This window comes from Populus alba, chromosome 1 (assembly GCF_005239225.2).
Source record: "Populus alba chromosome 1, ASM523922v2, whole genome shotgun sequence".
NCBI classification, from domain to species: Eukaryota; Viridiplantae; Streptophyta; class Magnoliopsida; order Malpighiales; family Salicaceae; genus Populus; species Populus alba.
In genome coordinates, this window is record NC_133284.1 from 36291807 (window position 1) to 36435985 (window position 144179).

The 144179-nt window shown below is 32.6% G+C and overlaps 12 protein-coding genes across 23 annotated transcripts; 7 read left to right on the forward strand and 5 right to left on the reverse strand.

The window, feature by feature from the left end:
- The first annotated feature begins 1080 nt into the window (after window positions 1–1080).
- On the forward strand, window positions 1081–5948 carry LOC140955235 (uncharacterized). The gene is made up of 4 exons (XM_073407293.1): window positions 1081–1212; window positions 1345–4563; window positions 4701–5283; window positions 5347–5948. The coding sequence occupies exons 1-4, from the start codon at window positions 1081–1083 to the stop codon at window positions 5946–5948; spliced, it is 4536 nt and encodes a 1511-aa protein (XP_073263394.1).
- Window positions 5949–16257: 10309 nt separating this feature from the next.
- LOC118055294 (glutaredoxin-C1) lies at window positions 16258–17134 on the forward strand. Its single transcript, XM_035067149.2, has one exon. It carries the CDS (start codon window positions 16422–16424, stop codon window positions 16791–16793), a length of 372 nt encoding a protein of 123 aa, XP_034923040.1. The 5' UTR covers window positions 16258–16421; the 3' UTR covers window positions 16794–17134.
- A 7450-nt stretch (window positions 17135–24584) lies between these two features.
- Window positions 24585–28493, forward strand: LOC118055295 (membrane-anchored ubiquitin-fold protein 4). 4 transcript variants are annotated; one of them, XM_035067152.2, is made up of 4 exons: window positions 24585–24819; window positions 24901–25106; window positions 27664–27834; window positions 28166–28493. In XM_035067152.2, the coding sequence occupies exons 2-4, from the start codon at window positions 24974–24976 to the stop codon at window positions 28219–28221; spliced, it is 360 nt and encodes a 119-aa protein (XP_034923043.1). In that variant the 5' UTR covers window positions 24585–24819; window positions 24901–24973; the 3' UTR covers window positions 28222–28493. The 4 variants fall into 4 exon arrangements, with proteins under 4 accessions (XP_034923043.1, XP_034923044.1, XP_034923041.1 ...); XM_035067153.2 differs by having other exon boundaries at window positions 24905–25106; XM_035067150.2 differs by having other exon boundaries at window positions 24586–24819; window positions 24892–25106.
- A 479-nt stretch (window positions 28494–28972) lies between these two features.
- Window positions 28973–31222, reverse strand: LOC118055293 (GRAS family protein RAM1-like). Its single transcript, XM_073407295.1, has 5 exons — window positions 30902–31222; window positions 30088–30573; window positions 29453–30023; window positions 29311–29357; window positions 28973–29161 (listed from the first exon to the last, which is right to left on the reverse strand). The coding sequence occupies exons 1-5, from the start codon at window positions 31220–31222 to the stop codon at window positions 28973–28975; spliced, it is 1614 nt and encodes a 537-aa protein (XP_073263396.1).
- A 12137-nt stretch (window positions 31223–43359) lies between these two features.
- LOC118055292 (major pollen allergen Ole e 1) lies at window positions 43360–44675 on the forward strand. The gene is made up of 2 exons (XM_035067146.2): window positions 43360–43920; window positions 44054–44675. Exons 1-2 carry the CDS (start codon window positions 43755–43757, stop codon window positions 44395–44397), a joined length of 510 nt encoding a protein of 169 aa, XP_034923037.1. The 5' UTR covers window positions 43360–43754; the 3' UTR covers window positions 44398–44675.
- Window positions 44676–45028: 353 nt separating this feature from the next.
- LOC118055291 (omega-hydroxypalmitate O-feruloyl transferase) lies at window positions 45029–47172 on the reverse strand. The gene is made up of 3 exons (XM_035067143.2): window positions 47017–47172; window positions 46406–46873; window positions 45029–46149 (listed from the first exon to the last, which is right to left on the reverse strand). Exons 1-3 carry the CDS (start codon window positions 47119–47121, stop codon window positions 45292–45294), a joined length of 1431 nt encoding a protein of 476 aa, XP_034923034.1. The 5' UTR covers window positions 47122–47172; the 3' UTR covers window positions 45029–45291.
- A 15821-nt stretch (window positions 47173–62993) lies between these two features.
- On the forward strand, window positions 62994–65513 carry LOC118055290 (large ribosomal subunit protein eL8y). The gene is made up of 7 exons (XM_035067142.2): window positions 62994–63145; window positions 63276–63326; window positions 63433–63634; window positions 64464–64633; window positions 64737–64865; window positions 64954–65046; window positions 65134–65513. Exons 1-7 carry the CDS (start codon window positions 63143–63145, stop codon window positions 65263–65265), a joined length of 780 nt encoding a protein of 259 aa, XP_034923033.1. The 5' UTR covers window positions 62994–63142; the 3' UTR covers window positions 65266–65513.
- Window positions 65514–70633: 5120 nt separating this feature from the next.
- LOC118055286 (uncharacterized) lies at window positions 70634–78556 on the forward strand. 4 transcript variants are annotated; one of them, XM_035067138.2, is made up of 12 exons: window positions 70634–70762; window positions 70871–70980; window positions 71226–71282; window positions 71379–71473; window positions 72083–72961; window positions 73046–73145; window positions 73218–73346; window positions 73423–74238; window positions 74326–76659; window positions 76738–76810; window positions 77680–77831; window positions 77930–78556. In XM_035067138.2, the coding sequence occupies exons 2-12, from the start codon at window positions 70896–70898 to the stop codon at window positions 78259–78261; spliced, it is 5052 nt and encodes a 1683-aa protein (XP_034923029.1). In that variant the 5' UTR covers window positions 70634–70762; window positions 70871–70895; the 3' UTR covers window positions 78262–78556. The 4 variants fall into 4 exon arrangements, with proteins under 4 accessions (XP_034923029.1, XP_034923030.1, XP_073268290.1 ...); XM_035067139.2 differs by lacking the exon at window positions 77930–78556 and adding an exon at window positions 77140–77231 and having other exon boundaries at window positions 70646–70980; window positions 77680–77816; XM_073412189.1 differs by having other exon boundaries at window positions 70654–70980; window positions 73218–73307.
- A 10316-nt stretch (window positions 78557–88872) lies between these two features.
- Window positions 88873–94452, reverse strand: LOC118055289 (actin-related protein 2). 2 transcript variants are annotated; one of them, XM_035067141.2, is made up of 15 exons: window positions 94312–94452; window positions 93702–93812; window positions 93444–93578; window positions 93244–93315; window positions 93067–93145; window positions 92763–92812; window positions 92219–92322; window positions 92041–92109; window positions 91904–91967; window positions 91386–91454; window positions 90841–90924; window positions 90201–90259; window positions 89673–89739; window positions 89432–89515; window positions 88873–89302 (listed from the first exon to the last, which is right to left on the reverse strand). In XM_035067141.2, exons 1-15 carry the CDS (start codon window positions 94351–94353, stop codon window positions 89222–89224), a joined length of 1170 nt encoding a protein of 389 aa, XP_034923032.1. In that variant the 5' UTR covers window positions 94354–94452; the 3' UTR covers window positions 88873–89221. The 2 variants fall into 2 exon arrangements, with proteins under 2 accessions (XP_034923032.1, XP_073265115.1); XM_073409014.1 differs by lacking the exon at window positions 93444–93578.
- Window positions 94453–104097: 9645 nt separating this feature from the next.
- LOC118055287 (uncharacterized) lies at window positions 104098–112006 on the forward strand. Its single transcript, XM_035067140.2, is given in 13 exon segments — window positions 104098–104549; window positions 104856–104912; window positions 105004–105098; window positions 105737–105896; window positions 105993–106630; window positions 106715–106814; window positions 106892–107035; window positions 107114–107929; window positions 108017–108642; window positions 108645–110361; window positions 110441–110513; window positions 111169–111320; window positions 111417–112006. Coding segments are annotated over 13 exon segments (4998 nt in total). The 5' UTR covers window positions 104098–104461; the 3' UTR covers window positions 111749–112006.
- A 14028-nt stretch (window positions 112007–126034) lies between these two features.
- On the reverse strand, window positions 126035–130138 carry LOC118055284 (pentatricopeptide repeat-containing protein At5g14080). Of its 2 annotated transcripts, XR_004688635.2 has the most exons (3): window positions 128436–130138; window positions 127761–128249; window positions 126035–127621 (listed from the first exon to the last, which is right to left on the reverse strand). XR_004688635.2 is itself a non-coding variant. In XM_035067133.2 (2 exons), exons 1-2 carry the CDS (start codon window positions 130087–130089, stop codon window positions 127933–127935), a joined length of 1971 nt encoding a protein of 656 aa, XP_034923024.1. In that variant the 5' UTR covers window positions 130090–130138; the 3' UTR covers window positions 126035–127932. The 2 variants fall into 2 exon arrangements, 1 of the variants encoding a protein (XP_034923024.1); XM_035067133.2 differs by having other exon boundaries at window positions 126035–128249.
- Window positions 130139–130785: 647 nt separating this feature from the next.
- Window positions 130786–134585, reverse strand: LOC118055285 (ACT domain-containing protein ACR6). Of its 4 annotated transcripts, none has more exons than XM_073407198.1 (7): window positions 134530–134585; window positions 133746–133791; window positions 133425–133539; window positions 133265–133332; window positions 131978–132583; window positions 131589–131693; window positions 130786–131501 (listed from the first exon to the last, which is right to left on the reverse strand). In XM_073407198.1, exons 1-7 carry the CDS (start codon window positions 134568–134570, stop codon window positions 131169–131171), a joined length of 1314 nt encoding a protein of 437 aa, XP_073263299.1. In that variant the 5' UTR covers window positions 134571–134585; the 3' UTR covers window positions 130786–131168. The 4 variants fall into 4 exon arrangements, with proteins under 4 accessions (XP_073263299.1, XP_034923025.1, XP_034923027.1 ...); XM_035067134.2 differs by having other exon boundaries at window positions 134325–134569; XM_035067136.2 differs by lacking the exon at window positions 134530–134585 and adding an exon at window positions 133878–134308.
- Between the last annotated feature and the right edge of the window lie 9594 nt (window positions 134586–144179).

Sequence of the window (144179 nt, forward strand, 5' to 3'; positions counted from 1 at the left end):
CCACCCACAACAACCCACAGCGCCGCCCTTGTCTTCGGTTCCAAACCATCAGTCGCAACCATCGGCCATTCAACATCAGCGCCGGTCACAGCCAACGATCAAAAGGACACGCTGATTCACTGCCTTCAACAACCCGCAGCGCCGCACCCATAACAGTTCCTTGTCTTCGGTTCCAAACCAACAGCCGCAACCACCACAGACACCACCGCCTCTTCCCTTGCAATGCCAGACCCATCAGAACTAGCAGGCTTCGTGCGCCGCCGCCGGACAGCAGCAACAATAAGTCACAGAAGCCAGCGGCAACAGGTCGCAGAAGCTAAGGAAGAAAGGAACAAACACTGGATTTTAATTAACCTAGACACGTCACCTGTCACGTCATATGCCTCGTCAGTGTTGACTGCCACGTCACCTGTCACGTCATATGCCTCGTCAGTGTTGACTGCCACGTCACCTGTCGCGCCAGCGTTGACTGCCACGTCACTTGCCTCACCAGTGTTGACTGCCACGTCACCTGCCTTGTCTGCGTTGACTGCCACGTCACTTGCCTCACCAGTGTTGACTGCCACGTCACCTGCCTCGTCAGCGTTGACTGCCACGTAACCCTTCACTGCCTCATCATACGGTCAGAATTTTTACCCATTGAAAATCATCATTCTGGTATGTTTTACACTTGTTAATCAGTTAGCATTAATATTATTCCTTGTGCTTACCCATAACTAGATTACATAGCCCACTTTTAAATTAAATTACTTTAATTTTGAGTCATTGAATATCTGATCCTCTTAGTTAATTGTGGAGCTTGGTTAAATTAGTGGGAAAATTGAGACATTGTGTTTGGATTACTTGTGTGCATTTAGAGGACTTACGCTGCTTGCTTGCAGTTTTCCTGGTTTAATCTATCATTACTTAGTTTCAAAAAAAAAAAAAATATTTTTTTCTTTATTTATTTTATTATTATTAGCTATAATTTTATTTTGCGTTTTACTTGCGAGTGTTATTTTGTGATCTCAATCTCAGGGTTAGTTTTGCATGCATTTACATAGTGGTCGTCTAGTAAACAATCCAGAAGTCATCACTACCATGGACCCGAACTCCAGTAATGTTCTTAGAGATATTCAAGAACAATTACAACTTATGCGAACGGAAATGAGCAACATGTCTAATCAAATGAACAATCTTTCTGGGAGAATGGAGTCCATAGAAACTTTGCAAGTAAGACAATCTAGTGAGAGTGAACATTCAAATGACAACCCTATAAATCCTCAAAGACCAGTTCCTCGTAGGAACCGACATCATAACCAATGCCAGGGTTAAAATGACTTTGATGACCCTAATGATAGTGAGCATTCCAATGACTACCATCAAAGACCAGTTCACCCTAGGAACCGTCAGTACAACCGCAATCAGGGCCATCACGAATATGATGACCCTGACGAGCGAGTCATGAGGCATGTTAAGGTAGAAGCCCCAACTTTTGAGGGTCAACTTGACCCATGGGTTTTTGATAGATGGATCCGTGACATGGATCAATTCTTTGGCTGGTATAATCTATCTGAGAATAGAAGGGTAAGATTTGCAAAGATGAAACTTGGTGGTACCGCTCGACTCTATTGGGAAAGTGTAGAAGAGTCTTTGATTAGGAGGGGTCAACCCCCTATCACTGATTGGGTTGAAATGAAGACTAAGTTAGAAGAGAAGTACTTGCCTCGTTCTTATAAAGGAAATCTTTTGGACCAGTGGAATAACCTGAGACAAGGAGGCAAGTCTGCCAATGAATATGTGGCACAATTTGATGAGTATAGGATGAGGTGTGCAGTTAGGGAGGATGAAGTGATGACCCTAAGTAGATTTCGAAAAGGCTTAAATGATGACCTTAGAAGAGAGGTTGTGCTTAGGGGTGTTTATACCCTTGATGAAGCTTATACCCTAGTACAAAATTACGACTTGGTCACAAAAAGCCAATGGACAAGACGTCAGGACACTCGTAATACCCCTTCTAGGCCTCAACCTGGTAGTAATAACTCCATATTAGGTGCCCCACCTCGTAAACCCAATCCTTTGATTTCCCAGATACCTAGAGAAGACAAGGGTAAGGGTATTTTTCATGAAGCACCTAGAACTTCAAGAATTCAGTGTTTTAAGTGTCAGGGTTTTGGTCATATTTCCTCTAGCTGCCCTAATAAGGCTTTGTTCATCAAGGGGCAAGAGGATGTGGGTGATGAAGATAATTGTGATGATAAGATATATGAACCCAATCCCGATGATTTTCAAGATCTCAATGATGAGGATGATGAGTCTCACTTGCTAGGATGTGTTAGGTCTATACCCGCTCAAATCAAGACAATCAGGTTAGGTGTGGTTAGATGTGCTTTAACACAACCTAAAGGAACTGAGGATTGGAGAAGGACTGCTATCTTTTACACTTACATTAAATGTGGAGATAAAGGGTGTAAGATCATCATAGACAGTGGTAGTTGTATCAATGCAGTTTCATCGGGTAGTGTATCCCGCTTAGGCCTAAAGTCTATCCCACACCCTAAGCCGTATAGTGTGTCGTGGGTTAATGATACATCTATAGCAGTCAAAGAGAGATGTCTTTTTCCCATTAAGATTTTTGACTATCATGATGAAATTTGGTGTGATGTCATTCCCATGGATGTGGGGCATGTCATTTTGGGTAGGCCTTGGTTATATGATTTGGACGTTACAATCTTTGGACGATCAAATTCTTGTTCATTTACTTTTCAAGGTAAAAAAATCCAACTTATTGGATTACCTCCAAGGCCTAATGATAACAGTCAAAAGAAGAATAAAGTGAAAGAAGGAGGACTTAACATAATAAGTCCTAAGGAGTTTGATAAGGAGATTTGTGAGGAGTCTGTTGTGTTTGCTGTAGTGGCTAAGGAGATTGTAGATGACTTTTTAGAAGAGCCACCTGAAGAGGTACGAGAAGTGTTGAAAGAATTTCTAGATGTTTTTCCTTCTGAACTACCTGATGCTTTGCCTCCTATGCGTGATGTTCAGCACACCATAGATTTTGTCCCTGGGGCCACGTTACCAAGCTTGCCTCACTATAGGATGAACCCGAGTGAACATGCTGAGTTGCAAAGGCAAGTATGTGAGTTGTTACAAAAGGGATTTATACGAGAGAGTTTGAGCCCTTGTGCAGTACCTGCACTGTTAACACCCAAGAAAGATGGATCATGGAGAATGTGTGTTGACAGTCGAGCCATAAATAGAATTACAATCAAGTATCGTTTTCCAATTCCTCGATTGGATGACATGCTAGATATGATGGCAGGAGCCCAAATCTTTTCTAAGATTGACTTAAAAAGTGGGTATCATCAGATTAGGATCCGTCCTGGAGATGAGTGGAAAACAGCTTTTAAGACTAAGGATGGTTTATATGAATGGCTAGTCATGCCTTTTGGCCTGTCCAATGCACCAAGCACTTTTATGAGAGTAATGACACAAGTGCTTCGGCCATTTATGGGAAAGTTCTTGGTGGTATACTTTGATGATATTCTTATTTACAGCAAAACCAAGGAAGAACATTTCGATCATCTTATTCAGGTTTGTACCACCCTAAGAAAGACAAGTTTGTTTGCAAATGTCAAAAAGTGTTCATTCTTTACTGATCAAGTGGTCTTTTTAGGGTTTATAGTATCATGGAAAGGAGTTTCTGCTGATCCCCAAAAAGTTCAAGCGATAGTAGATTGGCCGGAACCTAAGACTATTCATGAGGTTCGTAGTTTTCATGGGCTTGCCACTTTCTATCGTCGTTTTATTAAGGGATTTAGCACCATCATGTCACCTATTACAGATTGTATGAAACAAGGTGAGTTTAAGTGGAGTAAAGGAGCTAATAGGGCATTTGAAGAGGTTAAGAAGAAAATGACGGAGGCCCCAGTAATGCGGCTACCTGATTTTACTAAAGTGTTTGAAGTAGAATGTGATGCTTCGGGAGTTGGCATAGGTGGAGTACTTAGTCAAGAACGTCACCCTGTAGCTTACTTTAGTGAGAAACTTAATGAGGCAAAACAAAAGTACTCAACTTATGATAAGGAGTTTTATGCGGTGGTTCAGGCCTTGCGCTATTGGCGCCATTACTTGTTACCACAAGAGTTTGTTCTTTACTCCGATCATGAGGCCCTTCGCTATCTTAACTCCCAAAAGAAGCTTAATCATAGGCATGGTCATTGGGTTGAATATTTGCAAGCATACTCATTTGTTTTGAAACATAAATCTGGAATAGAGAATAAGGCTGCAGATGCTTTGAGTCGTTGGGTGACGCTGTTATCTGTAATGAGTGTTGGAGTCACAGGATTTGAGAGACTTAAGGAGGAGTATGAATCTTGCCCAGAATTTGGAGAAATATACTTGACATTGAAGGATGAGCATCACCGTGTTATAAATGGTTATCACCTCCAAGATGGGTACCTATTTCGAGATAATAAGCTTTGTATCCCGAAAACATCTGTGCGTGATTTTTTGATATGGGAGATTCATGCTGGAGGTCTCTCAGGACATTTTGGAAGGAATAAAACCACGAAGAAGTGGAACGTCAGTTTTTTTGGTATAGTTTGAAAAGAGATGTCGCCAAATTAGTAGGTCAGTGTCGAACTTGCCAACTCGCTAAGCATAGAAAACAAAATACTGGTCTTTACACTCCATTACTCGTGCCTACTTGCCCTTGGCAGGATGTAAGCATGGATTTTGTGCTTGGGCTTCCACGTACTGCAAAGAAACATGATTCTATTTTTGTGGTTGTCGATCGCTTCTCTAAGATGGCCCATTTTATTCCTTGTACTAAGACCACAGATGCTTCCAGAGTCGCAAAACTCTATTTTGACGAGATTGTCAAGTTGTACGGCCTTCCCCAAACCATAGTTTCAGATAGGGATGTTAGATTTACAAGTTATTTCTGGAAAACCCTTTGGCATATGGTGGGAACCAAATTGAAGTTTTCTACTGCTTACCACCCCCAAACTGATGGTCAAACTGAGGTGGTTAACAGGAGTTTGGGTAACCTTTTAAGGTGTCTAGTGAGTGATCATAATCGGAATTGGGATCTGATTCTTCCTACGGCCCAGTTTGCCTATAATAGCTCCATCAATAGATCAATAGGCATGAGTCCCTTTGAAGTTGTACATGGTTACAAGCCTAGGAAACCTTTAGATCTTCTTCCTATGTCCCTTCATGCTAGAGTGTCTGAGTCAGCCGAGTCTTTTGCACATAGAATTCAGGATTTGCATATTGAGATCACTAAACAAATTCAAGCAAGTAATGCGCAATATAAACTTCAAGCTGATGCACATAGATGACATAATGAGTTTAATGTTGGAGACTATGTTATGATACGGATTAGACCCGAACGGTTTCCTTCGGGAGCTAATCGAAAATTGCATGCACGTAGTGCCGGGCCTTTCAAAGTGCTACAACGGGTTGGTCCAAATGCTTATGTTCTTGATTTACCATATGATTTTGGCATTAGCTCTACATTTAACATTGAGGATCTAGTTGCATACCACAAACCACTTCCTATTCCAAATGACCCATTCGAAACACCACTTAACCCCCCTCCTGATGATCCTAATGAAACCTCTATCCCTTTTACCTTGACATCAGCACAAAAGGATAATATTGATGCTATTCTGGATGAACAAGTTGTTTTTAACAGGAATGGTGAGATTCAGCGGTTTCTAGTTCGCTGGGTGGGTCGACCCGACTCAGACTGCACTTGGATTACTAGAGATACTTTGCAGCAGCTTGACCCAGATCTTTGGGAGTACTATCAGAGTCGGCCACTGCTACACTCGACAGGGTCGAGTTTCTCTAACCCCGGGAGAGTTGATGGGGACACCAGGCCCACGCCACAGATTACACGAGTATATGGACGGAGACGACGTAGAATGGCCCAGCCTGTCACGCTTTGGTTGGGAGACTAAGCCCATTGGGCCTATCTCATTGTTGTTTTTATTTATTTAGCCCATTTGGGCCGGCTCATTGTAATTTTATTTATTTAGCCCATTTGGGCTTGCTCATTGTTATTTTTATTATTTATGTTAAACAGTTTGGTTTGATGGGCCGAGCCCAATAGCAGGATGTTCTAGGTTGAGACTATTTATATGCTCTTTTGTTATTTGGGAAGACACTTTTGAATGAATGAAAAAATGCAGATTTGCACATCTCCAACCCCTCTCCTCTTCTTTCTTCTTTAAAGCTTCTTTCTTTTTCTTGCTTTAATTCTTTTACTTATTGTTCCGCGTCAAAATCTAATTATATTTTAATATATTTGATATTAATAAAATTATTGATTACTTATTACTAACTAATACAATTTCAATCAAAACTCTTCTTTTGCATAAAAAATATATTAAATAATTTTTTAGCACTTTTTGATCAATATGTAAGAATGACTCTTTAACATAGAAATATTATTTTGACTATTCAATGCATCTCTTCTCTTGGAATTGTAAAAAATAAGAGATTAATACCAATTTTTTTGTCCTTTTCTTTTGACTTTCTATTGAGATGCTCTTATAGTAAAAACTAGGTTATTGCTCATGTTATACTATGGGTCGGATTAAATTGTTTTGGATATAAAAAAAAATATACAAGTGGTGTTATGTGTCTTTTAGCAAACAAAATAATAAACTACATGAAAATTAACATGATATGACCTGATCAACTTAATAGGTCCACTGACAACCCAAAAGACCAATACAAATGTGATTTTGATTAAAGAAAAAATCAAGATGATATTTTTTTAAAAAAAATATTGAAGTAACAATATATTAAATCGACTCAAACCAACTTGCGTTAAATATGTCAAATTCAAATATTCATGTTATTAGACCCTGATAACCATATAAAAAAAAAATTAAATCTAGTTCTCAATCAACGTAATGTTGAAGGATGAAATTCAATACAAAATTCAACTAAAAAACAAGTCGAGTCAACTTGAGTTAACCTGTCAAACTTAGATCATGAGACTAGGATAACCCATAAAAAGCAAACTGAAATAAATTATGAAGCTCAATTATCAATCCATCCAATGTTGAAAGATGAAACAAAAAAAAAAACCAATAAAAAAGACATAAAAATCACCTGAGTCAACCGATGAAACTCATGACCCTGATCATGAAACTAGGATAACCTCATGGAATACAAACCAAAAAAAATTATAAAGCCTAATTTTCAATTAACTCAATATTAAAGGATGAAATCGGAAAAAAAAATCAACTTAAAAAAGGATAATAACACTCAAGTCAATCAGCTTAACTCACGATCTGGGTCATAAGACCGTGATAACCCAATAGAAATAAATAAATAAAAATATGAAGCTCAATTTTTAATCAACCTAATATTGAAAGGTTAGATTAAAAAATCAAATAAAAAAAGATAAAAATAATAACTTGAGTCAACCCGAGTTAACCTGCTAAACTCGGGTCAAATAATTGGGATAACTCCATAAATTACAATTCTCAATCAACTCAGTGTTGAAGGATAACAATGAAAAAAATATTCAATAAAAATGATAAAGAAACCCAAGTCAACTTGTTTAACCCGTAAAACTCGCAACCCGTGTCCTGAGACCATAATAACCTCATAAAGATATAAAAAAAAAATAACTCAATTACTAATCAACCCACTATTGAGGGATGAAGTTGAGAAAAATATTACTTAAAAAAGAACAAAATAATTACATGAGTCAATGCGGATAACTCGTAAAACTCATATATAACCTAGGTTAGGAGATCAGGATAACTTAATAAAAAATAAATCAAAACAAATTATAAAGTCCAACACCTAGTAAACCCATTATTGAAGGATGAAATTGAAAAAAAAAATTGAGATTGAAAGAATTTAAAAAAAAGGTCCTTAAAAGTTGTAAGGACCAAAGTGAAAAGGTTTTGGCATTTTATTGTTTTGGAACATGGAAATGAAAAAAAAATTGAGATTAAAAAAAAATCATAATGTTTTTTAAGAATGTGAAAATAGCTTTTGCATTTCACTATCTATTGTTACAATGAAATAAAAAAACAAAAAAAAAAAACAAATAGTATATGTTGATTAATAATTGATGCTTTCAAAGCATTGCCTGATTCTTGCTCAAGGCCAGCATATTTCTTTGACCATGGAGGTTCCCACCCCACTCTCCTAGCTTGCTTGTAGTGAGAAAATAGGAAAGACTAAAAAAGTGTGAGTTCCCATGGTTTTGGGATTGTAACAAAGACGGGGGAAGAAGGCCTAAACTGTGAACTAGTTGGAGACAAAAGAGTAATTAATTTAGGGAAACAAGTTAAAATTCATGTCAAGAGACATCTTTGTCTAGCAAGAGACATCTTTGTCTACCTTTTTTATTCTCTATGCATTTGTTTTAATTAACATAAAATACCTGGAAGCTAGGAAAAACAATTGTTTAAAATAGAAGAAACGAAATATTTGATAAATTTTGGTTCTAATTCAAAATGTTTATTACAAATTCAAAAGAATAGCGTACACTAACTACAACTCCCTAACAAGGAGTTGAAGAAAATTTATTCTTTACAAAGCAGTAAATGACCATTTTATTTTGTTTTTTTAGCACAATGTTTGGGCAAAATAAATCATCACACTTAGAAAATACCTCTTACGACTAGTAAAATTGTATTGTATATTTTGTTGTTTAATTAATCTTATTCTATGTTTGACAACATGATAACTTTTATGATTATAATTTGAAACAGTAGATCAAAAACTATAAAATATAATTTTTTTAATAGAGATTTTAAAAGAAAGTTTAGAGTAAAACTACGACGTGTATTAATAGATTATCCAAATACTTTTTAATTTATAATTGGAGTAAAACATAAAACACAATAAATAAATAAAATGGAGTCTCATTGTCAAGTTTTTTTTTTTTTGGTCAATGAGAAATCGATCCATTTAACTATTGAACTATTATATAGAAAGAAAGATGATCCTATAAACAAAAAGAAAAAACCAAAGACGTCACAACGAAACAGGCCTTGCCAATAAGCATCTCAATGTTCTCTTGTCATTTCAAAACTACAGAGCAAGGGCAATGGCACTTACCATACAGTCGTGCAACCCACTTTTACCTTGAAACCACTCCAAAATCCATGTCACATAAAGGAAGGCACAATAACTAGAGGAAAATGGCGTGGTTATATATATATGCTCTCTTTTTAGCTTGATCATTATTATTCAAATCTCATATCTAATTGTATGTATAAAATAATATTCTATGAATTCTGTGTTTGTACCATATTAGATAGATTAATGCAGTTTCCATCTATACAAAATGACCCTAAAACATTTAAATGGATAGCAAAAAAAAAAAAAAAATGTTATACAGGATTATTAGGATTCAAACTGCATATATATGTGAGATATAAAACTCTCATGATTTTTTATTATTCTTGAGATAAATTATATGATTTTAATCATATTATACAGATTAATTTAGTCTCCAAACATGAAAATCGACTAAGAAGTATCTCATTAGACAACACTTTTCGATGTTTTCTAGTGTCATTTCAATGGCTCTCAACTTAACAAAACTAATGAAGAGTAATAATATTTAACACATACCATAAGAGCGTGCAGGAGCAATTTTTACTCTAGTATAACATTGGATCAATGCACATAAATTAGGGTTGATTCTGATTAAGTCTTTCAAGCATGGCAGAAGAAATATATTAAACAAGACGAACAGACATTTCCCTCATGACAATGTCGAAACACAAGGTGAGACAAAAGCACCGTCAGATCCCAATACCGATACAATACAGACTTTGAGCTCACATATATATATATTACCTTACCTCTTTTTCTACAGCAACATTTTTTTTTTTTTTAAAAAGGAAAAATAAATGAGACCATGCATGCAAGTTCAAATTCCTAAAAAATACAACAAGAACATGGCATGCATTGATAACCACGTAGACCACTCAAAGATTACAAGCTGGATTGGAACTTACTCTACTTGATACTTAGCAAGTTTATTCTGTTCAAAGTGAAAACGACAAAGAGGTAGAGGAGGAGGCTAATGGGAGTGTGGTAAAAAGGCTTAAAAAAAAAGAAAAAAAAAAAAAAAAAGAGGAAATGAAGGAAAGCAGTCAACGTTGGGCTAACGTAAGCTAGCTGTGTTTGAAGCAAATGTGAGAGACAAAAGGCTGTGAAAAGCCGTCATGTCGTTTGCTTTATTTGCTCATCAAAAAGAAGGTTATGATATAAAGAAGGTTTCGGTCTTCCCTTTAAAAAGATGTGTTTGCGTCAGGCTTTGCTCGGAGAAAATCATAGTTTGCGCATAAAAAACATTGTGAGTGGCCAGGAGCATGCCGGTGCCAGCTACCGTGGAAAACTGGTCAAAAAGGGCTATCCAAACCCACATCACTTGCTAGATCACCTTCCAAAGACCAACTTAATTATTTGATTACTTAAATAAATTAATAATTAGCATGTCTGCAGAGGTAAACTTAATTATATTCTGAGGATAATGTGGAATTAATCGCCAGCAATTATTCTCTGGCATTCATAACGCTCCATCTCTTGGCTACAACATTAAGACGGACTCAAAGCATGTTTTATATTTCAACACTTGATTAATTTTTCATGTTCAAGGTTTGATTACGGTTCAAGATTTGCATGACAAATTAATACATGACACGTTTTATGAATTTTATGATAATTAAGGAAATATTTCCTAGTAAATCTACTAATTAACTCATAAAAAAAAATTAAGCTAGCTAGCTTAATAATATCATTAAGAAAACTATATATCATGCTGACATGCAAACTTAATTAATCGTAGCACGCAATATATAGGTTTAGATGTGTTTTGATGCATCGATTACAAGCTAGCTAGGCACCAAATAAAAGCAAATGCAGACAGTAATAATAATTACAAGAACCTGGCTGCATGGAGACATGGTCTCTCCTTATTAACAATATATTGACCTTACCATTAGGAAGAATAAATATAAATATAACACAATTAGTGTGTCGATCGACAAGGTAAAGTTTGGTCTGAATATATAAAGATTTTTAAACCAAAGAATCCAGCATTGTAATAATAAAATAAAACAAGTGATGGATTAACTATGGGATTAAATAAGAAATTAATAGAGAGATTAAAGAAGTTGGCCGACATGCAATGCATTAGCCTATCATTTTAACGGTTATCGTGAGCACACCAGGAACAGTGCCTCCGGCTTTTTGCGGCGACATGTTCCTATTCTGCCTTTAACTTCCCCAACACTATAATCACACCCTGTATGTTCTTGCAGCACATGCCATCTCCCCCCATTTACTTTAGTTTTTTATTATTCTTAATCATGTGCCATTAACTAATCTCCGAGAAAATATATAAAAAAATGGAGTTCGAGTACTGCCTCGATCGGTGCTTCAGCTCATGTTAAAAATTGTTTTTGTTCCAAGAGTTTCTTTTCCTTTTCTCTTAGAATATCCCAGAGATGTTCATCAAATTAGAGATGTTCATCGTTTGGGTTCATTGCAAGATTTATTTATTGAAGAATGTTAACATTCCTTTAAAAAATTACCAAGAAAATGGTATTCACACATGTATATATGTATGAATTACATGTTGGTGAGAATATGTTCTTCTTAATTCTCATTGATTTCTTTTAATTTGTGTATGCCGAAACCAATTAAGATCATAGGGTATATATGCGGTCCATCAGTAGAAATACAAGCCACAGGAGCCATGCATGGTAACTGCCATGCATCAGGATTCAGAACCGGTCCGGTCCTCTCCTTTCTGTGATGTACCGATCAGGCATACCTCATTTAGACCAACTCAATTTGACTCCCATCTGCTATTTTCCTCTCAGTTTGTTTCGCCCTAAAAGGAAAAGGCAAAGACAGAGATTAAAAAGATGAAAGCGTTACACTCGTAAAAAAGCTGTTAGGTTTGATCACGCTCGTCGCATATATATATATATATATATATATATATATATATATATATATATATATATATATATATATTACCAGGATGCTACCTCTGCATGCTATCCTTGCCTCGCCTGCCCTTCTTGCCAAGTTCTAGTACAACCCTTTTGCTCATCTTCTTTCTATCCTTGACCGAAGAAAAGTACTCGACATATATGTATACGTGTACCCTGGCCGTTTGATTCGGATTCTGATCACAATCCAACGGCTGTTACCTTTGACTAGATCATGAACATAAAAGGCTAAGCCTAGAGATGACACAGTTTTGAGAGTACCAAAGCCACATTTATGGATTCTTATGACATTTAAAGCCGTTTGAGGCACAAAAGCAGCTCTACCAGTAGCACCACTGCATGCTACGCCATGTCCGGTGTATTCCAGGCCAGGCAATGTCCACCTGCGAGCCCTTGTACTGATTGAAGGAATTAGAAAAACACCCTCTTGATTAATTTTTGATAAAAAAATAAAAATAAAAATTCCTGCTCATACATAAGCGAAAATTAGTGCTAATTATGGTTGCTAATGGGCAACAGAGCAGAAAAGGAGACACTCCCACAGGCATAATCGAATAATATCGTTATCTTTTTCTTCACCCATCTTTCACACTCAAAACATGCCCCTTCACCTTGCCTGTGCCCCCCCCCTTCTCTTTTTCTTCTCTTCCCATCTGCAAAAGGCTACCTACGTGGCCCCCAATACTAAAAGGAGCTGCTTTCATTTTTCTGTTAAAAGGAACATCCGTACGGACTTATCCCTCCTTTTTAAGCTCAAAATTTATAGTCTGTTGCATTAATGTTCAAACTGATCAGTTTGTAAAAAGGCACTTACTACTGTTCTACATTGGACATGCCGCTGCCTAGTACTTGTCTTCGTGTATGAGACTTGGCATGCGTATTGATGTGCTCCATGTGAGCCAAGCATTACTTGTTAAAAATTCCCTTCGACAAATTTTAGACCGAAAATTCAAAGGCATAATAATTAAAATGCTGATTTTAAATTATACATATACCAAATATGCTAGTATTTCATACAATTCTATTTTTTTTTTTTTTAAAAAAAAAAAGTATTCCCACACACACACAATATAAATTGTATGATTTTATTGAAATAATATTTGTATATAATACCACCAGTTCAACTTTTTTTTTTTTTTTAACTTCAGAGTTACATTCATTGTTAATATATTATGTAAGTTTAAAAAGTTTTAAATTATTTAATATAAATAAAATATAAGCCCAACTGCGCTTGTAAGCTTGGACATTAAAAAAATAGCCCAACCTGCATGCCTGGTCCTATCTAATTTTTTTAAAAAATTTCTTGTTATCCATCCCATTTCTTTTATCTGTTTTTTTTAAAGACGACGGATGAAGTACTGTTTGCAATAGCAGACAACATGTCGTAAGCTTTCTGTAGATTTCATAGACATCGTCGGTTTGATTTTTTTTCTATTTATTAACCTATTTTTTAATCTAGAAAACCTATAAAACACTCTAAACACTTTGATAAGCCTGTCCATGACAACAAAAAATCAAAATCAAATCGAAGCCAAAATAATTCAAGTGGTCAGATCTACCTCCTTGTACAAAGAGATGGGAAAATAAATACCTAGATCAAACTCCCCTCATGAAGCGAAACCCATTAACACTAAAATCAAATATTTCGGTGGTTGGAATCATCGTTAACGATGAATTTCTCTCTCTACACTAGAACCCAACGAGCCCCTCTCTCTTCTCTATCAAAAAAGGACAGAGAAAAAAAGAAGAAAATAGAATTTGGTTCCAAAATTATGTTTTTGAAAATTAGAGGGGTTGGTTACCTAATAATTAAAAAGGACAGGGACTAAAATAAACATTTCAAATAAATCTCAAGTTCATCACTTGTTTTACCTGTTTTTTTCACTTTGATTCTGTTTTTCTATTCAACTCTTCATCCTGAAAAAACATGTAATTAAATGCTAATTTGAGCTCAATTGTGTTAAAAATAGGATGAAATTGATTTTTTTAAAATTTAAATTATTCTAATTTATAGTTAATGGTGAAAGGATGGACGGTGAGATGTGCTACAATCAAACTCCCACTCGGCTTAGAATTTTTTTTAATTTGCTTGAAAATCAGCTTAAACTAAACCCATAATTGAAACTAGTCTTGAATTTTCGTTATAGCCCATAGTTCTGAGCTAGAATAAGCTGGCTCATGGAAAAATAGAAAGACCCAAAGTCAATCTGTAGATACACACGAATTCTAGGAAAACAAAAGAAATGAAAATGATGATAAATGGCCATATATATCCGGATTGATACCTAGCTTGCTTCAAATGGACGAAGAAAAGTCAAACTCTCCCAGAGTGTAAGCTATCTTATTTCTCGATACTCATGGGATAACACTGATCATTAAAGTATCTGCCCATGATTTTATAGAAATATTCCTTTTAAAGATCTTTCCTATCGAAGGAAAAAGAAACCGTCCAAATCCAAAATAAAACAATCCACGTATAGAATCGAAGGCCATAAGAATATTCATCCATCCATCCATTATTAATTTGCTCGAAACCCACAAGTAAAGAGAATATGTGACCGACCCCCATCGAAATTCGAGCTGATCTATGTCACGCCACTTGATAATCTTCAACTTATAAACAAGTGTACATATGGAATAAAAAACAAAGCTTTATTCATAGCAAAAATTATAAAATAGAATAAAATCCAGAGAAAAAAAATATATTGTTATTAAATATGGTTCATATCCACTGTAAAAAAGAATCAATCTAAACTATCTAGTAGATAATCTAATAGTAAAAACTTGGAATCAAAATGCTTACTTTCCCTGTAGTTTTATATTCGAGTCCAATTATTGTTAATATGATGACCACTAGAGATTTATAGAGTTGTTAATTTCAGGATTCGTGAGATTAGTCGAGGTCCAAATAAACTAACCTAATATGCATATTAATATTAATAATAATAATAAAATCAGTCTAGAACTTATCCTGTGCACTCAACAGGTCAACATGTAATATAATTATCCGGCTAAAACAATTTTTTATTTTTATTTTTTGAAAAAAAGAGAGAGAAGAATTACTGCTAAAGTGGTAATCGAGGGTTGAATAAAAATGGAGAAATAACCTGTAGTAGATAGGGTCCAAAGAGAAGGGCATAAGAGACGCATGAAGGTCACGTCAAGAAAAGGAACAAAAGGTTTGTGATAGCCACGTTCCTGCCTTGCTCTCTTGCTCTTTGCTATTTGATTATCTTGATCATGTAAGAGATGCAGAAGAAGCAAGGCCAAAAGCCGACAACAAGGACGGAGACAGCCGTCTATTAACCCACAACTCCCCTCTGTTAAAGCCTGTTCCTTGTGTCTCCCCCCTTTACATGACTTTCTTTTTTCTTTTTTTTTTTCTTTTTTTTTAACCCAATGCACAGATTATGCTTCGGAAATTAAATGCTTAGAATATGATCGCCCATACACACCATTATCTAATGAAGATCTGTTTCATTGCATGCATGTTATGTTTCCCATGGCCATTCTGTTCTTTACTCCACGCCTTGACCTTCTATTTTCTCAGCAATAAAATAAGCCTTGCTTATCCTCAGTTTTTACTGTCGACATGTCTTTGCTGGCTATAATATAAAAGAAAATGATTCATTCTAACTATTGACTCCATAACAAAATAAAAATAAAATTAAAATATTTATTTTTGATATGATTTTAAGTTTAAATTTTGTGGTTATTAGTATGATGGTCACTAAAAACTTATATAATTATTAATTTCAGAACTTGTGGAATTAATCAAAGTACATGCAAGCTGACCCGAATACCCATATTAATAATAAAAAATAATTTATTCTTTAGAATTGTTGTGATTAGTTCTAGAAATATGATTCTTTTTATGCTATTTGAGATAATAAATAAATAAATAAATTATGTATGTGAAAGATTTTCTTTTCATAGTCTCCTCTGGAATTTTTGTTTTAATGGTAAAAAAGGTAATATGTATATATCTTACCAAGTTCTTTAATTTAAGTATATATTTTTAATATTAATATATTAACTTTTTTAAAAAAAATCAATGTAAACAGCGTTACCAAACACCTGTAAAAAGCGACCTTAATACCGAAGACCCCCCTGAAGCTACATTGCTCTAGACAATCTCTCTCTTTAGCATGCGTCGAGTCGCTGACGACTACATGACAGACCAACTTTATCATTACAAAAAAAAAAAAAACTCTTCCCTTCAAAAAATAAAGCATTAATTCTGCTGAGTCCTTACACACACTAATTCCGTTGCAGTACTCGTTAGCTTCAACCCTCCACTGTCTCCTCTATAAATAGCACCAGAACCCTTCCCTCATATCTCACCAAAGCTCTCAGTGCTCAACACATCCAATACTCCAAAGCAGCAGCTCTCGTTGTTTCTTGATTCACTTTCTTGCTTTCAAAATGTATCAAACCGAGTCATGGGGGTCTTACATGCCAGCAAGAACCAGCCTCGGTGACCCATTGGAACGCATAGGAAGGCTAGCCTCGGAGAATGCAGTGGTGATCTTTAGCATAAGCTCATGTTGCATGTGCCATGCTATAAAGAGGCTCTTCTGTGGCATGGGAGTGAACCCAACAGTGTACGAGCTTGATGAAGACCCGAGAGGTAAAGAAATGGAGAAGGCTCTCATGAGGCTTCTCGGTAGCTCCTCCGCTGTTCCCGTTGTTTTCATCGGTGGTAAGCTTGTGGGTGCCATGGATAGAGTCATGGCTTCTCATATTAACGGTACTCTTGTCCCTCTTCTCAAGGAAGCCGGCGCTCTTTGGCTTTGATTGATGCTTACTCTCTTCGTATTTTAAAGGAAATGACTTCACGTATAGTAGCAAATTAAAGAAAGCAGGGGAAGAGGAGTGGCGTACGTTTTGAGGGTCTCCTCCATTTTGGATACACTAATGACCACTACTAATTATCATCAAATGTCTTAATTTCTGCCTTTAATGTTTCTTCCTTTTTCTTAACCCACATTTTAATTTTTTAATCTGTGGGTCTTTTGGTTTGCTTTGCATGTTTCCCACTCATCTTGGTCTCAAGAAAGAAATGTAATTGCTCCCTCCTCTGTATAGAAAAATGCAAAAAAAAAAAAAAAAAAACCATCTGTGTTCCTTACTTTAAAGTTAATTAATCCTTCGCTGCTTCTTTCTCTGCAATATGATCGGACATACAACCGCTGCGTCTTTCTTCTTCTCTCCAGTTAACAACAGTTAATTTGACCACAGCTTCTTTTCACCATGCTTGGTGGGGGTCTCCCCCAAAAAGCAAGAACCTGGTTTATAATTGTTCCTACTGCGCCGTAAAAAGACCCGTTCCCGGATTTGAGCCGGGAAACTCGCCTGATTAAACCCCACGTTGAAAGGTTCTTTTCTTTCGGTGGTGGGGATGGTGGTGATCATCTATTCTCTGATCACCGTACTGGCTGCTACAGCTCTTTCATTGACCGTTGATAGTGTCAGGGGCCCGCCCTTTTGTTTTTCAGAGGACATGATTTTTTTATGGTCGATCATCAGGGTACATGATTTAACTTGATCCAAAGGTGCCTTTTTACCCCGGTGGGGCACACATTAGAAGTGGAAGTTGGGAGTGACAAAAGGGTATAAAAATGGAGCCCAAAGAACTATATTCACCAACTGATTTTTATTTCCGTACAATTAATTAGGGTCCACTGAAGATAAATTTCGTTTGACACTGTGAGATTGGCAATGACGTGGTTAATCCTAGACGCCGTGTACGGTTGCTGGCAGGGCGGTAACCACGGTGGCGTAAAATGAAGGAACAATTGGTGTGGTCGGTCGAATCTTGGATAATGTAAGATTTTCATTTGTGTTTTTGAAACTTTCAAGGCGGAGAGAGATATGCTCATCCGTACTCCTGACATCTCACCCTGGGAGAGCCCTTAAATGGTTAGGTTAGCCCAGCCAAGTACGGCTAATGCTATCCAGAGTAAAAACCAAAAATCCAAAATTTATAAAAGAAAAATCCTAATCTACTGGTCGGGTAATCCTTACCAGATTGAGTGCAATATGATATTTAAGGGTGTTAATAAGTGACTTTAGCCGCCGCCGCCTCCTCCACCACCACCACCCGTCTATTCTCTCTAGCCAGTCGCCCTTAGGACATCGAAAAGGCAAAGGAAGAAGCGGCAGAAAGAGTGAATATATGTGCTGATACTGTAAAGAACCAGCATCTTTATCGTATCTATTTAACGAATCGACGAGGGGAGGTCATGGCCTTTCGGTCCCTAAGGTATCGCCATTGCTGATTTTGCTAGCAGTAAGATACTGATTTTTCACTAATTCCCTTTGTAACTTCTTCACTCAAAAGATCAAATGCACAGTCATCAAAGCTTTATAATTTCATTTAAGAAGAGAGAAATGGAATGACGGGAAAGGAAAAGGATTTTTCTTTAGCCCGTTAAAACGGGCTTTCAAAAACTTCCATAGAAGAGTACCGTCCTATTTAGAATCCAACAAGGACACCAGACCTAGCCTACTGACCGTACATCCTCCTCCTCCTCCTCCTCCTCCATTCATAGACTGTCAAGTTACTTTTTTTTAATTTTGTGAATTTGTTCACATTTAAATTTAGCTTCGTCAATTGGTTAGATTAATATTATAATAATTAAAAATATTTTACAAATAAAAATTTGATAGAATTTCATATAATAATACATAAATGATAAAATATAATTCTCGTAAATGATATACGATAGATTTGTTGTATTAAAAAAATAACTACTGTATATATTATTTGTTTAAAAATCTTGCGTGAGAGATTTTCTTGTGTAATATTATTTTTGAATTATTTTTTAAATTAGTTAATAATAATATTTGTACAGAAAAAACTAATTTCATTCATTATTAAATAGTAATGGATGTTGTATAGATTTGAATTTTTTTATGGACCGTACTATCAAATCTAAAAATCAAATCATAGACTTGACTTAATTAAAATGATTGATTTTATTTTAACTAAATAATAGAAAAAATAGATAATAATAATAGATAAACCATTTTTTAAAAAATAATTACAATAACAGGAGACTTTTTTTTTCTAAAGAAGAGCAAACAATGTAGCTCAATTTTTAGCCTATCACACATTAAAGGATAAAAATTAAGTAAAATAAGGATAAAAATTAAAGTCAATTTATATTAACATGTTAACTCGTGATCAAAAATCATGAGATCAAAATAACTCGATAAAAAAAAAAATCAATCGCGTTAACTTTCCAAACTCATAGCTCATATTATTAGATCAGAAACACCTTATTTGAAAAAAATTGTAAAGCTCAATCCAAAAAAAAATTAAAAAAATGGTATTTTAATCACATTTTAATTTGTTTTTTTTACATGAGGTTGATGATTAAGTTCTTGTTTTTATGTGCTACTATAGCAGAAAGTCACAACAATGGTGATCAAGGTTGACCTTGAATGTGAGAAATGCCACAAAAAAATCAAGAAAGTACTGTATAGAATCCTTCATGAGTGCCTTTTTCTCCTTGTATTATAACTTAGTTTGAGTTGTTTTAAAAAGAAAGCGGCTAAGTTGTTTTTGTTGATTGTGACTAAGAGAAATTCATAACCAAATTTAAAAAAAAAAAATACATCTCATTAGTGAATTATTGTAGACTATGTGTGATTTCATTGTAGATTGTATTGTTTGAGTTGACTATCTACTACATGTTAGGAAAGATAATTAGTAAGCTAGGATCTCATGTGTAATTGGTGTGTGAGAGGCTCTAAACAATAATTAAAAAAAAAATAACTAGTGTTAAGCTCTTTCAAAAAAAGTAATTAATGTGTTGGGCTTTTTCATTGATGAAACATTGTATATTGCGCATTGTATAAAAAACTGCATTATGTATTCTCAAGTGCATGACTGTTAATTGTATTGTTTATTTTGAAATGCATGTTGGGAAAGATAATTGGTGTGCTAGGATCTTAGGTGTGATTGATGTGTTGAGCTCTCATGTGAATGACTAGCTTAATGGTTCGGGAGGCTCTAAAAAATAATTGGTGTGCTAAGCTCTTTCAATTATTAACATTGTATACTCTCAAATGCATATTATAAAAAATAATTCATGTATTGGGCTCTCACGTGGATGTTATAAGAAATAAATGGCTTGTTGGCTTCAGAGGCTTTAAAAAATAATTGGTGTGTTGAACTCAATAACTGGATTGCCTTGAAAATTATAAAAAAATAAATAGCTTAAGGCTCTCATGTGCATATTATATAAAAATAAAAAAAAACTTTTACGTTTTACACGCTTCCATGTAACGTTGTTTTCAGTTAAAAAATAGGCTTCACTTTTTTTCATTTCTCGCTTCACTGTGGCGTGTGTATTGGTATAATATGGATTCAATTTTCTCTTGGCTTAAGTGCTTAATTTGTTATCTTCTCACTCGATTCCTCATCATTTTGGTTGATGATTTTTTCCCCTGCATTTATGGTTATCTTCTAGGCATGTCGTCCTCTTATACATGTGGCTTTGGTGCATCAGAGTTAGGGAGGAGAATTTGTTGATGTTTGTTGTCCGTGGCTTGGCTCTTGTTTCATTTGAGGCTTGTCTATTATCTATAGACTTTCTTTTTCAAAGGTGTGGCTTTTTTGGTATATGGGTTAGTGGACATGTCATCATAGTGCATTAAATGCACACTCATTGTAACATGCTGGGTGTTTCTATGATGGGTTAACATTCAGTTGGTGAATGATATTCTGGTTAGCTCTCCAGTTCACTTTCTTTTATTTTTCCTGTTTTTGTTCTGTTAGGAGTTGACTACAATTGGGTTTTACTTGTGTTGTGGTTTTATTGTCATTGATATGTGGGTTGTATGTTATTTCCATGTATTTTTATTAAGATGTCTGCTGACATGGCTTTGTCCTTTGAGTTTATATCGAAACCCTTGCAATTGAGAGGTCATAGGTTTGCATGAAATTATATAAACTTTTTGGTGCTTCTTTTCTAAATTGATTGATGTTGGGTTCTAACATTGATCGCCAATGTATTTCTCCAAGAGTTATTGCAATTAAGGGGTTATTAGTTTGTGAAGGGTTTACACATTTTTTTTTTATATCTTTTTCCTTTGTTTTAGAAAAGATGGGAACCTCTTTGCTATGTTTTTTGCTATTTTGGGATTACTTTGAAATTGGTTTGTTTATCTGCATTGTGAACCTTTAATCTTGTTGGTTTTTTTTTTTTTATTATTATTATTTTCAGGCACAACAATATCTTCTATTTTGTCTGCTAGTTTTAGCCTTTACTTATTCATATGTTATAATGCTAATTAACTGTTTTTTTTTTTGTTGCAGTAATCTATCAACATTTGTTGATTATCTATTGAGGGTTGCGATGTAGAGCTTCTCCTTTCCTCTTCTAGTTAACTAAGACTAATTGTTTTTTATGCACCTCTTTTCTTTTTTATATCCCCTTGCTTTTCCAACCCTCTAGCTAGGTGTCCTTACTGTTAGTTAACTTTTAATAGGTTTTTTTAGTTTATGCTTTACTTAACAACTACTGTTAGTCTTTGCTAATTCGTCTAATATCATGTGTTTTTTACTTTTCTTTTTTTAAAAAAATAAGTTCTGTAAGAAACCACCATCATTGGTTTGTTGCTTGTTGAGGCTTGGAAATAAGAGCTTCTCTTTCAATCTACAGGTTAGCCAAGTCTTCATTTTTTATGAGCTCTTTGCCTTTTTTGCTCATTTTTCTAATATGATACTTTATTATCTTAACAAAAAAACATATTTGCAAGAAACCATTAGTATTTGTTAGTTTTCTGTTAAAGCTTGGAAGCAGAGCTTCTCCTTTAATCTCTGGAAGTCTTCATTTTTTTATGAGCTCTTTGCCTTTTTGGCTCCTTATGATTACTTAATTAATTTTAGGTTAGCTAGCCTTGCAATTATATTTGTTTTTTTTTTTTTATAAAATACGACTTGCATTTATATTTGTTCTTCTCATGATTATTTCTTACATTTATATAGTCTAATATGTGAAGATTGTTTGCTATTTAGATTTTATACAAAGTAAAATAAAAAATCATCTATGATAAGAACATCGTTTCCTAAGCTCGACAGAGGAAACATATAAAACCCAACCTCCCATGCCCTAGCTATAAGAAACTATTAACATTGCAAAGATTGAAAAAAAATAAAAATGTTCAAGGCGATGATAAGATTATTAGAGTTGAACTATTGTGCAAAAACCAAGGGAACAACAAAAATATTGAATCTTAGTAACAAAAACAAAAAGTTTTCGTTTGAAAAAAAATGAACGAATCATACCTCAAAAGACATTAAACCAAGAAGAATTTAAAAATCTAAAAAAAAAAAATCCAAAAAAAATATTATATTGCATAAAAATAAAGAAAACACATCCAAACTAACTCCAAGAGAAAGCCAAAAGGATTAAGCAGAATAGAAACACAAAAAACATGCAAAAAAAATATTTTGAAAGTCATTTAGCAAGATAAAGTAATCACATGAAATTAAACATGCAATAAACAATGAAAGAATAAAGAACACAATGAAATATAAAAGCCGTTGGATTTAATTGTTTTTGGGACAAACTTCAATAACAATGAAATAGAACAATAATGAAATCACTAGTAACAAACAACTTCAACAAGTAAACAACTTACATAGCAAAATTATTCTTAAAAAATGTTGTCAATTATCCCTAACACAACAATTAAGCCAGAAATAAACAAATATATCAAGAATCCAACACTGACAACTAACTAATACTTCAACAACAATATGAAGCCCAACTAAATATGCAACAAAGAATGATGGCCAAGCAAGGGAAAAGAAAGGAATTGAAGAAAAAATTGATACTTAAATACTTAGGTAAGCAAGGCATAGTGGGAAATTGATCCGTGATAATAATGGTTTTGCATGGTTTGCCTGTTAATCTAGTAATGACAATGTTTATGTTTATTAAAATGTTAATAAAATGAGTTAAGCTTTCAGTTCTACTTGATATTCTTTTAAGCTTACATAACATATTTTTTTGGAAGAAATATATAATTAGAGATAAAATTGTTGGGGTGTATATAATCTACATGCAGCCTAAAATTGCCTAAAACAAAGCGTGGATAGTCAATCTAGTATATGACAAAAAGGCAGGCACAATGACCATCATTGTGGTATGTTGTAGTCTTGAAAAGATCAAGGAAAATGTTAATATGTAAAGAAGGGGAAATTGTGATCAAGGGCATTGAGATCAAGGTTCGAGAGAAACCTAAAGTACTAGAGAAGCCTAAAGAACTAGGTAAGCCTAAAGAACCAATTTATAAACAAACATTTATTTTTGATTGAAGAGTAAATTTGAAAAGAAAAATTAATTAATAGAAGGATCCAAATAAAAAAAAAACAAACAATCAAAAGAATAAGATCAAAATTAAAAAAGAATATAAAAACAAATATCTTATTAAAGGGTGAGACATAAAAGAAAAAAAATTAATTTAACATAAAGAATAAAAAAATAGGACTAAATTTGGAAAAACATCATATCACAAATTATGACTGAATAATGAAATTGAAAATAAATTAAAGTTTTACAAAAGAGTGAAGAACAAAAATAAAAAATAAAAAGAATAAAGATCGAATTTGATATCTCAATAAATCCAAGGACAATTTAAAAATTTTGCATGGCCAACTCAATTTTTCAGAGGAGGAAAGAAAAAAGTGTGATAAAAAGAAAAAAAAAAAAAACATGCCATCAACATCGCACTGTCACCCTAACACCATCACACATCGTCCCAAGAAGAAGAAGACACCACAACGTTTTCATTGACTCAGCGGAAGCTGATGTTTGGCCTTTGAAAAACATCCTATGTGCCGCATTAAAGGTGCGTATACCTCCAACATTCTAGCACAAGTATGGCATGTGCCAACTACTATTTTGTATTTTAATAATATTTATATTTATTAAAATATCAATTGTCCTTTAGCTAACTTAATGATGAAAAAACCAATGTGAAAAAAAAAACTAAAATGCTCATGGATGTTAGTTTATTGTTCTAAAAAGTATTCTTGTTATTTCATTGTGCTTAAAAATACAAAACATCCTATTTTTTCTTGATTAATTTAATAATAACTAATAAATCTTATAAAAAGATATCAATATTCTTAATAACCAATTCAATAATTTACAGTGAAAAGAGCAAAATTATCATCACATTTTTATAATAAACAATACCTAGAAATTTGTATTTCGAATCACTATTTGTTTTGGTTAATTTTCAATATATATCAATTTATCCCAACGTTATCATTTATATTCGTTATTATAATATAAAAAAAATTATTTTGCAAATAACTTACTTAAAAATTATTTTAAAAAAGAAAAATAATAATTGGGTAACATGTTATTCCTCAGGTGCTATTATAACACACACCCAAGCCTACTCTCACACTTTCACACTACCAATAAACAATCTCCACGTAAAATAAGTATGTTGAGAAAAAAAGAAACTTGATACAGGAGGTCGGAGCTCCGCTCTTATACATGGACCCCCCCCCCCAAAAAAAAAATAAATAAATAAAAAATAAATAAAATTTCCACTGACATAAAATTTCGAACTCAACTCAGAATCTCCCCCTGCGGTCTCGATCGGCCTTACGAAAGAAGAAAAAAGAAAAAAGAAAAAAGAAAAAATTAAAAAAAAGAGAGCAGCTACTCCTTAATTAATCAATTTTGACTACTCAGATTTGTGGCCTAATAATCTCTATATATCAATCAATTTCTCCCGCAGCTTGCGCTCATAAACCCTAGTAAGAATTTGCTTGTTTGTCCTCCTCCAGGTGAGTAATTTAATTTGTTAATTTTAAATAATTGTTGATTTTGGTTAATATCTAGTTGATGGATTATTGTAGTGTAGGAAGGCAGGGAGAGAGAAGAGAAGGAGAGGATTGGTGATTGAAAATTGGGATAGGTGAGTTCTGGTAAGTGGTGGAAATGCCAGAGGAAGAGGAGTTAGTTGAGCTCAAGTTTAGATTGTATGATGGATCCGATATCGGTCCTTTTAGGTATTCACCTGCATCCACTGTTGCTATGCTCAAAGAAAGAATCGTCGCCGACTGGCCTAAAGGTCTGTTTACTCTGCTCAATTTCTTTCTTTCTTTCTTTATATATATATATATATATATATATATATATATATATATGCTTGGTTGGTTATTATGGCTTGAACAGTTGGTTGGTGTGAAGAATTTAGGCTACAGTGATTTCCGTTGCTAATGATGAAATAATTAATTCATTTTGCAGTAATATGCTTAGTCCTCGGTTAGTAAGGGTTGAAACAATTCCTTGCTATGCTATATGGTTGTTTAATTTCGCAAATTGGATAGCTTATCTAGCAAGTGAACCAAACTGGTTCCACTTTGATGAGGGCATTGTATTTTTGGAATGGTGATTTATTTATTTTGTGGTTGGATGGTAGTTAGCTATGTTTTTCTGAAATTATCACTGGCAACTAAGATATCGATGAGATATGCCTGGTTCCATTGGTATTTTCTTGTTAGTTTAAAATGTAGCTTCTGTTTATCGATGATGTTTTTGATGAGGGTGTTGTATTTTGGAATGGTGATTTATTTATTTTGTGGTTGGATGGGTAGTTAGCTATGTTTTTTCTGAAATTATCACTGGCAACTAAGATATTGATGAGATATGCCTGGTCCCTTTGGTATATTCTTGTTAGTTTGAAATGTAGCATCTGTTGATTGAGGTTGTTTTGGATGTAGAGACCCAAATGAGTAGCATTTTCTTTTGTGAAATTAATTTTGAACTTACTTGCACCTTTTTATTTTGTTAGTTTTTCCCTGATAATATCCTTTTAGACAACACATGTTGTCTTAATTTTCTACTGTTTATTGTTATTGTGCTATATGATTTTTTGTTCTTTTGCATGGGAAACCAAGACAACATTGTTTGCCAGTCATTCTCTGGGCAATATATAGGTCCTGTGTTTACTTGATTTTATCTTGGTTGATTGGGGCAGGTGAACAGTTACATATAGGCTGTCTTGATATGTGACATGTGGTCATTGTTAAAAGCTATGGAGCAAAATCTTATATGGTTATTTAGTGGATGTACATTGGATACATACCATGTATACAAACAAGGTTGTATGTCCTTAGGTCCCACTCTTGTTTGGCATCCTTTGCTATTTCTACCTTCACTTTGATGCAAGTTATGAAATAGATTTTCTCGCTTCTTCTCACCAAGCAAAGGACTCTTTTTCTCAAGCATTGAGTGAGTATTCAATAATCATGCTCTTAGAAATATCATGTCAATGATAATGGATCATCTCTTTCGTCAAAGTTTTACTATGCTGTTACCAATCCTCTTCATACACCATGCTTTTCTGACAAGACCATTATAATTGGATCCCATTTAAGTATAGAGGCATTGGTTCTTTCTTTTCTGTTCTTCTCTTCATGCGTAACTTCCCCTACTCTTTATATCGATTTATGTCAACTGTTAACATTGAGGGTACCGCTTAGTGATGACAGGGTTTAAGCCTCTTTGATATTTTCTTGAAGTAAGCTTGTTACCCAATTGCAAATATTTTTTCTAATCTCTTCAAATCAAATCATATTAGAAAAAGGAAGCTGTGGCACTTCTGTCTTGATTATTGATGAGGACAATTCATTATCATCCTCCAATGCAAATATCATGCATGGAATAAATTACTCTTAGATCTGGTTTGCCAAATTTTGATATGCCCAGGGAAATTCTATACACACCAAAATTGGGTGCATGTATCACACTTGTGGATAAATGTAATTTGACTTTCAGCTACAGTCAACTGCCTTTAAGTTCTATAGAGTGCATCATGTGCATCTTCTGATTTACAAATGTAATATGATGACCTTGAGTTGGCACCAAGTCCATGTTCTCCCTTGATGTGTCTTGTGCCCTCCATTGTGGCAGTGTCCTTATTAGAGTCTGTTCTACAAAAAAAATATAATTTCAAAAGTAACTCTTTTTTTTTAAAAAAAAAAATTTCTGCCAAAATTACCCTCCTTATAGGAAGAATAACGTTCTCATAAGGATACTATGGTATGATGAGTGATTTGAAAAGTTATGCTTTGATATCTTATTATTATTTTATATTAACATACGTTTTTAGGGAGGAAAGAATATATTATTGGAATCTTGTGTGCGCTGAAGCATTTCATTCTATGCTATAGTTAGCACAATTCTAGGTCTGACTTGGTTCTGTCTTTGCTTTGCATTGAGTGTAATACTTGCCTTTAGTTGGGTGCTTTTGGACAGAAAACCCATACACTAAGCATCTTTCTTGTTGCCATTTGATTGGTGAGTAGACTTTTCAATTGTAAGCGTGGATGATAAACATGCTTAAAGATCAAGTTCATGGTGGTTACAATTATACCCCCCCCCTCCCCCCTTCATTTTTTAGGCTCTGTAGAAATTGGATATCCCCTTTAAATAAAATGTTAACCTTTTCCTTTTACTAGGATGATATGGTTTTGATTGACATTCCCAGTATGTGATTTGATTTCTTTGAACCAAGTAGTATTCATTTTTTCTTTGGCATCTAACTTATTCTACTTTGTCAAGAGATACATTGTTCTTAATCTCTGTTTTCTAACAACAGATCTAAAACTTTTGACTTGTCTTAGATAAAAAAATTGCACCGAAGGCAGCAAATGATGTCAAACTGATAAATGCTGGGAAAATCTTGGAAAACAACAAGACCGTTGGCCAGTGTAGGGTTCCTTTTGGGGACCTCCCAAAAGGGGTCATAACCATGCATGTTGTTGTCCAGCCATCTTTAGCCAAAGCAAAAGCAGGTAGTTTTAGTATTTAACACATGAATATATGTTGCCTTTATTCACGGTAAAAATTTTGTTCTGAATTGCCACTCTTATGTGCTTCCATATTGTTATGTTTGAAGAAACATATTCATATCTTCTGAGGAACAACACCTCTGAGAACATCTTCTGAGACAGTATTCAGCTAAATTTGTCACGAAAAGATGTTATCAAATCTTGATTTTCATTCAGATGAAAACTCCGATCTGTAATAGGATACAGCTGTAATTAGAGTTTTTGTTTTCTTCTCCTCTCTCCTTCAACGTGCTTTATATAAGTTCAAACTTATTTTGTCTGTTTGTCTGAACAGAGAAGAAGGTAGACGATGCCCCAAGAAAAAGTTTCTGTTCATGTTCCATATTATAAGGGAGTTGGGCTCCTGGAAGGCTTAAGCTTGTGAAGTCGCCTTGAAGTTCCTACGATGTCATGGCGATGGAAATCAGTTACTGGGAAGACAATAACTTGTAAAATGATGTCATCCCTCATCTCACTCTACATGTTTGTTTGAGGGCATCCCCGTGTAACAGTGTGCTGGTGATGTATTTACACTATAAATGGGTGTTTATGTATTTTTATAGCTGCAAGCCTGCACTCTCATTTTATATTTATTTTATACAAGGCTTACGGGTTTGATCTTCTCTGAAATCTTATAACCAAGTAGAACGACTTAAATTGGCCACTGGTTGAATTCCGATGTGCTGTTATTTGTGGGACCATTCAATTCTGCTCTTGCAGCTTGTGAACACATGTAATGAATCAGACGCACGTTTTCTGACCAGACAATATCAAGGTGGGTAGAGCTTGTGTTTGTGTTTTCTTATTAGTCGAAGATATGCATGTTTTTGTGTTTTTTAAATTGTATTTGAAAAAATTGAAAATATATATTTAAAATAATTTTAAAAATTAAAAAAAATATATTTTTTTTAATAAAAAAAAACTTAAAAAAAAAAACCGAAATAACATTTACAAGGGAATGGAAATCAACCTTGTAGGAAGAGCTCGGGTGTTTTGCAGATTGTCATTATGTACGGGGAAATGATTGTGTGCCCCATAACTTTTGTTATAATCATGGCATTAATGAGTTTAAAATACAAAGTTGATGGCATCACAATCTTAATTAAGCAGCAGTGCCTGATGGATGCATGTCAGCGTTTCCTTCCACATAAAATCTGTTAAAGAAAGGAGTGGATTCGTCCTCATCTCCCCCGTCAATCTCGAGAAGGGGTGTGCATAGTCCATTGGGCACGACAGCTAGGGCGGGAATGATATTCTGGAGTCCAGATCCTGTATCCAATAATACAATTATCTTCTCATTATTCAAACAGGAAATAGCAGATAAATGCATTAAATGGTGTTTGACCTAATCCTAGCGAATAAAAAAAGAAAGATCTTTTTCCCTATAAAACAAACAGAGTACACACATCATTGATCATTCCTCTTATCCCTTTTTTTTACCTTAGTTGATTCTTCGGCATCTACCTTGTTTTTCTTGTATGGATTTACTTCAGACAAACAATACACATATAAAAAGTCTGTGGATAACGGGAACTTGCACATACACGTACGTGAAAAGGAAAGAAGATTGATTAAGATCAGCATCTCCATGCAGAAGCAGCAAGTATGGTTCTATCTTGCCACTCCAAGAGCAAGCAGCCTTTGTCCTCTGTCAATCTGTACCCATCACTGGAATACAAGCCCAATAAGATCTTGGACTGAGTCACTGCATTTGCACTCAGTGGCACCCCCTTAAACCCTTTCCCTTCCATTAGCTTCCTCCATTTCTCAAGCCTCTCATGTCTCTCAAACCTCTCTGCTCCCTCACATGCCACTATGTTCCTTATCTCTGGAGCAAAGATGTACTGCTCCACTTTTGCCCTTTGTGAAGAATCTGGCGGAAAAGTTGCGTCCAAAGAGTCAAAAATTGCTGAATAATAGTGCAATGCCTCCAGGAACCTACCTAAGAAGTATGGTCCGTTATGGCTTGCTTCTTGCTCAATTACTGTCACTATGTTTGGCGCTTGGTCACGGATCATTGCTAATAGGTTCCCCAGGCAATTCTCGGGGACACGGTGGAGCCGGTTAACAGAGTTAACAGCAAGAGCCTCACCAACCCTTCTATTGAACATGTGTGGTTTAAGGTCTACAAGTTCTTCAGCAACTGGGTGGTACTCAAATGGAACATATATGAAGAGAATGAGCTAGTTCTGCCAAGCACCGACCGGTCTCTCTAACATTCTCCATAGAGGATCCAACTCCAGTTATTCGGAGGAATGGAGCGCCACCAGGTCTACCAGCCAGGGCTTGCATGAAAGCTGGCCATTGATAGCCTTGAAGAATGTCTAGGTCAATAACATGAACACGTTCTTCAGTTTCAAAGGCCTCAAAAATTGCTTGATTAGCAGTGAAATGAGCAAACTTTACGTAAGGGCAAGCTTGGTAAAGTATTTGGTAAATTTTGAGAATCTCCATGGAGTTTGGAGGGAAAGGAGAGAAGGCTTTTGAAGAGGAGGTACTAGGTTTACTTGTAAGGGTTGCAGCCAGCCTAGCACTTAGGGCCTCAGTGAAACAGGACGCAACTCTTTGCATGGAGTCGCCAAGGGGGCTGACGACTCTATTCAGGTGGTGAAGATATCTTCTAGCTAGCATGTAGTCTTCATTGGATACCGCCTCAGCACAAGCAAGGAGGAGTTTCAGTAGTTGGAGGCCACTATCTTGATCCTGCAAAATAAATATATGACCTTAAGATTTGTATTGTGCAATGAAGGAAAATGTGCTTATATAATTCCTAGTCATTGAATATTAATAGATACTACAATAATTCCCTAACCAATTAGAATAGTTCTGCGAGTAGTTCAAGACAGAACGTCTTTAGTTTTGTCGTGCATATTCAGCCTCCAGTATTTACCTTTGTCACCATTCACTTCAAAGTGAAATAGATTCATGAAGATCCAATTTGTTGTCTTGTCATGTTAAGCAAAGATATCCTTTTCTACTATTATATATTATTGGATGATGATAACTGCTCAGAGCCACTAGGAAGAGATACCATCAAGGTATGGTTAAGACTCTGTTGTTGCTGTTGCATGGATTGGGTTATTGGTGGAGGCTGTGGTTGTGTTGGTGGTAGTGGCAGCGGTTGCGGCTGCTGCTGGTTTTCCTGTAATAGTTGCTGTGATGATGTTGCAATTCCAACAGAACCCATCTGATAAATATCGCTCTCCTGTGTCATTGGTGAACCTGATGATGTTTCACTCACCGATCCAGTACAAAACCTGGAGGGATTCTGTATCGTCAAGCAATCCAACATTGCAGGAACTGTGGTTGACATATCAAACAATTGTGTTGAACTTCCACTGCTGCCTGACATCTTAGGTGGTTGTTGGTATCCTTCTCCCTACCCATCTCTTTGAAAATCATCCAAGAAGTCCTCAATACCTGGTAAAGAAAGGCTCTCAACTTGCATGAATTGATTATTTGGAGAATTGCACATTCTATGCAGTGGACTCTGTCCCTTCCCTTTGTGGATACTACTAAAAGCAGCTCCAAGCAGAGATAAATATCTAGGAGGAGAGCAGCCTGAAAGACTCTGCCCTTGCATTGCGTGAGAATAATTGTGATTATAGCTTGAAGTTTGTGGCGATGGCAAGTTCCTCACTGGAGATGAAATCATGAAGTCAGAGTCAAAATTATCAGTGAAAAAGCTCTCCCACATGGAACTATCAGGTGACTGGACTTCAACATCTCCATCCAGCTCAAATTTGACTGCAGGTAAGTTTAGGCTTGGTGGAGTTAGGCTACTTTGTTCAAATTCAAAAGACTTGAGTAGTTTTTTTAGATTCAGTGACTGATGACGACTCATTAGGAGAAGTTGGTTGCAGCTTGTTGCATGAGTTCTCGCTCTTGAGAGACCCCATGGTTCCACAGAGAGCATTTATCATCTTTTCTCTCTACACTTTGCTCAATGACTTGATCAAACAAAAAACGAAAGCGAGGTTTTTGGTGTTTCTCCAATGCTGCTCTCTCACATGAAGCTAGAGCTAGCCCTTGGGTTGCTATAGGGGAAAAGCTAGGTGGGCTGTTTTTTCTCTTTTTATTTGGACAGAATTTGGCATTTGTCTCTCTGTCCAGTATGCACCGGAAAGGGAAATAGAGGCAGAGACAAAACGCTAATCCAACGCCGTGTGGTTGGAGGTTAGTGATTCGAGACACCAATTTTATCTCCCCTAACAAAGCTTTCTCTGTAATCAACCAAAGCTTAGCAGTTTTCTCTAGGGACTTGATTTGTCATCTCCCTGCGGAATGCTTGTGCTTGCATTAAATGACATTTTCACGGCGGGGCCCCACTCTCTTGGGCCGGGCCGGCCCAGCTCAACAAGAGAGTTTGGAATAAGTGGACCCTTTCTCATTCTGTAACAGCTTAAATTGGAAAGTACAATGAGCAGTCACTACTTGATTGGAGATTTGTGATAAAATATAATGAAGAGAGGCACGATTCCCCCCCCCCCCCTTTTTTTTTTAGAAAAGAAAAGGAGGGATATGGGCCCACTGAAAATGGCAATTCGGACAAGGATCTCAACAATGCAATATTCTGAAAAGGACTTTACCATATGCATTATGACAAAAGGGAATTACATTTGTCTCTTTATACTACACTAGCAAGGAAGGCTTACACACACACCCACACACCCACACACACATCATCATCGACACATTTACAAGAAATAATAATTAAAACAAAATATTATTTTATCATTTTGCAAGACAAAACTTTATCCTTTTTACTATATGAGTACTGTGACATTAAGGCTTCTATTGAATATAGCTGGTCTTACTAGACGACATGTTCTAACATGGCAATTTAAATGAACTCTCTTTATACAATCTTAATGGGTTAGAACATAAATCATTCGATTATTAAAAATTCCCATCTCACTCTTCTTCTTATAAGAAAAATCAATACTGAGCTAGAGCGGATCGTGGCTAGTTTTGCTAATTTACAAAATCAAAGTCCCATTGATTTTACAAGAGCGAAGTATGTGATTAAGTATATACAATGGCGGGCAAAAACCAAAGAATAAAAATAGAGAAAATGGGGGTGGATGGAGAGGAGGAAGGAGGGGGGAAAGGAGGACAAAAAAGGAGACAAGGGCAAGGTTGTCGTCGGTGGCGCCGCGTAGGCCTTGGATTTGCCAAAGGAATGAAGTGCTTGTCTCTAACACCTTTTGCTCTTAAGCGGCATGTTTCATTATTTTACCATTCGATGGTATATAATAAATCATTTTTTTATAAATGATTTTAAAAACTTACATTTACATTGATCTGATGTATTTTAAAAAAATAAGTTTATTTAAATACTAAATTCAAAATTTGAATATAACGTCGAATTATTCTCTAATAGTGTAGTATTAATTTTTACATTAATACATCAAAACAATATGAAAATATAAAAAAAACTAATTTTAAACAAATTTTTTTAAAATTTTTAAAAAACACGGTTTCAACCGCACTCCCAAATATTACTCACTTGATCACGTTTCTGTTATAGAATAATATAAATCATATTTTGAAATCTCATTTAGAAGTTTAAACTTTTAGGTAAGGTTCAAGGGTATAATTATCAGAGTCTTAATGATCAAGTGATCATGAGTTCGAATCTTACTATTCTCATTTATTTAATAAAAATTAAGTACAAGTTAGTGTGGATCTATGCAAATTTCAAGCTCTAAATGCTTTCATTTGAGGGGAAACATATTAGAGAAAATATAAATAATTTCCTGAAACCTCATCTAAAATTTTAAATTTTTAGATTGAGTTGATTCTTTAACAGTTTCACCTGTTTATTTCTATCTAGCCAATCAAAAACTTGCCTTATGGCATGGAAACATTTCCATTAACAATGTAAATGAACAAGAGTGTTTGTCCAGTCTGGATGACAAAGCTTTCTCTTGTATTTGTAAACAACTAAATTAATCAATAAATCTAGGATGAAACATCTATGCGTATATCCCCTTTTACTTAAACCCTTAAATCATGGTATATACAAGGCTGTTATGTACACTAATTTCTTCTTCTTTTTTTCCAAGTTTTTCTGTGCATAGAGAGAGTCAAACCACAAAACTTTCAGGCTTTAGTTCATGTCAGTAGCCCTGGAAGAACTTTAAGATCATCTAAACATCCATGAAAAAGTTTCTAGCTAGATTGCAGTTAGGCTAATACAATAACTAGCCAGGATCATAGGCTCTTTGTGACCCAGTGAGCAGTGGGGAAGTTATGAATTTTATTTTGGGGGCCCAAATTGGGGAAAAACTTTTAAAGGGTTATAATTTAAAATTTTCTATTTTTTTTTAAATTAATTCCGTATATTTAGTGAAATAAATCATCTAACCCTTCAAAAAATTAGAGCTTCTGTCTTTGCAATCTGGCCGGGTACAGCTTTGTTTACTTTCAAGTCTTGAACACATTAGCAGAGTTTAGCTCGTTGACAGTGGCTAGGCATGCAGGCCTCCTTGAGCCTAATCCTGATCACTGATCATAACACTGAAGCTTAGTCCTGAACTCGCAGCCAAACTTAGGAGCGAGGACTTTGTGCAGACAAAGAAGCCCTGGAATATATATCTGCATATCCCACCACTAAAAAACTCAAGAAAGTGCAGATATGGAATTGCTTCTTCTCAAAATAAAATAAAAAAACAAAAAACCCAGAAGCTTGTTCTTTAGACCAGGTCATGCACTGTTTTTAGGGCAAGCAAAAACTTGGAATTTCAACGTTAAGGCGCAAGAGAAACTCGTAGCTCTTTATTTTTTTCTTGGGAAAAACAAATAAGCTGGTAGTTAATGACTGTCTGTAATTGGTTGATAGGATCCCGGAGGAACAGAACAAATTTGTTTTACGAATTGTTTCCATGCGTGAGAATTAACAAATTATACAGCTATGTATTAGCCGTCGTCTTGCTAGTTTCTTCCGCGTACATGATGATGTCCACATGAAGAGCAGCTGAGTTCAAGAGCCGAGCCTTGAATAAACAGCTTTCTAGCATTAATTGTATATGATCTTCTTGGACTATTTACTGGCCGAAAACTATGGCTAAGTCAAGTCACGCATCTTTCACAGTTTTATTGTTATATTACTGGAAATCTCCATTAAAGTTCTAGCTAAGTTTGAAAACTTGAGTTTGCCATGATGACTGTTTAGCCTTGATGTGTTTACAAGTAAATTACTGTTTTAGCATAGTTTGTTTTTGGTTTTTGTGGTTGGGGTTACTCCCCAATTACAAATTTTATCAAACATTAAAATAATACAGTTTATTTTAAATAAGATGTAGTTGGGGTGTTAATACCTTCCTTTTATGCAACCAGTCTCTGTACCTGATCTTTGATATTAGTTAGGGTTTCTAATAACAAAAATACTAAGTAGCGACTTCCAATCTATATTTTACTGATAAAAGACAATGAATTCCTTGTCTCTACACATTTACCAGGAAATAGACCATTATATTTTTTCTTGAGGGTGGACGATCGTCACGATGCCGCACACGTGCAATAATGTGTTTACAACTAAATTACCATTTCAATGTCGTTTGTTTTTTGTTTTTGTGGTTGGGGTTACTCCCCAATTATAGGTTTAATCTTAGAACTTGATTTAAAAAAAAAAAACTATAATTTATATTGTTTTTAAACTTGTTTTTTTTCTTCAAATCATAGCAGTAAAAATAACCATAATGTCAAACACACACTCAATGCATGTTTAATATTACAATACCTTTTATTTTTCAAATACTTTTCACTTGTTTTCAATGAAAATAATCAAATTAATATAAACTTCAATGTTTTTTTTTTTTTTATGATTTTGACATGTTAAAGTAAAAAAAAATCTAAAAAAATATTATTTTAATATATTTTTAATTAAAAAGCACACTACATCACATTAACAAATACACATAGTTATATAGCATTCATGCATGAACAAGACTAAAAGAAGAAAGTTTTGAACAAATTAGGGAGAATGGAATCATAACATATCATCGTTACCAAACTTGTAGTCCTAATTTGGACATAAACAAGAAATAAGGCTGTCTCAAGCGGCTGACCAATTAAACATAGTTGCTTTCATATCTGGAATAATGGATCATGGGCCTATACTGTGGTGGAGGTCTTGACTGAAAAAAACCAGGTGGCTGAAGTGCTGGTGGTGGGTACGTTGGCTGAATATAATGTGGATATGGTAGCATAGCTGGACTTCCGTACACAGTTGGTCCATGGATTTGACTTCCATACTGTGGCCTCTCCCACCATGGTGGGAACTGTGGTCTTGAGGCTCCGTAAGGCATAGCAGACATTCCTAGAGAAAACACATTGCCGGGAGCCGGCGTGTTGTTGGGCCTGAAAACTGGAGGAGCACCATGAGGCAGCTTGGCTCCGGCATCCTGCAATTTACTAAACAAACCCAGAAGCCAGCAAAGTTTCTTTCTCTTTTTGGTGCTACAAACAATAGGAAGTTTGGCTCCAGTAGTACCAATATTCTGGCTTTTAGATACTTTTTCATCATAATTTCGATCACAGTCGCATTCAGAATCGGAGTCATCGTCACAGCAAGAACAGCCTGATGAGTCTCCGTTGACAGGGTCCTTTTCGGGGGAGCAAAGCACTGCTTTTTTGCCCCACCTTGCAAATTTCTGTATAACTATTTGAGGGTCTATTGTGCCCGTAACAGCTACCAAACCTTGTTCTGTATCAATGGTGATTGCAAGCACTCCTGGCAAATGGAAAACAAAATAAAACGAAGAAACAACAACGAGTTTTACTAAGAACTAGTAAAAAAATGGAAAACCAGTTGCTTATTTACTTGCAAAAAAAAACATTTGGCTAAGCTATTGATACTAGAGATATTACATTCATATTTATTGAAAAAAAGCATGTTTCTTTACTAAAAGAAATATATGAAATGAAATGGGTGCAGAAGAGAACCAGAGAATTTCTCCAACGTTTCCTTCGCCCTCCTAGGACAGGCTGAGCAACATTGAATATTCACTTTCAAATAAAACCTCTGCGAGCAAAAAAAAAAACCTTATCAGAGAAAACAAAAGGAAGAGATCACAAAAAAACCTTCACAGCACAACACTTATAGTTACCGGAGCATGGCCATGGTGAATTTCAGGGGCAAACGCATTTTTCTTTTCCATTGAAATAACTCGGAGTGATCATATACTGTGTTTGTACCAAGAAAAAAGCAATCAAATACTGTCTCCATAGGAAAATGAAGAAAGTAAAATCTATATGAAATGGAGGGCTAGGGTTGTTGCATAGAGATGCTTAATTAATGTAGTATATTTGACACAATTGATAGATTGATTAGAAAATATTCAACTACCTTAAATAAAGTTCGTCAGCAACATATTTTTGGTGAGTTATCGCAAAATAAATATATATAGAAGTAAATCTTATTGATTTTTTTTTTTAATCTTTATGGTACCTTGGCCTATGTTTTTTTTTTTTACCTTAATTAAAAAAACATATATTAAGTCTATCCACAAAAAAAAAAAAAAAAGGACAGCATATTTTAAGATATTTTAAGGAGCATGTTTTTTTTATCTTAGAGAAAATCTGCAGATTAGTCTTTTTTTTTAGCTTTATTCTTTTAAAATTATAGTTTACATTCTAAAATTTATAAGTTGATAACACTATATGTCCTTGCATAGAAGCATCAAAAAATATCAACAAAAAAAAAATTGAATTATTTACAAGATTATCATTATATTCTAATTAATGACTAAAAAGCTTTTGAAATATTAATATTACAACTTTGCTATCAAACATATAATTACTATTTTGCCATCAAACTAATATTATAACTTTGTAAAAGATTAGTAAAAAGCTAAAACTTTCATAGTGATATTTCATCCGGTATTTAATATGCAATATAAAATTAACCTTAATTTCATGAGATTCATTTGGATTTGGATACCACAAGATGAACAAAAACTATATCCCTATTATCCATACTATGGTAACAAGTGATACCTTGTTATCTTTAGCAACTTTAGAGTTTGTATTTTAAAAATTGTCACTTCTAGTTTGTTAGCTAGATACATCAGGGTTGGGTAATGGGTCGCATCTCTCTATTATCCATATTATGATAAAAAGTGATACCTTGTTATCTTTAGCAACTTTAATAATCTCTTCAAGAAGTTTGATTTTTTGTATATTGCTTAGAGTTTGTGTTTTAAGAATTGTCACTTCTGGTTTGTTAGCAAGATACATCGAGGTTGGGTATGTTAAAGAACCATCTCAACCTAAAAGCTTTAATTGTTAAGTGATGTTTCAAGATATGATTTATATTATTTTCTAATACACACCCTTAAGTGAAAGCCTTTTTGGATTTAAAAATTTGCACGGGCTCACACTATCTTATGCTTGATTTTTATTAATTAGAATTGAGGTGGTAATATTTCAACTCGTGATCACTTAGTTAACAAAGTTATGATACAATGTCAAAAAAATCATCTTAATCTGAAAGCTTAAACTTGTTAGTTGAGGTCTCAATATATAATTTATATTATTTTCTAATAAGATAATCTTTTGTATCTCTCCTATTTTGTTTGGTTTCGGAATCTAGGAGCAAAACACATCGAGTTTAAGTTTAGAAATGTTTTTTTCATTCATTGCAACTCACTTTTTTTTTTATCAATTTCTTCCTTGTATTCAATTTGCGCATCCCAATGTTTTAAATCAAGCAGTGCTCCTCTAGTCTTATAAAATCTCTAGTATAAATCAAGCCATCCTTCTACTCATGTTTTGATGAAAAAAACCTTTGCTCTATCATGTCCATTTGAAGAAGATTAATGAACTTCTTCAATCAAATCTCTAGTATAAATCATGTCATGCTCCTTTAATTTTTCAACAAAATTTAAATAGATCTCTTTCATACACAACATGGATAAGAGCAAAGAAACCAATTTTATTTAATAAATATAGTCATAACCCGTTTTTTTTACCCCTATTGTTTTTTAAAAATACATAAAAAAAAATTAAAAGAGAGAAAGATTATGGAGTGAAACAGCAAGCAAGAAAGGAATAAAGGACTAAAATAAACAATAAATTTTTGAAAGATCTTATAATATAATGCAAGATCTAATTTTGAAATAGAAGATTATTAATTTTTTTATAAAGTGAAGATTCAAATATAATAGGGAATAGGGTAGTTGACATGGACTACATGGAAGTTTTTACAGAAGATATTAAGGCCTTAATTAAGAATGGAAAAATTAATCTTTAAAATCCTTAAAATTTTAGTTTTTTCTTATTAAAGAGGGAAAATAAAATAAAAAAAAATCTTTCAATTAACAATTAGGATTTATTTCCTAGAAGGTTCAATACTATAAATATAGGCTTGAGATATATGGGTCTGGATACAGACAAAGGGAGAAAACAATCATATATATATAAGTGGACATGGAAAGAAGTCTAAGTATATGTTTGACATTATAATAGCTTTTGTAGTTTGAAAAGGAAAGTTTAAGAAAACTATAAATTGTAATTTTTTTTCTTAATCAAGGTTTCAAGATAGAGTTTTTTGTAGAACCCATGCAAAAATATGATGTGTTTTGATTAACCAGGTATTTTCAAGTTTATAGGTAGGGCAAGACGCAGATCACACCACATAAACAAATAAGGCCTAACTAAAAGAGAGAAAAAAGCTACCAAAAATAAAGAAAATAAAAAAGAACATATTCTTCTTTCTTCTCTCCCACAAGCCAAAACCCTAACCACTCTTCATCCAAAACCAACAAATTATCATTCTTCTTCCGTCAGGACAATACTCATTCATAATCGTTAGTCATTGTCTCCTTCTACCAGTATTAGTGCAATTCTTCATCTTCCTCCCTCTCTCACCAGCACCGAGCCTTCTCTCTTCACCTTGTCATTATCTTTTCTTCCCTCACCAACCACCAAACAAATCAATCAAATCTCATATCTTCATAGGAAAATATTAAAGCAAAATCTATATGAAATGTAAGGTTACAGTTGTTACATAGAGATTATTAATTAATGGAGTATATCTTTGTTATAATTAAGAGCTTGATTAAAAGATATTCAATTTCCTTGAATAAAGATAAAGTTTATTAACAAAATATTTTTGGTAAGTTATCGCAAAATAAATATATATAGTAATAAACCGTATTGATTTTTTTTTAATCGTTATGGTATATTGAACTAGGTTTTTTTATTAACCTTAATTAAGAAAACATATTTTAAGTCTATCCTAAAAAAATATATTTTGAGGAGCATCTGGGGGGGGAGAATCAAGAACGACGAGTTTACCTCTTAAGAGGTGTTGGAAATGAGTTTTGGGTTTGATCATAAAATTATAATTATAAGATTTATGAGTCACCACCTAGTGTTATGATCACTAAGAACTAATGGTCTATGAAAGTCCATGTAAAAGTCTAGTTGTGCAAAGAAAAAACATATTACCTTCAGTGCACCTTACCTAAGGTAAACTGCATTGTTGTTTGATTGTTTTTCTAGGTCATGTTTCTATCCATTGGTTTTTTATAAGGTTCAAGGCAAATCTCTCTATGTGAGGAAATCTCCATCTTATTGTGTTAAATCATAATTGCTTTAAAATCTAAATTTTAGCATCGTATTTATTAAATATTTAAGGGTATACTCTACATTGTAGTTTTATACCTCAAAATACTAAAGTCTACAACTAAATCTTAACACTTTAAATATAAAATGAGCAAAATAATTAGTGAAAGACTTTTGATATTTTTGTCAAACTCTACATATAATTATAAACTCATTATGATATCCATTTTACATTTTAAAACATGAAAAAGATGCACTTTTTTTGTTTTTTTTTATGAAAATATGCTTTGAAAAATTTTAGGATTCAGCCATATACATGAAAAAAATATTTTTTTTTTTTCAAAATAAAAATTTATTTTTGATTTTTTTTAAGTTTCGGAGGAAACCAAGTATTTTTAATACCAAGTCTGTATCTTATAATGTAAGTCTATAGCCTGATATTATGCAAAATTATTGGGAAAATATGTGAGGGGCCTACAAATATTTTTAAAAATACCTTTGAAATGTTTGAATTTTTTGTAATATTTTAATATTATAATATTTTTTAAATATAAATTGGATTGGACTCGATTTAGTTTCACTTTTTAAAAATCCTAAGTGCAAAAGAAAAAAGATTGGTTCAATTTAGTTTTTATTTTTCTCCTATTTTTGTTAAGGGATTTTTTTTTTTAGTTTTTATAATTTAGAGTTGTGATTAAAACAAAGTAAAGATGAAGGGAGGAAGGGGAAAAGATTGGGAAAAAAAAAACTAATATATCATTTGTGTTATTCTATATACAAGGGTAAATTTGTTTTTTTTATTATTTTATTTTAAGTTTTGAATTGAGCACGGAGGTAAACTATAATTTCTAAAATAATAGAGGTAGAGTGAAAAAAATAACTAAACTACAAGAGGGTAAGTGTATTTTTTTCTTAATCTTAATTTTAAAGATATCGTCTCGAAACAATTAAAAGCAACAAGGTTTTTTTTTTTATGATAACTATCTCTATGTTTGTTTCTTGGGACCGTTATCTCTAAGACTACACAAAGTGCAGAGAAGAACAAAAATATATAAACCCATGCATATATACATTAGCTCATGAGCTTACATAGTTTTGATGATAGCTGGATTTCAAGAACTTAGTGGGTTTTGAAGCATCCGATATTAGATGAATGAGAAAAGAGCACATGGGCCCATGGTAGTATCAACAGAAATAATAAAAGACGTAGGCTAAACAATGTGCAAAATACTATGCATAGAGACACAAAAAACTATTCATTATCAAGTTTTTTCTTTAAAGAAAAATTAGGGGATTTGGCTTTTTTCAATGGTCAATAAATAATTTTTGAAGGTTATTTTTTTCTTTCCAGCTATTTTTAAACAGTTATATTATTGATTTACTCTTACACTAAAAAACAATTGAACTGTTGACCGAGTATTTCTATCTCTTTTTTTTTTTCACAAAATAGTAAAATGACTTTTCTACCATTAGAGTTGAAAGAAAAAAAAAGAAGGCAAATATTCAAGTTTGATTTTGTCTTTTCACATCAATTTTTTTTTATTAATTCCAGAATCATAAAGGATATTTTAGACTGTTTGCTTTTAATAATTATTTTTTTATCAAAATATTATATGAAATGCATCCACTATCTTCTGTTAGCCAAATTTGTTGTTCTGTCATGTCTTTGAAAGAAATGTCTTGCATCTTTCTTTTGGTGCGAAGTGTGATAATGTCTGATGAGTAGTTTGTCGTTGATTACTGTTTATTTTTCTCTTTTTTTCTCTCTCCTACCCTAAAAAATACACATTGACCCTTTTGTTTTTGGTATTTTAATTCTAGTCATTTTTCTTTTTCTTTTTTTATTTTTGTCCTTGATTCTTTTATAAAAGTTTTGTTTGTTTTCAATTCAGCCATTCAATTATAATTTGTCATGTACACCTTGGCCCTCTTTATTTTTGATGTTTTAATTCTAGTCCTTTTTTATTTTTTATTTTGTTTTCCTTAACCTTTTTATAAAATTTTTGTTTATTTTTAATTTAGTTTTTAAATGATATTTTTTCCTGTACTTTTCTATCCTAAGATAATATTCAAATAATCACTCGTGAAAGTTAATGTGATGACAGAAAATAAAGAAAGGTTAAGAGTACTCTACCCTTTCACTTAATTTATTTACTTTGATTTGACAAAAGGACATGGACAGCACAGCTGCATCATCTTTGCAGAAGAATTGTGTTCTTGACTGAAAGAAACACACGGGTGCCTAGCTAGCAACCCTCTCCCATGCCTCTTTATCAACCATAAACAAGGGACCGATTCCCTTTTGGGATTCCCTTCCTCTCCCTCATAATTTAGCTATGGAGCTTGGAAGGAAGAAGGGATGCTGCCCTTTTCTTTTTTCCACAGCTCTTAGCTTGTGAGCTTCCTAAAGAAAGCCATCTTTTGCTAAGATGGGGAAGAAGGCCATGTGAAGGAAGGTAAGTTTAAGTTGTAATTAAATCTATATTTTCTTCATTGTGCACTTGACAAGTTTCTGGTGATTCTAAATTGCAAATAAATCACACAATCTTCTTCTGGTTAATCTCTTCATTGATGGTGATAAGACCTGTGGATTCTCATGCTTACCATTTAAGGCTCACATGAAGAGAATGAACACTCTGTATCCATTAGGTTATATTCTAGTCTTGTCTTCTTCTGTGTTTACTATCCACAACTAGCAAGCATATGAACATGCATGCAATAAATTCAGTAGATGAATGTTGCTGAATTTCATTAATGCTTAGTTAATATATATTTTCAGCTTGCATTTTTTTTTTTTTTACCATAACATCCAAAGGGGAGTTTTGAATCTAATAGTAATAACAAGAAACAATGATCTGACCCCTCCATTCATGTTTTATTTTTATTTTTCTTCCTTTAAGCTCTAATGATCAGTGAGCCTATAAATACCAAGACCTTCTGTGATGAGCTTATAAGAAGAAAAGGAGGGCTTTGATTCAAGCCCCACAAATCTTTCAAAAAAAAGCTACTCTGCCCCATAAAGAGTCTGCTTCCTCTTCTCTTTCCTACACATCTAGCTCCATATATGCCAAATGAAGTTCACATGCCTTTGTTTCTTGTGAAAAAGATACATCTCCTCAACTTTCATGTTTTACAGTTGGATCTCCACCAACTCCTTGCTGCTACTCATTATCCACAAAACAAAATTCATCTTCGACTATATGATAAAGCTCTCAGTGCCGTTCGCTAAAATCTAATTTATTCAAGTTTTCATATATAGAGAAGCCTTTGTAAAACTGTTATTTTTCTCCTGTCTCCCAAAGTTTGCAGCCATGAATCCCCTTGTTCTCTTGTTTCTCTCATTTTTCTTTATCAACTCAATGTCTTCGAAGGTGGAACCATCTAAAAAAACTAGTGCCCATATCAGTGTAATGGGTCTTGTTTACTGCGACATCTGCTCCAACAACAGCTTCTCCAGACACAGCTACTTCTTACCAGGTCGAATAATCTCCACCAACCCAGAATTAGCTTCAATTTTTTTCTAGAAATTGGAAGTAAGCTTTCTATGTTAAGATACTGGCATTGTCTCTGATTTTTTATTTTTTTTTGACAAATACTAATGTTTATCCAGGTGCTGAAGTTAGAATAGACTGCAAGTTCAAAGCAAGTTGGCCCAAAACCAGAGAGCAGATATCGTTCTCAGTGAACAGAACCACAAATAGGTATGGAATGTACAAGCTAGAAATACCTTCTGTTGATGGAATTGCATGTGCACAAGCAGCCATTGACTCCTCCTGTGAAGCAAGCTTAATGTCGAGTTCATCTAAAGCATGCAATGTTCCTGGATACAAATCCACAACTAATGAGATTGCAATCAAAGTCAAACAACAAAACCTCTGCATCTACAGCCTTAATGCACTGAATTTCAGACCATCAAAGACAGATGCTGGCTTATGTGGAAATCGAAAGCCTTAAGTCATTTACTATATGGCTTTCTTTCAATTTGTCTAAATCCTAAATTTTCTCTTCAAACCTTGAATTCCTTCATTAATCCTTCCTTTAAAATATATGCAATTTCCATTGCCACCCTATTCTCCCAAGCCCATCAAGGTTTGCTCACCTTTTTCTATTCTGCAGACTATGCAGAATCTTGGGAGCTAATTATTAGCAGTATTTTTTTTTAATTATGTTGGTTTTGTTGTAGCTTATACTAATATGTTTGAATGATTTGTGCATGTAAAGTTTAGTGTTTAGCTGTGCGGCCAAGATTTCCTAGCTCTTTCGCTTTTCTTTTAGATTAAACTTCTGCTACAAAAAAAATACCCGATGTATAACTAGGAATGATGAACCTTTAATCATTAAGAAAATACCCCCTGCTAGTAACTCTTTTTATTTAGTTGTTGAGATCCCTGCCTATTTTACATGTCCAATAATGCAGACCAAGTTCCCTGGTCTGGAACTCTGGATCGCAAATCCATACCCATCAACAATAGTTGCCATAAACGGTATGTTAGTGATGACATTTTAATCTCAGAGCATAATTGAGTATAACATGATTGTACAATCTAGTTCACATTCAAATGTGAAAGTCTCACACACACAAACCAAATTGAATAGAATTTTTTATTAAATCTTAATATCAACCACAAGCACATAGATATAAGAATGTTGCCAACACAAATTCCGATGGGCATGACCTGGCAAATGAGGTAAACTCTAGGTTCAAGAACATAAATTCACCTCTAATTCTAACAAGGACTTTTAGGAACAATAATCAATTCAGTTGATTAAACAACAGTGTAGGACAAGCACGATACAGCCACCATGGTGAAAAATAAAAAGAACATACAAATAAACGTGAAATGATCTCTAAATCTGTATCATTTCTTGAAAAGTCTTCATGGCTAAAGCTGGCAGACCCAGAAGCACATTTATGCTTTTTCTCTCTTTGCCATGAGATAGGAACAGGATGACTTCCTTCTCTGGTAATGCCACTGGCCCGGATAGAACTGGCTCTCCCCACCCAAAATCTGTAGTGTAGAAAGATAGCCTAGACCAAGTTGTTATCAGTAGAGTTGAAGCCAGAGAAGGCCTAACTCTTGTTGCTTCAAAATAATCCATAGCAGATCTCATGTAACTGTCTGTGACCATTTTAATTGCATCTTGAACAAGCCCCACTGCATGTGATAGTGGCCTGTCTAGTAGTTCACCTGCTTGGCACATTGAATTGGTCAACACAATTCCATTTCCGAAGTACCCTTTTGGTAGGGGGGGTTTAAATTTTGGCCTTCCATCGACAGCAAATAGGAGCTTTGTTTGTTGATCAGGCAGCATTTTGAGTGCCTTGGTTCGAGCTCTCCATACAAAAGCTGAGAGCCCTTCAAAAGAAGTGCACTTTCCAAGAACCCCATCTTCCATGGCTTTCATCTTGATCTTTTCAAGCATTTCAGAATCGAAACAGAAGGAGCTGTAGAGCATTTCATCTTTGTAAAGGTCATTTGTGCTGGACTTGTCTTCTATCTCGGCGAATTCTTGGTGGGGGTACTCAATCTGTGGAGGGTTCCGGGCTTTAAGTATGCTTCTGTCAATGAATGGAGGGACACAGAGTGGCAAACCTCTGGCTGTTTCACCCCATGAGTTCACAAATTCCATAGCACCAATGCCATCAAACATACAATGATTCATGCACAATCCTAGTGCAAATCCTCCACATGTGAACTTGGTGACCTGGAACATGGAGTTAATTAGCACCTTAGACCATATTGAAGTTAATGTCTCAGAATTTAAAATAATTGGAGGCAAACGATCATTGTGCTATTTAATCTTTGAGGATGATGAATGAAACTCAAGACAAACACCTAAAAATATCTAGTACATGTCTGAACGTACAATTTCGATCTAAAAGTATTAGTCCACAATTTACAAGCAATGTAGCCGAAAAATAAACAAACTTGAAAAACATAATTTGGAGAAGTTCTAAAACCTGAGCCACCAAAGGAGGCATCTCCAGTATGTTCTTTGCATCAGGAATGTTATAAACCAGCTTCCCAAGAGTCTCTGGATCGGGCTTTGTTATGTCACCAATCTCTTCCAGTGCACAGTTTGCTTCAGCCTCAACAAAAACAGCACCTTCTCCAGTGCAATTTATAATAAGCTTTGCCTCTGGGCTTATTGTTAGCCTTCCGGCGAGAGGATAGTAGTGCACAAGAACCTTTTTCAAGGCGTTCTTGATCACCTCTCCAGCATTTTCATTTCCTTTCTCTTCTGACTTGAAGCAGTAGATTGTACGCACAATCACCGCAATGTTTTGGTCAAGGTTGGAGAGAAAGTAAAGACCCTTCTCTGTCTCCTCGGCTGGAGGAACAAGAGTTGGCTCTCCTTGTTTCACAACTAGTTGAAATACATTGCCATTAGAGTACTCCATTGCAGAAAACTTTTCAGCCTCTATACCCTGAACACAACAAAACCATGAAAAAGAACATTAATGTGCAGTGAAGGATAAAAGCAGCAAGTTTATAACAGGAACACATGGTTCACTTTCAGTAGTTACTGTAAATGCAAACGTTATTAGAGGAAAAAAAGAGCCAAGCAAACCATGTGAATTCCTGAGGAAGTAGCTGAAGAAATGGTCAGAAGTCCGGTACAAGAAATCCCAGTTCCTGAAATTAAAAAAAAAATGAGGATTGTGCTGGAAACCATGCTGTCAGGGAGATATATATATATGGAAGGAGGGTGGCCCCACGGAGGCTGAGTTACTTGTTTAAGTACGAAAAAATAGAAAGGACATGTTTCGATGTTTGATTGGAGGGATGGGATTGGCTTTAAGCAACTGATGTTGAATTTTCCAGGAAAATGTTTTGGTTCATGCTGATGATGCATTTTTGACAGATTTTTTTTGTCTTACGGGTGAGGGTTGGCCACTGATCATGGGACCACCGCCACCAGATTGGCCAGTGTTTGGGCTGGGTTGGTGGGGTTGGCATCCCAAATTTTCTTGCTTCATCCTCTTCATATTATATTCATTCGTTACATCTTCTCCACCATGACTTTTCACTAATTGAAAGCTGTAAGCTAATTTGGATGCACTTATCACTCACATTGGTTCTACACCACCTAATCTAGGATAGAAAACCCCACATGGTTTTAATAATTATTTCTCTTGTTTTATGATCTACTTTGTGGAAATATTGGTAAATTCTCATAATCATTATCTCAAACTCTTCACTAGATTAATTTAGGTTAAATCTTAGGTGGCATTTGATATGAAAGGAGATACAATAATTATTTCTAAGAGTGTAAAAACTCATTTTGAAGGATATTGTTGTGTTAATAAAAGAGAGAAAATAGTTAAAATTTCAATAATGATCGGAGAAAAAAAAATTTGGTATGTATTTTCAATAAAGGATATTAATAATTTCTTTAAGAATTGCATTTATATTGGCCTTTTTAATTGAAGGCTGGGCAGTATTTACATATTATAATTGAGATATGGTATAGTGTTAGTGCTTTATCAAGAGTAAAATTAGTTAAGAATTTCTTTTGAAGATCCATTCTTTTCATATATAGCTATTTTTATATATAGTTATAAGTATAGAGAGACTTATGTTTTGCAATATTTTTAAAATATTTAAAATAAAACATATCATACTTTTTAACATCAAGGATAAAATAAGAAAAATTATCTAGTGGGTGGTTTAGTGGTAAGAGTTTGGGACCAAAAATTTGTTTTCTTGATAATTTCATGTTCGAATCATGTGGTTGTTAATGTGATGATCATTGTAGACTTACAGGATCGTTAACTTCAGGATCCATGAGATTAGTCGAGATGTGTGTAAATTAACCCAGAAACCCACATAAATAATAATAATAATAAAAAAAAAAAAGATAAAGTAAGAAGGTTAAATGTAATATATTATAAATTATATGTAATTAACACCAATAAAAAGGGCAATTTTTTCGATTCCGTTGGAAGTAATGCAAGCCCTAATTAGTCTTCCAAAACACAGAAAAACTTTGTGACAAAGATATCGTTAACTCTTTTACTGATGATCATGCTTATTACATTTTCCAGCTAACCATGAGAATGTGAGGAGAGGATGCCTTTATTGCCACGAATAAGATATGACTTTTAATAACAAAAATTGAAAATCTCTCCTTTGTATTGTCGTTTGTAGATTACCATGAGAATATCACGATTGTAATTAATATTGTTGTACTAATCCATCCCTCTTCTTAAAAACCCTCTTAAACACAACCAACCTGAAGTTTAAATCTGTCTTGAGAAAAGTTGCATATCACATAGTCAATTGCTTCACGTGTCAAATAACACAAGGCATGGAGTGTCGGAATCAAACAAGTAGTTACATGGCTAGCCTGTCTTTGTTTAACAAGACTTTGAATAATTCATTGCTTGAGTTGAGCAAACCCTAAACGTTGGTTTTTTTGTTTACCAAATTCGTTAGAAGTAGCAATCAATCCTGAGCTGGTACACTATTGTCGTTTACTTGAAAGGATTCATGATTAGACCAACAAGAAAGACTAAACTTGAACAGCTCTCGCTTCTTTTCCTTTTGTATTTATAGTCAAGGGTGAAATGTCCGGTTGCTTGGCTTTTGTTCCTTAATTTGACGAGCATATATGATTAAGAAAATTACAATTCCATGTTTACAAGATTTCATGTACGATGAGAAGTTGACTTGTTCTAGAAAATGTGTTGGGCCAACAATTATTCATTTTACTAATGATATCTCAAACCAAATTCTCACATCGAGAATAAATATTTCATGGTTGAATCTTAAAATATTTCATTTAAATTTAAACTAATGTATTTTATAAAAAAAATATTAAATTTTTTTAATATTCATAAAGCGTATATCCATTTACTAATCCATCTAAAAAAAATAAATACTAAAGACTATTAATATCCATTTAAATTAACAGGATAATTTACATTGATAATCTTCTGCGTTTGGTTTTTTACGCTAAGTTGAAGGTTATGTATCGCAACTTGAACAATGCTTGAATCCACAACCATTAAATTTAACATGATTGGATCCACCATGTAAAAAATTAGGTTTAATTTAAAAAAAAAAATGATTTACCTGAATCAAATCATAGTTTTCAAACTTGTACCGATCTAAAGCCAAGGTTTCGGATTTTGACCAGGTCACCGGATCGGCCAAGTCAATTCTTTTTCCTAAAAAAATTAAAACGACGTCGTTTTAGGTAAAAATAAAAAATAAAAGTCAACTGGTTGTAACCGGGTTTTTGATCGAATCTTACTGAGTCAACCGGGTCACCAGGTTAACCCACCGGATCACACCAAGTTTTTTTTTATTTTATTTTTTCTTCAACCCGATCTTGTTCCAGTTCTGAATCGATCCGTCGGATCATACCAGAATTCAAAGCTATAAATCAAACTATACTAAAGCTTTGGGTTGGTTTGTGGTACAAGTGAAATAATTTAGCTGGAATCCAAATCTCAATGCATACTCAGATTTATTATTAGCATCCCAATTAGTTAATATTCTCATCATGGCACACTCACCAAGAACTTTATAATTAGAAAATCTACAAGACTTCTCGGAATCACTCTTCAATTAATGACGAGAAATGGGGTGTTTTGCCCAAAAAAACTTTAGGATGCACAAAGGCCAACTGAAGAGTTCAATGCTTCCTGCCATTGTTTCGTCATTAATGCTCCTAAAGCCTCATGAAAGATGCGCGTACTAATTTTTTTCAAGGATGGGGTCAATGCTCTATTGCTTGTTTCGGTTCTATTTTGATGTCTTAATTTTTTCCGTTGCTTTTCCCGGAGGAGACACCAGTTTAATCGGCGTACATGGGTCATTAATTTGCAACCTTCCCAGTCATAGGCCAAGAAGAACCGTTGAATCCATCCCTGGAAAAGTAACTCTCTCCATATATATGCTGTGTAATTTTTACAAGGGTAGTTCCATTTATGGCTTCTTTTGTTTTCCTTGGTTTTTTTCACAAAATAAATGGAAAAAAAAAAAAAAAAAACCCAGCAGGAGGATTAAGAAAAGCATGAATCGAGTCACGCTCATCAACATTTTATGCAAAACAACGGATGGGTTCGGGATTTATGACCCTAAGAACCAGGCTTGTGATATAAAGCTATTTCCAGGCCTAAAAATTAATGGCCTCTGGTTAACCAGCGTCTGATCTTATTCAATTTTTTGTAAAAATTATTTTTTTAAATTATTTTATGTGCTGATCTTAAAAATAATTTTTTAAAAAATAAAAAAATTATTTTTGATACATTTCGGTATAAAAAATATTTTAAAAAATAACTATAACAACACTTTCAACAGACAAATACATTCCGCATAGTCTTTAAAAGACAAACTAATCCAAGGACACAAGTTAGCTATGTATATTTAGCATTAAATGCTCAGATATCCTCCTGTCATAATTGGCCTATATAACGATGTTAAAATGCTGATACCATATGGGTGGTTTCCATGTTGACATCATTTTCACTTAATATTTAACAACTAAGTTACCTCAAATAATGTTATTAACTCATGTACCACCATATTTTTCTTATTTTACATTTATCTTTATACAAGTTGACATGATTCGTTACAATATAAAAGTTTATGAACCATAAGATAAGATAAATTCTAACTTTATAAATTCTCCCTTTACAAGTAGTAATTTTTATAATTATCAATCCATATTTATATCATTCTCTTCACAACATTTCTATAAGCTTATACAATATGTTGTATCCTAGGCTTTATTTCTTATGTATTTATATTAATTTAAGTATTGAAAAGTCCTCTAAATCTAAAAAGGAACTTGTTTAATAAATGCTTGTAATTTTCAATAATATTCAAGTCCAATGACTCATCTTCAATTTTTTAGCCTGAATATTAAATTTAGAATGATCTTAACATTTATGGATTTTCTTAAATCTCATTAGTGGTGTCATGAAACTTATAATAAAAGTCAATTCAATTCTATTTTCCTTCACCTATTTTTTTATTTTTTCCATAACTAATAATCAAGAAACTTGAGGGCATGGAAAGGGCATATACCTTCCCTACACATATGTTATATTAGCTTCTTTAGATTTCCAGCGGTTAGCACAACAAATAAAATGCTCAAATAGGCTATTTTGGTCATGCAATAGCAATTAAGAACTCTACATCTTCCATAATAGGTGGCTATGTTATTAGAGCTGAGCAAAAAAAATTGAAAACCCAATTAAATTGATAAAAAAAAATATCCAAAAAAACCGAACCATGAAAAAAATTGATTAAACTAATTAGAATATTTAAAAAAATATTCGATTTGGTTTCATTTTCATAAGTTTGAAACCAAAAAACCTCAACCGAACCGAACTAATTTAGTTAAAAAAAATATAAAACAACTAAACAAAAAAAACCGAACCAAACCAAAACCAAGCCCATCATAAAACCCATTAAAAACTAAAAAAAAAGCCAAAAAATAATATAAGTTTTGGTTTTTAATATAAAATAATCAAATTGAACTGAAACCGAATCGAAATCGATGGGTTGGGTTTTGGTTTTTAATATAAAATAATTGAACCAAACCGAACTGAAACTGGTCAGTTTGACCCGGTTTCAACTCAATTTTGGTTTTATTTTTTGTATTTTATAAAATTTTAGTTTGTTATTTTTATAGGTAAAAAACAAACTCAACTGAAAATAATTACTCATATCCTTCATGAACACCATCACTTGTATCTCTTATAATGTATAGACAACTCCAATGTGAGATTGAAGTGGGTAAGAATGAGGTGCAAGATAACAAAAAAAAAAAAAAAACATCATCATTCCTGCAATCCTTTTAAAAGTCGTTCTCATTATCATAAAAAAAGCATTCTTTAAATGGATGCTATAAACATGACAAATAAAAGTCAAGTCATAAAACCACCACGATCGCTATTATTACCATCACCATTACTTAACAAATATGGTTCTTCTTTTCTCTTTCTTTATCAAACACATTACATGCTTGTTTGGTTTATCAAATCATTACCATCACCTCAGTTTCCAGGTGAAAAACATAAAAAAATTCATTGAGAAATACAAGGTGAACCGCAGGTGAAACCTCATTTTCAATCAAACCCTCCATAACCAAATAATGTTTTTTTTTTTTTTAATCAAGCAAAATCAAAACATGTCTTATAATAAAAATTTTACAATTACAATTTAGCAAGCTAGTTAAATCATGAAAGCAAGATAATATTAAATGATAAACCCTTCAAAAATGTGAGGGAACCCAAAAACATATCATGTCTATTTGATTTGCATTGTCAAGGTCTCAACACTTCATTATTATAATCACAATTATCATCATCGTTATAATACCTCAATCATAACTATTTTTATCATATTCACCAATTTCATTCACTTATTAATCACCATCTCTTTCTTTTTAACATTATCAACATTGTTTTAAACCACAAATGAAAGCTCAAAAATACAATTTTACAATTAAAAAAATCTAAGTTGTCGCAAAATGCATTAATACTCTATTTATATAGTGCATTTTATTAAACCATATTTCTTTTTATAAGGATGAGAAAACAAAATTTTATCTTCAACACAAATTCAAATGAAATATTTATATCTTAAATCAATTTTGGTCTAGAAAACATGTCCTTTAACTATAGTAATATTTCGTGATCATTTTATTAGTACAACCCAACATCTTAGCATGATTTGTGGGAATCAATGGAGTAATAAAGAGATCCAAAACTATTAAATAAATAAGGATGGTTACTCCTATAAATCTACCTATATTAGTGGAGAGATGTTGAAGGATAAATGGTTTTTAATGGCAACAGACTTAACCCAATATGGTAGTTCAACCAAAAAAAAAAAACTCTAAAAAAAATGCTAAATAAGCATATCTTATATTCAAATCAAATCACCTTTGGTGGTGTTTGAAATCAATCAAGATGCAAAACAGTATTGCACATAGATTTCACACAATAAGCTACCATGTTTTTATGTTTAAATTGAAGTCCTTTATTAGTTTAACATTACTGCTAAGTTTTCACATTTTTTAAATCATAAGAAAATAATTTTTTTATTCAAACATTTCTATTGTTTTTAGTTTTTCTTCTTGGTATCAGAGCCAGTGCAAACACATGACACAACCCAGTAGCTCTCTTCAACCATGACTTCACTATCTCTTAATTTTAGCAACTTTATTACACCTCAAACTCAGTCATACAAATTATCTTTTATGGCATGAACAAGCCTTGGCTCTTGCAGAAATCCAAAAACCAGTCAATCATCTTACTAATAAAGATCTTGTTATAAATGCAAAATTTTTTCATCAAGATTAATTGAAGCAGACATTGTCTGGCGAAAAGTGAATCATATTCTTTATAGATGGATAATTAGAACGCTCTCTAAAGAAACATTTAGTTTCTATATTGGCTTAGACACAACTCATTCTATTTGGGTCGTACTCAATAATATATATACAGAAGATTCAAAAGAACATGAATTCACACTTAAGAGAACATGTAACATGTTTTTGCAAGAAAGATGACAAAACCATTAAAGAACATATTCACACTTTCAAGGGTCTATGTGTTAGTCTTACAACTATCGGGAAACTTATCACAGGCAAAGAATTTTTTTTTTCTTCACACTAGCCTTGACTCTTGATATGAAACTCCCACCACTACCATGCTTAAAAGCACCAAAGCCATCTTACATTGAGCTAGTCTCATAACTCTAAAGTCTTGATTAGTGATGTGATTGGTTCTCTAGTTATAAAAATGACAAACTCTTTTACTCCTCAAATGATTTTTAATGGGAAAAAACAAAAAAGCTTCCAGCAATTCTCCTCAACCTATCATGATGATAAACTAAATTCATATTAACTAAGAGAGAATTCAAGCACAACAACCAAAATAATGAAATCATTCTTATTTTGCTAGCCCACTTTAGGCTTTTAACGAAGATACCCTTCACCACTTGGTGAATTTCATACAACCCTTGTACCATGAGATCTTTACCATGAAGAAAAATCTTAGTATTACAGCATTGTGGGACATATTATAAAAATATATCGATGGGTGGCCCAAAAGGCAACTTAGTATGATAACTGACACGACCAAAAGATTGATGTCTTCTCCCAAGTGCAGGAGTGTCGAAGTAATAAATAACTCGGCAAGACCGGGGTCGAACTACAAAGAGGTTAATTGTATAAATTATAAATAACAAGACAACAACAACAACAACAACAACAACAATAACAATAACAAAAATAATAGCAGTAATAGTAATAGTAATAGTAATAACAACAACAACAACAATAATAATAATACTCAATACGTGGTGTTGTTATACCTGAGAATGATCTAAAAGATCGGGTCACAAGTTTCGAGCCTATATACTGAGTTTATGAAAAGATCAAAGAGATATATTATATAATATAAAAAGAATGTAAATAATAGTAGTAGTAGTAGTAGTAGTAGTAGTAGTAGTAGTAGTAAAAGAAGAAGATGAAGAAATTAATGAGAACTTTGAGATGAAAGATTAATGTAAGGATTAAACAATGATAAAAACAAATGTCAAGGTTAGAGGATCAACTAATGGTATTTCAAACAAGTATAATATAAACTCTTATTATTCAATTGGAAACCACACACAAAGGAAGTTCCAATCGGATGATTTCCCATTAATAGCTCATTATAAATTATTAACATGATCATATTAATTATCTTATTTACAAAACACCAAACTTTTAAATATTGTCAAGAATTCATGATGTTAACTGATGTTAACAAATCAAGTTCCTTTCATAGCCTAGGTGTAGGTAATACCATACGGTTGGGCTATGAGAGTGTCAAGCATTTGTTGTACCAAGTGTTATACAAAACAAATCTAGATTAACCATTTAACAAGCAAGGTATTAAGAATTAGTAAGATAAAAAGATAAGACATGTTAATATTAAACATTAAGGTCCATGTTGAGTTTACATTATATTTATTCTTACACCATTAGTGTAACCTTTTCACATTGACATAATAAACTTAGATAAACATAATGAAGAAGAGAAACATAAATAAACAAAACAAGAACATAAATAAGATACAAGTTAACTAAGGAAAAGAAAGGAAATGAAAAGCATAAACAAGATATTAATGAAAGCAAAACTTAAGAATTACAAAAAAAATATAAAGAGAGAAATAAAGAGCATGAACTTGATCTGAACAACCCAACCCCCAAATGCATGGCAAATGCCTCTTTTTATATGCCAAAATTCAGAATTATTGATTTGATAAATAATTGTTGAGTGGGTGGCCAACTTTTGACTTGGTGAAAATCCTTATCTTCTTGTCTGAATAAAACAAAAATGTTACCATTTAAACTGGGTCCACTGGAAAACATGAAAGTTGTAGGAAATTGACTCAGCTTTCCAGGAAAAAAAATGGAGGTCGTTTGAACTTCTAGAACTCCAGATATGGGTCAAACACTGAACAGTGTTTGGGTTGCAGAACAGATTCAGACTTCTCCATTGTTGCTATAATTTGGACTTGAAAACGGCCTTCTTAGATCTTGATGAAAACATGAAAGTTGTAGGCCTATGTCTTACTGAATCTATGTAAAAATTTAAGGTCATTTGGACATCTAGAACTCGAGATATGACCCAATTACCGTACAGTGTTTCAATTTGGACTGCACCAACATCTCTTTTCTAGGTTTCACCCTCTCTTTATCTTCACAAATTTCAGTAGTTGAATTCATCAATCAATCCTTTGATTTATGTGATAGGCCTCCATTTAAGATGAACATTTACCATATATTAGGACATTTTATAGTATTAGACTTGTTATTATAAAACATGATTTAGTTAAGGAGTTATTAATACTTTAAGTGCAAAATGATGATATAAAACGTTGATAAATATGCACTTTTAAGTACTAATCAATAACATACCGCAAGCTCTTATAACTCTCACCTTTAATAACACCATTACTAAAATAGAGTGAACCTTAGACATATAAGCCTCCATACATATAAAAGGTAAGTTAGATATATTAACCAATTTCACAACTAATTTGATATAGATTTAGTTCTTATTGGTGATAGATCTTCTCTACTATCACTAAAACAGAGTGGACCTTAGACACATAAGCCTCCATCTATATGAAAGGTAAGTCAAATATGTTAACTAATTTCATAACTAATTCGATATAGATTCAATTCTTATTTGTGATAGATCTTCTCTACTAATATTTGGTTTTGAAATTCTAGCATTAAGCAAAAAATAATAATACATTACCTCTTTACAATATCATGTTAGTTACTAACTTATAAAATATTTTCCCTTTGTAAGCTAGTTAACAACTTAATTTCCTGTTAATTATGAATCCTTTAACATGTACTTTTGTATTAATTAACAACAAACAGGATAACTAATGATCACAAGAAAGCGCATAAGTGAGATATATGTTCTTTCCATTTTGTCAAAGCTCTACTTTTCTCATCAATTCAAATTTAGCTCAACAAATGTTTGGCATCAATACTTAGGACATTTTTATTTTTATGTTTTACAGTTATTAAAAAATAAATGCTTGATTAATGTTATAGGCGTTGTAAAACTTAAACATATTTGTGATAGTTATTAGTTTAGAAAGCCTAGTAGATTATTGTTTTCTTATTCTAAACATTTGTGTTTTGGTATTTTAAAAAAAAATCATTGTGACTTACATGGACCTTTTTTTATTTTACTAATTGGGAAATTTAAATATTATACATGCTTGGTAGATGACTTTTCTAAGTATAATTGGATTATACTTAGAAAAAATGACTTTTAAATATTTTAGATGACCTTCTCTTACAACGTAACTTTGATTTGTAAATGCTTATTTCACTTTTGAACAATACATTACCATATAATTCAATAAACAAATCAAGATTTCACTCTAATAGAGGAATCCAATCTATCATCTTATTTTTTTTCTATTGGTATCATTTATCAAATATCGTGTCCATATACTCTAAAATAAATCGATATGACTAAAAGCTGATATATAATAATACAGAAACTAGGTATGACTATGTTATTTCAAAGTGATGCCCTTCTATTTTTACAAGTAAAAGCTTTAATTGTTGTTGTCTAACTATTAATCAGTTGCTTGCATCTGCTTTTAATTCTAAAACTCTATACTTTATAGTTCATGACACTTACATTGATTATTCTTCACTTCGTGTCTTTGTTTCTAAATGTTTTTCTTATGCCTGGGTTACGCAAAGACACAAGTTTGATCCAAAAACCATATTTTATATCTTTATAGGCTATAGTAATAATAAAGGATACAAGTGTTTTCATCCCTCTAGCTAAATTTTTTTTATCTCTCACCATATGGTTTTTAATGAGTTATTCTTCCCTTGTAAAAGTACTGGAAATCAAAACATCACTTCTTCTACATAACATGTCATTAGCATATTTGATTCATGGTTATCTCATACTAACTCTAATCCTATTGTATAAACTCATTTGTCAATACTTACACCACTATGTTTAAGTCCTTCACCAACAGTGCTAATATTTGCTCCAGACTCACAAACTTTTATGTTTTCTCATTTTCTAACTAAAGATACAAGTCAACACGGAGCCTGGTTGCTCAAGTCTGAACATGAGTTCAACATGCAATTGGCACAACTTGAGCATGGGTTATCTCATCTTGAGTTTGAGATGTACAAATAAGCTACACATTCTTTATAGCCTGAGTTCGAGCCCTCTCAAATAGTCTCACATCATTAAATTTAATAAATTCAACTTTCATAAGCACCCTTTTCATATTCCATAGTTACCCACTCATAAATAGGAATTGTTAAACCCAATAAAAAAAAATATAAATTATCTTCCTCCACATTCTAGCTAAATATCCCTCGTGAACCTCATAATATTTGATTTACCTTAGCTCACCCCAAATGAAAGGCTATAATGGTTGAGGAACATTAGGTTTTTCATAAAAATTAGACTTGGCAATTTATTCCTCATACTTCTACATGTTATTGGCTCTAAATGGTTGTTCAAGCCAAGACTCAAACCCAACAACTCACTAGATCGTCTCAAAGCTCAAGTTATAACAAAGATGTATTACCTTGTCAATATGTTATACTACATCTAGACCTTTTCTCTAGTCATCAAACCTAGAACTATTCGTATGGTTATCACCATAACATTTGTTTAGAAATGGCCCATATGTCAAGTTGACATAAAAAATGCTTTCCTATATGGTTTAATTTTATAAGATATATACATGGAATAACCTTCAAAAATGGCTAACTCTCAATATCCAACACATGTTTGCAAGATTTAAAATGCTTTATATGGTCTCAAACAAGCGTATTATGCTTGGTTTGGTTGGTTTAATGTTTTTCTTCTTAAATAGGGTTTCTTTTTCAACCTAGCATGCCCATATTTATTCATTTTTCATTCTAATTTTGGTATATTAATTCTCTCTTTCTTTATGTAGATGATATATTTCTTACAAAATCCTCCACTACTCTAATTACAACCTTCATTTAGCTTTTAAGTTTAGGATTTATGATGGACTTGGGACTGGTTCATCGCTTTTGGGGGAACTTGAAACACTTGATGCCCTTATCATCTATAAACTAACTAGCATGGTCGATTGTAAGCCCATGAGCACACCAATAGAAGCAAAGACCAAAACCTCATCAAATAACATCTTATTGGAAGATCTAAGATACTTTTGAGGACTTATTGGTACTTTATAGTATCTAACACTTACATGTCTAAATTTTTCATACAATTTTCATTATGTATCTTAATACATGTATACTTCTACTATCGTGCATTTTAAAATGGTATGTCATATATTAAAATACATCAAATGCCCTATTAACACAAGTATACACTTTACTTTCAATACTATAATTGATTTATGTGCTTTCTTTTATGTGGATTAAACAGGCTATCCCACCACTAAATATTGCATATTTCTTAGAGGAAATCTTTATTTCTTAGTGTGAAAAAAACAACATATCATCTTTTGATCTAGCACTAAAGTAGAGTATAAAGTCATAGTCAACATTGCAACCAAACTCAATGACATTTATTATAAAAATATATCACCTCTCACATGGATGATATTTATTATAAAAGATCTTCACATTGCACTTACCTTTCCTTTGATCCTCTACTGTAACAACCTTGGTGCTCTTCATATAACAGTTAATTTTGTGTTTCATGTTTGTAGTAAATATATTTAAGTTGGATAATCATTTTGTGCGCGAGCGAAATGCACTTGGCTTCTCATTACTCAACACATCTCCACTAATGATCAAGTAACATGCCTCTTCATTAAATTAATGTCAAAGGTTGCTTTTATTTACTTTTAAACTAAATTTTGCCTCTATCCCAAATAAGAATTTGATGGGGAGTATTAGCATAACCCAATAGCTCAACATGATTTGTGGGAATCAGTATAGTGATAATGAGACCCAAAACTATTAGAGAAATAAAGATGGTTACTCTCATAAATTTGTCTATATTAATGGAGAGATGTTGGAGGCTAAAGTAGTTTTAGTGGCAATAGATTTAGCCTAAAATGACAGTTCAACAAGATAAAAAAAAAATCAACAAAAATAATAAATAAAAATATCTTATATTTAAATCAAATCAAATCTCTTGTGGTGGTGTTTGAAATCAATCAAGATGCAAAGCAATATTGCCTAATTTTTTTATTCAAATATCTCCATCTTCTTTAATTTGTCTTCTCATTAGCTTAGTAAAAATTCAAAATCAACCTTTGGCTTTCAAATTAAATGATCCACCTGTATTTTGTTTGTCTTCCCACACAATACATAGGTAATTGTATATTTAGGATAAATCCTAAACTATTAAATACATCAATGAATAAGTCACTTAAACACTATATAAAAAAATAAATGCTCATAACTTATCCTCATACATATGGTGTGTGTGTGTGTGTGTGTGTGTATTTGCTCTCAATGTTAAGCTATTGTTTTCAAAATATTGCTAATAGTTAACATTTCAAAATTAAAACTTATTTTGAGGATGCAATGATTTTTTCTATTTCTATATTCATTATTATCATTTATCTTAATTCTTTGTTTGTTTTTTTTCTAGTGTAGTGGTTAAGATAAGGGGTCTTCTAGATCTTTAATTCCCATCAATAAATTATCTCTTTTATTTTTTTTAAAAAAACAAACTTTTAAAAACTTATTCTTTTGAAATCATACATGATTCTCACCTATTGCCACAACAACCTCTTTTTTCTATTATTTTATATTAATTAGTGTTTTATTTTATGTTTATAGATATGTGTGGTTACATATTCGTTATTTATACTCCCATTCATCATAGTTTTTTTATTATTTTGAATGAAAATCTTAGTGATTATTTGCAACTAAATGGTAGAGATTTATACTAATAAGTAGTTTTTGAATATTTTATCAATAAAGTTTGATAATACAATCTATTTTATTATTAATTATGATGATTCATTTCATCTTTATGCATGAGAGAATCAATCTCAAAGTCTAGATTTAAAAATTTCATGAATTTTTTTGTTATTCAAATTACTGAATAAATTAGATTTGACATTTGTTGATTAATTTTTCAACAATAAATTATAAGTTATGATTTTTATAGATGTAATATGAAAGTATTAATGAAAATACATTTTAATCTAAAAATAATAATGGATATTTTTATAGTTTTCAGGCTTTTACTGTGTCATCCTGCACTCCAACCTTTTAGGATTAGGTAACTTAGGTAAAGAGTTATTTGAAATTATTTTTTTAAGTATTTTTTCATTTTTTAAAATATATTTTTGTATTAGTATATTAAAATAATATAAAAAATTTCTAAAAAAATAATTTTAAAAAAAATAAAATTTTAAATATTTAGGCCCCATTTGCTTCCACAGAAAATGGTTTCCTAGAAATCATTTTCCAAACTTTTCCTATGTTTGTTTGTCATTACAAAAGATGATCAAATGAAATTTTGATTTGGTTTCAGGAAAGTGTTTTTTCTTATTTTGGACGAAAAACACTTTCTAGAAGTTGTGAAAATTTTAGAAATGTCATGTTATTTGTTAATTATATCAAATTTAGTCCTTAAACTTTTGATTGCTATATATTTTGTTTTGAATCTTTTTTTTTCAATTTCATCCCTTAGAATTTGATTTAATTTAATTTTTATATCAACTTTGGTTTTTATTTTTATGATTGTTATTTGTTGTTATCTTATTATTTTTTTAATTTGAAATTCTTTATCTATTAAATTTAGTCCTTATTTTTTTATTGTTATTTATTTTTTTGAAATTATAATTTTTTTAATTTCATCATTTTTCAACTTTTTTATTTATTACATTTAATATATATTATTATGATTTTTATTTATTTTATTTAAGATAATTTATGAAATTAGATTTATTTTTTTAATTTTATTATCATTTAACTTTTTAATTTGTAAGATTCCTCATTATTTTAATAAACTTGAAAAAAAAATATTAACAAATTTTTCAGCTCATTTTTTATGACATAGTTAAATACTAAAAAATATTTTATAACGTATTTTTTTATAATATTACCAAATATAAAAAAATTATTTATTTTTTAAAAAATTACTTTTAAAAAAAAATTAATTACCAACAAACAAAACGGCCTTATTGCCATCACGGTCTAGGAGCCCGTTTAGCTCTGTGGTTGCGGCTGTGTTTTATTGAAAACGCAGTCAGCAGCCGTTTGGTAACGAAAAACTTGATTTACTGTGTATGGGACCCATGCAAATTTTGCGTCAAAAACACAGTAAATGAAAAGCAAAAAATTCATGCTTTTCATGCACTGTGCAGCTAATTGCACTGTTCAATAGCGTGAACAGTGTACATGGTGCACTGTTCACATTAAAAAATAATGCAGTGCAAGTGAATTGCACTGTTCAGGTGAACAGTGCAATTCACTTGCACTGTTCGTCGAGTTTTTTTTTTTTTTTGCAGTGTGTTAATTTTATTAATTTTTTTTAAAAAAAAAACTAGTTTAGAGTGAATTAAATTCATTCGCACTGTGATGTGAACAATATATTTTTTCTCGAAAAAGTAGTATAGAGTGAATTAAATTCACTCGCACTATAATATCAATTTTATATCTGATAATATTTTATCTAATTTTATTACACACTCAAAAAATTATGAAAACTGTAGTTCTTATTGGATAAATTTTGTACGTAATGAAATTATATATAGTTTAATGAAATAATAAAAAATATTTTATATAAAATATTATTTATTCTATGATGTAATAGGAGTAATTAAATTTACAATATTTAAATTTAAAACCATCAATATTAATATATATTTCTTAAAATTATTTTATAACCTCAATTTTTAAAACATTCTTAACCAAATACATTAAATTATTTTTTATTCAACTTCAATTTTAACCACAATTTTAACCAAAATATTTATTTTTTCAAATCAACCTTCAATTAAAAAATAATTTTTTATAAAACAATTTTTTTCAAACCACAAGCCACAACTCCAATACCAAATACAATCCTAAATTCCCGTGTTTCAGCAAAGCCTGCCCCAACACAAAACCCTGGCACTGTAATACCCTTTAGGGTTTTTTTATAACTCTTGCCGCTCCTTGCGTCACAGAAGTAAAGCGGAAGCCGGAAGGAGCTTGAAACTGCGCAAAAATGGTGAGCTAGATCTCTCCCCCTCAACCAAAATCTACTTATTTTCTCTAAACACTGAAGTCAATTCAATATCATAAATCTTAGATAGCTATTGTTTGTTTTTGACATTTCGTTTAATGTTTGAACATGAAAGGCACCAAAGCGAGGTGGAAAGGGTCCGGTGGTTGCCGGAAAGAAGAAACCGGTAAAAAACAAGCTCTCTCTTACAAATTACCCTTTCAAGTCGAATTCTATCATTTTGGGTTTTGCTTATTTTGTAATGGTGTTTATTTATGTGGTGATTTGTTTAGGAGAAGGTGACGAATCCATTGTTCGAGAAGAGGCCGAAGCAGTTTGGAATTGGAGGGGCTTTGCCACCAAAGAGGGATCTGAGCCGATTCGTAAAGATGCCGAAGATGGTTCAGATTCAGAGGCAGAGGAGGATTCTCAAGATGAGATTGAAGGTTCCACCTACCGTGAACCAGTTCACCAAGACCCTTGACAAGAATCTCGGTATCGTTTCTGGCGTATCTCCTCTTTTGTTAAGTGCTAATTAGCTCTGGTTTTGTTGCATAGAAGCATAGGCTTAGTCCAGGAGTCTTTATGCTAATCAATGTCATTCATAATTTGTTAATGTTAAATGTTTGACGTGGTTTCTGAATTATGATTTTTGTCATTTGTGCATGTAATTAGTATTGTGGTTATTGTTATTCTTTATTTATTTGATTTGATGTATACCCTAAAGTCTAGTTAAGAGTTTAAGGAAAAGAAAATATAGCGTCATTTTTTTCAAGCTTTATGGATTTATTGTATATCATCAAAACTGAGATAATGGTCAGCTTTATAGGTTTATGTATAGTTTTTTTGGCATGATAATGTTTGAAGCGCAACTCGTGAAGAAAAGTTTAATCAACTGGAATGCTTAGCAGTGATTATGCAGGTTTGCTAGAAAAACTTGATTCTATTCTATCCGTGCAATTTGTTTTGGTTCCTTTGTTTCCTTGAGTCATTCTGTGGTCCTTTGTGATTTCAAGTGTCATGATATTGCTTAAGAACTAGGGTCTCTAATTTTCTTTGCTCTTATGCAGCAACTATATTGTTTTGTTAATTTGCTTGATGGTAAAAGTTAATGTTCTGTTCAATCTTCTTTTCTGAACTAAGATGTGAACCATAGCTTGTTTGTTGATTGCTTACATGGTACAAACAATCCAACATACAAGTGGTGTGATGATAAATATCGTAGCTTTCTGGCTTAGTTTCTTTTCTTTGTTTTGACAAGAAATTTTTATCCCGTTGAGATATTTATATTTAATACTGTACCTTTTGTGAACTCCTTGCGCAGCATCAAACTTGTTCAAGATGCTTTTGAAGTACCGTCCTGAAGACAAAGCAGCAAAGAAGGAGCGCCTCTTGAGAAAGGCTCAGGCAGAGACCGAAGGAAAATCTGTTGAGGCTAAGAAGCCTATTGTTGTGAAATATGGTCTCAACCATGTAACCTATCTAATCGAGCAGGTTGCACATCAATTTATCCTGCACAAGCTTGTTGTTCGCACTAGTCCTCTCTGCTGTTGGAATTCTTTTAATAACATATTTTCCCTTTACCTATTTCTTGCAGAAAAAAGCCCAGTTGGTTGTTATTGCTCATGATGTGGACCCCATTGAGTTGGTTGTATGGCTACCAGCTTTGTGCAGGAAGATGGAAATCCCATACTGCATTGTGAAGGGAAAATCTCGATTGGGAGCAGTAAGTGTGCCTGTACCTTTGCAGTTTAAAATTTTGTTGTGAAAGGAGAGTTGTGGATTCCAGACTGAATTTTTTAGTCTTTTGATAGATTGTCCACAAGAAGACTGCATCAGTTTTGTGCTTGACCACAGTCAAGAATGAAGACAAGTTGGAGTTCAGCAGAATCTTGGAGGCTATCAAGGTGTGTGGAATTACATATTTTTAAAATTATGATTTTGCAAATGTTCACAATGCAATTCATTTTTCTACTTTCTTTCTGCGTTTTCAGGCTAACTTCAATGACAAGTACGATGAGTACAGGAAGAAGTGGGGTGGTGGAATCATGGGTTCCAAATCCCAGGCCAAGAGCAAGGCCAAAGACAAGGTCCTTGCCAAAGAAGCTGCCCAGAGGATGACCTAGGAGCCATTTTATTGTATTTCTCTCGAGGATTTTACCGGTGGACAATTTCTCGTACATTTTCATGTACTTTTGAGGTCAGCTTAAAAAGTTTTTTTCTGTTTAGAGTAAGATTTTGATTAAAGCAAAACACGCAAGTGATGCGGCTGTTTGCGGTTTCCTGTTGCTGCCTTTTGAGTTGGTTCCCGCATGTCAATTGAGATCTTGAGTTCTTGAATGCCAATAGTTCCAGGCACTATAGTTGATAAAAATATGAAGCCTCGATGTATTAGCATTGCTAAAAGAGAACAAATAATTTGAGAATTACTATCTGTGCTAATGGCAATTAAAATAGATGTATTTTTGCATGCTTGAAATGACTGAAATCTCGTTGCCCCTTGCCAAGAGGGTGGGTGAGATGACGTGTCTTTCTTTTGAGCATAAAAAAACTGGCCTCCATTTTTCTCCTCTCACCAGTCTCGCATTCACATGAGCTTTTTGGGCTCAATGAATTAAAATAATTTACTCGGAGTATTTGTTTTTTCCCTTTTGTCCTTTTATAACTTTTTCATGATTTAGAGCAATATCCCTGAAAAAGAATGAATATCCTAATGCGGGAGGTGATGATGGTCATGTCTTCCCTTTAGCTTCCAATTGGGCTATGTGTGCGTTTAGTCTTCCATACTTTGCTCGGTGCCACCTCTTATTCTTCTCTTGGAGACTCATGTTGTTCAAACTTAATTTGCAATTTTCGATTAATTTTACAATAACCCCCCCCCGAACTTGAATTACAGAACTAAACAATACCTCAATTTACACTTTTTTTTATGCGGCCCCTTTCACTAGGGTTCTGTTAGGAAATTGAAAAAAAATATATATGAAAATCCACCCAATTCCTATCATTTTCTTTATCAACATTTAAAAATATGTTTCCTAATAGAGAAAAGAGAGGAATGGAGAGGATTTTCAAGGGCTTTTCCATTAATTTCTCAATAAAATCGTAATGAAATGGACATTTTTTTAATATAAAAAAAAAATCATATCGTCCAAGGAGCAAAATGAAGGGGTTTTTTTTTTAGTTTAGAGGATATTTGTTTTTCGCTCAAATTCAAGAGGGTATTTTATAATTTAAACTTATTTTTATAGTAACCATTTTTTTTCTTTTTGGATCTTTTTCCTGTTCAATAAAATCAAATGTGTTCTAGCAGTCTTCTAGCACTTAGGGTATGATAGTATCCTAACTTTAATAGCAAACTTGCTATATCATTGGTGCATGTTGCGCTGTATATCGAATTTATTTTTTTTACTTAAAGAAATTTCAAGCAATACTAACATGTTTTTTAATAAAAATAATAATCTTAAATTCAAAATATAATTACAGTATTTAAAAAAAAATTAAGACAATTACATATAATATCGATTCAGGTTAATATATCAAATCTACAATCCAGATCATAAGATTATGATAATTCTATAGAAATAAAATAAAAATATGAAGATCTTGTCCTAATCAACTCAATATTGAAAGATATATTGAAAAACAAGATATTAAATTTTTTTTAAAAAAGGGCAAAAAAAACTCAAGTTAGCTTACAAACCTGCAACTTGTGTCATGAAACCGAGATAACTTTGTAAAAAAGAGATAAAAAAATATATATACTTACAAAACCTAATTTTCAATCACCTTTAATGTTGAATGATAAAATTAAAAAAATTAATTAAAAAAATAACCTACAAACTCCAAGTTAATTCGAGTTAATCTATTAGAACCGCTACCTGGGTCATGAAATGGGATAAATTCATAAAAATTCAAATAAAAGAATTATAAACTTTCATTTCTAATAGATCTAATGTTGAAAGTTTAAATAAAAAAATACACTAAAAACTACAATCTTATTTAAGAGAAGGTCAGTGTCCATTTCTGGGCCTGAGGGAGTACTCTTAAAATATTCTAATTCCTGCTCATATACCCGCTTTGAGACTTTGGTGTAAATCTTGACTTGATTTATCGATTGGAAGGAAAGGGTTGTGCCAAGCAAGCCAAATATGGTTGCACCATACCCAGTCTAAATCAAACGATATTGAGTAAGTATCCACAAGACCTAGATAGTTCCATGGATAGCAAATTAAAAAAAAAAATTATAAAGCTTAATTTTAAAATAATCTAATATTAGAGGATGGAATTAAAAAAAAAAACTAGAAAAAGGTTACATTACTGAATGGTGAAATTAAAAAACAAATCAATTAAAAATGACTAAAAAAATGAACCACGATAATCTGAGTCTAATTTTCAAACTCACGACTCGAGTTAGGAAATTGAGATAACTCCATACAAAGCAAATTAAAAAAAATATATGAACCCAATTAAAAAAGGATCCAAAAAATATAAACATAGTTAACTCGGGTCAAGGTGTCAAACCCAGAATCCAAGTCATGAGATTAAGACAATGCTATAGAAAACAAAAAAAATCACAAAAGTTAATATCTAACCAACGTAGTGTTGAAGGATGAAATTAAAAAATAAAATCAATTAAAAAAATAACTTAAAAAATAACTCAAGTCAATTATATTAAACCGGTAACCTAAGTTAGAAGACTATGATAATTTTATGAAAAGCAAATAAAAAGAATTAATAAGCTTCATTTCTATCAAATCCATAGTTTAAGTTTGAAATCAAAAATAAAAGAAAAGGTTAATCCTTAGAGAACAAATAAAAAAAATTACGAAGCTCAATTTCCAACAAACCCAATGTTAAAGGATAAAATTAAAAAAAAAATCAATTAAAAAGTGAAGGAAAAATAACCCTAGTTAACTTGGTTAACATGATAAACTTGTCTCCTGGGTCATAAAATCGGGTTAAATTCATAGCAAACAAATGAAAAAAAAAATTATGGAGATCAATTTTCAATATTTTTAGTATTGAGGTTGACATTGAGAGAAAAGAAAAATCCATAAGATTAGGATAATGCTATAGAAAAAAATAAAAAAAATTATGCTTAATTTATAACCAACCTAATGTTAAATTATATATATATAAAAAAATCAGTAATAAAAGGCAAAAAAATAACTCGAGTTTATATGAGTGAACTTGTTAAACTCGAGACTAGGGCAATGAGATTGAGATAAATTAACAGAAAGTGAATCGAACAAAAAAAATCATGGAGCCACTTCTAATATATTTAATGCTGAAGGCTGAAATAATTTTTTAAAAAAAATTAAATCTATGAGATCGGTATATAACCTAACATAAAAAAAAATATGAAGTATAATTTCTAAAATAGTCTGATATTAAATGATGAAATTGAAAAGAAAATTAAAAAAAAATAAAGGATGAAATTGAAAAATTAAAAAAACTAAACAATAAAAAACAAAAAAAAACTATTTTAATTAATATTATTTTGTGAGTGTTAGTGTGGGTGTAGGTTGTGGTTGTGGTGATTTAGCTCCATCTTTTAATGTTTTGTTAATCTATGATATACCGGTTTCATTCTCTTTAATTTGAGTCAACATTAAGGTTCTGAATGGTGATGCAATTTAATTTTTTTTTATTATTATTTTTTGTATGAAAAATATTAAATTAATGAGTTTTGAGTGTTTTTTATATAGTTTTTATGTATTGTTGTCAATAAATAAATAACTAAAAATACTAAAAATATATTATTTTAATATATTTTTAATGTGAAATATTTTTGAAAAAATAACTTTTACACACACACAAAAGCTTCCAAAATTTGTTTGGCTTATTTTTATTGATTTTTTTTAATTTGTTTTTGTTGATTTTATTTTTTTAATATTGGAGTGGTTGAGAATTTAACTTTATATTTTATTTCCTTTTATTTTGTCTTTTTATAGGATTAGTTTGCGAGTTTGCCAGGTAACTTAGGTTGTCCCAGTTTATGGATTTTGTGAGATGTTTATTTTTTTTAATTGAACTTGAATTTTTATAATAAATTGTTTTCTCATGTATTTTTTAAAATATTTTTAGAGAAAATTCATAATATTAAATTTTATAAAGTAATGAAAAATAAAGGATTCAAGGAAATTATTATTCATTAACACCCATTGCATTATGGATTATAATATTTTTTTATATGATTTTTTATTCATTGTTTTTTTGTTGATTTTTATCTTTTTAATATTAGACAGATTGACAATTTAACTTTCTATTTATTTCTTTTTATTTTCTTTTTTTACAAGGGCCAATGTAATTTGCAAGTTTGCTAGGGTAACTTAGGTAGCTTTAGTTTGCAAGTTTAGTGAGTTATTTTTTTTTAATTAAACTTGATTTTTTTTTCTTATCATCTATTTTTTCTCTTATAGTTAAAAAAATAATTTTTTTTTAAAAAATTATGTTATTAAACTTTATAAAGTCAATGGATCTGTTCACATGTTTGGCTGGTTGACCTAATTCATGAGTTTGGCAAGTTTAACATTTTTTTTAATTATTATTTTTTTCAATTTTATCATTAGAAATTGAATTAATTGAGAATCTAGTCTGACAACTGGTTTCGTTTCACTTCTTTAAGGTTATTGCGATTTAAAAAAAAAGATCTTGACATTGGGTTAGTATTTGATTTTGTGATTGTCTATTTTTGTTATTATATAGTTAAATAAAACATAATTAAAAAAAAAATTATAATCCCAATGGAGTTTATAACTCAGTTCCCTGGTTTGGTGTGCTAGCCCGAGTTATCTAATTCATATGTTTGACGAGTTTACCCACCGATCGAATATGCTTTTTTAGTTTTTTTATTTTTTTTATTCCATCCTTCAAATTGGTTAGGAAATAGATTGCATGATTTATTTTTATATGCTTTCTATAGAATTATTATCATTTCAAATAAATATTTATTTTTAGATTAATACTCAATTTTATAAACATTTATTTTTATTATATAATTAAATAAAAAAATTTATTAAACCAAATAAAATCTATAGTCCGGGTCGTAGAAGACTAGAATTGATTCAATCTGTCATTGTTTTAATATATATTTTTTAAATTGTTATGTTAAAGTTATTTTAAAAATTAAATCATGTTTTTATTACCTAATAAGATTTTATTTAAAACTATAAAATCAATCTATTTAAATCAAGTTAATTTTATTATGATTTAATTAAAAATTCAAATCAAGTAAAAACTGATTCTAGATATTTTAAAATTTACTCGTGTAGTCAAATTTATTAATATTATTAGAAAAACTTTGTAGTCTTCATATTTTTTAATATTTTAAAAAAATTCTACCCCCGGCGAAACACGTAATAATAAATTAGTAGCATTTGAAACCAGGCAAACTTAAAGATAAGATAGATAAGTCATTTGCATTAAAAAAAAAAAAAAAAAAAAGAAAGAAAGAAGGAAAGGCAAGGAGTAATTTAAAAAAAAGAAATATAAAAAAGAAAAACAATAAAATTAATTAAACACGCAGCCACTCGACTATATGGTTGTTTCTTCGATCGAATACACACTGAACACACAAACCCTTACCCGTTACTTCCTCTCTCTGCGAATTCCCAAACCCTAGTAATTTCCTTCTCTCTCCGTGTAAATCTCTACTCTTCCAATTGCAATCTGCTTTATTCATCTCTCTCCTTGTATTGATAATCTCTGTGCGTACCGAATTTGTGCAAGTTCTTTTTGGTTTTAGATAACGACGATGACTGACGGAAAGCCGAATCTCCCTGACGATCTCCTCCTCCTCTCTTGCAAGTCAACCGATGAACGCCTCTCCTCCTTCAAAGGTTCTAATCTCGATTTTCCATTCATTGTTTTTTCCCAATCGATCTCTTCTTACTTTTTATTGCTATGTCTATTTCCATTTGGGCTTCAACTTTAAGGTTTTGACCATTTTTTATATTTTTGCAATTGAATGCAACTTGCATGACTTCCTTTGATGTTAATTTCTGTATATTTTTTTCATGCCGAACGGTGATAGATTACTCAACTTAATAATACTTATGAATTGTTTTGTTATTGGAAATGGTAGATCGTGGAGGAATTGGTGAGGACAAGTCTCTGTTGAGTTTGCCTGATGACTCAAAAGGTATCAGAGGAATGCTTATTTGCGGTTTCCACCTTGATTTTATTGTCTTTTGATTGTAATTCATATATATATTGATTGACTGTTCTTGCTTTACAGATCAAGTGACTGCAGACAACACTATACCTCTTTCTCCACAATGGCTTTATGCTAAACCGGTGGATGCTAAGTCATCAACTACTGGGGCATCAGGGGTATGGGATTTCACTTGTCTAAAGTTGGACGTGCTTATTGACTAGTTGGTTTTTAGTTATCTATATGAGGATGACATACTTTTTTTTTTAATGCACTGATATATAATAATACATGTTTATTTGGATATATTTGTTTTGTTAATTCTTGATAATTTATGTCATTTGGTGCTGTTGTATGTTCTGGTGTCTATAATCATTTAGCTTAGTCAGGGCCCTTGAGAAATTATAAACTAGGATAGTTGTTGGCAGGATTTAGAGATGCAATTTATTGGATTTTATAACTAATTGTTTTTAACCAGAAATTATACCTAGGAAGGTGTTGAAATATTTTTAATTTTGGGTCCAACTCTGCTCTGCAATTATCAAACCTAAGGAGATTTAACTGTAGCATCTTGACCTCTTTATAGGGGAAAGTCCTCTTTTTCTCTTCTGTCCGCAAGAATGCAGTCTTGTTATTATCATGATAGCACCCTTTCACTTAGTTTTGTCACAGGGTGAACTTATATTTTACCTGAGGTTTTATTACGACTAAATTTGTCCTTTTTTCATTTTTCAATTTTTTTTTTTGTGTGGGTATTTCCAATTAACCCTTATGCCTGAAAATAACAGGAAACACGTGCTTCAAATTCTTTGTCCCATGGAAACTCCAGTGATAGCAATTTGAAAGACAATTGGCGTTTAGATGGATCCCAAGACAAGAAAGATCGGAGGAGGATTGCTCCTGATGTTGAAAGCAGCCGCCGTTGGCGTGAGGAGGAGAGGGATACAGGTTTGCTTGGTAGAAAAGATCGCAGAAAAGAAGACCATCGTGCTGATTCTGTTTCAGCTAGAGATATATCTGAGACTAGAACTTTGCCTTCTTCAGATCGTTGGCATGACGGCAACAACCGCAATTCTGCTCATGAATCCCGAAGAGACAGCAAGTGGTCATCTAGGTGGGGTCCTGAAGAGAAAGAGAAGGATTCTCGAAATGATAAGAGGGCAGATGTTGAGAAGGATGAGGCTCACAGCGACAAACAAAATTTTGGCACTGCTAGCCGCCCAACTTCCGAGCGTGAGAACGATTCTCGTGATAAGTGGAGGCCATCTTCTGAGCGTGAAAATGATTCTCGTGATAAGTGGAGGCCTCGCCATCGTATGGAAGTTCATTCTGGTGGACCTGCTGCTTACAGGAGTGCACCTGGATTTGGGTCAGAAAGAGGACGTGTGGAGAGCCCAAATGTGCCGTTTGCTGCCGGAAGAGGAAGGTCCAACAATAGTGGGAACTTACAAATTGGCAGGCATCTTACTGCTTCCATCGGGTCCATTCCCGTGGATAAGAATCATGCATTCTGCTATCCGAGGGGAAAACTTCTTGACATTTACCGTAAGCACAAGACTCTTCCAAGTTTTGATACCATACCAGATGGGATGGAGCTTGTGTCTCCACTAACACAGGAAATTGCTATCAAGCCATTGGCTTTTGTTGCACCTGATGCAGAGCAAGAGGTATACAATTTACATAATGTCATGTTAAAGGTATGTCTTATAGTTACTGTCAATGCTTTAAATTGGATAATATGATTCTTGCAGGCTGTCCTTGGAGATATATGGCTGGGAAAAATTACAAGCAGTGGAGGATTGAACAACTCATTTAGAGAAAAGAACGAGTCATCAAATAATAACACTGCAGGTGATCAGTGTCACATCTTCAGTTGACTTTTGCAATCTCACCATCTATTCTCTCTAACACTTTTTTATTCAGGCATTGGTGAGGAGAATGTGAGTTTCTCTGTTAAGACTGAAGAAATTGCAGACTCTTTTGGAAAAATTACTGGCAATGCTTCCGGTCAAGGTATGGGCGCTGAGATGTTCAATGCATCAATGGCTGAGGGTAAGTAATTCTAATGTCAATTTTTTGACTTCTTTTATTTCAGTGTTAAAACTATTCCTTCTGTTATGTATTTCAGAAAAGGATATGCACAAAGATGATAAACAGAAGTGTGTGACAACAAGTGGCAGAGCGTTGATTGATGGCTTTGTGCCTGCAGTTTTCAAGAGAGACGAATCCAGCAGTGTTGGGGAGAGTGGCCTGATTGACAACGTTGTGGATTTAAAAGCTTTTGAAAGGCAGCCAGTGGCAGATGTGGCTTTTCAGAATAACCTTAAGTTGGAGGATATTGAGTCAGCCACTTCTTTTGAAATTGGTAGCCAGCTCCCTGATGATTCAAGTTCACTATTTGATTTTTCTTCTGCACAGCAAAATTCAAGAAGCCATCAATTTTCGTTTAATATAAATAATGATGGGCATCAATTCACGGGTACTATCATGCCTGAGGAACTATCATTGTGCTATCTTGATCCTCAAGGGGTAATTCAGGGACCGTACCTTGGTATTGATATTATTGCATGGCTTGAGCAAGGATATTTTGGAACTGACCTACCAGTTCGTTTGTCAGATGCTCCCGATGGATCACCCTTCCATGAACTTGGTGATATTATGCCTCACCTAAAACTTAAACCCGGGTGTGCTTCAAGTACTAGTCCGTCTGCTAAGGTACAACTATCTGATGATGTTGGAGAAAGTTTGGAAGGGAGCACAGCGACTTCTGCTTCTCTTGAATATAAGGTTTCTGCTGTCAGGGAAGACCAGCAGCGGGTTTCATCTGGATTTGAGGCCATCTTTAGTGCTAGTGGTCAGTCAAGGGTTCCTGATCATGGTTTTCTCAGTGGGTTGGAGTATTCTGATGATCAAAGATTTCAAAATGTTGTTACTCCGGATGAAGGTAAGTTGCTTAGAATGATTCTGCTGTTCATGTCACTGTATCTGTTCATTGGGCTCATTTAGTTGCTCTGATCTTTGTTGGATGCAGAAATTGTCTTTCCTGGAAGGCCTGGAAGTAGTGGCAACCCTTTGATGAGAGATGTTGCAGACGTTCAGCGATTTGTTCCTAATCCTTCTACCAACCCTGCCATCTTAAATGAATTTTCAGAAGCTGGCATGCATACTCATCAGGATGAAATAGTTCATCCGTTTGGCTTGTCAATGTCCGAGCTCAGTAGCAACTCTAATCTTAGGCGTGCTCAATCAACCAACATGGCTTCTGGAATGGGTGATGAATTTCCAGCGCAGGTTCATGCTATGGACTCTTATACAGAGCATGATGCTGCCCTTGCCAGTCACAGGTCCTTTGATGCAGTATTTGATCAATCCCATTATGCAGAGACATGGCCTGAAGATTATAGGAAAAAGCTACTCACTAATCCCCACATTGATCTAAGTTCCGCAGATGCTCGACACTTATTTCACAGGCAGCCAGAGTTCAATGATTTTGATCAGCAGCATCTCATGTTGCAGAAGATGCAAAAAGAAAGTCAACAACAGAATCATTTATCTCATCCCTTCTCAAATACTATGGAAATGGGTTTTGAGCAAATCCCTTCTATTCTTATTGAACTGCAATTTCAACGTCAGCAGCAGCTGGAGCTTCAACATCAACAGCAGCTGGAGCTTCAACAGCGTCGGCAGCTGGAGCTTCAACAGCATCGGCAGCTGGAGCTTCAACAGCGTCGGCAGCTGGAGCTTCAACAGCGGCGACAGGTGGAGCTTCAACAACAGCAGCGACAGTTTGAGCTTCAGCAACAGCATCATTTACTGCACCAACAGCAACAACAGCTTCGTCAGTACCAAATGAAACTGCAGCAGCAGCAGGTTCTGGAACAGTTGCTGCAGCATCAGATGCCTGATCTTGGATATGGGCAGGGAAAGGGAGATCCATTGAGAGAAAACTTGCTTGAGCAGATTCAATTTAGGACACGACTGGCGGCCGAACTGCAGCAGAATTCACATAATCCAAGGCACCTCGATCTAACACTGGAGCAGATAATTCGAGCTAAGATTGGCCAGAATAATCTTCAAGAACCCCAGACTGATATCTTGGACCTCTTATCACAGGTGAAGCATGGTAATATACTCCCTTCAGACCTGCAGTTCCATCTTCAGCAAGAACAGATGCAGGCGCAAGAGTTATCTTCGGCAAGGCAGCAGTTAGGAATCGATGGTGAAAGCCAAGTTGGTTGGCCATGGTCCATCGATGAAGCTGGTCAGACCTTCAGAAATACTACTGGTCATCACCAGTCTAAGTCTACTGAATTTAGCGCTTCAGATTTTTACCTGCAACAGCAGAGGGTTTCCTCACATGATGAACATTTAAGCCATAACAAATGGAATCATGCTTTACAGGAGCCACATCAGGGTGGGTTTTATGAGCCTAGCTCTATGGCATTTGACCATCCAACTTCTCTGCCTGCTGTCACTCCTGGGATGAGGATGGATAATTTAAATGGTCATTCCCAAGGTCCAGATTCAGCAGAGCCTCTATATATGCATTCTACTGATCAACTGGGTTCCTTCTCGTCCAATGTCTCTTCTCGTCATCGACAAGTTTTTGGTGATATTTATGGTTCTCGCGCTGAAATGACAGAGAGCCACCTCCCTGGAAAACAAGGGCAGCAAGAGAATAGTTGGGTTGAAGGAGGGATGCAACAATTGCATCTTGAAGCTGAAAGAAAAAGGAATGTTTCAGAAGTTGCTGGAAACTCTAGTTTTTGGACCTCAGCTCGCGGAGATGAGGAGAGCTCAAAGCAAGTTTTAATGAATCTTCAACAAAATATGGGTCTTCAGTCTATTCGGTCATCGGAAGATGATTATCGGCACCTTATATCTTCTTCTAAATCTCAGGAATCCTATTGGCCAATCACTGAGTCATTCTCTTTAAATGATATTCCAGATCAAGAAGCCACCATGAGTGACTCATTTATTGAAAAGCCTCAAAATTCGAAATCAAATTCTCTGCTGCAGGATAACCATGCTATGTCCTTGAGTGGTCAATTACACCATCAAGGAAATGGTGAAAGATTGTCCCTAAGGTCAAAATCTGGAGCACTAACTGAAGAACCAGCATTCTTTTCAGGCATAGTAGATACTTCTCATACTAATCATGCGGATAACATGTTTGTTGATAAATCTGCCATGGATAAAGAAGTGGCAGAATTGGATATCAGATATGGGTCCAAAGGCATGAGTGCCATGGCCAGGTCTGTTTCGCACATTGAAGAGAGCTTTGTTGAACAAGCTGAAACTGCTATGGATTTTGCTAATGCCAGTAGCAGGCAGAGTAGCAGGCATAGTTCCCTGAGCAGTGCTGGTATTTTCTCTGACATACATCTTTTCAGATATCATGCTTATGCTTAGATGGATATTAGAGGCTTGTGAAATTCTGCAGGTGGTAATGGAGGCCTACACGGGTATGAGATGGGATTAGATAAATTGACTGGTGAAGAGGTCTCTATTGACAGGTAATGACTCTCCTTTGTTGTCGGATTGTTTTTAATGAAGTCATCATGGTCTCCTTAATCATGATGTTAATCTTCATCTGAATATCGCATTTTACAAAATTTGGTTTCAGAGCACATGCATGGTTACTCTTTGATAGGTTAGGTGCTCTAATGATTTCTCTTCATTAAAAAGCTTAAAACAAGATGCAAGTATGTGGGAGAACACTCGCACCTTAGCTGCCTTGTATTTTATAGGTCTCCTAGTGCATGTACATTAACATGATGTCATGTCATCTTGTGTCGTAGTAGCTGCTGTATCATGGACTTATTTCTAGAAACTTAATGGGCAGGAAAAAGGTAAAAGCAAACAGAGGAAACCACAAATCATTGAAGTTTCAAATTTTGAAACCTTCACTGTACTGCAAATGGGCCAAATCATAGGGTATATTTTGCATTCCCACCACCCCTTTTCTTTTCAAGTTGCTTCACAGTAGAGCGTGAGTTGGTGCGGATATTTTTTCCACCCCAAAATACTTGCTTAATTTCTTTCTTCTATTATGATAAAGTAAACTTTTAACATCTCCAGGGGTGCAGTCAAACTCACATTTTCTGTGCTTATTTGTGGCAACAATGACATTAAATCTGTTTTGAATTTCACAATTTTGAGATTGTGCATATGAGCTTTGTGGTCAACTGTTGTATGCATGACTTGACTATTAGCAACATCCGTGTTTGCATTGTATTCAGCGTTAGTGGGTTTTCCCTAGTAAATCTGTTTCTTTTGACATCAAGCTATTGGAAAGGTCTTGCTTCATAAATATAGGAGTTGCGGGTTGCACTGTTTTGATTTGAAACCTATATTGATGTTCATGAAAAATGCTTGTGAACAGGATGCCTTCTATTTTAACTAGAGGGCTTGACAGTGCCTTGCATAAACGCCCACCGGTATCACGGGCCTATTCTTCCAAGGATGTGTCGTCAGACATGACATCTGCTTCGCATATCAAGCAAAAAAATCGGGCAAGCCTTGCAACTTCTGATGGTATATCATTATTGTTTCAGATGTGCTGTCTTTTGTTTGTTGGTTTTGGATAATTGTGGTGGTGATTTAAAAAATCCAAAAACTTTGGTGGCTTGCAGAAAGGAGGAGTGAGCTTGTAGAGAATGTAGCAGCAACCCGGGGTGGTGATAGTCAGACATCTGGCAAGAAAGAAGCGCGTTTTAGGAGGTCCTCATCTTACAATGATGCTGGTATAACAGAGACATCATTTATGGATGTGCTAAAAAAGCCAGTGTTTACTGAGGCTGAAGCCGCCAATGCGGCTGCCTTGGAATCATCTGATGGTCCACTGAGTGGGCGAAGCGGGAAAAAGAAAGGGAAGAAAGGAAGGCAAATTGATCCTGCTCTCCTTGGTTTCAAGGTTTCTAGCAATCGCATTATGATGGGTGAGATACAACATCCTTACGAGTAACTTACGATGGGTGAGATACAGCATGTTGACGAGTAACTGATACAAGCTATGCAGTTATTGTAAAGTTTTCTTCTTTTTTTTTGTAGATCAGTAGATTTTGTATAGATTACTGAAGAAGTTGAGATTCTTTGATTTTTTTCTTGTTTGTTTTTGGCTTGTTCAAGGTGGAGGAACAAGTTACATATTTCAGAGGTAGAGGAAGTATAGGCTTCGAATGAAATATTTTGTAGGCATGAAACCCATTAACATAAACAATTATCAGAGACAAATAGTCCACTTTTCTTTCTTTTCTTTATTCTTTTCCTCCTCTCTTTTATTGTTTGTGTCCAAGAACATGCATTTTCAATTTCAACTTCATTTCATTCAAAAAATAATAACCTTGGGATTGTGAATCGTGTTTCATTAGCTGTACTTCACTCTAATGAACAAGTTGTAAGAAAATAAAATAAGAGGACAAGCTCATAATATTACAATTACATTAAAATTATAATTAAATTACATTGCAAGCAGCTATGAGGTTTTCATTTGGCTCAACTCCTTTATCTTTTTGTCATCGTATTTTATTTCTTTACAATTACTCTTTTGTAATTAAATTAATGGTCAAATTATGATAAATTGTTATACAAATGCAAAACTTAAAATAGAGGACCAAAATGTAAAGCATAAAAGGATAATGTGGACAACCTAGAATGCACACGATAAAAAATGCTTTAGTCCCCTTGTTTTACTAGTTCTTCCATTACAGTTCCTTAAGTTTTTTAGATATTTTATTTTGGTCCAAAACTTTAATTTTTTTTTAAAAAAATTCTTGGCTTGAAAGAGAGAAATTCATCAAAAAATTGTGAAAAAAATATTTCTTGCTTATTCTAAATTATTTCCTGTTAAAATCAGTTTTGATAAAAGTTCAAATCCTTTTGCATGCATTTATACTAATGCTTGAGTTTCTTTTTCTACCCTTTTTGCTTAAAGTCATAAATATTTTATTTCATTCATTGATCATTGCAATAAATAAATAATTACAATATCATGTTATTCTTTAAATTTACAAAATGATTGTCACATAATTCCATTCTCAAGTAACAATGGTTATGAGTTTTCTAATGATTTATTCAAAGCTTATGATTTTTTTTTCACTAGTTAATGTGTGGCTACAAACCATTACAGAATGAAGAACTAGCATCTCATAAAGATAGGTTGGGCATAGGTTTACTATGCATATTCCTAAATGTTTATGTGCTGATAATTTCATGATTGTCTTCTTCCTTATTAATAGGTTGTTTGCCCATATTATTGATTATCAAACCCTTTTAGATGTGTTATCAAGGTTCTATTCTATTACTTTTACTCTCAATATTTATCATGAGTGTTTTTTTTTTGTATATGTATCATGTTCATATTCACTCTCTCTATAAGAATAAACTTGATCCTCAAGCATTTCAATGTGTTATGCTAATTTATAAAAGGATATCAGTGTGTTTGCAATGCTTGGTAAATATCACGACAACTCTAGTTTTTTCAACTATAATATATGTGAGAAATGAGATAATTTTTTTTTACATCATGATGGTAATCTCATTTACCTTCCAATAAATTTCATCAACAAGCGTGATGAATTATATGTACAAAATAGTAAAGTTACAACACTTTATTGAATCTCTCTCTCTCTCTCTCTCTCTCTCTCTCTCTCTCACACACACACACACATATATATAGCACTTGAGATCTTCGAGGGAAAGTACTTGAAATACATAAAATTATAGGGATTAAAATAAAAATTGATATTGTCGTACTTATGTTGCGTCATGATGATCATCCTCCCGAAGCGTGATCTCTCCGGTGATGGGGAAAGAGATAAGAAATTCTTATTTCTTATTTGTAAAAAAAAAAAGTATGGAGTCGCCACCTAGTATTTTGGTCACTAGGAACCCTAATTGGTTTTAGAGTCTGGATAAAGAGACTCATTGTATAGAAGAAGGACATATCATCCCAAGTACACCTTACCTAAGGTAAATTGCATTGTACCCCTCAACCTCTTAGAATATTCTCTAATTATAAGCTCACTTTTCTTGAGTCCCCCTTTGCCCCTTACAAAATTTTCTAAATATGGGCATAGACATGGGCTGATTCCCTCCGCCCTTTAGAAATTTTTCTAAGTATGGGTATTAATAAAGATTCGTTCCCTTCAGCCTTTTAGAATATTTTCTAATTATAGGCCCACTCTTTTTGGATTCCTCTTAAAAAAATTTCTAAGTATGAGTGTCACTATAAGTTTGCCATTTGCTTCTTAGAAAATTTTTCAAGTATAGATGTCACCATATGTCTTTCCCCTCCACTTCTTAGAAAGTTTTCTAAGTATGAGCATCGCTATAAATTCCATTCAACCACTTAGAATTTTTTTAAATATAAGGCTCACCCTTCTTGGGTTCACCTCTGACTTTTAAAAAACTTTCTAAGTATAGGTTAACCCTCTCTGGGTTTTTTTTTTTTCTTAGAATTTTTTCTAAGCATGAATGTCGACATGGATCCATCCTCTCCGCCCCTTAGAAATGTTTCTAAGTATAAACGTAGACATGGATCCATCCCTTCCACTCCATAGAAATCTTTTTAAGAATAAATGTCACCATAGGTTCCCCCCAACCATTTAGAAGTTTTCTAAGTATAAGACTTACCCTCCTTGAGTTCTCCGCCTCTTAAAAGATTTTTTAAGTATATGTTGACCCTTTTTGGGGTTTTCTCCACCTTTTGAAATTTTTTCTAAGTATAAGCGTTAGCATAGGTCCATCCCCTCCGCCCCTTAGAAGTTTTTTTAAGTATGGATCCTTCTCCATGGTCCACTATTATAAAAAATTAGTCAATATGAGCTCCTTCATGGTTCCCCTCTATATGATTATAATTGTTTTTTTCAACCATGATGTATGCCCCTTCACATGGGGTTTCTGGTATATTACCAGGGGTTTCCACCCATCTTCTCATAAAAAAAAAATTCAATAAACTCGTTGTATAAGGTATTTTTACAAAGTCTTTGTGTATAAAATATCATAAAAACTCGGGGGCTACTGATAAACTCAAATTTAACAGGCTTGAAAAGCTCCCCAAGGGCCTAAAAATCCTTAGTCTCATGCAACATGCCTGGGCTCAGCTGCAATGGGCTCAGCCTTAAGGAAGAACCCAATGTCATGGGCTCAACTTAGGGGAAGGCCTAACCCTTATGAGCTCAACCTAGGGGAAGAGCCTAGACTCATGGGCTCAACTACATTTTGGATATTATTCTCCCTACACCCTTAGATGTATAAAAGTCCTTTAAAGGCCTATCATATTTTCATCAACATTAATGTCGAGTAAGAAATAGTGTATAAAAGTCATTTAAGAACCTATCATATTTTCATCAACATTAATGTTATGTAAGAGATAATGTATAGAATTTTCCAATGTCCTACCATACTTTTATTTCATTAATACATACGTCAGGGATATTTTTCATCATTAAAACTATCAGGAAAAAATTACACTTTAGTCACTCCTCCCCATAAAAAGACAAGATTTATGGGCTATAGATATACTATGAATCTTTCAAGCTTCAGGTTCACAATTTCTATTCTCTACTGCATACATATTTTTAAAGCATTTCTATTTAAAATATGATTGTCTTTTCTCTAAAAACAATTCTTACTTAAGCATCTGAGAGTCCCGAAATCTACCAAAAAGGATCTTTTGCAGGTACTAGCCTCCAACCATCTTGGTTTACCAGGTACCAAACACCACCCACCTTGACTAGAAAGAATAAATCAAATTGCTAAAATCAAGAAATTAACTGATTATCAAACATATAAGCTTTGCTTCTAAGTTACTTGGATTTTTTAAGACATCATCAAAGGGGCTCTTCCTTTAATTAAATACAACTCTAACTACAATTATATTAACACATATCAAGAGAGCTTTCACTATATATTTATGGCTCTCTGTCTCTCTCTCTAAATATTATACACGTATTTTACCTATAAAGTATACCAAATATTGACTTACATATCAAAGTGGTGAACTCTCTAGCGCCATTAATTTCTGATGTTTGAGCTTAATGTATATAGGACTCTAAAGACACCAATATTATTTCCCACCCCTTCAAAAAGATTGAATTATTGAGACATTCACAACAATGGATGATAAAATTAAATAGTTATCAAATAGTTATTTGTTGGTCGTAAGTGTTGACTGTAGATTACAATACAAGAAAGTAAAAAAAGTCAAATGAAGTCATAATTATTAATTCTTAAAAACATATTTCATATGAAAGGTTAAGTTAGAGAGATATGTATATTAAATGGATAGACATGATTATTGTTTAAATAAATATGAAAATTAATTTATGCTTTATATTATACCTCTAGTTATTTTAAAAGTGAGGATAAAAGGTGAAAATTAAGAATAATTCTTTTTGTGTTTGAGTCCATTTAAAAGATTTTTTTTTCTTCCATTCTCTATGAAAATATCCTTTTATGAAGTTATTGAAGAAGTTATTGGTTTTCTATGCATTGAACTTTTAGTGGCTTTATTATATCCTAGAAGTTTTTTTTTTTTCCATTAACATAATAGAAAACTATATTGATAGTAAAGACAACAATCACTTTAAAGTAATACTCTTTCTTACTTGAAAGTCACACAGATTCCAAGTTTTTCTAGTTATATTTCACCAACATGAATATCAAGCCTAATAAAATCTAGATGTCCAAAATCTTGAGCATCATCATGTTTTAAATTCTAAGCTCCCCAAAGTTGATGAAAATAGTAAAAATGTATAAAAGATGTGTTCTCTCTAATATTCATTATGAATTAGTGTTTGAAATTTTTCCATTTATATTGTCTATTAGTTTTTAAACTCTATATCTTTTTTCTAGTTCTGGAACAATCTCTCTCTTTTTACCTTGTTGGTTTTTTAAACTCTTTTTCTACTAGTTTTCGGATTGTTGTTTGTTTTTAGAATACCCTCTCTTTTGTTGTTGGGTTTTTAAATTCTCTGGTAGCTAGTTTTTAGAAAATCTTCTCACAAAAAAAAAAAAGGTGCCTTACTACTAAACCTAAGTTCTTCTAGTCCATGTTTAATTAGTTTTATGGGTTCTTTTTTTTTTATTTTTGTATTTTTGTTGATATTATATAATTTCTCTTAATTCAGATATTTTCTTATTCTTCTTTGATCTATAAATACCATTTATAACTATATATAAGCTCACAAATGGTATAGGTGATAGTACATGGGATATATATTATTTAGGATAACAATAAATAAGTGGCTTGCGCTGTGCCACGAGCTGACCTAAATTTTTCACAGCATAAAAAAATAATGTTCATATGATGGTAGCCTTTTCAAATAATCAAGAAAGATTCAAGACATGAGTCATTAATTAGACTGCATTCAATAAGTTTGGTTAATGTAATAATATTTCAAAACATAAGGCATTGATAGTAAATAGAGTGAACAAATAAAAAATGGCAATAATTAACTATAAAAAATAAGTTGTCAATATTATATTCGGGAGGAGAAGAAAGAAAAACTCGTTAGAGACTCACTAGTGGTTTGCCATGGATACCACCTTACCACAAAAAAAAAAATTCACTAAGACAATTCCTACACCATTGTGAAACGTTGCACGACGACATCAAAAGAAACTGCATGCGTTGTTAGAGCAACGACCTAGAAAGCAAACAAAATAAAATATCATGAATTAAACATCTTATACTTATATTTAATCAATTAATTTAATTAAATTCAAAAAAACATTCTTTTAAAAAAACTAAATTTAACAAAGAACAACAAATAAAAAAACCCTAAACAACCTGTGTCATTTTTAAAATTAATAAAAGATCATATAAAAAGCAAATAAAAAAATAAATTTGTCCAATATCCAATTAAATAAATCCTAAAAGACAAAAATGAAAAACCATGATCTTAAAAAAAGCAAATATAAAATAAGGAAACCCGAGTGAATCTATAAAACCTAGGCTAATTTTTCAAACTCATAACTTGTGAAATCATAGATTCAGACTTAGTTAAGAAGCTCAATTCTCAATCAATTAATAACAATAAAAAGAATGCAAATCAAATCTAACATGTGAGAAAATTGGAGGATAAAATAAGAAAAAATTAAGTTTTATAAATAATTTCAAATAAAACAAAACGTAATAAAAAAAAGACTAAATCTGAAGAAAAAATAAATTGAATGATTTCTATGAAAATTTGAAGGATCAGATGTAGAAATCAATGAGAACAAAAAAAAAAAAGGTTGTTGGCTTCAAATTAGAGGTTTGTTGGCATACCCTTTTTCCAATAATAATGGGGGAATCGAGAGGATTTAAACGTTACCCTAAAAGCCACTGTTTGACCATCATATATCTCCTCAAGAACCATCCTAAGGACATGGGCATATCTCACATGCCAACCACTTTTGATTTTTAAATAATATTTTATATTTATTAAATTACCAAATTATTCTTAGTTAACTTGATAATAACTAAAACAACAATATGAAAATATGAAAAAAAAAAAAAAAACCTTATATGCCAATGCATAAATTTTTGCTTTTAAAGATAATTTAGTCATTTTAGTATGCTTTAAAAAGTGAAAATATAGGAAAAAGAAACCCTTAGATGCCAGTTTAAAAGTTTTTATTGTAAGGATAATTTAGTCATTACACTATGCATAAAAAACATTAAAAAAACCAATCTGCCCCTATCACTCTAACAATGACTTAGGAAAAACCCATATTACCCCTAATATCAAGTTAAATGAGTTTCTTGTAAGGACAAAGTCATTTTATTGTTCCAATCCCTTCGTATACAATGAAAAATTAATTAGTTTTATGTTTTTTTATTTATTTTAATTTTTGTGGAAAATAGACATAAGTCTTTTATAGAAGTTATTAGGTGGACTGTATAACCAATTTAAGTGATACATATACAACCTTAATACTCTAACTATCCAATCACCAATAAAATTTGTATTTTTAAGTACCTTAATATTTAGACAGCATGCGAACACACAATTGATGCTACTAGTGATAGAGTTAATTTTCCATAACTAGTGTTTATCTTATTTGATTGCTTAGACAACTATTACTTGTTGTTTGTGTCTCATCACAAGCATTTTCAATTTCAACTTGTTTTTATTAAAAACAAAACGACGTTTGTGAATCATATTTTCTTATTTGTTTAACATTGTGTTATTGTTTGTCTAAATTTTACTCACTATAATGAACAATTGAATTCTCTTAAGATCACTAATAATTTATTGTAAAAAAAATTAATAAATAAGAGAATTGGCTTATATTATACAAAACACTAAAAGGCATGGGGAAATTATTGTTCCTCATGCCATTATAGCCCATCTCACTATTCACCGTGAACTTCCACAATAAATTTTTTTTATCCTAAAACTTTTTTTTTCTTGTTTCGCTCTTATAGAACCAAATTAGAGGTCAATTTAGATTAATTTTTTGGGGAATGATGATATTAAAAGATAGGGTAGCAAAGTGAAAAACATAGAGAAAATGAGTGGTTTTCTTGAAGTTTTGGTGAAATGTTCATTAATGAAAATTTTCTAAATTATAAAATCAAGTTCCTTCAATTTTTGAAATTTCACAAAAAAAAAATCAATTTTAGCCCAAAACTTCATTTTCATTATTTTTATGATCCTAGTTTAAGAGAGTAATAGGATTCTGAAGGTCGAGAAAGAAAATCATTGTTGACAACATTTCAATCACTAAAATAGTCAATATTGGTGTCAACGAGTTATATTCGGTGAGTGGAGTTCTCTTAGATGTTTTTTCACCTTAAAATTGCTTAAAATATATCTGAGCTCAGAAAGATTTTTTTTTCGAGTTGATTTTTGAATTTTTTTTGTTGTTTTCTAGTTTTTTAATGTCATTAATAGGTCTATCAAGGTCTCTAAGGTGTTTTCTAAATGTTTTTAGTAAAATAATGGGTTGAAAATTGGGTTTCTAAATCAACAAACCATAAGGTCACCTGATTTTTTACCACCAAAATAACAAAATTTGAACAAATATAGATGACATATGTTGCCTTATTTGTTTTTCAACAAAAATTAGGGACTGACAACCCCATTAGCTTTTAAAAAAATAAGAGCATGCGCGCAAGCCGTTTCTAAATTGGCCAAACATGCTTGTCATGCCCAACAGTGCGTGATCTTGTTTTTTCTTTATTGATTTTTTATTGATATTTTTTTTAAAATAATTTATTTTTCAATTAATACCCCTTCTCTGTGATTATTTTTGTAATTTTTCTTAATTAGTCTTTTTTAATTGGCAATTTTTTTAATTATTTTGTATACATTTAATTTTTGAAGAAATTATTCTAATTTATTTATAATTTGTTTTATAAATTATATTGATGAACTTTATTTTTTAAAAATAAAGAAACTTTTGTTTTTGGATAATATTTCTAATATATACAACTTCGTATAATATATTTTTTTATTCAATTTATTTAATTGAATGTGTTTATAAGCTTTTTAATTTACATTTGAGAATTTTTTTTATATAAAAAAACAAGTTAAAAAATCATGAATAGTTAATTTTTTTTATTTGAAAAAAAATATTTGACTGATGGCTGAGGGTCAAATAGTTCTATTTTTCATAATAGTGGAATTTGGTGTAATTCATACCATGCTTGAGTTGGTTTTTTACATCGTGTCTGAGCATATTTTAGTTGTTCAAATCGCCATGTGTTTTGATATTATACAATTTATTTCCTGTAATTTTGTACTCAATCCATTTTAATTCTTGAAAGAAGATTTTCTCACTCGCGTGGATTATATTAGATTATGGTCTCATGAGCTAATTATTACTGTAATAGTTAATGGTATAGTTGAAGCTACAAACACATAATTCGTTAATAATAATTGTTTATTTATGATGCACCATCAAATCAACCATTCAAAAGCCATATAAACCCAGACATTCTTGGCGGTGGACAGCCGTTGCGGCATTCCGAGGCGGCTCTTTTCCTTATGCTACGAGCTCTAAACCTGACATCGAGGAAGAGGATCATGGCAAATCCTTAGACTACACAATTCTTAACACAGGTTTAAGAACTGTAAATGTTTAATGAGAGGAAGGTTTAATTGGTTAAGTTTTAGATTTGTATCTTAGCAATTATGAGTTCGAGTCTTATTAGAACCGCTGAAGATTTACATAATTATTTATTTTATGACTCGTAAAATTAGTTGGGTATATATAAAATAATTTGTTTAGAATATACTATGTTAATAATATAAAATAATATAAATATTTACTGGAACTTTAGATAGATATAGATGAATCATAGAAAAGGGTTTCTTCGTCTTTGTTGATTTCTAGAGCAAATGATTTTAGTCTACACTTTAAGGGTTTAGGGTTTCTTCTAGAACTTAAATCTATTTCATCTGAGTATTAGAAAACTAAAAAGTAAAAAGCACTCCCCACTAGGCTTGGAGTAGATACCCTAGGTTGGATGTTTGGTGGTTAGGTGAGGTGTGATTTCTAAACAACAACGAGGTGGCGTAGCTTCTGTTCTTTCTTTTTTTATTGAGGTAATTGTTCCTTGGAATACCTTCTCTTCAACCCCACGCCACTAGCTTTGAATAGACATTACTAAATTATAGTACGCATTACGTTGTGAGCATGATTAAAAAAAATTAATATAAAGAAAATATTTAGGTATTTAATGTTAAATCTTTTAAATCTTTTAAATTTCAAGGGGATTATTTTGATGTACTTCAGGGGTCTAAAAACAATTTAGATTACTAGTAAAAATATAATTTAACTTGTAATAAATATTTCAAAATATTTTTTTTATATAAATATTAAAATGATATATTAAATCAATTTAAGTTAACATGTCAAGTAATGATTAAAATAAAAAACACTTTTCTATGGTAAATAAATAAATAGTTAGCCAAAGATTAAGTATTATAAAATAAAAAAAATAACAAATTCAGCATAGATTAATAAAAAATTAACATAAACTCAAAGTGACACGTCATCATCAGCTTAAGAATATCTCATATCATAGGACTCGAATATAAAGTTGTCAAATGTTAATATAATATATAATAGAAGAATCCTATTAATTATTAATTATATTAGTAGTTAAAAAACCCGACTAATCGGAACTCAATGGTTAAAAAACACTGGACATGATTAAACTAAGAATAAAGGGCTATGGCTCATTGTGAGTCATTCTTGAGGTAGTTGGTTCATCCAAATCTTGACAGCGTTCAGCAACAATAATTTCCAATACCCTCAGTAATTTGTTTTTCCTACCGGAGGATGAGGCTATGCACACACACATGGTAAATGATATGCTTGAAGTAGAAACACAGCAATCATTGAGGCCTGGAGAAATTATTCAATCTGTATTTTTAAAAATTTAATTTTTTTATTAAAAATTAAATTTTTTATATATATTTTCAGCTCGTTTTGATACATTAATTTTAAAAATAATTTTTTTAAATAAAAATATTATCATTTCAATACATTTCTAAAGCTACAAATACTTTAAATCATAACTATATTCTCGAATAGGTTTTAAATAAAATTATACGATGTCATAAAGAAAAAAAAAAAAAAAAAAAGGCTGCAGAACAATGTGCATTTCTTTCAAGACATCGTATTTATATTCTATCACACACAAGTACAGACCAATCACTAGCATCTGTGAATGCAATCAGCCTGGAGCAACACACCTTAAACGAAATATAACAAGATTTTCAAGAAAATACAACGCAATTTCAATGCTTAATTTTTTTTTTTTTTTCTGGAAGCATACAATACTTCAAAGCTAGCTCACATAGATAACTGCAAGGTTGAACTGCTTCATGGACTGCAGCAAAACCCCAGGGATACAGAAGGCAGTCGGAGAATTAACCGTGATATATTGGCTAGCTTTATACGTAGCCCGGTGTATATATACTTTATGCCTGACCACACTTACTCAAACAAGCCATCCCTTCTTCTAGATAATCATCTCTGCTAATCCAGAACTCAGGTGCATCCTGCATCAAATTATCCACAGGATACAGATTTTATTTCACAACTAAACCACCAGAAAAAGTTTAAACTGCTGTCGGAAAATAGTCACGATCTTTTAAGGTTGAGAGAAAGAGAGAGATAGAAGCATGTACCTTCATAATTCCTGCAAGAACTGCACCACCAAGGTAGACCATATGCTTTCTTCGTGGTGGATCTTCAATCCTCAGTCGAAGTTTCTGTTCACAAGTTATAATGCCAACCCCAATATGTTACTTCTACATCAAGTGTGCCAAAGCCATCACAGACACTTTCATAAATTATTCAAATGAAAAATTAAGTGTTTGGTAATTGTTTCCCTTATGTACGTCATATTATAAAAGACTTGGACCTTACCTTTAACCCGTCCTTGTTTCCCTTGAGAACTGCATCTAGATAGCGATCCAGTATTTCTTTCTCCAGCCTGAACCATAAATAAATAATAAACATGTAAATAAATCATCCGGTGGTTTCCAGATTCAACACTTGCAAGAAGCACATCCATTTGTGCCAACAGAAAATGATAGAAGCCACTGTGTCCACTATTGAAATAGATCATGAAAATCTCTAAAACAAATTTTTAAAAATCCTTGAACATTGTGTGATAATGCAGGGAACCAGAAAAAAAGGGGATTGACTTCACACTAAGAATATCACAGTATTAGGAATAATCCTATTGGCAGCCACCATAGGACATCATTTCACATTTTATGCTATTTCCATCATGCATGACATCAGGCACTTGAAATTTTTTATCAGTGTTGACAGAAATTTGTAAACATGAACCTAAAAATGCATGCTAAAAACAACATAAAACATATCTGGAATGAGGGAGTATTTTATGCAAGAAGAAAGCGAGCTGTGTGAAGGAATTAAAAATATTACCGGCTAGGTAATCCAGGATACATGGTGCTCCCTCCACTTAAGACTATATGCTGGTAGAGCTGCAGAGAAAGAGGGGAAATTAATATGAACTCAACTCGAGTTCAGCCCTTTGAGGAATTCTACATGCAACCCAACATAAGAAGAAAAGATGGCAAGACTGGGGACCAATATATGGACCTTCCCTTAGTGCTACAGTCTTCAGATTACTTAATAACCAATCTTCTGGACTACAGAAAGAATATAGACCCCAACCCTATTGCTAGCCACATCCACTAGATTGTTGTATGAATTTATTGCATTGTGAGGCTAAGGGATTCTAAAAACACCGTCACAAAATGCTTCAGCAAGTACAGGAGATGATTCGGCATGTGCACAACTAAAATAAAGAAGACAACATACTGGAAAGACTTTTTAGAATCAAATGAAATAGGAAAAAAGATGAAACATATTCTAATCTGAGAAATCCATCACTTAATATGAGAAATCATAAACTGAGAAAGACAAGTTTTGTAAAGTTAAGTTCTCATGTTAAATAGGTTATAGTTTTAATATCCCCACCCAACAGTTTAACAGAATAATCAAAACCGTTAACTGCATTAAGATATATATCAGGAGTACAGTATGGAAAAAATGCTAGTACCATCATACGGTTGTCGATATCCATTTCTTGAATGCAGCGAAAAACCATGTCAGCCATCCCATCACCTTCAACATCTATGAGTTCCTGCAAAAAGGAACCACCGATAACTTTCCAAATCTCAAACATATCAACATCTTGTTCTAATTGCATGACCTCTTATTGCCTGTCATGATGATTATAAATAAATAAATAAATAAAAACTCAAAAGCCAGTGCTATTATTATGGCAACATGATCAACTACTCTTTTGTTAAATGTTAGCAGTAAAATAGATTAACATGTAATGAGTTGACAATAAACAATGTGAGCTGTAACTCTGCATCTTACAACAAGCCCAAAATGATTGTCCCTTGGGTAAAATACATGTATCAAAAAATTGTCTTGTTCACACCATTTAACAGGACCTATAGATAAGTTTGATGAAAACAAGTTAATGAAATTAAACACTTAATATTCAGATGGACCTTGTAACTGCACAATATTGTAATATGAAAATTTAAATAAGATGTCTTGAAAAGGAAGAGAGAGGCGGAGCTATAGACTTACTGGTGTAAAAAGAGCCTCAGGGGCCTGGAACCTTTCAGTGCCTACTTTAATGATCCTTCCATCTGGCAGCTGATGAATACAGCAATAGCAAGCTATTATTTAATAGGTAAGTAGTTTTTCATTAGATTGTTCAGATAATATGGAAGTTAATACCAGCCCAAAACCCAGAAGCACCTTATTGAAAAGAACCCGTAGGGTATATCAAATTGAACATTATGAACAAACCTATACAGATAGAGTAGTTGGCTAAGGCTTTCAATTATTAACTAGATCTCCAAAGTTTGAGCCCCAGGGCTACCAATACATATGATGCAAGTGATTACACATATAATCAATCAAATGAGGGGAAAAGCATAGAACAAAATAAAGCATGAACACACAAACAATAAGAAGGCAGCTAAAAGATGAATAGAACCTATGCAAACCATGCAAGCTCTTGTTTGACAAAGCTATTCCTGATAGTATAGTAGATGTAGCACTTACCAAGAAACAAAAAATAATCATAAGATTCAACTTACTGTATAGTTTTTAACCAGTATGGTGGTCTCAAGTCCCAATTGATACTCCCTCTTGTAGTCATAACTGTAGATAATATATTTAGTATTAAATCACAATGCAATAACCCATCTACAGCATAAAATTGTAGCTTCTTCACCTAATATAGCAGAGTTTTTCTTTGATTTCCCTGACAGTCTCAAAATCAGCAGTCCTATTCATTGCATACCTACAGAAATAGAGTAAGACATTCCAGTTATCTAATTGTATCATAGTGAACAGGGTAGAATCTATTAAATTCATCAGACAATTTATTTAACAAGAATTTTGGCCCTCACCCTCTTCGTGAAAGTAAATCAACAAGATAGGATGTAATGTGTCGACCAGCTACGTTCATTCGCTTAGTTAGATGAGGGAATGAATAGCCATCAACAACAGGAACCTGGAGAGAAAAGCCCAAGTATCATGCTTTTGGATACTGCCAGTTAGATGGACAAGCCATAGCTTTTACCCCTAGATTAATTAGTCGTGGCCACAAATTGCATAGAGCATTGAGAACAGCATCATAAACAGTGAGGGCTCCATTTCTTTTTATGAGATAATGGCAAAAATTCATAATTTACATCGCAATCACAAGAAAATAGCAAAACAGACTGAACTAGTATTGAGTTTTGGAGGAAGAACATTTCCTTGGAATGAGAATGGAAATGGAAATGGAAATGAAAATCAGACACTACATAAATGTGGCGAATGATTTGATTTTAGTTCATTGCAAGTGCAACTAACAGAAGAAAGAAAGAAAATGAAAACACAAGAAAAAACAGATAAAGTGGATGGCAATATTTGTGAAATCTAACTATGAATGGATCTCAAGTAGTTTACCACATGAGTAACCCCATCGCCCGAATCAATAACTAATCCAGTCAGTAAACCTGCACAAACAATACGATGCTGAAGCAAATATCCAAAGACAAGGGAAAATAAACAAATAAAGGGGGGGGGGGATGTTGAGCAACAGCAATAGAAATGACAATGACATCGAGCATTCCACAAAAAACAGTAGTATAAGTAGTTTTTAAGGCATTCAAAGGTAAATTTTCAAAACTCTACATCTCATGATTCACATCACTAAGAAAGAAATATGTCGATCAATAAAACATAAACCTTCAATCATCTCCACAAGCACCTTGGGCATACAATGTTAAAACAGCTTGGATTTGAATGAAGACACCAGCAAAATTGTATTTCTCAAACATTGTCTCGACCTGCATATCAAGTGAATCCAAATCACCATCACATTATGGAGTGATTGAAAATAACAACAATGTTACAGAACATTACCATAAAGAATTAGATCACAAACCATTTTTTCACGATTTTTTGAGGGATTAAGAGGTGGGTCTGTGAGTAAAATCTTACATTCCGTTGGATCTATCTGTCAAAGGAGAATGTAGGGCACGGCTAGTTATGATCCAGTCAAAATTACACTAAATACAGTTAAAGAAAAACTTAAAACATAATTATGGAGGGCAAAACAAAAGGAAGGCGCCACCGGATGTATACTTTAAGTTGATTATAAAAAGCATGATCCCACACATGACCCATATCATCCCAGTTCTGAACGATTCCATTGTTGACAGGATAAGATATATCTAACTGATGCCTCAAGCCAGCACAAGCCTCTCCAACAACGATATCCTAATTCAATCAGAAAAAAGAAAAATAAACTAAAAAATAAAAGCAAAAGCATTAACTTGCACACACAAAAGTAATGCAAATACACATGATGATAATTCCATTATAGTTGAGATGTTTTTTTACCTTCAATTGATGTTCCATTAGTGATTCTTCGTAGCGTAGCATCGGCCTTCCAACCACACACGGGAATACAGACGTCGGGAAATTCTCTCCAGCAAATCCACACTTTACATACTGCAAAAAAAATAACTATCTAGTTATCAAACTCAACAAATCCATAATCACCATACTCTTACTTTTAAACAAATGTAAAGGCTAACAAATCAATCAATTTCTAGTTATCAAACTCAACAAATCCATAATATCATACTCTTAATTTTTAAACAAATGTAAAGGCTAACAAATCAATCAATTACAAATTACCAAATCATTAACTAAAGAAAACAAAATTATTATCCATAAAAACAATTGATCGTGCTGTTTTACACGTTCTTCTCTCCTAATTACGCTTTCAAATTACAAAATTTTCAAGCCAAATGCAATTCTTAAAAAATAAATCGAAGCGATCATTCACAAGGCTGGCACATTTTTCAATAAAAAAGGAATTCGTGGATTAAGCATACATGAAATGCAGATCAGGGAAAATTACATGAACTGATAAAATCAAACAAGAAGCGAGTGAAAACAGAGATCCATTCTTTGGATCGAGAACAAATGAGGGATGGAGGGATACCCCAGTGCCATTATCACAAACGACGACGTTTCTACTGTCCATGATGAGGCAGCTCTGCTATGATGATTTTCTTCAAACTTTGGAAATATTTGAAAGTGCAGCAAAGGAACGTTGTTGGGATGACTTGGGCTGTCCCGTAACTCTTTATATTTTAGTGGTAATTTTTTAAAATATTTTATTTAAATATATTAAAATGATAAGTTTTTTTTTTTTTTAACATCAACCTATCAACATAATATAAAAATTTATTTAAAAAAATTAAAAAAAAAATAAAATTAATTTTTGATAAATAATATTTTGATCGCAAAATATTCAAACACGAATTTTTCTCAACTTAATTTTTGTATATTTTTTTTAATTTAGATTTAAAATAAATATTGATCGCAATAAATAATTATCATTAAACTTTTATTATTTATAATTTTACTTTTCTAAATTACAGTAGCATGTATTTTTTTTTTTTTAAAAAAAAAAACAATTTACATGTTCTCGCATGTATTGAGTTTTGAGTGATATCCCACGATAAATTTGATCCTTGTAGTTTTTTTTTTTTATTATTTAGTCTTATTATTTGAACAATTCATATTTTAATATCAAATTTTATCTTATTCACATTTTAATTCTTAAATATTAAAAGAAAAGAGAGAAAAAGTAATTGAAAAACATAAAAAGAGAAAAAGTGTGTGATGGTCATATTTTGGCTAGGAAAAAAGAAAGAAAGTCATTGAAAAATGTTCGAGGGAAGAGAAAGTGCTCGAATTGTAATATTTTGGTTACCAAAAAGATTGATTTTTGAGTCAATAAGGTTTGTTTTTTAAGAGGAGTTCAATGAAGACAATGTTTTTCTATAAACATGCCAAAGAAAATAGATCGGTGTCAGTTAAGGTTTTTTATTTGTTTAATCTTCATTTTTTGGAGTGAATAAAGAGTATTTTTGAGGTTGAAAATGGATTTATTAAGGATCTCAGTAGGGTTTTTGAGTGTTTTCTAATGAAAAAAAGTTGAAAATGATTTTGTAAATCCACCAATTTAACTCTAATTTTTCGATCATCAGATGTGACAAAAAAACTATCAAGCAAGTGACAAAGCTAGTCATTCTTATATATATATATAAAAAAAAAAAAAGAAAGTATTAGAGCCTTGATAACTAATTGAAATTTTTGATATATTTGCAAAATATTAAATGTTGTGTGATATATGAGAGATTCAATTAACAAAATATTAAGTATTTGTTTGGTAATATGGAGAATTGTGGCTAAAAGCCTGAAACTATGTTTTGCCTCGACCATAGTTTTAAAAGTGTTTTGTAATCAACATGCTCTATAGTTTGCATGTCTTCTTGAAAATTCTCCATTAAAATCTTAGATGTTGAAAAGCTATAATTTCTAGCTTTTCTTTAAAATACATTTTCAAATCATAACCGTAAAACACTACTAGAATATCAAATATTCATTAAAAAATGTGGTTAAATCACTGTAGTCACACTTATAAAACATTATAAACTAGAATAGTAAATTTTTTTGTTAATTTCACCCTTCAACAACCTAGACTTTTTTATTTAGGTATTTTTTAAATTCATCATTTAATATTATGTTATTTTGGGAATTGTGATTCATATTTTTTTTTTGTTAGGTTATATATTGATTTCATGGATTTAGTTTTTTTTTAAATTAACTTTCAACATTAGATTGTTAGAAGTGGTTTCTTAATTTTGATTTTTTTATTATTATTTTTATGAATTCATCTTGATTTCATGATACAAGTTACAGGTTTAACAAAGTTAACCCTGATTCACTAGGGTATTGTTTTACCGTTTTTTTCTACTTTATTTTTTTTATTTCTTTCTTTAACATCAGGTTGGCTGAAATTAGGCTTCATAATTTTATTTTTTAATTTTTTTTATAGGGTTATTATGATCTTATGATTCAAGTCGCAAGTTTGGCAAGTTGTCCCGTGTTAACTCTATTTTTTTTTTGTCTTTTTATATTGATATTTTTTTAAATTTTATCCTCTAACAACTTAATTTTTTTTATTTTATTTTTTAATTTCATCATTCAATATCTTCAATGTTAGGTTGTTTGAGAATTAAACTTCATATTTTTTTTTTCAATTTACTATATATGGAATTATCCCGATCTCATGGATAAAGTTTTTTTCTCTTGATTTTAACTTCCAACACTGAATTTGTTGGAAATAAGACTTTGTAAATTTTTTTATTTACATTTTATGAGGTTATCTTATGATCCAGATCACAGGTTTACATGTTAGTCTGGGTGACTTGTGTTGTTTTGTTTATGTTTTCTTTAATTGATTTTTTTTTTCCATTTCATTCTTCAAATTTGGATTGGTTGGAGATTGAGCTTTACAATATATTTTTTAATTTGCATGCTATGGGGTTATCTTAATCACATGACTAGGGTTGTTGGTTTGCCAGGTTGACCCGAGTAGTTTTTTTGTTTATTTTTTTTTTAATTTCATTATTCAACATTGAGTGAATTAAAAATTAACCTTCATGATGTATTTTTATTTGTTTTTTTATAAGGTTCTCATGATCTTATGACCTGAATGACAGATTTGACGGGTTAATCTAGGTCAATCTAGTATATAACCGTAGCGATATTTACAAAAGATATCAAACAACATGCATCATATTTTGAGTTCATGATTAACTTTTTTTATTAACAAAAACATTAGTAATGCATGAACATTTTTTATGTTAAAAAAATTAATATGACCCACAGCGCAACGCAAACCAATGATCTAGTAGATTATTATATGTCAAAGAGGAATTCCTTTATTCAAAACAATCTATTAGGAAAATTAAAAAAAAATCATACAAATTAGTTAAATAACTAGTACTGGCCCTCACGCTACGCTGAAGGCTAGAGAAAAAAAAATCAATTCAAGCATAAAAAAGTACATGTTAGCGATGTTAAATTTCAAGTTGACAATAAAAAATATTGAAGTGCGTATTGAAAGTTCAATCAATGTGTTAAATAAAACTAATCGATCATCATACATGTAAAAAATGTTAAAAGAGTCGCTAACAATGATCAAACACTGGATCAAGATGTTAAGCGATTGATGCAAACAAGAAAAACATACTCTCACAATTTGGTATGCTATTTAGCATCTTTTTTTTTAATTATATGTCAATTTTGGTTTTTCACGACAAAAATAATAAATTGAATCAAAATAAAATAACTTTCAAGAATAGTTCCTCTTTTTTTATTGATCTAGCATTACCTTATGTTGCAGTCCATTAGATGACATGAGTTTCAAATCCAATCATGTTGGAGTTGGTTCAGGGCCTAAACACGACCCGGTTGCCTTATTCAAAACTCAATTTGGCTAAAAAAAAATTGAACTAATTGGTACGGCCATCTGTCTCTTTCATTTACCTTATGTTCTTTTCCTCTCAATTAGATCTTTATTGGGCATAAGTGAGATGAAATTTGAGACCTAATTGAAGCCCTATAAAAGAATTAGGGACAAAACCAAGGACAAAAAAAAATATGTTAAGGGCTAAATTTTATAAAATGGTTGAATCAATGACCAAATCAAAAAATTAAAGAGTTATAAAAAATTAGGGACCAAATAAAAAAAAAATCTGATGAGGAACTAATTTTTTAAAAAATTGCTAGCGTATGTGTTGTACATGACAACATGTGAGAAAGGCCATGGAGTTAAGGTGGCGCATGAGACCTCTTCTAAGCTTCGATGATGGCCTTTTTTGGTGTTGCTAGAATCGAATCAGCTTCGATTATTTTCCATGGCAACACTTTTTAGCGACGTAACCCTGACGTGCCTCTAATAGCCTTTTTTCTTTCTTTTATTTTCTTGCATTTTTTCTCTCCCCTCGATTCTTGTGTCTATCCTTAAGAAAATTAATATTGCCATTTATGATAGTTTGTGAGAAAGGCCACAATGTATCTTTGATAAGATTTTTTTTTTAATTTTAATATATATGCTTCACATGTACCAACAAACTGTACATATAATAAAAATAAACAATTAAACACATACACATTTTTTTTTTTACACTTCTTAGTTTTTTCAATCAATACTATAATTACCATTTTTGTTGTTGTCATAAATTCAAACTAACATCTCATTTTTTCAATATATATATATATATATATATATATATAATTTTTTTATATATAAAAAATAAAGGGCATTAGTGTTTCACCATGTCCTGTAATGAAAACTCTTTTTTTAGTCCCAATTTTTTTCACTCCTACCATTTAATTTGATTTTTAAAAAAAATTGGTCTTTTAATTTTGTGTTTCTTTAGGATTAGCCATGATGATTTGTTTTTATGCTTTTGAATCGGGGCCTCATGATGTTAGGGGAATACTTTATCGCTTGGAAAAATAAATTTTATTTTTATTGATTTATAAGATTAGAGCTTTAGGGACCAAATCTAAAGCTTAAACAAATATCAAGTCTCTTTTGTTCGCTAACATCAAGGACTCGTTTGCCCTATCAAGGAAATTTTTTTTCAATCACTCAACTTTTTTTCTTCTAATTTGATCCTTTCACATTGACTTTTTTTTGGATTTGACCTAGTAGTTTATTTTGGTTGCTTGGATATAGGGTTCTCGTAATGTTAAGGCAAATGTTTTGTGTTAGATTGATGCTCGGTTTGGAAAACTAAAATAAAATTATGTTTATGTAAAATAATTAGGAGTTAAAAGATTAAAATTGAAACTAAAACAAATATAGCGGACCAGGTAAATAGGCAGGGTGACTTGGCTAGTGCGTAGATGTATGAGCCAGTGTATGGAAGCTTTCCATTGAGCTTTAACAACATGTATGGAGGCTTTCAATGAAGGGACATGGTATTTCGCCTTTGCGTTGGATTCTTTGCAGTGAGATCTTTCTGATAAGGAGTTATGTGTACTAATTAGAAGTGTGTGTGACCTATTTTTCATATTTTCCCTTCTCCTACCTCTCCTCTCATCGAGATTCGCAATGTCTAGCCATTTCTTTTTTCTTTTTTGTTGGGTTTGGTTCTCAATGCTACATTTTCTTTTTGAATCGATATTTTTCATTTTGACCCTTACTATTTTGTTTCTTTTAGTTTTTATATCAAACTTAGTCTCCATTATTTTGATTGTGATTTGTTTATTTTAAATCATTTTTTATTGTTTTTTTTTTTAATTTCATCCCTTAACATTTGATTGATTGAGAATTTGACTTTGTGATTTTTTGGGTTTGATTCTATGAGATAATCCTAACCTCATAACCTTAGCCATGGATTTTGATGATTAATGTGAGTTGACTCAATCTTTTTTAAGCCAATTTTAAAATTGATTTTTTTTAATTTCATCTTTCAATATTATGTTGGTTGGGGATTGGGTTCCATGGTTTTTTTATTTTCTTTTATATGGAGTTATCTCTATCTGATATACTAGGTTGTGAGCTTGGGAGTTAACCTAGATTGACTCAAGTCTTTTTAAAAAAAAAAAATTAAAATTTTCCATTTTCGCCCTCCAACAATAAGGTTGGTTTGGGAATTGATCTTCATAATTTTATTTAATTTGGATTTTGATGGGGTAATTTTGGTCTTGCGACTGTGTTGTAAATTTGGCTAATTCGAATAGATTTGGGTTAATTTTTTTGCCTTTTTTAAAAATAATTTTTTTTTTTCTAATTCTACCATTCAATTCAATATTTGATTTGCTATGAATTAAACTTTGATTTTTTTTTTTTAATTTTTTTTACGAGACTATCATGTTATCATATACGTTTTTGCTATGTTATTAAATAAGCTCATGAAGACCTTTAAATAATATTGGGAGGATAGATTTCCATAATATTAATAAACTTTTATTTTTAGCAAATAATCATTGTTATTTTTTAGCTTCATTTATTTATTGTTTTTTTTTAATTATATTATTAAAATAACAAAGTTTATTGAATTAAATTGAGTGAAATTGGAATTTTCTTGTTTTTTTTAAATGCTTACATTGCTTGATCATATTTCTATATCGGTAAAAATTTGACATGACTACCACATGCTACTAATCTAGCTTGTGTATTTGTTTGATTTGAAATTATATATATATATATATATATATATATATATATATATATAAACAATTTGCTTTTGCTTATACTAAAAAAAGAAAAAAAGGAAAACAAATCAAATATCATTTCCTTATCTAAAAGCCTGCACTTCACCGCAAGCCAAACCATGTTTTTCAAAACATAAAAAAGAAAAATTATTAAAAGCGCAAATATTTTTTTGCATTGCTATAAACCGAGGCAAAACGATAAATCTTTAAGAGCTAATAAACTCAATGTGAATTGGTTTATTTAATAGGTTTGAAGGAAACTTGGATGACCTTTTTTTATTATTTTCAAAAATTAATGTTAAACGATAAAATTAAAAAATAAATTATAATGCAAGAAATAAAAGAGAACGTCGAGTTATATAAACTTTTCAAACTAGAAATCTGTGATATTAGATAAAAGATATCATACATGGAAAAGTAGTGAAACTCAATTCTCAGCAAATTTAATATCGAATGATGAATTATCACAATTATTATAATAATAATTACTATTCACATCGTTATTATTATCATTACTAATATTGTCACAATCATTATAGCTATCACTATTACTACTATTATCAATAAGTAATATCATGATTATTATTATTATTATTATTATTATCGTTATTATTGTGATCACTATTATTATCATAATTATCATTGTTATTATCATCGCTATTATTATTGTTGTTATTGTCGTTGCTGTTTATACTATTGCTATAATTATTATCACCACCATTATAACTAATATTTCCATTATTTTTATTCTTATCGCAATCATCATTATAGCTATTATAACCACCATCATCATCATGATTGCCATCATCGTCGTCATTATCATTATCATTATTATTATTATTATTATTATTATTATTATTATTATTAGTAGAAGTATATTTTTGGGTTATTCCTAGAATTCACTTTTTTTCAAAATAAAAATAAAAAAAATTAAATAAAAGCTGGCGATGTGAAAAAAGCAAATGGAGAAGGATTTTCAAAATACATAAAAATCAAGCTGCAATTTTGGTTGAAATTCGAAGCCTAATTTTATCATATTTTGCTCAAAAATAGAGAAACAATGCAAATTAAAGGTCAAAATTAAATAATTATTGAACGAATCTGCATAAAATTTAAGTCTATAAAAACATAATTAAATTTTTAATAGGCCAATTTGATTTAATCATATTAAAGTTTGATTATGTTTATGAATCAATTTGGGTCCAATTAAAGTATTTAATTAAATGCAAGGAATTAATTATACTTTAAATGAGTCAAATTAATTTTATTATGGGCTTAATTGGTGAAAACTTAAGTTTGGAAGTCTAATTTGGGCTTAATTAAGAAGATTGAAATTTTAAGAGACTAAAATTAATTTTTACTAAGTTAGTTGATTGAAATCAGGGGCAATTAGAGGTTAAATTGAAAAAATTCGCAACTAATGACCAATTTGCAAAAGACACCGAACTAAGAGAACCCAATTGATTGAAATCAGAAGTACCACCACCACCATCACTACCACCACCATCACCACCACTAATAAACTATTATTACTACCACAATCATCAACATTATTATTATTATTATTATTACAACCACTACAATTACTATTATTGAAATAACAAAAATCATAAATTTGTTTTGATGGATAAAATCAATAATCATAAACTTTTTAACGAAAGGACAAATGAAACAAATAAAAAATCAAAGAAAAAAGGACCAAACCAAAATAAATATTATTACTATTGAAAAGAATGATAACTGAAATAAAAAAAACAAAACATAAGAGAAATTGTAATTGAAGGAAATTTTTTTTTTAAAAAACAAAACTTCTATTAAAGAAATAAGGATGGAATAAGAAATTCAAAGAATGAGGACTGAAATTGAAAAATAATATACAAAAAGGACAATTGTGTACTTTAACTATCAGGAGAGAGAAAAGAAAGAAAAAAAATAAAAACAATCAATCATTGGTGGCAAACAAACATCATAAGCCCACACGCGCCGCGCCATGTGGAAGAAGACATTATTGCGCATCTAGAAAGACAACTAAAGGCTAGATTTGGCAACCGGGTGGTGTCACACGCACCACCTACTGGGTGGCGTGTGTGAAACAATTTTTTTTATTTAAAAATTTAAAAGAAAATATGAAAATGCTAAAAATGCTCCCATGACCCTCTTAATCACACAAATTACCCATGTGAAAATACCAAAATACCCCTAAATGCAAAGCTTTTTTTTTGTGTCTTTTCTAAGGTTAAAAGCATTCTTTTAGTATACATGACAAATGAAAAAACCTGAAACACCCTTGCCCAATAAGTCAACATTTTTTTAATCTTAGGGGTAAAGAAGTATTTTTACTGTTACGAAGCATGTGAAAAGTAAAGAAAACCCTTGGTCTATAGTTCTAAATCTTGTTGATTCTAGGGTAAAAGAGTATTTTTACTGTGTTAAAAAATTTGAAATGATGCACACCCCCAAACAATCTTTTAATGACCACTAAGTTAGAGAAAAAGAGAGAAAAATCCTCCAGCTTGAAAGTTTAATTTTTGACACTCAATGGTAAAAGGGTAATTTCATCATGGCAATCCACAATAATCTATATGTAGAGCTCCAGTGAAACCCCCACATGTTTTAGCTTTTCATGAAATAATGAGGACTGAAATAAAAAACAAACATATGAGAAATTATAATTGAAAGATAAAATTGAAAATAAAACAACTTTTATAAAAGGAATAAGGATTAAATAAGAAATTCAAAAAATAAGAATTGAAATTGAAAAACAACAAACAAAGAGGATAATTATGTAATTTAGCTGATAGGAAAGAGAAAATAAAGAAAAAATAAAAACAATTGATCACTGGTGCCAATCCAACCACCATAAGCCAACAAGCACCACATCGTGTAGAAGACACTACTATGTGTCAAGGGAGATGGCGGTTGGCTAAATTTAGCCACCGGGTGGTGTCAGACACGCCACCAACTTGATGACGCATATGGAATTGAAGCCGACGACTTTTCAATTAAAAAAATATAAAAAAAATGAAAAAAAAACCAAAACACCCCCATGACCCTCTTAATTACACAAAATACTCATGTGAAAATACCTTTAAATGCAAAGTTTTTTTTTTTTTTGTCTTTTATAATGTTAAAAACATTCTTTGACTTTACATGAAAAGTGGAAAAACTTGAAACACTGGCCTAGTAGCTCAACATTTTTTTGATCCTAAGGGTAAAGAAGTATTTTTACTGCTATAAAGCATGTGAAAAGTCAAGAAAGTCATTGGTCAACAGTTTTAAATCTTGTTAACTCTAGAAATAAAAGAGTATTTTTACTGTGAAAAACATTCTTTTACTGTACATGGAAAGTGGAAAAACTTGGAATGCCCTTGTCGAGTTGCTCAATATTTTTTTGATCTTAAAGGGGCAAAAAAGTATTTTTATTGTTATGAAGCATATGGAAAATAAAGAAAGTTCTTGGTAAATAATTCTAAATCTTGTTAATTCTAGAGATAAAAAAGTATTTTTATTTGTATCATAAAATTTAAAATAATACACATTTCCAAACAAGAAAAAACCATAGCTAAAAGACTTAAATTTTCTCTAATCAATGATAAAAAAATAATTTTACTGTCGTCATCCAATTTGTATCGAGGGGTAAAATGTAACCTCATGAACTTTAGCTTTTCTTTTAATATCATTTCAAATCAAGAAAACTTTATAGTAAAGGTAGACTATGTAATTTGCATCTGAAAAGGCACGAATAAGGAAGGAAAGAGAGACTGGGAGTACGTTTTGGCAGCATTTCAATTTCATTAAAAAAAAGAGAAGAAAAACCAAAAATTGATTAAACACATACTCGAATCTTTAGTTGTTTCTTCGATCAAATACAAACTGAACACCCAAACCCTTTATCACTTACCCCTTTCTACATCTGCAAAATCCCAAACCCTAGCAATTTCCTTCTCTCTCTGTGCATTCTCCACTCTTCCAATCTCAATCTGCTTTATCTGTTTTCTCTCTTCTGTATTGATAGTCTCTGTGTATACCGAATTTGTGCAAGTTCTTGTTGGTTTTAGATAACGACGATGACCGACGGAAAGCTGAATCTCCCCGACGATCTCCTCCTCCTCCTCTCTCCCAGGTCAACCGATGAACGCCTCTCCTCCTTCAAAGGTTCTGATTTCGATTTTCCATTCTTTTTCTTATTCAATCGATCTATCTTAATCTTTATTGCTATGTATACTTCCGTTTCTGTTCCTACTTTTAGGGTTTTGACTATTTTTTTATATTTTTTCTCCTTGACACTTTCTATTTTTCCAATTGCATGACTTTGATGTTAATTTATTTTTCTGTATATTTTTCATGCCGAATGGTGATAGATTACTGAGATTAATAGCTGTTGTTATTTGTGGATTCATTGATTTTGAATGTATGGAACTAATGCTATTTATGAATTGTCATTTTTCTTGGAAATGGTAGATCGAGGAGGAATTGGTGAGGACAAGGCTCTGTTGAGTTTGCCTGATGACTCAAAAGGTATCCCGGGAATACTTATTTGCAGATTTCAGTCTTGAATTTATTGGCCTTTTTTATTCTAAAATATATATTGATTGTTCTTGCTTTACAGATCAAGTGGCTGCAGACAACACTATACCTCTTTCTCCACAATGGCTTTATGCTAAACCGGTGGATGCTAAGTCATTGACTACTGGGGCATCAGGGGTATGTGATTTCACTTGTCTAAAGTTGGACGTGCTTATTGACTCGTTGGTTTTTGGTTATCTATATGAGGTGGCATGCTTTTTTTTTTTTTTTATATATATATATATTTATTTATCATGCACTGATATTTAATAATCATGTACTGGATACTCCTTTTGTTAATTCCTGTTAATTTATGTCATTTAGTGTGATTGTATGTTCTGGTGTTTATAAACATGTACCTTAGCTAGGCCTCTTGAGAAATTATAAATTAGGATAGCTGTGTGCAGGATTTAGAGATGCATTTTATTGGATTTTATATTTTAAATGGTTTTTAACCAGAATTTATACTTATGAAGGTGTTGAAATACTTTTAATTTTGGTTGCAACTCTTCTCTGCAATTATCAAATAATCAAACCTAAGGTGATTTAATTGTAGCATCTTGACCTCTTTATAGGGGAAAGCCCTTTTTTCTCATCTGTCTGCAAGAATGCAGTCTTGTTGCTTTTATGTGAGTACCATTTCACTTAGTTCTGTCACAGGGTGAACTTATATTTTACTTGATGTTTTAGTACTACTAAACTTATCCTTTTTTCAGTTTTTATTTTTGTGTGTACGCATGTATTTCCAATTTAACCATTATGCCTGAAAATAACAGGAAACACGTGCTTCAAATTCTTTGTCCCATGGGAACTCCATTGATAACAATTTGAAAGACAATTGGCGTTTAGATGGATCCCAAGACAAGAAAGATCGGAGGAAAATTGCTCCTGATGTTGAAAGCAGCCGCCGTTGGCGTGAGGAGGAGAGGGATACAGGTTTGCTTGGTAGAAAAGATCACAGAAAAGAAGACAATCGTGCTGATTCTGTTTCAGCTAGAGATATATCTGAGACTAGAACTTTGTCTTCTTCAGATCGTTGGCATGATGGCAATAGCCGCAATTCTGCGCATGAATCTCGAAGAGACAGCAAGTGGTCATCTAGGTGGGGTCCTGAAGATAAAGAGAAGGATTCTCGAACAGATAAGAGGGCAGATGTTGAGAAGGATGATGCTCACAGTGACAAACAAAATTTTGTTACTGCTAGCCACCCAAATTCTGAGCCAACTTCTGAGCGTGAGAACGATTCTCGTGATAAGTGGAGGCCAACTTCTGAGCGCGAGAATGATTCTCGTGATAAGTGGAGGCCTCGCCATCGTAAGGATATTCATTCTAGTGGACCTGCTGCATACAGGAGTGCACCTGGATTTGGGTTAGATAGAGGACGTCAGGAGAGCCCGAATGTGCCGTTTGCTGCCGGAAGAGGAAGGTCCAGCAATAGTGGGAACTTACAAATTGGCAGATATCTTACTGCTTCTTCTATTGGGTCTATTCCTCTGGATAAGAATCATGTATTCTGCTATCCAAGGGGAAAACTTCTTGACATTTACCGTAAGCACAAGACTCTTCCAAGTTTTGAGACCATACCAGAAGGGATCGAGCTTGTGTCTTCACTAACACAGGAAATTTCTATTAAGCCATTGGCTTTTGTTGCACCTGATGCAGAGGAAGAGGTATATGAGTTAGATAATGTCATGTTAAAGGTATGTCTTACAGCTGTTGTCACTGCCTTAAATTGGATCATCTGATTCTTGCAGGCTGTCCTCAGAGATATGTGGCAGGGAAAAATTACAAGCAGTGGAGCACTGAACAACTCATTTAGAGAAAAGAACGATTCATCAAGTAATTCCACCGCAGGTGATCAGTGTCACATCTTCAGTTGACTTTGGCACATCTCACCATCTATTCTCTCTAACTCTTTATTCTTTATTCAGGCTTTGGTGAGGGGACTTTAGGTGAGGGGAATGAGAGTTTCTCTGTTAAGACTGCAGAAATTGCACACTCTTTTGGAAAAATTACTGGTAATGCTTCTGGTCAAGGTGCTGTCGCTGAGACATTAGATACATCAATGGCTGAGGGTAAGCAATCCTAGAATCAATTTTTTGACAATTTTTAATTCACAGAGTTAAAACTATTCCTTCTGTTATGTATTTCAGAAAAGGATACACATAAAGATGATAAACAGAAGCATACAACAACAATTGCCGGAGCATTGATGGATGGCTTTGTGCCTGCAGATTTCAAGAAAGATGATCCCAGCAGTTTTGGGGAGAGTGGTCTGAGTGACAACATTATGGAGTTAAAAGCTTTTGAAAGGCAGCCAGTGGAAGATTTGGCTTTTCAGAATAAACTTAAGTTGGAGGATATTGAGCCAGCTACTTCTTTTGAGATGGATAACCAGCTTCCTGATGATTCAAGTTCTCTATTTGATTTTTCTTCTGCACAGAAAAATCCAAGCAGCCATCAGTTTTCCTTGAATAGCAATAGTGAGGTACATCAATTCGGGGGTGCTATCACACCTGAGGAACTATCATTGTGCTATCTTGATCCTCAAGGGGCAATTCAGGGACCATACCTTGGTATTGATATTATTGCATGGTTTGAGCAAGGATATTTTGGAACTGACCTACCAGTTCGTTTGTCAGATGCTCCCAATGGATCACCCTTCCATGAGCTTGGTGATATTATGCCTCACCTAAAACTTAAACCTGGGTGCGCTTCAAGTACTAGTCCATCTGCTAAGTTACAGCTATCTGATGCTGTTGGAGAAAGCTTGGAAGGGAGCACAGTGACTCCTGCTTCCCTTGAACTTAAGGCTTCTGCTGTCAGGGAAGACCAACAGAGGGCTTCATCTGGATTTGAGGCCATCTCCAATGTTAGTGGTCAGTCAAGAGTTCCTGATCATGGTTTTCTCGGTGGGATGGAGTATTCTGATGATCGAAGATTTCAAAATGTTGTTACTCCGGATGAAGGTAAGTTGCGTAGAATGATTCTGCAGTTCATGTCACTGTATCTGTTCATTGTGCTCATTTAGTTGCTCTGATCTTTGTTGGATACAGAAATTGTCTTTCCTGGAAGGCCTGGAAATAGTGGCAACCCTTTGATGGGAGATGTTGCAGACTTTCAGCGATTTGCTCCTAATCCTTCTACCAACCCTGCCATCTTAAATGAATTGTCAGAAACTGGCATGCATACTCATCAGGATGAAATAGTTCATCCATTTGGCTTGTCGATGTCTGAGCTTAGAAGCAACTCTAATCTGAGGCGTGCTCAATCATCCAACATGGCTTCAAGCATGGGTGATGAATTTCCTGCACAGGTTCATGCTATGGACCCTTATACAGAGCATGATGCTGCTCTTGCCAGTCACAGGACCTTTGATGCAGGTTTTGATCAATCCCATTATGCAGAGACATGGCCTGAAGATTATAGGAAAAAGCCACTCACTAATCCCCACATTGATCTAGGTTCCGCAGACGCTCGACACTTTTTTCACAGGCAGCCAGAGTTCAATGATTTTGACCAGCAGCATCTCATGTTGCAGAAGATGCAAAAAGAATGTCAACAACAGAATCATTTATCTCATCCCTTCTCACATACTATGGAGCTTGGTTTTGAGCAAATCCCTTCTAATCTTATTGAACTGCAATTTCAACATCAGCAGCAGCTGGAGCTTCAACAGCGCAGCAGCAGCAGCAGCAGCAGCAGCAGCAGCAGCAGCAGCTGGAGCTTCAACAGCGGCGGCAGATTGAGCTTCAACAGCGGCGGCAGTTGGAGCATCAGCAACAGCAGCGACAGTTTGAGCATCAGCAACAGCAGCGACAGTTTGAGCTTCAGCAACAGCATCATTTACTGCACCAACAGCAACAACAGCTTCGTCAGTACCAAATGAAACTGCAGCAGCAGCAGGTTCTGGAACAGTTGCTGCAGCATCAGATGCCTGATCTTGGATATGGTCAGGGAAAGGGAGATCCATTGAGAGAAAACTTGCTTGAGCAGATTCAATTTAGGACACGACTGGCGGCCGAACTGCAGCAGAATTCACATAATCCAAGGCACCTTGATCTAACACTGGAGCAGATAATTCGAGCTAAGATTGGCCAGAATAATCTTCAAGAACCCCAGACTGATATCTTGGACCACTTATCACAGGCGAAGCATGGTAATATACTCCCGTCAGACCTGCAGTTCCATCTTCAGCAAGAACAGATGCAGGCGCAAAAGTTATCTTTGGCAAGGCAGCAGTTAGGAATGGATGGTGAAAGCCAAGTTGGTTGGCCATGGTCCATTGATGAAGCTGGTCAGACCTTCAGAAATACTACTGGTCATCACCAGTCTAAGTCTACAGGATTTAACGCTTCAGATTTTTACCTGCAACAGCAGAGGCTTTCCTCACATGATGAACATTTAAGCCATAACAAATGGAATCATGCTTTACAGGAGCCACATCAGGGTGGGTTTTATGAGCCTAGCTCAATGGCATTTGACCATCCAACATCTCTCCCTGCTGTCACTCCTGGGATGAAGTTGGATAATGTAAATGGTCATTCCCAAGGTCCAGATTCAGCAGAGCATCTATATATGCATTCTACTGATCAACTGGGTTCCTTCTTGTCCAATGTCTCTTCTCATCATCGACAAGTTTATGGTGATATTTATGGTTCTCGTGCTGAAATGATGGAGAGCCACCTCCCTGGAAAACAAGGGCAGCAAGAGAATAGTTGGGTTAAAGGAAGGATGCAGCAGTTGCATCTTGAAGCTGAAAGAAAAAGGAATGTTTCAGAAGTTGCTGGAAACTCTAGTTTTTGGACCTCAGCTGGAGGAGATGAGGAGAGCTCAAAGCAAGTTTTAATGGATCTTCACCAAAAAATGGGTCTTCAGTCTATTCGGTCATCGGAAGACGATTATCGGCACCTTATATCTTCCTCTAAATCTCGGGAATCCTTTTGGCCAATCACTGAGTCATTCTCTTTAAATGATATTCCAGATCAAGAAGCCACCATGAATGACTCATTTATTGAAAAGCCTCAAAATTCAAAATCAAATTCTCTGCTGCAGGATAACCATGCTATGTCCTTGAGTGGTCAATTACACCATCAAGGAAATGGTGAAAGATTGTCCCTAAGGTCAAAATCTGGAGCACTAACTGAAGAACCAACATTCTTTTCAGGCATAGTAGATACTTCTCATACTAATCATGCGGATAACATGTTTGTTGATAAATCTGCCATGGATAAAGAAGTGGCAGAATTGGATACCAGATATGGGTCCAAAGGCATGAGTGCCATGGCCAGGTCTGTTTCGCGCAATGAAGAGAGCTTTGTTGAACAAGCTGAAACTGCTATGGATTTTGCTAATGCCAGTAGCAGGCAGAGTAGCAGGCATAGTTCCCTGAGCAGTGCTGGTATTTTCTCTGACATACATCTTTTCAGATATCATGCTTATGCTTAGATGGATATTAGAGGCTTTGTGAAATTCTGCAGGTGGTAATGGAGGCCTACACGGTTATGAGATGAGATTAGATAAATCGACTGGTGAAGAGGTCTCTATTGACAGGTAATGACTCCTGAGTTGTTGTGGGATTGTTTTTATGAGGCTGAAGTCATTGTGGTCTCTTGTTAATCATGATGTTAATCTTCATTTGATATCGTATTCTACAAAACTTGGTTTCAGAGCACGTGCATGGCTACTCTTTGATAGGTTCGGTGCTCTGATGATTTCTCTTCATTAAAAAACTCAAAAGAAGATGCAAATATGTGGGAGAACACTCGCACTTTAACTGCCTTGTATTTTATAGGTCTCCTAGTGCATGTACATTAACATGATGTCATGTCATCTTGCCACACTAAAATACATGCTTATTTTCTTTCTTCTATTATGATGAAGTAAAAACTTTTAACATCTCCAGGGGTGCAGTCAAACCAACATTCTCTGTACTTGTTTGTGGTAACAATGGCATTAAATATGTTTAGAATTTCACAATTTACAGATTGTGCATTTGAGCTCTGTGGTCCCACTGTTTATGCATGACTTGACTGTTAGCAACTTCTGTGTTTGTGTGTGTATTCAGCGTTAATGGGTTTTCCCTAGTAAATCTGTTTCTTTTGACATTGAGCTACTGGAAAGGTCTTGCTTCATAAACATGAGTTGCATGTTGCACTGTTTTGATTTGAAACCTACATTGATGTTCATGAAAAATGCTTGTGAACAGGATGCCTGCTTTTTTAACTAGAGGCGTTGACAATGCCTTGCATAAACGCCCACCGGTGTCACAGGCCTTATCTTCTAAGGATGTCTTGTCAGACATGGCATCTGCTTCGCATATCAAGCAAAAAAATCGGGCAAGCCTTGCAACTTCTGATGGTATATCATTTTTGTGTCATTTGTGCTGTCTTTTGTTTGCTGGTTTTGGATAACTGTGATGGTGATTTGAAATCAAAAAACTTTGGTGGCTTGCAGAAAGGAGGAACGAGCCTGTAGAGAATGTAGCAGCAACCCTGGGAGGTGATAGTCAGATATCTGGCAAGAAAGAAGCGCGTTTTAGGAGGACGTCATCTTACAATGATGCTGGTATAACAGAGACATCATTTATGGATGTGCTAAAAAAGCCAGTTTTTACCGAGGCTGAAGCAGCTAATGCGGCTGCCTTGGAATCATCTGATGGTTCACTGGGTGGGCGAAGTGGGAAAAAGAAAGGGAAGAAAGGAAGGCAGATTGATCCTGCTCTCCTTGGCTTCAAAGTTTCTAGCAATCGCATTATGATGGGTGAGATACTACATCGCGATGAGTAACTGATACATGCTGTGCCTATCGTGTAAATTTTCCTCTATTTGTTTTGTAGATGAGTGGATTTTGTACAGATTACTGAAGAAGCGCATAGGAGTTTGAAATTCTTTGATTTTTTTTTTATATCTTGTTCGAAGTGGAGGAATTGCCTGCCTTACAAGTTGCATAGTGTAGAGGAAGTATATGCATAGACTGAAATATTTTGCAGTCATGAATGCAATAACAGAAATAATGATTAGAGACAAACAATCGACTTCTCTTTCTTTTTTCTCTCCCTTTAACTGGTTGATTTTTGCTGTAGTAGTTAATAGTTAATGGCATAGCTAAATTTACAAGTACATCATTTGTTGCTAATGATTGATGACGTGTTATTAAATCAACCATTGAAAAGTGAAGATAAGTTGCTAATGCATGATTGCTCATGGAGCACTAAGATTTTATTAGGTAGGCCCTCAGAAAATATGAGAATTTAGACAGGACATGATTGGAGTACAGACAAATCCATGTCGATTGTTGAGAGAATAGACAGCACATTGCAGTTTCTTCCTTTGCATCATACATGTTTTTCTTCTTCCTCGTTGGATTACGGATAAATCCATGTTTTTCTTTTCAAGTTTCATTCTACTTTATACAAAGATTTGCAATTAATTCTATTTGAGAATAAATAAAAATATTTTTTTTATAATTTATCTAAGTTGATGGATCCTTTCTTGATTACTCAAATACTTTTATACAGTTTATGTTATACCTAATATATACCTGTTTGTTACTCTTAATTAGAACGTGTAGTAGGATCAAAGTATAATATTTCTTGTATAAGATAATTTAGTGATTTCAAGTTTAAGGATCATTTATACAACCGTTACATGAACCTTTCTATAGATACATTTGATCTCTCCATATAAAATTCTCGTGTAGGTCAGTTCAATGAATATATCTATCAAACACCTATTTATAAGTTTTAGGTATCCGTAACACCTCAACTTATAAGAACAACTATTTCCTTTTATATATGAGAGAACATAATATGTATTAGTCTCAACAATTCTAATTAATATCTAATCTTAATAGAGTATTAATCATGAATGTTTAGGAACAATGCTTTAATCCAAAAAGAATTTCATAATTATAATAACTTTATAATTTTATTTGCAAAGCATTTTTGTCCCAATGACTTTATCTTTACTGTGGATTTATTAATTAAATACTTGATGAATATTAAAGATAAATAAAGCCTTTAATAACTATTAAATATATTTACATGAACAAAGTCAATGACATATGTAACTAACCAATTGGTTACATAGCATATACACTAATAATCTTTCACTTGCACTAAAGCTGATTAGTCATATATCAAATACCATATTGCTTTACTTGATGATAATGCTTTTATTAGAAAAATGACTTAGAAAGAGGATCTATAAAACTCGTTTAAGTGGATATACATTTTATCTTTACATATTTTCGTTTTATGTTTGTGTAAGTGCATTTTTGGATAATTAATAAGACATTGGTTCCTTTGTTTGTGCATTGGATATATTATTGTCATAGTATAGGATTACTGGATCACCAATGCTAGGAACCACACCTAGTTCAATGATGAACTTGTTAACTCAAATAATATTTTTTGTCCCGTCAAATATAGAGATGTACCTAGCTTTAGTTGTATAATCTATTTTAGTCTTTTATTTGAAGTTGTTTTAACTCATATCACTATTATTTAGAGTTAAATATAACTAGATTGAATTTTTTATTTTTAATATTTGATTTAAAACTAGCATTCAAATAACCATAAACTACTAATTCATCTCCTCCATAAACCAGAAAAGCATTCTTAGTTCTTCTCAAACACTTAAAGTGTTCTTAAATTATCTTTTAATGACCTTCACTTGAATTAGATATGTATCTACTCATTATTCTCAAAGTATAATATACATTGGTCTTATACATAACATCATATACATTACAAGTCCTATATTCAAAGTATATAAAATCATTTCCATCCTATAACTCTTAATTAATGTTTTAGAGAAAATATCCTTTGAGAGATATATCCTATGAGAAATAGGTAAGTATTCTCTTTTGGATTATTCCATGCTTAACTGTTTTAACATCTTATTTATAAATATAGATTGAGACAATTCAAATAACCTTTTAATTTTATCTCTACGAATCTTTATTCTTAATGTATAAGCTACTTCTCTCATATCTTTCATGGAGAGATTATTGAGAAATTAGGTCTTTACTAACTAGAGTAAAGAAATATCATTCCCTATTAATAATATATCACATACATATAATATTAGGAAAAAACTGAACTCTTACTAACCTTTTTATAAAATAAGGCTCATCCATTTTTTTAATGAATTCAAACTATTTGATTATCTCATCAAAATAGATATTCCAACTCCTTAAAGCTTGCTTAAGTCCATAAATGAATTTTTATATCTTGCATAATTTATTGGCAAATTCCTTAGATTTAAAACTTACAGGTTTTATAATATACCCATCTTGTTCAAGATTCTTATTCACGAATACAATTTTGACATGTAAAATCTTATAATCATGATATATAACTATAGCAAATAAAATCCTTATGGATTTTAACATAGTTACAGACAAGAAGATTTCATCAAAGTCAACCTATTTGTCTTTGTTTGTAACCTTTGACAACCAGCATAAATTTGTACATTTTTACATCGTCATTCATAATAGTCTTTCTCTTAAAGACTTACTTATATCCAACATGTTTTATCCTTTGAGATGGATCAATCAAGGTTTATACCTGGTTGGTGTACATTAAATCTATTTCAGATTTCAAGGCCTTAAGTTATGTCTTTGAATCAATATCAGATATTGGTTCTATATTACTAGTAAGCTATGTCTTTGTTTGTAACCTTTGACAACCAGCATAAATTTGTACATTTTTACATCGTTATCCATAATAGTCTTTCTCTTAAAGACTTACTTATATCCAACATGTTTTATCCTTTAAGATGGATCAATCAAGATCTATACCTGGTTGGTGTACATTAAATCCATTTTAGATTTCAAGGCCTTAAGTTATGTCTTTGAATCAATATCAGATATTGGTTCCATATTACTAGTAAGCTCATCAATTATGAGGAATTTATTATTCAACTTCCATAAAAAATTCATATCTTATTGGTACATAACATGTCTTATTAGATCTATGAAATTCTTATATTTATGGAGCTTCAAGCTAAGCATCCAATAATATAGCCTCAAGTTCAGGTTCTATTTGGATGTTAGTTTATAGTTATTGAATTTCTTTAAGTTTTATTTTCCTCCAAGTTGTCTTTTCAATAGCAATTGGTAACTTTTCTAAGACAAAAGGGACAAAGATAATGAAGACAAAAATATGTTTGGTTTAAGAGACAGACAAAGACAAAAACATAAAAATAAATTTGTCTCTAAAACAATTTTGAAGTGAATTTATGTACTTTTAAAATAAAAGGCACATAGAGGACATTTTTTTATGAGACAATATTGATTATTTTTTAATTCTAAAATATCTTTATAAAAAACTCTCAATTCTAAAATTATTGAACTAATATATGTAATAATAAAAATGGTTATTAATATAGTTTTAAAACCAAACTCAAGGGTTGATATGAGAAAAAGCCTGGATCCACAGGTCGGGTTGACCCGAGTCAACATAAGAATAAAAGTGGTTATTATCATATTTTTAAAATCCAATTTGGGGGTCAATTTAGGGTAATGCTTGAGTCAAGAACGAGGTTGAAAAGTTGTTTTAAAACCCGACTTATAGGTCGTTATAAGGCAAGGACCGGGTCATATATTGAGGGGTCAACCTAGGCTAATATAAGAATAAAAGTGATTATTATTCATATTTTTAAAACTTGATTAGAGAGAATCGACCCGAGACAAGATTTAAGTCACAAGCCAGGAGGGTTAACTCAATTGACCTATTTTTTTATATAAAAAAATAAATTTTTTTTACCAAAAAGAAATTCAAGAAAATTCAACGAGTTTTAAACCTGTTTTTTTTATTCTGGGTCAACCCGGGTTTTTGATCGGGTCAGGTCGAGTCAATCATTTCTCTATTTTTTAAACTTGGACTAACCTAATACCTAGGTTGGCATGATTTTAGGTTAATTTGTCAGGTTAGTTCTGGTTTTATAGATAAGGTTATTATAATATTATTAATCTTAACACTAAATATAAACTAGAGTAAAAAAATATTATCTAATTATTTTTTCTAAATATGTAAGTTAAAGTAATATATATTAAAAGTAAAATAGACTTTTTTATATTTTATTTTGTCTTGTACACCATAACCAAATAGGACACAAAGACATTCATTTTTTCTTGTAAACCACTACCAAACACAATTTTGTCTCTATCAACTTTTTTATCTTATGTTCTCCATCTCTATTGTCCTTGTCTTTTTTGTTCTGGGATAATAACTAAACACTACCTTCAAGAACAAATTTTTTTTTTTGGAAGTTAGCATGTTTTAAGACAAATACTTTTACTTAATGGAATGACATGAATAATATCCAATACTTGCTTTTGAATATTCTATAAACTTATATTTCTCTGGCTTAACTATTAGGTTTTCAGATACAATACATTTCATATAAACATCACATCTTAAATATTTAAGCATGATAAGATTGGTCTCCTACCATTCCATCTTATATAGAGTCTTATCAACAAATTTTGATAGAACCTTATTTAAAAGGTATGTAGTAATTTGTAGGGCATAACACTAGAAAAAATATGGATGGTCTATATAGCTCATTATGGATTGTACCATATCCAATAGGGTAAAATTTATTCTTTTAAAAAATTCATTATGTTATGGGTTCCAAGAGGTATCCATTACGAGAGAATTACATTTTTTTTAGATAATCTTGAAAATCTTGATTGAAGTATTCACCACCTCGATTTGATTGAAGTATCGTAATACTCTTTCTAGTTTGTTTTTCAACTTCATTTCTAAATTCTTTGAACCTTTTAAATGATTCAGACTTTTATCAAATACACATAACCATATCCAATATGGTCATCAATGATGAAACATGTATATTCATACACAAATCAATTCATTAAATATTTCACATTTTTAGTAAAGGGTGTTTTGATTATCTTACCTAATAAACAACCTTTACAAGTTTCATATGATTTATAATAAACCAAATATCCTTCTTTATGTAACTTAATGGTTTTTGTTTCATTGATATATCCTAGTCTACAATGCCATAAATAACATAGATATTGATTATCTAATCTGTACTTCTTGCTATTTATATTGAACCTAAGCATTTCAAGATCAAGTATATACTAACTAGTTATATAAGTACCAAATCCATAATAAACATCATTATTTTAAAATGAAAAAAATTTGGCCTTTAATAATAAATTTAAATACAATAAAAAATAGATATGATGTTTCTAGAAAGTGTTAGAATAAAATAATAATTATTAAGTTCTAATATCAACCTATTTAGCAAGGTTAATGCAACAAGCTTTACTCCATTGCCCACATATAGGTCTATTTTACCTTTATTTAATAAATAAATGTACCTAAAGTATAAGCTTCTTAGCTTAATAGTTGCAAGATAATATTTGTAGCTACTTTTATTTTACCTTATCATTCTTAATGCCCTGGGTAGGCTTTTATACTTGGACTATAAGACCAATTAATGTTTAACTCATGGTCTATGAAAAGCTCAATTGACTTAATTTCTTAAAATATTTAATCATTCTTAACACATAGGTGTTCACTGAGGAACCTTCTATCATTTTGCAATGGAATGGTTCCTTAAAGGTCTTATACCTCTCAATCCTATTAATTACATCTAAAACCTCTTTAAGATGCATGATTATTATGTTCTCATATTGTCTTTGAAGTTCAAATGACATGCTGGTTATTATCATATATATAACATGCTCATTATTATTAATATAAAGTTGATATTCAACCCTAACTTCATTATCAACGTTCTTATCAAAGAAAAGATGAATTAGATTTCCAAGAACATATAATATTTTCTCATATTTAAGAACAATTCTCACATTTGGTACTAACTAAGAAGTTTGGTTTAGTTTAGTTAATTTATTAGCATCATGTATGCTACAAATGAATATTTATTTTTACACATAGTAATCTATCAACATATTCATGTAAATATAACGAGTATTGGTTTCATGCATAAATATTTATAATTAAACTTGGATAAGGTCTTTAATTATAATTTGGCCTCCCATTATTTTGTTACAAATTAGTAGCCTTCACTATTAATTCAGGAAATCTCACTTAGATCTCCTAATAGGCTATGATCTCATTTAATTTATTCGACCTTGAGTAATTCAATAAATTAAATTAAATTAGATAAACAATATATTTTATCAATCGCATCTCTATGTAACTCCTAGATAGTTACGTGACAACTTTTTCTTTAAACATATCATATATATTTCACCTAACTATCGCCTTTAATCTTATATAATCATATATGACTTATCCAAATCATGTAAGTTATTTAAGTAAAACTCAATTTTATAGCATTACACATATTCAATTAACGATAACCTTAAGTAGCTCAGCAAGTTATCCATGAATAAAACTTTAGTTTTATGCATATAAAATCAGAAGATAACAAATCATGTTCTCAACATGTACTTAATATATTAATGAGGGATTTATTATTTTAATTAAGTCTCATTCCATTGCATTAGTGATACATCATACATAACAATTATATATAAACATGCACTCCTAATATGTCATTCTAATTGGATAATTATGAACATATCTAAAATAATTCTCTCAAGCCATAAAAGGGAATTAGGAGGTCAAAACCTAGGTAGCTATTATAAATCTTTATAAATCCTTTACGAGCACCATGGTTGTATCCTTCACTGTCATTCTTTCTTCATCTAGGATTACAAATTATATTCTTCTATCTAAATTCATACATTTCTAAATTACATTATATTTATAAAATTGAATAACAAATCTCGAGTTACATTATATGAGAATTAGATGAGAAAGAATTTTACAATCAATGAGAAAATAAAAAAAAAAGAAGCAAGACATGTAAACCCTATTTAATATTATAACCATTCGACTATCAAAAAACACGATCACATTGGTCTTTTAATGTCCATAATCATCTATCATGCATAACAACACATTAACATGCATAAATAAATATATTGCATGCTTTGGTTCTAATAATTGGTTTATATGCAATTTTAAAATAATATTTCTAACAATTAAAAATATTAAATCAAATCAAATTTGATAATTTTCCAAACTCAATAAATTTTATTTAATATAATTTTCTTGAAAAACCTTTTTTTTCAAAATTTAATAAAAAAAATTAATCATATTCAAATTCTTATTGGCATCTTAAACTATTTTAGAATTAATTAAATAATTTTTTTTTGGTTTAAAAACTCTTTTTATTTAGAGAAACTATTTTTCTAAAATGTTTTAATTAAACTATTTAAATTAAATCCAAATCTGGTCAGGATAACATAAAAAAAGAAAATCATGAATTAAATACTTTAATTCAATAATAATCAAATTAGAGAATAATTAATTTAATTTAGGATTTTATTTTAAAATATAAATTTAATATTTTTATATATGGAGGGGGAAATCGTAATTCTACCTTAAAACCTTAATAATCTACTATGGGGGTAGAATCATAATTATGCCCCATCATTTTCTTCATGTTACCAACCTATCCACCTTTAGTAGTGATAGTAATGATGCCACTGCATCACAAGACTCATGCCTCACGTTGCTCCACCTACAACGCTACTAGCAACATTGTGGCTGTTGGCATAACCAAGGAAAGCTGGCCATGATTGACAGTGTTGTAGCTACTAAAAAAAAATATATATATTTTTATTTTACAGCTAGATTAAAAAAATCCAGCCAGATTTTGCCGGAACAGTAGCTAAACAATTTTTTTTGAAAACCAAGAGAGATTATTTTAGGAAAAATAATTTTTGTACGTAAAACTAATTTACAATTAACACAAATAACAATCAAAACATTTAATCAATAACTCTAATCATTTAACAATGATTCTGATACTACTGTTGAGTTTCTCAAAATACATATATACAACAAAAATATTAAATTTAATATTTTTTTTAGAGTCTCATGGATTTTATTAGACAGATTTAGAGTTGTTTAGGGTTTATACGAAGATTATCTAAAGATCACATGTTTTGCATGTTTTTGTTTTGCTTTGAATAATTGCTTTAACATTGAGTTATTACAAACTACAAGTCCTCCAAATATCCAGCTTCTAATAATAAAAAATTCACACAGAGCACTAGTGAAAAATCTTATAAACCTTTTTAGGATAGATAAATTGTTATCCCTTTAAGTGCTATCTCTTTTTCTATGTGTTTTTCAGGTGTTATGTAACTTACATAATTTTTCTTTTGTAATGGAAAATAAAAAGTATATCATTCTATTTATAAGAAAACCTGAAAACCCTATAATATGAAAAAAAAAAAATATCATTTTCCCCTGAATAATATCACATATTATTTCGGTACAATTTTAGAAATTTATTCATTTAAGTCCCCACTTGAAATTTTTTTTTTCTAGATCTAGAATTTTAATTCCATGTATTAATTATATTCCTAGTCCCTAATTTTTAAACTTATTTACAATCAAGTCATACTTAATTAATCATTTCATTTTAATTTCTGACCGATGATTTTTATATGTGTGACCTATTATGTTCCTATTAAGTTGAATCAAATATAAATCACAATCCTAAAATAAAATATAATTAAATAAATTTTAAAAATTAATTTATTATCAATTTATTATTTGATTGATTTATATTATTTTATCCTTAAAATATTAGAAAATTCATAAGTGATTTGACTTAACCTTTCAATAACCAATTTCTCAGTGTAATTATTATTCCTTCATCAACAATGTTCTAATTTAGACATTATAGCATGAAATGTGTCTACTCTGTCACATTATTTTTGTTCTTAATATCATAATTATTGATTTTCTTGATAAAATTTGAAATTCTTTTCAAATCTCATTATAAGAAAAGCAATCACTCTCCCACAACTCACTCAATCAACAACATCAGTTCCTTCACAAAATCCTCACTCACCAGAATGAAATCCTTACGTTTAAATTGAATTATGTATAGCTTGCAGTTAGTTAAAGAATAGCAAAAGTTTAGGCTTAATAAGCTCCTCAATTTTGTATTTATACATGCATAATGTAAATGAAAAAATGTGTGAAGTTATTCCATTAAACTGCCTCTCCTTTATTCTATATGGTATCAGAGCCCTTTTTTTCTCAAACGAGTTATACCTTGATTTTTTTTTTCCTTTCTCTCTTTTTTCGCTTCTGCAATGACTTCTTCAGTGTCCTTCCCTGTTGCTATTAATGCTACACAACAAATCACGACCAAACTCACACTAACAAACTATCCTTTTTGGCATGCACAGTTTGAGTCCCTCCTTCTCGGCTATAACCTATATGGTTACATTGATGGTACACTCACAAGTCCTCTATCCACGACTCTTGATGTAGCACTTATTATTGCCTCCACATTCTGGTTTCGATAGGACAAACTAATTTTGAATGCTATACTCACTTCGGTATCAGATTCTATGATACCCTTCATAGCAGCCTCTAAAACATCTTCTCAAGCCTGGAACAAACTGACCAAGCTCTATGCCAGTCGTTCCAGAACACTAGTTATGCAACTCAAAGAAGATCTCACTCTCATTCAGCGTGGAACACGTACTGTCACAAAATTTCTTTATTCTATCAAGTCTATTGTCGATGAGCTTGTACTCATTGATGTTCCTCTCTATGCTGATGATATTACTCTCTATGCTCTCAATAGCTTAGGGCCTGAATATAGAGAAATGGTAGCTCCTATTCATACATGCGAATCTGCCTTATCATTTGAAGAACTTCATGATCTTCTCATTGGTCATGAGTCTTACCTCAAACACCTGGACATTACTTCTCCGTCCTTGGTCGTTACAGCACATAACACTCAGCGCAGGCATCACAGTTTTTCACAAAAACAACCATGGTCTCCTCATGCAACCCCACAAAAATATGATTCAAAACATCAACCTCGCTATTTCAGATAGCAAAAATATACTTTCAAATGCCAATATTGTGATCAATTTAGCCATGTTGCCAAACAATGTCCTAAGTTACACACTAGGAAAGCTACAGCCAACTGCACCACTGCCTCTCAAAGTCCATACCAGCGATGGCTCATTTATTCTGCTGCATCACATAACATTAGCTCTCAAGTATCTAATATGCAATTACACTCTGAATATGATGGCACAGATGAGGTGCTTATTGGAGACGGTTCAAGTTTGAAAATCACTCATTCAGGTTCTCTTTCTTTTCCCTTTCCTAAACGTACTTTTCAAGTTCAAGATACTCTTTGTGTTCCCACCATAAATCAAAATTTAATCTCAGTCCATCATTTTACCAAACATAGCAATGTGTTTCTTGAATTTCATCCTTCTTGTTTCTTTGTCAAGGATCAACAGATGAGAGAGACTTTTCTTCAAGGACCCTGTGAGAATGGTGTTTATCCTCTACCTCATCCTCATACCTCTACTCTCATTGCACTAGTTCATGAACGCACATCCATAACTGGCTGGCATCAGCGCCTAGGCCATCTTTCCTCCAAAGTTGTTGACAGAATGATCTCCTTATTCTCTCTTCCTCTTTCTAGCAATTCATCTAATTCTCATTTTTGTGATTCCTATTCTATCAATAAATCTCATCATCTGCCTTTTCATAAGCATGGTCTCACTAGTTCTGCCCCTTTTGATTTAATATATACCGATGTTTGGGGACCATCACCACAAATCAACATTCAAGGTTATAAATACTATGTGATCTTCATTGATCACTTCACAAAATATGTTTGGTTCTTTCCTCTTCGAAACAAATCAGATGTTAAAATCATTTTTCCACAATTTCATAAAATGATACTCAATCGGTTCAATGCTAATATCAAAAGTCTCTACTCTAATAATGGTGGAGAATTTGTCACTTTACAACCATTTCTTACACTCCATGGCATCAGCATTACACCACAACCCCACACACCCCTCAGCAAAATGGAGTTTTAGAGCGCCGTCATAGACACATTGTAGAAATAGGCACCACACAGTCATCTTCAGTCATGCTTTTTGCTGCTAATCAACCGATTGCCCTCTCCTATTCTTCATCATAAATCTCCCTTTCAAACCTTGTTTGCAACAGCTCCCAATTATCTCAAACTCAGAACATTTGGTTGTTTGTGTTTTCCATGGATGAAACCCTACCACACGTATAAACTCTAACCCAAATCTGTTCCATGTGTGTTCCTTGATTATTCCAACACACAAAGTGCATATCTTTGCTTTCACTTACCTACACAAAGATTGTATGTCTCATGGCATGTTACGTTTGATGAAAACACATTTTCCCTGCAGAACATCATCAACCAATCCACCTCCAAGTCTTTCGTACCTGTTGCTCCTACTGTATCTACTCCACTATTGCAGCTTGTTCCCCCAATCAACCAACCCCTCCCTGCACCAGTCTTTACGGTCCATCAAGAAGAGCTCTCTCTCCCTGCATCCCATTCAGACACTATAGTCTCCACCGTTCAGGTAAATCTTCCAACTTCTGTTGTTTCTTAAAGACACCATAATATGACCACTTAGTCTATGAACAACATTTTTATACCCAAGCAACTTCACAACACCACAACACATCTATTACCTGACTCCAATGAGCCCACATGTGTTAGTCAAGCACTTAAAAATCCACTTTGGCGTAATGCCATGTCAGAAGAACTTACAACATTACTTAATCATGCTATTTGGGACCTTGTTCCCCCTATAGCCAGTCAAAATCTTATAGGCTGTAAATTTGTATTTTGCACAAAACAAAATCCTGATGGAACCATCAGTAGATACAAAGCTCATCTGGTTGCCAAACGCTTTCACCAAAGACCAGGCCTTGATTATTCCAGACATTCAGCCCAAGTTGTCAAACCCAACAATAATTCGCTTAATTCTCTCCATTGCTGTCAGTGCAAGTTGTTTCTCAAACCAGCTTGACATTAATAACGCTTTTCTTTATAACCATCTTGAAGAAACAATATTCATGCATCAACCTCCCGGCTTCATAGACATCTCCAAGCCTGACTATGTTTGTAAACTAAAGAAAAGTATTTATGGCTTGAAACATGCACCCCGCTAGTGGTATAAAGCTCTTCGGGATGCTCTACTGAAAATTGGTTTTGTTCACTTAGCTACAGACACATCTTTATTCATATATGTCTCTAACAGTGTTCTCTGCTATTGTCTTGTGTACGTTGATGACATTATTATCACAGGCAACATCTCCACATTTGTAGCTACTATCATCAACAAACTCAACCACACCTTCTTTGTCAAAGACATTGGACATCTTTATTTTTTCCTTGGCATTGAAGTCATCCTTACAGCCAAGGGTCTTTTCCTTTCATAGTACAAATACATTCGAGATTTACTCTATAAAACATCTATGAGTATGGCTAAAGATGTTCACACTCCAATATCCACCAGCACTCCATTAACTTTATCGGATGGTTCAGCTCCTACAGACAACACAAAATATCAAAAAGTCATTGGAGCACTGTAATATCTTGGTCTGACTAGACCTGACATTGCATTTACAGTAAATCGCCTTTCCCAATTCATGCACAAACCAACAAAATGCCACTGGACTGCAACAAAATGAATTCTCAGATATCTCAAGCATACAATGTCTCATGGGATTCTTCTTCAACAGAGCAAGCCTCTTAAGTCTACAAACTTTTGTTGATGCGGACTGGGCTGCTAACACTGATACAAGGATCTCCACCACTGCTTTTATCACTTTTCTAGGCTCTAATCCCATTTCTTGGTCTGCACGCAAACAAAGAGTTGTATCACGTTCCTCTACAGAAGTTGAATTTCATGCCTTAGCAACTACAACCTCTGAAATAGTCTGGCTTCACTCCTTAATCACAGAACTTGGTTTACATCTTAAAAATCCTCCTCAGGTTTTTTGTGATAACATCGGTGCAACTCATTTCAGCCTAAATCTAGTGCAACACACCCGAATGAAACACATTGACATTGATCTTTTTTTTTGTTCGTGACCTTGTCCAGAAAGGTTGCATTATTGTCCAACATGTTCACACTTTAGATCAGCTTGCAGATTTGCTTACGAAGCCTCTTCCACGTAACTGTTTTCAAGTCTTAAGATCCAAGATTGGAGTTACTGATGGTACCTCCATCTTACGGGGGCATATAAGGAAAGCAATTACTCTCCCACAAGTCACTCAATCAACAGCATCAGTTCCTCCACAAAATCCTCACTCACCGGAATCAAATCCTTACATTTAAATTGAATTATGTATAGCTTGCAGTTAGTTAAAGAATAGCAAAAGTTCATGCTTAATAAGCTCCTCAATTCTGTATTTATACATGCATAATGTAAATGAAAAAAGTGTGTGAATTTATTCCATTAAATTGTCTCTCCTTTATTCTATACTCATTACACCTTACCCAAGGATTTACAATCAATACTATTTAAGAACATATTGAATATTTTTTCTAATTCATCTAAGGTGATGAATCATATCTTGATTACTCAAATACCTTCACGTAGTTCATGTTATACATAATATGTGCCCATTTGCTACTCTTGATTAAGACAACGTATAGTAGAATCAAAACATAACATTCCTCATATAAAATAACTTGTGCTCTTAAATTTAACGATCACTTACACAACCATCATGTGAATATCTCTTTAAACATAAATAATCTCTTCATATGTAATTCCTATGCGGATCAGTTCAATATACATGTCATCTAACAAGCATCTATATATTAATTCTATATATCTCTTATACCTCAAATTATAAGAATAATTGTTTCCTTTCATAAAGGAAATAATATAATACATATTAATCTCAACAACTCTAATTAATATTTGGTCTTAATATAATATTGTCCAAAAACATTTGGAAACAATACTTTGATGCAATATAAATTCTATAATTATAACTTTATAATTTTTTTTGCAAATTATTTTTTTTATGAACTTTATCTTTAATCTAGATTTATTATCAAATTGGATGAATATTAAAACATAAATAAAATTTTTATTAAAAATTAAATATATTTATATAAACAAAATCAATATCAAATATAATCAATCAACGCGGTATAAGATATATAAACTAACAATCGATAGCTTTAGCATTGGTAGACAAGCTTGACCTCATCTCATCATCTCCAGGACATTGATGCCAATCTACTGTCAAAACTGGAATGAAAATTATATTCTCCGGCATTATATTCAACTGTTTTATAGTGCAATCTATTGCTCTCACCAAGCCTTGTAATGGATTACAATGATTACTTGAGCTTGGCATGTTTAGATACGCGAAACAAGGCATGTTCAAATTCATATTCTTATTGCCACAGCTATAGTCTTATCATTTGCAGTTGACAGCTATATTACAATTTTTTCCATCAATGTTATGAATGATTATTATCCATGTGAGAAATTGGTTTTCTAATGGAATACAGGCAACAGACAATGGGACTTTATGACCATGTTCATATCCAATGTGCTTGTAGTAGGATCTAATGCAACCATCATAAAAAATAATAATAATAATAATAAAAAACACCCTCTAGGATATTTCAAGGAGGTATATGGTTTCCAGGTGATGATCTATGATGTACTCAAGATTCCACCCTGAACACTGACTGATGTGATGTACTCAAGATTCCACCCTGAACTCTGACTGATGTTATGCATCCATGATCAATAAATCGTTCCCACCGTCATCAATGTCTTTGAGGCCATGAAGCCGACAAAGTGGAGATCTCTATTTATTTATGTTCTCCTCCTGATCGAGCTTCTTGGCAATGCAGACCCTCTCTCTGTCACTCACAAATTGACCATACAGCCGTCTAATAGTGCCAAAACCTGGAAACATCCGATCAATGCATTCATATACTTTAAGCAAAGCAGTCATGGTCTAGTTATAGTTTTACCCTTTTACTGTAATTTCTCCAACTGAAATGATGCAGGATGTGTGCTCAATTGCGCTAGAGAAGAAGACTTCCCTTATTATAGTTCATTTCCACAAGAGATTCCAAGCCAGTGTGAAGTAGCTTCTCAAAGAAAGGCTATCAAGACTAAAAACAGCAATGCCCTTGACAAGGCACCATTGCACAGTAGCAATCCTTGTTGACCATGGGATCCTGAATACCTCAAGACCTAGCTTATAGAGCTGGTCTTCTTATTGGATTGCTGTTCTCTTCTTGGCCAGCCCTGATGGTAGGGAGGCTTTGGCTATAGGAGCAAGGATGGCTAGACATCTCAACATCAAATGTGACAATTAGACAGCTCCTTGAGAATGGAAACATTTCCAATGATCGAGCATGTGAAAAGAGACTTGGCAACAAAGTGGTGAGAGCATTTAGAACTGCTGTCGTAGGAAATTATCTGGTCAAGTACCAATGGAGGTGGTGATGGTGGTTGGGACAGGAACTATTTCTGTGATTAGATCAATGGAGGACCGTTTTGAACTAGTAGTGGGAACACGGAAGGTATCATGACAGTAGATCATCAGTTTTATCAGGCTCACGAATTGGAATGAGGACAAAGATTTGGACACTATTAGCTCTCTATTGGCTTCAGCATCATTCAGGGGCACTACCACCATCTTCGTGGTGCAACAACATGCCAACGTAGTAAATGAAGGTCATGGGAGTAGTGGCAGTGACTGTGGAGTTGGAATCTGCACAGGATATGTCATCTCAGATGTAAATATGCATGGGTCCTCCAGAAGGATGCTGACTTGAGATCTGTATGCTATAAATACCAGTTGAACACTTAAAGAAACAAAACTATAATAGTAGAAATGTTTTAGATTGAACCTTGGACTACTTCGAACCCTGATGGTTGTTGCCTTCTGATACAGCCAGTTAATTTTGCAAATTTGATCATAGCTGTAGGAAGGCTAGCAAGAAACACATGTTGCAAGTCATATGGTTGTTGTCCACTGTCCATACCAAGGAGTCCAACTTCTCACATGAATTTTTACTATGATTATTTCAATGATTTGCTGCATACATGCTTCCAAGAATCATTGCCGAAATCTATACTGATCACACATTCTTGTGACAGAGCTTGAAGCAAGTGCAAAATAGGCTCTGGGTTTGAAGAAGAAGAAGAAAAGGCCACAAGCTTAGTGCATATGACTTGCAACATTGAAGGTGAGTTACCTCGAATTTGTTTTGCATGTTCCACTGCAATTGAAACCTCTTCAGAGTCAGCTAAACATTTCAACAAAACCACATGGGCATCTGAATGACTTACGTCATGAGTGAGGTCACACAGAAACTTAGAAGCAACAAGGAAGTGACCTGCATAGCACACCTATGCATTTAGTAAAGCTTCAAATGTGTTTAACAGCAGTGATCACAATGCAGCAAGACAGAAAGACCACTTCGAGTGAAAAATCAATTTAAGAAGTAATTGTCATGTATAAAAGATAGCTATCCCACAAATTGTGTACAATATAGATAAGCTGGTTAAAATCACATGCAAACCTTTTCCGCAGAGGTTTAGAATCAATGTCTTCAATATATTTTGTGCAAGCATTACATCGTGATTCACATGCTTGTAGAAGACATCAACTGCAGTTTCAAACTTTGTTTCATGGCAAAGGGCTTCAAGGAGGAATCTGTGAGTTGTAGCATCAGGTGTCACCCCTTTCTCCAACATGTGATTGAAAAGCCTCGTAGCCTCTTCAATTTGACCTATTTCTGAGAATTTCCCAATGAGAATATTATAAGTTTTCAAGTTCCCTCCACATCCGATTACAAACATTTCATCCCAAAGCCTTTTAGCAGGACGCAACAGATCTTCTCTACATAACACTTCAATTAGGGAATTATACATTGAGATATCTGGGTCTAACCCTTTCTTTCTCATCTCTTGAAGCACCTCATAAGCCTCTCTCACTCTTCCACCCATGCATAAGAACGAAAACATCACATTGTAACTCTCCATATCAGAGAAATATTCATTAGAAGACAAAACACGGTATACCTCCAACAACTCATCAATCTTCCCATGCTTACATAGATTCCTACTCAAATTGCTCAACGTTAAAAGCGTTGGGAACTTCCCTTTTCCAATAACAAAATGAAAAAACTTCATTGCCGAATAAGGATCAATTGTCGACACTGATCCTATCAGTGCATTCAAAACATCGTCTTCCATAGGAAAGTTGCCACTTGCGATAACTTCGCCTAATTCTTTTGCTTCATATATCCGTCTTTCAGTAATCAAACCCAAAATAAACTCCCTGTAATCATTACTCCTCGGTGCCACTCCTAACTTCCTCTTCATCTTCAAAACCTCGTTCACGTCAAACACGCTTCCTAGCGATCTAAATGCTTCGGCAACAACCCTATATGCGATAAAATCAGGTTTCCACCCCCTAATTCTCAACTCATTCAATGCCCGCAAAGCCTCGCTTGTTCTTGAACCCTCACAAAGCCCATGAACAATTAAAACCGCAATAACGGACCCATTAATCAAGGAATTCCACCTTTCAACCACATCTATCAAGCGCAAAACTTCACCCAAATCGCCATTTCTACAAAGCCTCCATATAAATACACCAAACCCAATAGTACTAAAGCCAATACCTCTGTTATTCATTTCATCAAACACCTTCATTGCATTTTTAAAACACCCATCAGACCCCAAAGAAGCCAAAAGAGAGTTACTTGTCTCAGTCCCAAGATCTAAAATTTGTGATTTAATCTCGTTAAAAACCGAAAATGCCATCTGGGTTTTTCCTCTTTTAATCAGAGAATCAATAACAAATCGATAAATTGAAGAATCGAGAGTCAGGTTTTGAGCTTTAGCTTGCTTTAACAGTGATTCAATGGCATTGAATTGGCGGGAGAAAGAAAGAGATTTGAGTACTGAATGGTAAGTAAGTGAATTATGAGTGAACCCGGGCTGTTGAGAAGCCCAATTGAAGAAACCCAGAGCAAGAGAGTAGTGAGTTAAGAGATGCGGGTCGATGACTCGAGCCACGAGCGACTGACTCAGTGAGTCGCGACAACCGATTTTGTGTAGAGTTTGCTCGAGTAATGGATTCCATGAACGGGTCGGGATTGAGCTATTTGACTCGGTGATTAGGGCTCTGCTTATCCGAGCTGCTAACTCCGTTCCCAAGCGCGCCATTCTTTTTCAAGTTTTGAGGAAGAAATGAAACTGGAAAGGCATCTATTGCAAAACGCTTTTTGTACCACCTAGTTTTTTTTGGTTTTTTAAAGACACTTTTACGAGAATGTTTTAGATGTGCTTGTTTTTTAAAATTATTTTTATTTAAAAAAATATATAATAATACATATATCAAAATAATATGAAAACATATTAATAATAAAAATAAAAATAAAAATCAAATTATTTGAAAAGCACTCTTAAACAGCCAATAAAACAGGATTCTCATCAATTTTAAAATTCATATATTTGAACTCAAATAATTGATTGATATTTTTATATAAATACATGTATTAAATATACATATAAAAATATGTATGATTTGATATAAAACATATTTAGCTATTCATATATAAACACTTAATTTTTGGAACGATTAATTTTTTATATGTTTTCGTTAAAAAGCCCTATTTTAAGTATTGTGTTCTTGAAACATGATAGACTATCAATTGTAAAATTCATATATTTGGGTTCAAATGAATGATTAAGATTTGAATTCACATCATAGTGGGCATTTTTATTTAAATAACATATTGTAGGATTATACATTATATATATAAAAAAAGGTAGGGTTATAAATACCGATGTCTAAAATAAAAAAAGTAATGTAAGAATAGAGGTTTTTCCAAAAATTGAAAGCCAAGAAAACACATGATCCAACAATCAACAATGCCCTCTCAATGACAAATGGAGTATCAGAGAAAGTACACAAACTTCTATTTGTAATATTCACACCATTTTCTTCTATTATATGCACAAACTCGCAGATTCTGTACAATCCATGTACACACTATCAAATGCATATTACATAATGTACACGTATATACAGCGGACCATCCATCCATCATACTAGTGGTTTCTGAGCTCCTTCTTTACAAGTATATCATCATATGATATGAACACTGACTAAGCCCTCTGGAAAAAGGGCAGAAGATGCCTCCTTGCAGTGTTTCTTGATCTCTCTGTACCTTTTTTTTTGTGGGTTTGAACATCTAATCATTCTGCACAGATATATACCCATGAGAATTTAGACAAAGAAATTACGAGTAGGATCTAATCAACTTGAATGTTCGAGCTTTAAAGAGGTTCCCAAAGATGTATCCCATTGTTGTTTCCTGGGGAGGCTTTGGGGAAAGAATAGAGTCGCGTTTTACTTGCAGCTTGGTTTGTCCAATCTGTCGACAAATTGAATCGATGATCTTGGGGTCGACTGGGTTACCAGTGACGTCCGTGACATAGAATGTGTCTTTGGCTTTACCACCTTTTGTCAAGATTTCTGCTCTCTTAATACACAAACTGTTTTCTCGGAATATCCTGGTAATGTCTGAGAGGAGTCCAACACGGTCCTCTGTGCACAATACCAGCTCCAGTCCCTGCACGGCCAAGTAAGATATAAACAATGACAAGCATGCCTACCATGGTCAAAACTACCAAATTAAATCAGAACGGTAAATTATTACCTCAGAAGCTCGCCTTTCAATGGCAGCTTCAAGACACTGTACTACACGTTCTCGCTCAGCATCTGAGCTTACAGGGAGTCCATCAACATGTCGAATATAGAATTCCTACAACGATACAAAATTTTGATCTTTAAATAGAATTTCTTGATACGTCAAAAGGAAAAGAGGAAATGGAGTGCAAAATTTTGCACATGAAGTTATGCTCAATTAACTTGATTGGAAACTCTATCCCAGTACTATGCTCAGCTCCACAATCGAAATTTTTAAAGGTTCACAAATTGACCACCTGATGAAATGGCTGCTAAATTGCCATTCCAGAAAGCAAGTGTTCCCAGGTTCAATTATCATTCAAGAAAACGCTTTTAAAATTTTAACTATACTCATCTTACCTGATAAGCTTCCATTCTTCCTGTGCTGACCATTCCATGAAAGACAACATACTCCATGTCTGTTAAAGTGCAAACAATGTCGAACAAAAGTTTGGGACGATCCTTTGACCTCATAGAAACGACGGTGTAATCTCTCTCAATATTCAACACTGTTACATGGGGTCTTGAACTCTTATCTTCAAATCTCGCTAATCCTGCTCTTTCAACTCTTTCATAGTCCCTGTCTGCAAACATTATCTGATGCAATCTTCTTTCCCTACTTGTTACCCCAGGGGGTGAAAGAGTCATAGTTGCTGTCTTCGAAACAGCATTTCCCTTGAGAACATTGCAAAGCAATTCCCTGATGGTCGAGAGTCGTTTTGGATCTTTAATTGCACACCCTGTGGAATCATCTGTGACATGAACTACAGCAGCAGCCCTAGTGTTATGGGTCCATATCTCAGCATTTACCACATTGCAGTGGAGGTCTGTGAGAACCGCACATACTTCAGACAATAAACCAGGCCTGTCAGTACCAGTAAGCTCAATTGCAGTATGCTCTTCAGAAGGCATCACCCCAACAGACCCTCTCAACGATGGTGCAAAGCTCGCATTGCTTTCAAGTCTCTGTGGAATCAAGATACATGAAACAGAAGATGAGCTCTGCTCAGAGTGTAGTTTATCAAGGGCAAAAAAATGGTAGCAAATACACAGTGGAAAAGGAACGCAACATGTGCATTTTGTAATCTTAAACGTTCATTAAAGAAAATTATGGACAATTATGTTTTCCGACTTATCCCCTACAGTCAAAATGTATAAGAAATCTTTCTTTAGCAAACTGTAATCTGACTTTTAACAGTTTCAAAAAGGACTTGGAATTTAATCTCAACCAAGGTTAGCATGATTTTTCCCAAGTTCCATTTGTATTGATATTATTAATAGGTGCATTTTCTTCAAAACATCATCAAACTGATGCAGACATGCCCCTGCCATCATGAGAAAGAAAAACGACATGATACCAGTGCTGAGGGCTACAAAGGAAAACAAAACATTTTGTTTCATGAGAATTCTTGGTAAAACATTTCCTTTTATGTTGATGAAATCAGGGGCAAGCAGAATAAAATTCTATATCTGAAAATTTTGATTGTTTGAGACCAAAGAGACAAACAATTTTTCTGTTTTCTGTTTGTATACGACACGATCAGTTGCAAGTATTCAGACTAGTTTTCAGTTTCTTTACCCTGATATCTCAGGGATCAAATGGACAGTATGCAAATATAAGAAACAGCAGTAACATATAACCCTTACTCGTTGAATATAATCCATAACTTCCTTATCTCTGATTTTCTTCCCATCTTGGTCGACCACATTAAACACTGAAATGCATGAAAAATAAATAAATATTACAAACAAAATAAGACTCTTTTGAACCTTGTTACTTTCTAAGAGATTGAAGAAGAAACCTTACCATCCATAAACCAATCCCCATCAGATGATATGTATGCTTTTGTTATCACAAGGTTCATGTCCGTAAGCACTTGTACAACTTTGAGGAGTATTCCGTGCTTGTTAACACTATCAACCTGAATAGAAAAATCAATTCTTAAGAAATTACACAAAATGGTTATTTTTCTCAAATTAAACCAAGCCCAGATAGTTAAAAATTAACTAATTATCTCATAAAATCAATTAATTTAAGGAACTTACTCAGGAATTTACAAACCGTATTCTAGTTCAACATGGTTTTTCTAAACCAATAACTGAATTATGTGAAGTACACAAAATTTACCTGGATAACAGTGGCATCCTCACAAGCATCATTGTCAATCACAACTCTGCAACAGTAAAGCAAATTAAAAATCTTCATGATATTCAACAAAAAAAAAAAAAACAGAGGGAGAAGAAGAAACGAACATCTCACTCTTAATGTCTCAAATTTGCTCAATTTGAATAGAATTGCTTAGTTTTGAGAAAAGGGGTGGGGATTTGAAGGCTCTATTCAATTCCCAAGAAAATTGGAGACAAATAAGGGAAAAGAAAATTATGTTAAACTAGTAAAATTACTACTGTTTAGGAGATCTTTTTTTCTCTTCCAAAATCCACAAATATGGTAGATGTCAAGCATAATTCAACATGAAACATTTGATTTTTCTATTTCATTTCTATTCTTGATTACTTCTCTTCAAACCAACAAAACAAAGAAAGAAATTGGAGGAAAAGACTGATAAAAAAGGAATAACTTGCAAAGAGTGTAAACTTCTCTCTAAAGTCATCTTCAAGCAAAAATAGTCCATTTCGTATATAGACCAAACAACCAAAAACAAAATCCATAGAACATAGAAAATTTACCCAAAAAATAAGCAAGTACCTTGGTGGGTTCAATCTCCTGATTAGCTTAGCATACTCTTCATCCATTTTGCTTTCAAAATCCCCCCCAAAATAAAATTAAAAAAAAAAAAAACACAACCCTCAATCTATAAGAAAAACAATTTCAAGCTTAACCCAAAAAGAAGACCTTTAAGAAAAAACTACAGAAATATGTTCCTCCAATATCCAAGGAAAAAAAATCAGACCTGAGCTGGAAATAGAGAGAGAGAGAGAGAATTCTAGCCATCAGGGTAACGACCTTCCTTTTTAACTATCTTTTGTGACCGTTTATTTTTTTTCCCGGATTACTATTTAAACGACGTGTCCGTTTCTTATTGGGTAAATTAACTGCTTCCTGCTGCCCGCGGTCAGAGAGGCTGAGAACTCGGAGCTATTTGTTTTAGTGGTGTCACTGTGTTTTTAAAATATTTAAGATTTTTTTTATTGAAGATTTTTTTATACTAATATTAAAATAAATTTTAAAAATAAAATAAAAATATTATTTTAACACGTCACTAAATAAAAATCATCCTTATACTGTCTGCGTGGCGTTCTGTTACTTCTGCGAAGTGCTGTTACTTTTGTTAACTGTTGCTGTGTGCGTGGCGTTTGTTTTTTATTTTTCTGGGTCTTATTAATGACATCATTTTTCTGAATCAAGGAAGTGAGTGTTTCTGTCCGTACGACGAGATGGTGACGTGATTCGAGAGCACGTGGCGAGTGCAAGTTGGGTGGGTGTTTTTGGCGGTTATTTTGGCGGCAATTCCAGCGTGACCGCCTGGTTTTGGAGCCCACGTTATTTATATGCCTCCAACTGTCTAACTTTCCTCGTAGCATATAACGGTGTTTTAAAGTTTTCCTTTTTCTCTAAAAATCACGAGAGATTTGCATTTAACATTTTATTATGATAAATATTTATGATTTTTTTTTTTTGTAACTGTAGATTGTGGTTATGAGTTTTTCTCTTTTAATTCATAGGGAGATGAAGATAATACTTGAAGTATGAGAAGTACAATTTAACAACAAAAGAAATAATATTAACATGTTAAAAAAAAAATAAGTAATTAGGTTAATCAATAACTCATAATTTTATCACAATCGATTCTTTTTAGGTTAATTCTCATTAAAAAAAATGTTTTTTAGGGTATTTCTCAATCGTTCTTTTTTATCTTTTATCTATACAATATAATTTTAAATTACTATATTGAGTTATATTAAATTTTTTTTTATTTAACATTTTCTATATCCCTATATCATACCCATCAACAATGTAAAAAATAGGTATGAATAAGAAATGTTAAAAAAAAAAGTATAATTATCATATTCATGAATAACATAATTTCAATAAAGAAATTTTATCTTAGAGAAGAAGTAAAGGTATTATTTAACTAGTAAAAAGGAATAATTAACTAATTAGTGAATATGAAAGAAAAGGTATTTGGAGCATATGAACACTATAATTATTTAACTAACATTATTGGATATACTATTTGAAAATTAGAAAAAACTAACAAAATATATTATCGATGTATAATGCAGATTCCATCGACATTGAAAAACACCAACGGAATCAACGATGGAACACCATCATTAAAAAGTACCTCACTAGGCTTTTTATTTTGTCGGCAATTTCATCATCATTTATTTTCCTAACATATATTTTTCATGGCTATTTTGTTAGTAAGTTGCTACCTATTCTGTAAGTTTTACAAAAGGTTTCGAAACTGGTATGAGATTTTCAATGGAAATATCGATAGAATCACCAATATAATTTGTCTTTTCATTGGTAAGTTCGTCAAAGATTGCAATTTTTTTGTTGTCTCTTATGATCCTTAACCACAACAATGAGATAGTTCACAGTAAACAACAACCATGACAAAAATGCATATATAAAAAATTACTTGTATAAATTTCATAAATTAATAGTTCACAATAATGAGATAAAATTAATTCCATAAATAATTATTTTCAATAATATGAACCACATAGTAAGATTCCTGAGAAAGTGAAGGGGAAGCAAACTAGATACTTATAGCCGCACTTATTTGACCTCAATACATCCTATTTTCATGTTGGAGTTTTGCTCTAATTTATGCTCACATATTCTACATCTCAACAGCCAATTGTTCATGAAACATTTCTAGACGATCTCATCAAATTTTATGATTTATAACTTGGTCTAGAATGTGGTGTGTCTACAATTGAAACAATGCAATCCTCTCTAGGTTCTCGGGATGATGCTATAGACAGACCATAAAGTTGATCTATATCGGGTCCCTGTAATCAACATTGGATGACTGCATGGGTGGTTGACTCGATGGATATTTTTGTGTGCTGCACTTTTGGGTTTCCTTTTAGGCGTTTGTTTTTGCTGTTATTCTGCTCCTAGAGTAGCAAAAGTTCTAATGTTGCTACTTGTGATATCTTATAAGAGTTCCAGTTGGTTTGCCTCTGTTGCTAGATTTCTTCAATTACAGATTGTTTGGCTTAGCTTCCAGATGTCTTCTGTTATCATATGCCCCGGTTGGGGGTTGTTAGTGTTCATTTGTTACTGGTGATTGTTTATCTCAAGGGGGGTTGTTGTTTTGGCTACATGTTATCCATCCTTCGTTTGTGGCTACTTATGATGTCTTGTATATACTATTGATGTTTCTTTGTAGATGGGTGCCTCTCTGAAGGTTCTGCTTCGTTGTGCTTAGCGATTGTTGTGATTTTTGTTGCTTGTTTGATATGAGTGTGTTTTTTTAGGTAGTTTTTGTGGTTGTGTTTTTTAAAAAAAAATAAGTTTTAAAAAAATGTGGTTAAGTGTGTTTAGTTGGATTTAGATACGTGTTCGGTAAAAATTACGATTAAGGTTTATATGTAGCAAAATACATGTATAAAATATTTGGTACCAGTTATGCTTATAAGTGTGGTTGCAGTTGCTTTTCAAAGTGCTTTTTACTTGAAATTTATATTTTTTTAATTTTTAAAAATTATTTTTAATATCAGTGCATCAAAATGATCTGAAAACACAAAAAAAAATATTAATTTGAAGTAAATAAAAAAATAAAATAAAAATTAATTTGTTTTCAAAAGCACTTTTGAAACACAAAAACAAACAAGATTAATATGAAACTCGGTTAAAAAAGCATGTAAAAACCGCTTCACAAAACTATGTTTCAAACTCAAATTTTTAGTAGGCCTCACAGTACAAAACACAATTTTGTTTGTTACTAAACACTTTGCTGCATTTGTTGCACCATAAACGCAAAAACAATTGCAAAACAAACACAACCATAGTCCAATGTGTATTTTGTTCTGATTGCTGCTCAAGGCATCTTCTAGTCTTGATTTTTGCTTTGTGTTAGGTTGGGCACCTTATCATCGATTTGGTTTCTCATCTAATTATTTTAGATATTTCTTTTAGCTTGTTAGCTTTTTTTTATTGGCCTTGTTGTAAAGGTTTTCTCAGGGAGTATGTTTCCTTTTGTATATCCTTGTTTATGAACTTACTGGTTCTCTAGCATTGTATATTTTTTATCTGTTATATATACTTAACTTTTGATAAAAAAAAAAAAAGAAGAAGGAAGAGACAAATAACTTTTCTTTGTCTAACACTTATCTTTTGTAAAACAAATAAATAATAAATTCATAACCAAAACTATTAATGTTTTGCATTACAAGAAATACAAAATCAGAAGAAATATATAATTAACCTCAAACTAAAGCTTTGACAATCAAAACAAATCAATTAATATGTCAACATTGTGTTTAATATCAAAATCAACTCAAGAAAGACAATAAGAATCAAATCCAAAACTTAAGTAGCTAAACAAATATTAAGAGAGGTAAAAATTAGTAAATAAAAAACTATATAAACCCAAATTCAAAATTTCAATTTCACTTGTAATGAAATAAAATGACATGAATATGAGTATCAAAACTTTGAACATTATATTTTATTATAGAATCTATAGGATTTATGTAAATACTTAGCTTGATCAACATTCAACAACAAGTACTTTTACTTAAGCATGATAAGTCTTATTTTCTCTAACAAAGCCCAACCTAAGTACTTCTTTTCTCTCCATTTTCTCTCTGTTTACAACTAAAACCACAAGACTCTATCTCAGTAATATAATATATATATATATATAGAGAAAGAAATCAAACTAGCTGGCCAAGCAAACACAACCAACACTCGGTTACTTCTCAAATCAAAATTTTAATTTATGTAACTTAAACAACAAAGCTTAACAATGCAACACAACCACATTCCAAGCATAAAACAATCCACATGCTTCATTATTAATCCCCAATACAAGCAAAAAAAAAATTAAGTAAATAAATTGATTAGGTTCAAGCTATAGATCCAACATTAAAAAAAAAAAATTAAAAAAAGATGGCATGCTAGGCAACTTCTCAGGATCCCACTTGTATTGTAGGAGAGGAAGAAAAAGAACCTTAATTTTATAAAAACAAAGAAGAAGAAGAAGAAGAAGAAGAGAGGATTGTCAGGTTTTGATTCCTCTTAAAATCACTAATTATAATTGATACATTAGAAATGCTAACAAAATAGTTTTTATTTTTTAATCCATCACTGTTTTCATTAGAAATTTATTGATAAAATTTTTTTTGTCTTAATTTCCATATGTAAATAGCAATAAAATATTTTCCTTCATTATTTTCATTAATTTTTTTATCTTATTTTTTTATTAGTGATAATGTTTAGTTAATATTTTAAGATAAATGAGGCGAAAATAATAAAAATAGAGGGAACATGTCTCTTTATAATTTTGTTTTGAAAATACTAAAATTCAATACAAAATTATCCTAGAAATATATTTATTTTATATCTCTATATTTGTCTTTTTAATCAAACACATTTCTATTTCTTTTTTTATCTGATATTATATTAGTAATGTTGTTAGGTCCAATTCAACATCTACTTTAGTTCTTTGTTTTTTCTTAATAAAACAAAAACAATAAGTTGAGGTCCAATTAAACTTAATTGTAACAATAACTAAATATATAGATGACAAAGATAATATAAAATTCCTACCCATGAGGATTTGTCTAACCCATCAAAGACAATATTTTTCTAGATAATATACATTAAAGAAAAAACTAAAAGAGATCATTCTTTTGCATATTGCATATCCACTGTGCAAATGCCTTGAATCACTTACGTATTCAACCAATAACTTTTTTTTTTATTTTGATTCTTGAATTTTGTTTCTCCTTAATTAAGTTTATTTGTGGCTAAATTAATGACCAATTGCTTCTAATTAGTTAATAAATGGCAAGATTGAAAGAAAGAGAGTCCAAGTAAAAAAAAAAAAAAAAAGAAAAAATATGTTGCACTTTTAAAAATTAACATGAAAAGTTCACTTTAGTCCTTTATATGTTCAATTTCTAACTCTTCAATTCTTTTAGTTTCTAAAATTCTATTTTGGTACAAAACTTTATTCTCATTATTTTTCAATTCATAGTTTAAGAAATGTGAAAAAGAGTTGTTGATTTCTAGTGGTAGAGAGAGAAAATCATTAGTTAGCACTGATCTTACTGCTAAAATAATTGATTTTGGTGTTGAAAGGTTCTGTTTGATGAGAATAGTTCTACTAGGATGTTATTTTACCTTGCAATTTTCTGAGAGAGTATATTTGGCCTTGACAAAATTTTTAGGTTTCAATTTTTTTTTACCACTTTTTAGGTTATTTGAAAGCATAAACAGACTTGTTTAAGTCTTGAATTTTTAGTTTGTTTTCAAATAAGATTATAATTGTGTTTTTTTAAGTGTTGGAAAATGTTTTTTTTTTTACATGCCATCATATTTTTTTTATTAAAAATATTTGATTGCATTTCTATGAAAAATTATTTTTATTTTTATATAATTAAATAAAATATTATTTTTTTAAAAAAAAAAGGTTACTGAACCGAGCTATTTTGATAACCTGTATCATGTATACGACAATTGAACTGAGTTAACTTGGATCAATTTAATTTATTATTTTTAAATTTTTTATTAAAATAAATTAATATTTATTCCTTACTCTCTCTTTTTTTCTAGAAAACATGTTTGCAGATCTTGCACTTTTATTATTTTTGTGTTTGTGTTGAACAATTATTTTAATTTTCACACATTAAAAAGTGGTCCGCAGCAACTTGTCTAATGGATTTCTGAATTCTATCACATGGATTGACATTTTAGAGCATATGAATCAATACCCTTAATTAATGCCTAATGGGGTGCCTAGCGAATTCATATCCTCAATGGATCAAATTGATTTGGTAACAACGCAATTTCTTCCTCCTATTTTATTTTATTTTATTTTATCCCCATGGCTTTCTGATCAGGTCTTCTCACGGGTCAATTATCAAGAAGCAGCATCCTCCAGCTGTGTAGAAATATCTGGATAAAAGGATTAGGGTATTTGGTGGGAATAAAGGAGATCTTTTGAGAGGCTGCTTTGGAACATCAAGGGATTGATCCTCCTCATGTACGATGGAGGAGCCGCCCAAGAGGGACCCATGTAAAATGATAGTTTGATAGAATCCACGGCTGATCTTGGCGGCCTAACACCAAAATGGAGGTCCCATTGTGGAATATAATATAGGCAAGGTCCAAGTTGACGGGTTTAAATGTGAATGAATCCCATTGAATTATGCATTGATGGAGACAATTTATGCCCTTTTTTCAGATACCTTTTTTCCAAGGGTTTTATCTTTAGCCAGACCTTCCTTGGATCGCACATTTGGCCAAGCGCATACTGTACACGTTGAAAGTGTCACTTGGATAAGGTTTTTATTATATTATATATATATATATATATATATATATATATAATTAAAACATACGTAGAATTATTCGCAAAAACGACGTCATGTCTTGAGAGCCCAGGATTGACTTGTTAAGACAGTGATCCAAAGGAAGCATGTTTACGTTTTACTGGTCACTATCAAACGACGTGCAATCGACATGTTCCCATTGTTGTTGGAGTTCGGAACAGCTGGGAAAGTTGAAGCTTTTCCTCTCCGTCAAGGGTCAGGTATGGAATCCAAAGCAAAGAAAGGCGAAGGACCAAATCAAAGTCGCATGTGATAAGAAATTGAAAGACCACTTGAACTTTTGTGCAAGTGATGATCCGTTCATGTTTAAAAATAGAAGTTGTGACTTTGTGGGAATTAAACACCAAGATTATCGCTGCTCTTGATACTTTGTAACACTTTGTGTGTCTATTGCTCTAGATTCTTTTTATTATTATTATTATTATTATGATGTTCAGACCAGTTTGCGTATATCTCAACTAATTTTATAGGCTTTAAAGTTAAAAGCTATATAAATCTCTAATAACTATCATATTAACAATCATATAGCTCGAACCTGAGACCATATCCACTATTTGGTTATTGCTCTTGATACTTCATAAATTAATAAAGTTAACATTTATCAAATTGTAATAACTACTTACTAATCTATTTTGATTTTAGTGATTTCTTATAATTATGTACAAGTTTGTCCATTATGGTATTGTCTATATTAGTATATTATGGGTGATACAGAACAAAGTGTTTTTTAAAAATATTTTTTAGTTTAAAATATATTAAATTAATTTTTTTTTAACATTATCATGTTAAAACCACCGAGAAAATCCTAAAAACTATTAATTTAATGTGTTTTTAGATTAAAAAAAAAAATAATTTAAAAAGCATTTTTTAGAAAACATCATCAACACCCCTCATCAAACCACAAAAACAAACTTTTTTGAATGTCTCCAGGAACTTTCGAACTAAGGTAAAATATCTGCAATATTCCATACAATCTTGAACATGATAATGTGATATCGGTTCAAAAGATCATGTATACTATGACCTAGGATTATAGTTAGATATAAGGATAGTGACACAAATCTAAAACACTCGTCTTTTCTTCACCAACAAGATATCGGTTCAAAAAGGGTTGGCTTTGGCTAATAGACAGGAAAGCTTCCTTAATAGTGATTAAAAAAAAACAAAAAAACAAGTGTGCAACTTGGCAAACAAGTTATCTTTGTAAATTAATTGTTTTTAAAATAATATAAAAAGAAATTGATGTGCACCGCTTGTCTCCCTCGAGCTATGTGTGTAATATATAGTTAAATATTGCCAAATTGCATGTGGATTTTCTTATACTAGATTTGTTTATTAAAATAAAGTTAATTGTATAATAATAGAGTCTTGAGCAGTCTTTCATCCCCCAGACTTGTATATTTACAATGAGCAAATTAAAACCATTTCATAAACAACCTTGACTCCATCTAGAAGAAGAGTAATTAATTAATTTACTATATAGAAGTATGTGTTTATAGTTATTTTTTAAAGTATTTTTTATTTAGAAATATATCAAAATAATATATATTTTTATTTTAAAAAAATATTTTTAATATCAATACATCATGATTTAAAAACATCAAAAAAATATTAATTTAAAAAAACAAAAAATTTAATTTTTTTAAAATACTAAATCACGGTCGGTCATAGTCCATTATTTTTTATCAGTAGAACAAAGTCCTCGTGGAAAGGGGCAGCTCTACCACTACTCAAGTGGCATTTGATTCTTTCATTTTGCTTGATGATTGATTCTATTATTGGCAATGGTGGTGGACTGGTGGGTTCCTCGTCCTCATTATTGTACTAAGATTTTGCATCAAAACTGTTCGTGACAAAACAGACGTAATTCGAACACTAATCTTTACAATTACCAATCTGAAGTGCAAATTCACCTAATTAAACTATTAAAGTGATGTTTGTTTTTGACTTTTAAAAATGTTTTTTAAAAAACTAAAAACACGTTTTTACTTCAACGTGTATGTTTTATTTCATGATAAAGATGACAAAAACTTAAATATTTTTTATTTTTTATTTCTAACCTAATTTAAATTATTGAACTCAAAACATATAATGAGATTTGAGATATAACATGTAATGTCACCTTAGGAACACAAATGGATTCGAATCTATAATTTTATATTGAAGATCTTGCAAACCACCTAATCATGGGCAGTAATCTTCCGTCAAACCAACTAATCATGGGCAGTAATCTTACAAACAAACCATTACCTTAAATATTCAGATAATCTCGATCTAGATGAACCTGGATCATGTAATATTTTCCTAAATAGAAGAACACGCACTCACAGCAATTGAAGGGACTAAAAACAAGTCATGTTTTTTCTGCCATCCCATGATGTAGATGTAGAGTAGAGCTCTATGATCACAAGGCAACTAGGGATGTAATTGATTCTAAGGAGTATTTTCAAAAGAAGTCTTGATTATTTGGAGAGCGAAGGGCTGGTTCATGAAAGACGAGTGCAAGTGGTGGCGGCGGCACTATGGGTTCCAGCTCTCTTCAGTGGAAATGGAGCTAGGGCTAGAAAGTTTGATAGAAAATAGTGCCTTTGTAGCCTCGCCATTTTGACTGGTCCAGCGTCGTTCAAATTTGAAAATTCAACGTGCCAAGAAAACCATTCATTCTTCAAGGAAACGTTAATGCTCAATGATAACATCATGAAAAAAAATAATAAAAAAAATCTTCATCCTTATCTCTATCCTAATTTGGATTAATTTAGTATTATAGCCTTCTCTACCCGTGCTCTATTATGGATAAGATATCAAGTTAATTTTTACCATAAAAAATACCTTTATTATAAATATGTTTTTGTATATTGTAATTTTTTAATTGAAAAAAAATATTATTCATGATTAACAAATTAAATTTTTTAAAAATGATAAATTAAAAAAGAAGTTGTTAATGTTGATTAAATAATAAAAAAATATTATGATGCTTTCTAATTTGATTTGTATTCTACGCTTCTGAATATCTTTTAAATATTTC

What these genes read in the sequence shown, in the direction of transcription:
- LOC118055290 (XM_035067142.2), top strand. An exon ending in TTGCCGGAAAGAAGAAACCG is followed by an intron (nt 63,327 to 63,432) that starts GTAAAAAACAAG and finishes TGATTTGTTTAG; the next exon opens with GAGAAGGTGACGAATCCATT. An exon ending in GAAAATCTCGATTGGGAGCA is followed by an intron (nt 64,866 to 64,953) that starts GTAAGTGTGCCT and finishes GTCTTTTGATAG; the next exon opens with ATTGTCCACAAGAAGACTGC.
- LOC118055284 (XM_035067133.2), bottom strand. Translation starts at nt 130,089, where the DNA reads ATGGCGCGCTTGGGAACGGAGTTAGCAGCTCGGATAAGCAGAGCCCTA. An exon ending in TCTAAACCTCTGCGGAAAAG is followed by an intron (nt 128,250 to 128,435) that starts GTTTGCATGTGA and finishes TGTGCTATGCAG; the next exon opens with GTCACTTCCTTGTTGCTTCT.
- LOC118055293 (XM_073407295.1), bottom strand. Translation starts at nt 31,222, where the DNA reads ATGTCAGGCAGCAGTGGAAGTTCAACACAATTGTTTGATATGTCAACC. An exon ending in TGCTGCTTCTGCATGGAGAT is followed by an intron (nt 29,358 to 29,452) that starts GCTGATCTTAAT and finishes GTTTGTCTGAAG; the next exon opens with TAAATCCATACAAGAAAAAC. An exon ending in ATGCCGAAGAATCAACTAAG is followed by an intron (nt 29,162 to 29,310) that starts GTAAAAAAAAGG and finishes AATAATGAGAAG; the next exon opens with ATAATTGTATTATTGGATAC.
- LOC118055291 (XM_035067143.2), bottom strand. Translation starts at nt 47,121, where the DNA reads ATGGTTTCCAGCACAATCCTCATTTTTTTTTTAATTTCAGGAACTGGG. An exon ending in CTTCCTCAGGAATTCACATG is followed by an intron (nt 46,874 to 47,016) that starts GTTTGCTTGGCT and finishes TGTTGTGTTCAG; the next exon opens with GGTATAGAGGCTGAAAAGTT. An exon ending in TGCCTCCTTTGGTGGCTCAG is followed by an intron (nt 46,150 to 46,405) that starts GTTTTAGAACTT and finishes TCCATGTTCCAG; the next exon opens with GTCACCAAGTTCACATGTGG.
- LOC118055294 (XM_035067149.2), top strand. Translation starts at nt 16,422, where the DNA reads ATGTATCAAACCGAGTCATGGGGGTCTTACATGCCAGCAAGAACCAGC.
- LOC118055292 (XM_035067146.2), top strand. Translation starts at nt 43,755, where the DNA reads ATGAATCCCCTTGTTCTCTTGTTTCTCTCATTTTTCTTTATCAACTCA. An exon ending in ACACAGCTACTTCTTACCAG is followed by an intron (nt 43,921 to 44,053) that starts GTCGAATAATCT and finishes ATGTTTATCCAG; the next exon opens with GTGCTGAAGTTAGAATAGAC.
- LOC118055286 (XM_035067138.2), top strand. Translation starts at nt 70,896, where the DNA reads ATGACTGACGGAAAGCCGAATCTCCCTGACGATCTCCTCCTCCTCTCT. An exon ending in TTTGCCTGATGACTCAAAAG is followed by an intron (nt 71,283 to 71,378) that starts GTATCAGAGGAA and finishes CTTGCTTTACAG; the next exon opens with ATCAAGTGACTGCAGACAAC. An exon ending in CAACTACTGGGGCATCAGGG is followed by an intron (nt 71,474 to 72,082) that starts GTATGGGATTTC and finishes TGAAAATAACAG; the next exon opens with GAAACACGTGCTTCAAATTC.
- LOC140955235 (XM_073407293.1), top strand. Translation starts at nt 1,081, where the DNA reads ATGGACCCGAACTCCAGTAATGTTCTTAGAGATATTCAAGAACAATTA. An exon ending in AGTCCATAGAAACTTTGCAA is followed by an intron (nt 1,213 to 1,344) that starts GTAAGACAATCT and finishes AATGATAGTGAG; the next exon opens with CATTCCAATGACTACCATCA. An exon ending in CACTAAACAAATTCAAGCAA is followed by an intron (nt 5,284 to 5,346) that starts GTAATGCGCAAT and finishes TTAATGTTGGAG; the next exon opens with ACTATGTTATGATACGGATT.
- LOC118055295 (XM_035067152.2), top strand. Translation starts at nt 24,974, where the DNA reads ATGCCAGAGGAAGAGGAGTTAGTTGAGCTCAAGTTTAGATTGTATGAT. An exon ending in CGTCGCCGACTGGCCTAAAG is followed by an intron (nt 25,107 to 27,663) that starts GTCTGTTTACTC and finishes GACTTGTCTTAG; the next exon opens with ATAAAAAAATTGCACCGAAG. An exon ending in TTTAGCCAAAGCAAAAGCAG is followed by an intron (nt 27,835 to 28,165) that starts GTAGTTTTAGTA and finishes TTGTCTGAACAG; the next exon opens with AGAAGAAGGTAGACGATGCC.
- LOC118055289 (XM_035067141.2), bottom strand. Translation starts at nt 94,353, where the DNA reads ATGGACAGTAGAAACGTCGTCGTTTGTGATAATGGCACTGGG. An exon ending in GCGATGGGGTTACTCATGTG is followed by an intron (nt 92,323 to 92,762) that starts GTAAACTACTTG and finishes TTTTCTCTCCAG; the next exon opens with GTTCCTGTTGTTGATGGCTA. An exon ending in TACTGGTTAAAAACTATACA is followed by an intron (nt 91,455 to 91,903) that starts GTAAGTTGAATC and finishes TGTATTCATCAG; the next exon opens with CTGCCAGATGGAAGGATCAT.
- LOC118055285 (XM_035067134.2), bottom strand. Translation starts at nt 134,371, where the DNA reads ATGGATGAAGAGTATGCTAAGCTAATCAGGAGATTGAACCCACCAAG. An exon ending in AGGAGATTGAACCCACCAAG is followed by an intron (nt 133,792 to 134,324) that starts GTACTTGCTTAT and finishes TTACTGTTGCAG; the next exon opens with AGTTGTGATTGACAATGATG. An exon ending in TTGAAAGGCGAGCTTCTGAG is followed by an intron (nt 131,502 to 131,588) that starts GTAATAATTTAC and finishes TTGGCCGTGCAG; the next exon opens with GGACTGGAGCTGGTATTGTG.